The sequence below is a fragment of the Wickerhamomyces ciferrii genome, contig 00040 (assembly GCF_000313485.1).
Source record: "Wickerhamomyces ciferrii WGS project CAIF00000000 data, strain NRRL Y-1031 F-60-10, contig 00040, whole genome shotgun sequence".
In the NCBI taxonomy this organism is placed as follows: Eukaryota; Fungi; Ascomycota; class Saccharomycetes; order Phaffomycetales; family Wickerhamomycetaceae; genus Hansenula; species Hansenula ciferrii.
The window spans coordinates 1-139,628 of NW_011887700.1; the positions used below are offsets into that span (position 1 = coordinate 1).

Here is a 139,628-nt window from a genome sequence, read left to right on the forward strand (position 1 = left end):
CTATTAGTATAGTACATACAAAAAAAATTAGCTTCTCGTTAATGGTGAAGTATATGATCTTTTATTGTATAGTGTATATATGCAGGAATTTATTTGATCTTTATAAAAATTATAAGATTAAATTTTGATTATAAACAAGTTTTTTTTTTCTTGTTGTATTTGTAATTACAATATTTATATACTAAGTCACGTGAAAATTTATCATTATAGCAGTTTAAAATTTAAGAAATCTTAAAATTTTAGTGGCTAATGTGCATTTCAATTTCGATTGTGGCTTGAAAGAAAAAATTTTCCTGTGTGGCTTGAAGCAACTTTCAAGTTTCCTCGAGGAATAACGGTTAACTAATGGTAAATTCGGACTTGAAGTACTTTCTACACTGAACAGTGAATAGAGATAGCGATCAATTAGCCACAAGTAGTTATCAATAGAGAGGTTATAGACCTTGTGGCTTGAGAATTGATACCATTACAATTATATTATACAAACTAACAACCGAGATAAACTAAAATCAACTATATAATCATTACACAAGACTAGATTTAATCTAGATCATCTCCTCAGATGAAGTAATAGCAAAACCGCTTACATCAACTGATTTAAACCTTTTGTTTATAGTCTAGTAGTAAACCCTTGTTTCTTTTATGAAATTGAAATACGAGGGTATTCAACACCACGTGAATATCACGTTCCAATATTTTTCAACACCCTCGTAATTCACAAGTACTTAATTAAATTAAACGCGACTTTTCAAATTACAAACTAAACTCAGCGGTTAATCAATCAACAAAACTTTTATTGAACCAAATCAAAAGACAACCCAGAATATAAGGAACCATGAGCACCGATACAGAACAAGCAATCAACCAGACAAGAGACACATTGGCCAGTTTAATTGAATCCTTCATTGAATTAGGTGTGATTGTTCATGATTTCCAAGGTACAGAATCTTCAAAAGATGCATTAGCAATTAGATTAAATGAAACAATTGAAACTTTAGGTAAACTACAAAAACCTGAATCATCAGCATTAGACCAAGTCCCCATCCCAAGAGATGTTTTAGAATATATTGAAGATGGTAGAAATCCTGATGTTTATACAAGAGAATTTGTTGAAGCTACAAGAAAATCAAATCAATATCTTCGTGGTAAAATGGCTGCTATGAAAGATTTAAGAGAAATTTTAGGTAAAAAAATCAGCTCTGAATTTCCTGAATTGAGTGAAGTTGTTGAAGATATTAAAAAAAGAACAAATTAAGAAAATTTGAAGCTTTTAATTTTTAGTATGGTGGTTATGTTTTGGTATGGGACGCAAGGTATGGTTATTAGAAAAAAAAATTTCTAACCCATGTTTACATAAACTCTTTGAACAACAACAAGAATAAACCAAGTAATATTCAATTGAAGTGGGAAAATAATCAAATAGACAAAACATGGGTAAGAAATCAAGTAAAAAAGGACAATCCACAATCTTGGAATCAAATGTTTCTCCTTTATTAGAATTTAAATATGATGCTCCATTATTTGCACTTGCAGCTCATCCAACAAAACCAATAATTGTATCAGGTTTAGCAAATGGTTATGTATTTATGATTGAATATGATTCAACAAAATTATCAGTTTATCAACATGATCAAAAAGAATCAATTGCTAAAGAAGAAAAAGAAAAGGCAAAATCAAAAAAACAAGAATTAGAATCATCTTCCAAATCCAAAAAAAAACAAAAATTTTGGAAAGTTCATTTAATTTCTAAAAATAGTGAAGATGATTTAAATAATGGTATAAAAACAATTTGGAAAACTAAGAGACATAAAGGTAGTGTTCGTTCAATTTGTTTTAATGCAGAAGGTGATGAAATTTATACAGTTGGTTCAGATAATGTTATCAAAAGAGCAAATGCAATTACAGGTAAAGTTTTAAAAAAAATTGAAATTGATTCAAAAGTTTTAATTACCAAGATTATTAAATCTCAGACTCATCCTTTTATAATTACAGGTGATGAAGTTGGTAATATTAGAATTTTCGATATAAATTTAAAACAAATTAATATAATTCAAAATGTTCATGATGATGCTATAAATAATATAATTCAATTATCTCATAAATCTGCATATCAATTCTTATCAGTTGGTTCAACAACTTTATCAACTTGGGATATTAGAAAACAAGAACCAAAAATGACTTCAGAAAATCAAGAAGATGAAATTTTATCATGTACATTTGTTGATCCAACCCAGGGGGATACATTAGTTTGTGGTATGGGTGAAGGTATTGTTACAATATGGAAACAAAGTAAAAATGATTATGTTGATCAATTATCTCGTGTTAAAGTTTCAAAAGATGAAAGTATTGATTCAGTTATAAGTACATTAAATAATGATGATTGTATATGGGCAGGATGTTCAAATGGTTCAATTTCTAAGATTAATGCTAAAAAAGGTCAAGTTATTGAAACAAGAATTCATGGTTCAATTGATGAAGTTTCATTTTTAGATTTAGATTTTGAATATAGATTAATTAGTGCAGGTATGGATAAATTAAAATTATGGAATAATGATGATGATGATGATGAGGATGAGGATGAAGAAGTATTTTCAGAAGAATTATCAGATAGTGAAGAAGAAGATGAAGATGATGAAGATGATGAAGATGATGAAGAATCAAATGAATTTAAAGGATTTAGTGATGATAAAGAATCTGGTAGTGATGTTTGGGAAGATTTAGGTTCAGCAAGTGAAGAGGAAGAGCAACAAGATGAAGAAAAAGAAAAGCCTGAACCTAAACCTGAACCTGAAAGTAAAAAACATGAAATTCAAGAACCAATTAAAAAATCTAAAAAGCAAAAATTAACACCAAAACAATTAAAAAATCAATTAAGTCATGAACATGGTATTCGTAGATTTGATGATTTATAAACAAAAGTATATACCATTGTATAATATAAAGAGCTATTTAATTGCATCTTAATTTGAGGTTTTAGTTTGTGTAGTTTTATAGATTTATGTACCTCTTTTCAAAAATCCGATAATCAAAGTTTTCAAAAATACATCAGGGGCATTGAAGATCTTTACCGGGAACGTCAGTTTAATCAAATAGCTACGTAATAACTGAAACTTGATCTAAATACTTAACTCATACAATCTTATATTAGAAATTTGCATTAGAAAGAATAAAGATCTATTAGTTATAAATCAATTTGAGATTTAAACATTGTTTAACTCTAGACGTTTAAATTTTATGCATACAGTTCGATTTTTAAATTTTTGCGTTAAAATCCTGCACTAACATAAATTTGAAACTTTGTTCAAGAATTTTATAAGGTTTTTGAATATCAACAAGTTTTATAAAACTAAATACAAAGGATAGTAAAGAGGTTTAATAAAGATTTATACGTTAAGAAGACTAGTTACAATATGACAAGAATTAAAATCATACCACCAAAACGTCCGACTCCTGATAGACAGTTTATGGTTAAGTTTCGTTATACATTAAAAGTAGATGAAGGGGAAGAAAATAAAACTGAAAGTAAAGCGGATGAATCACAGGATGAAGGAACAATCTCTCAAGGATTAGAAGAACAACAATTAGATATAAATCAAGTTAAATTAGAAAATGATGAAATGGAATTAGATTCAATTCAAAATTACCAAGATGATATACGGAGTGAAGAATTGGTTAAAAAGGAAGATGATGGAAATACAAAAGAAGTTAAACAAGAAGTTGTTATTGATCAAGTTGATAAAATTGCTGATGAAGTTGATACAAATGGTTTACTCAATGAGGCTAATGATACAAATGGTGATGATAACAATGAAACCAATGATATCAATAGCAATAAAATTCCACCAAAATTGAATGAAAAAATTACACCAATTGACCAGGATTATTATTCAAAATTAGATGAAGAATCTTATCCATTTAGCTTTAAATATCCTCCAAAATTACAAGAATATGAAAAACCTCAAGATCAAGTTTCAAATGAGTTAATTCAAAATCATATAAATATTGAATCTAGATTGTTAAAAAATTTACAAAATTATAAACAAATTTCTATACAAACTGAATCAAATTGGGAATCCGAATCAAATCAAATAGTTAAAACATTAAAAAATTGGAAAAGATTATTCAAAATCCTTGAATATAAGAAAAAACAAATAAAAAAATCACAACAACAATCAACAATAAATCAATTCAAATCAAATGATACTCATAATCCAGATAAAGAAATAAATTTATCATCAAATGATAGTAGTAATGGCCATGAAGAAAGTTCAGAATCAAGTGATAATACATCAAAAATATCAAATCCTACTATAAAACCAATTAAAAAGCGTAAAGTTTTAGGAAATCAAAAATTAGAAATAACAATGAATCATGGATTACCTGCGATTAATATAGATTCTAGGAAAACAAGATCAACAAGATCAGGGAGGTAAAAGAACCAAACTAGGTACTACGGTAGAAAGTATGTATAAGTTATGTGTGATGATATTTATGAATACTCTTTGTAGTTGTTTTAGTATTGGACTTCAAAATTCCTTATTCAATTATGCAAGCGATCACAATTTTGCATACGTTGAATCTGAAAAGAAATTTAAAAATTAAGCGATTGATGAAGGAAATTTGTATGGGAAATGAAGGGAAACATAGAAATACACCATGTTAATAACCATAATATCATCTTCTATATACCCACCTATACTAATCAACACTCTATGATTCTAATAAACTAAAAATCAATTGATAATGACACCTATACTGGTATTAAAGCTTGAATTAATATATGATTACATAACCCTTGTGCCACTGATTACCTAAGTTTACCCTCCGATTTTAATATTCGCGAATTTTCTGGCAGCTTTTTGATTTTAAAGGGAAATTGCAAAGAAACAGGAAATGAGAAGGAAATTGAAAAGAATTGAAAGTGAAAGGGAACAAGATTGAATTGATATTATAATGAAGGCTGTTGTTTCAGTGGGTATAGAAGAGATTGTGTATCTGGTATTGTGTCCATTTGACTAACACCGTTTATTAGCCTCCAAAAGCATGGTTTTGTACCGTCTTATCAGCATTTGGGATGGTTATCCTAACATTTATTGGTTATTTATTTAATACAAATCATGAAAGTATGATGGGATCTACTAATGATCCTGAGGATGGTAAAGCGTGAGTTACATTGTGTTGTTTGATAAAAGTTATATTTTACTAACTATTGAAGTGTCGCTCATACTGTTTTTTGGGCTGCTGGTGTTTATTTAGCATTTTTTGTATTTTGTGGATCTCAAATAGTGGTTAATAAGAGACAATCAAGAATATCCTTGTGAATATATTTATTACTGGAGGTTATGAAGAAGAAATGGAATTGGTTTCGAGAACTGTGTATATTAGAAATTAAAATAAAGTAAAATAAAAGCATTTAATCGTCAAACATTTCCTAATATAACCAACAATTAACAACGCTCCAAACACCGTAAAATAACCAACTTTTCTGGCCCTGTTTTCCCAGCAAACACACCTTTGTATCTCTGCCTAGACTACCCACAAGGAATTAGTTGAAACCACCTGAGAAACCCTGCCTACACCCACGTAAATTCTGATTCCATGTGAATTGAGTACACCCAATTTCGTGCACGGTATAAAAATTTACTGATTAAAAAGATAAAAACACCACTTTAAAATAAAAGAAATATACGATAAAGAATTTTTTTTAAGAGCTCATCACAGGGAACAATATAAACATTGGTTTATCCATTTGTTTTAGATCTTGGATTGTATCAATCATATTCTAGTTGGTGATAGCTCCCATTGGTATTTGGTGCTCAAGGTTACTTCATATCTCACCCGCATAATCTGTCACAATGATAACAAGGTCAAATAAATCAATGCTAAAGTTGATCCAAAGAAGATCAACGAGTCTATTCAATCGTTATTATTCAAAACATACAACTGGTCCTCAAGGTGTCAATGGTCGTCTACCAATCCCAAGTAATTTCTATAACTATGATACCATATTAACTGATTCTTATACAACTTCAACTCATCATCATCATCATGAACAAGATCCACATCATCATAGTCAGCATCAGAATTATACTCCTCCAAGTTCAACTGCTGTATCATTAACAGATCCATTATTAATTTATCAAAACTATGTCTCTAGAGGTGTTTTAAAACCTGATTCAAATCAATTAAGAGCTGCTGTGGAATTCCAAAAATTATATTACAGAGTTAAAGATTATAAACCACCAATAGATTTACAATTCAAAATCAAACAATTGGTTCGAGAAATTGAAAATAAGCATCAATTAATGTCTTCATCTTCTTCTTCTTCAAAATTTAAACCAAGTTGGTATCAACCACAAATCAGCAAAACTCAAGATTTAATTAAAGTTCTTACAGATGAAGAACAATTAACAAATTTCCCCTCGCCTCATGGTTTAATAATTAATGGTGAAGTAGGTTGTGGGAAATCAATGTTGATGGATATTTTTGCAAATTCATTACCTCATGATTCTAAATGTCGTTGGCATTATTCAAATTTTATGCTTTGGATATATAATGAAATTCATTTAATTTATCAAAGAAGAGTAAAATCATCAAAAAGTGGTGGTTCTGCATCTGCAATGAACTCATTAGATAATGAGTTCATCTTGTTTGAAATTGCACAAAAAATGATTCAAAAAAATACAGTATTATTATTAGATGAATTTATGTTACCAGATTTAGCTGCTGCAAAAATTGTTAAATTATTATTCACATATTTCTTTAGATTAGGTGGTGTTCTTGTTGCTACATCAAATAGATTACCTGAAGATCTTTATGCAACAGATTTTAGGAAAAAAGAGTTCAGATCCTTTTTAAGAGTTCTTGAGGCAAGATGTTATTCATTAGATATGAATTCTGAAAATGATTATCGTGATATCTTGATGAAAGATTCTTCAAATTCAATAAATTATTTGGTTTCTAAAGAAGATTCTAATCATCAATCAAATTGGGAAAATTTATTAAAAAATGAAATACCAAATGTTAATGTTTTGGATTCAAAAAATGGTTCATTGGATAAAATTACAGTTTATGGTCGTGATTTAACCATACCATGGTATAATTCAGGTATTGTTAAATTTGAATTCAATGAAATTTGTGCTGGATTATATGGACCAGGTGATTATATCTCCCTTGCATCAAATTATCATACTTTTATTATTGATAATATTCCAATTTTGAAAACTTCAATGAAAAATGAAGCAAGAAGATTCATAACTTTATTAGATGCATTATATGAATCAAAATGTAAAGTCTTTTTAAGGATGGAAATTTCACCTGATAATTTATTTTTCCCTGAAGATATTTTAACAAAAGAAGAACAAGACGAGGCAAATAGAATTAAAGTTCAAGATGAAGAAATGTTTTCCAAAACTCAAATCGCTTTAACGGCTCCTTATAGACCAAATGTTTCATATTATGATGATGAATCAATTGTCTATACAGAAACTGAGAATTCAAATAAACCAATAATGAAAAACATGGATCTAAGTTCAACAAATTTTACAGATCGTAAGGCATTCACAGGTGAAGATGAAAAATTCGCATATAAAAGAGCGGTTAGTCGTATTAAGGAAATGACAGGTTCATTACATTGGAGAATGGAAGGGAAATGGACTCCAGTGGATCAATCAATGAGACCATGGGAATTTAAACAATCTGAACAATTAAGTAATTGTGAAAAACAATATGATGATATGTTGGATTTAGATAATGAATATAATTTTATGACTGGAAGAAATTTTAATAATGCAAGTATGATTAAACCTGATAATGATTCTACTGGGTTATTTGCTCCTGTTTTCAATTCAATGCATTTTTGGTCAATGGGTTTATGGGGGAAAGGTAATAGATTAAAAGATGATTTTGCGAAGAAATGGATAAGAGGTAATGAATTATAAACATATGCAGATGATTGTATATTAGAGTAGGTATAGTAAGCTACAAACATATTTATTTAATAACATGATATTCTATGAACATATATTAGTAGTGTGATGTGACATAGCTTTCATTTAAGTATATTAAATTTAATATTTGAATCTTTGATTTTTTGTTTAGCAAATTGATTATTTAATAAAACAACATTTAAATTTGAATTTTCATATTTTGAATTATGAATTTTATGAATTGATTCAATTATTCCATAAATTTTTTCAAATTCTAAATAAGCTTCTTGTAAAGTAGAATTAACGAAAATTATTTTTAATTTTGTTGGATAAAGAAATTCTAATAAATCATCAATAAATTGTTTTGTCTTTTTAACACTTGTTGTTGGGATATTTCTAATGATTATAAATCTTGAATCAAGATCAGATTTAGTTAATTTTGAATTCATTTCTTGATATTTTGCATCACTAACATCACCATCATGAGTTTCGAAAAGGTCATCAAATTCTTCATCTTCTGTTTTATAATCATCATCAATTTTTTGATTTTTTTTAATTTTTTTAGTAGGGATTGATTCTTCTTCATCTGACGAAATTATTTGAGATTCTGGTTCTGTAGAATTTGAACGTGAATTAAAATTTGAACTTAAATTCGCTTCATTATAAGATTTTTCTTTCCTTTGTCTTAATGTTCTAATATTTGTTATTGAATCTGATGTATTTGGTCTTGTTATAGGTATTGATTTTAATGATGATGATCTTGATCTTGAATTTGTTTTTGGTGTATAAAATTGTTCAATTTCAGGTTGTGAACTTATTATTGGATCATCATCTATTTCATCTGATTGATTATATGAGATTATTTGAGTTTTAGGTTGTTGTTTAAAATGATTTGATGAATGAGGTATTATAATATCTTCATCATTATCATCATCAATTTTTTGCATTAATTCTTTATTTGACATATTGGAATTGATTTTTTTAGGTTCACTTGAATCATTTGGCAATGACCAAATATGAGAATCTATATCATCTTCATCATTAACATCATGGAATTCTTCTTCATCGTCATCATCACTGTTAATTTCATGAGTTATAGGCTCAATTCTTTTTTTGGATTCTTTCCTTTGTGGAGTTGGTTTTGGAGAATTGAAAAGAACTGATTTTACTCTTGTAGTTCCAGGTCTTGTTAATGCTAATAAAGATTGTTGTTTTGGTTGTTGTTTTGCTGAAGATTCTTGAGAATTGGTAATATCAGAATCTGATGAAGAACTATCATCATCATCACCAATAACATTCATTGCAATTTCACTTTCTAATTCTTTAAATATTAAAATTAATTTCCCATCTTCAATTTTATAATTTGAACCATAATGTTGTAATACACTTCTTATAAAAATTTCATCACCTTTTAATTTATAAAATTTTGAATCTTTTGAAATTGAAGGATCATGACCACCACAATTTTTTTTAAATAATTTTAAGATTTTTTTGGAACTAATTGAAGATTTCTTATTTGTTTTGGGTATATAAATTAAATTTGGTTCTTTAATATAAAGATCTTTACAATCAATATATTTTTGTAATTTATGATAATTTATAGATTCTAAATCAGGTTTTGAAATATATTTTAGATATAAAATATAATTCCCTTCATGATTACATATCTTAACATTTTCCACGATTGAAGATTCTTTAAAATCAAAAGATAATTTACTTAAATTTTCAAAAGAACCTCTTAAAATAAATATCTTATTATGAGTTGAAGGTTCATTAAATGAAAGAAATGAAACTGGTGTAATCATTGGACCATTATTATGACTTGGTATTGAATATGAAGGTCCTGATAATGGAAATTTAGAACGAATTTGAGGATACATTGGTTGAGTGAAATTTGAACTGATTTGTTTACTTGAATTGTATAAGCCCATACCTCTTGGTGGACTTACTTGAATGCTATTATAATGATTATTATGATTATTATGATTATTATGATTATTATTATGATTATTATATGTCTTTGAACCAATATTTTGATAACTACTTATACTATTTCTATTATTTGAATCATGATTGAAATTATACCGTCTTTGTAATTGTTCATTATAACCAGAAACAGAACCATTTTGGAATGTTGATTGAGATATCTCCTCTATATCATCGTTTGATCTTGGCCTATTATTATTATGATCAATATACCCATTTGAAGTTGGATAATGCTCTTGATATTGTTCTTGATATTGATCTTGATATGGTTGACCTTGGTAATAAGAGGAATGACGAGTTGGTGGAGGATATGACAATGGCGGTGGTGGTGGTGACGAGTAGTTCTGTTGCTGTTGATTGGAATAATAAAGTTGTTGCTGATGCTGTTGATGCTGTTGATGTTGTGAGAAATGTTGATTTGATGGATAACTCATCTGAGGATTATCGTACTGGGGACTGTGCCTCTGGAGCTCTGATTGTTGTTGTGATGGCGTTTGCTGTGGCCATGGGTTCATTGTGTATGGCTCCCTACTTCCAGTGATATCTGATATTGAATTGAATTGGATTTTGTGCTTATCTGGTGACTAAATTCAAAATAGTTCATTGTTCTTTTGATATTAAATTAAATTGCAAAGTTGGTGATCTGATTCTCAATTTGTGCACGTGACTTTTGGTTTTTGTGGGAATTTACATATAATTTGTATGGAAGCCGGTATTTTGTTAGGTGCTTAAACTACTATAGAAGCATCAATTGAGTATCTTTTTTCAATTTAAAAACATGGTAACATTCAGTATACTCATCACTATCTTACCACCAAGTTTCACTTAATTCTAATAATTATCAACCACCATTATCAGCCAATTCTTCTCAATTCCCATGTCATTCCCAGTACTTCCGATGCTTTCCGGATCGAATTCAGACACAAAATTTAATAAAGGAACCCCAAACAATTGATATAAAAGCCCCCATCAAACACCCATAATTTGATACTTCAACTCATACAAATCTCTTCAAATCAAACTACAGCCCATACAATGACCATCCTGACTCCAGCAAGACTAGCTCAATTGTCATCATTCCCTTTATTGAAAAACTCATGGTATTTCATTGCTGCTGCTACATTATCGGTCTGTAATCAACCAAAAGATGTTTCATTATTAGTTCATTATGCCCTAAGAGAAAAACAAAATGAATTGGGTGGTCATGATTCTGATCCTGTCAAATCATTTGAATATGCTCAATCTAGGATAAATCTTATTAAAAGGTTAAATATCGAAGGTGATCAATCAACTATAGCTAAAACAAAAGTGGAAAATTTATATAATATTCATGAAGAAACAAATTTTAAATCTCAATTTAATATAGCTCAATTATCAAGAGAATCTGTCCTCAAAAGTATTGCATTAGGTGGAATTCCAAAAGCTATAAACACCTTAATGTATTTAAAAACAACAACACCAACTGAATTACATGAATTGAAAACAAAGAGAAATTTTGATATTTCAAATACTCAATTTATTAGAAATCGTGGCCAGGATTTTTGGAATCAAGTTTATGGTAAAGTTAGTACAAGAATTATAAATCAAATGGAAACTGCATATCCAGATTTATGGCAATATGCAAAAAATCATATTTACTCACCATTATTATCATATAATGATATCTTGAATGCTAAAGAAACAAGTTTTGTTATAATTGCATGTTTGGTTCCTCAGGATGTTAATCCACAATTGAAAGGTCATCTAAAGGGGGCTTTAAATAATGGTGCTACCGAGGAGGAAGTTGAACAAGTTAGACAATTGGCTATTTTGGTTAGTGAATGGAGTGGTATAAAATGGACTGAAGAAGTTGCTAAATTAAAACCAAAATCAAAACTGTGAAAAGTATGACTATTTATTTATATTATAATACTATGAGATCTAATATTATACTACAATCAATTGTAAATCAATAACTCTTAGTTTTTCATTCATTATATACATTCTAAGTAATACTCATTTCTTCTATAGTTTTTATAGATCTATCAATATCTTTATCATTATGTTCATTATCATTATAGTTTGTATTCATTTGATAAATTGAAGGTGGAGGTGATGTTAATGCAAATATTTTTGAATTTCCTTCTTCATCTTTTGTTTTTTCAGTTGAATCTTTATTATTATCTTCCTTCAAAGGTATTATTGAATTCGTTAAACCATCTTTTAATTCAACACCATTATCTTCATCTTTTTCAATTATATCACCATTCATTTCTTCATCACTTTTACCATATAATTGCCACCACCAAATCAAATTTTTATAATTTGGACTTATCCAATCATATTCATCTGTTGGTTTAATATAATTTGGATTCAAGAATTCTCGTTTTCTTGAAAGGAAATAATCCCAAACTGATCTTGTTTTGGAATCTAATTGAAATTGAACTCGTTCCATTTCATTATCAAATAAAAAATTCCCATATTGACATGAATATAAATGATAAATTAATCTTCTTAAAAATCTTTCATTAAATTCAAATTTTTCAGGAAATTGAACAAGGATTTGATAAATTGAATCTAAAAATTGATGAAAAATAGGTGATGTTAATTTTAAATGTTTTCTTTTTTTAAAATGATTTGAAACTGATTTAAATGCAATTGAAGCTTGATTATTCATTGAATTTGGTGAATCATCATGGAATATAGATTCTGAACTTAAATGACCTGATCTTTCATTAAATCTATGACCAAATGATATCCAATCTTTTTCCACTAATGTTATAAACCCTTGTAAAGTTCTATAATAAGGATCTATACATATTTGAATTAATGATGAGATTTGTGAAGTACGATCCCAACCATCAGAACAATGTATCAAGATATTTGAATCATTCAAGACAATAGATTTAACTAATTTTTCAGTTGATGATAATAAAATTGAAATATATTTTAACCATTGAGTTTTTTGTAAAATTAATTTATTAATCTTATGGGTTGGTTTTGGTGATGGTTTATTTAAATCACCATTTTTTAAAATTTCAATTAATTTATTTAATGAATCTCTCATAACATGAATATTATCAATTCCTAAATATAATTTTTCACAATTTGGATAATTATCCATATTTTCTGATCCGGCACCTAATGCAGTTTGAGCCATTGCATTTGTTGTTGGTCTTGCATCAATAATCAAATTTTTCCTCATTTTGGAAGAAGAATCCTGGGATAGTGAAGCTTTGAAAATTTCATCAATTAATTTTTCATCTTGAATTGATCTTGTTTGTTTTAAACCTAATAAAGGCTGTGAACATCTTGTTATTGAACAACCATTTTTTTTATAATAATAAGTTAATGCAGGGATTCTTTGTTTTGATCTATATTTTGATGCATGAATCAATACACTATCTGATATAGTTTTAGGTATTATAATAGTATTTGGATAAGTTGGACTAAATGAATAATTTGAATTTATTTGAGATATTCTCCAATTTGTAAATGATTCTTCATCATGATTATTATTATGATCAAATTTTAAACCTTGTCTTTTGAATTCTTTTATTGGATCATATAAATTCCATGAATTAAATTTTGATTCTATTAAATTTGGTTGATAAATGAATGCATATAATTGATTTATATCAGAAAGACAAGTTAATTTTATTATGGATTCAAAAACATCAATACAATTTAATTCATTTTCAAAATCAAATGAAAGATAATTAAAATCTTTACAATTTAATTTTAATGTTGAAATTTTGAATAAATTTAATTCTTTCCCCTGATTATTAAATAATTTTGGTAAATTTTTAATAATTTTATTTTCAAATTCATCTTTATTTAAATAATCATTATTTATATTATCTAAATAATTTGAATCAATTAAACTTAATAAAGCAGATCCCTTTTTTTTTTCAACACTAGATATCATTGGATAACAAAGCCAAAGTTCTTTTAGTTCATTAGGACGTGGATTATTCACTGTGAAGATTAAATGATGAGTTGTTAAATGTAAAGAACCATGAATTGTATAACCTCGCTTATGCAAGATAACATTATCAACCTGTGGAAAAAGTTAGTCATATTCTCTTTCAAATGTTGTTACTAGTCAGTCATACCCTTGCCACTTTGATGTACTCCATCTTCTTCAACTAAAGCATGAACTAATATATAACTGGGTTGTCTTGAATTGATATCTAAATACGATATTTTGTTTATTATGTTTTTTTGAACATTTAATTACATTTTCAAGATCGCGGAAATTTAACTTAAATACAAAAACTGCATTGAATATGAATTTTAACAAGGATCAGAATATTTTGTAACTAATATGTGAATGATAGAGTGTACTTATGTTACTCAGTTTTATTTATATTATTTTATTTCTGTTCAATGTTTTATTTTGAATATAAATTAGTCAATTAATGATTTTAGTGTGCTATGTCCGGATATGGAAAGGTTAGGGCTCACTGGTACAAGTGATAATACTAGTAATATACCAATAATCTTTTAATCAACTTATTTATAATCTTGATAGTCAGCTTTTGATGATTTGATAGAGACATATGTGCTCTAAAGATATACCAGATTATTCAAGTTACTAGCTACAAGTATATATTGATTATTGAAATTATTAATACATTGATTTCAATTTATAGATTGTCTTGAACTTAATCAATGAACATTTCTATAAAATCATCATCATATGTTTATTCATATTTATTGTATTTAAACTAATTACAAATACTCTTGAATGTATTTTAGTTCAAAGAAAACAAGACGTTGAAGTTAAATCCAAATCCAACAAGGTCGTTAATGAAAATCAACCATGGTGTGCAATTTTTTGTTACCAACCAGCTACCAACAAAAAAATTAAAGAAAACTTCAAATCAGGAGATATACTAATTGACGACATGACAATGAATCATAAATAAAAGATTAAAATATATCAACAAATTCCTTCATATTTATACTTTTTTAATTTTCCAAATATATTCAAATTATTTGTTTTTGTGGCAGATCATTAGTACTTAATGGCGCTGCTTATACGATCTGAATCACCATAGTACTCCACAGTTATACAGCGGCTAATGATTACCACTGGTTTGAGCTGTCACTCAATTGTCTAAGACTGATGTCTAACTCTTTGTCTATTTATATATCATTAAAATAATCATAAATTGTGGTAATATTGAACTACCTTATCAGGTATTACTTGATTTGGATAATTGATTGCATTTAACTATACCATTATACCATTAGTGAAATACCACTTTGATCAAATGATTTATAAACATTGGAATGTGTAATATAACTAAGACAAAAGTATATCAATACCTTTTAGAATAGCAAATTATGGTCTAGTGTTTATCAACCGATGTATTGCTTAATAATAGTGGCTTAATAATCTTTTGATAGTGGAACAGTGGAACAATGTTTAAGGAGAGATAAAGAGAATGATAAGAAATAAAGTGATGTGGTAATATAGTGTATACTTACAATCCAGATACTCATAGCTATATTCCTGTTCATTGTATCTTCTTAGATAGCAATTGTTATAGCTGTGAACTTATGTATTTAAAGTCAATTGTATTTTAGTTTATGTTTTAGTACTTAAATTTAAAATTCTTGTTGTAAATTTCAAATTCTTATAAAATTCTAGAATTCCCTAAAACTTTTAAATTGAACCAACAACTATTTACTAGACAAAAGAATTTATATTGATAAAATACACAAGGATATTACACAATTGAAATCAACAAATAAGAATAACAAGATCATTGTGAACAAAACCATCAAATTTTGACTTCAATTGAACAATTTTGAAACACAGCGGTTAATCCTTAAAAGCGCCATAACCCTTACTAGAAACAACAACTACCAAACATGGGATTCCGTTATTCAACTTATATTGATTCAGATGGAGTCACAGCTTTTACTTATGGCTGTGGAGGTTGTAGAACACATTTATCAAGCTCTAATTTAATCTTATCAAGAGATTATAGAGGTCGTACAGGTGATGCTTATTTAATGGATAAAGTTGTTAATATAGTTCAAGGTTCAAAGCAAATTCGTCAAATGATTACTGGTGCTTATCTTGTTAGTGATATTCGTTGTCATCAATGTAAAAATTTGGTTGGTTGGAAATATCATCATACTGATTCTCGTGATCAAAAATATAAAGAAGGTAAATATATCTTGGAATTACAAACTATTGTTAAATGTAATTCTAAACAAAAACAAAAGATGATGTATTAAGATAAAACATACAACTCTGGAAGTGTATGGGATATAATCTTTTGAATTCATGGGAAAGGTTTTTTTTTATATACGGGTTATTTATAGGTTATATGGTTAAGGATATGGGTTTCATGGGTTTTTATAGGTTTTTTTAGATATGGTTATATATGGTTAATATGAAATGATTTAAATGTAGTACTAATCAATCCTTGAGACCAATATAATATAACTTTCAACTGCAAGAAGGAGTTAATTGAGTTAATATATTCTGTAATCGGAACACATCGGAATGATTATTAGGATCTAAATTTATCAACCACAAAACCAGTTTTATTATATAAGTTTTAAATTTTTCCTATATTTTAATTTTCATTCAAAAGTTTTGTTTTTCCAAACTCAAAATTTTTGATGTACATATATAGATGGGTTAAATGTTTGAAATAAGACACTGGTCAGTTAATTGAATATGGTTTTGAATGACTCTCCAAATTATCAAGCTCTACTTATGAAATTACGAGATGATTGCAGTTTTAATTTGCAAATGACTTTTTTTGTTTTTTTATAATTTATTTGAATTTATTGGCCACCTTTATTACGTGTTCTCTTATATATATCCAAGATATACATAATTATATATTAATAAATAACTACAAGTATATATTATTGATTTTAACTTTAATTTTGAGAAAGAATTATGAAGAATCAATATAATTAATTATATGCTTTATATATTTTATAACTAATTTAATGATTTGTAGTTATTCATGGCGCTTAAATCCCTAGCCTAATGAAATTCTGATTAACATGTCAATATAGAAGTAAAATATCATGGTGTATAGCTCAATCATGAATTAACCGCTGACTTTATGATATTATGAAAGCTAACCTTTACGTTTTCAGACGAAGACAGTTTAACATACAAGTTTATAGTGAGCTGCTTAAACTACGAGCTAGCGGACTAATCGAATTAACGAGGTATATATGAAATTATTAGCAAGAGCAGATATCAGCATAGTAAACCACTATACTAGTGTATTAGTACTGAAGGAAATAATTACATATAATCGGAGATCGGAATGAAATTATTCATTAACCACAAAACCAAAAAATCAATTTTATCATAAAAATAAAAGCTTTAAAGTAATATTGAGTTAAAATTTTAAATTTTCCTTATTTAATTTTAATCCATGTTAAATTTTACTGATAATGGTAAATTTTGATCCCGAAACATCGAAGTTATTGGGTGAACGACTTGTGGACTCATTAAATGATTTCCTTGATGAACATTTGTGAACATTTTAGACCTGCTTGTGGACTAATTTAGAACATTTAAGGAGTTGTTGTAAGATTTGAGTGGTACTTTACTTTTTCTGACAGTGATTTTATGATGAATTATGATTAAAAATTTATTATATATTAGATTCAAAACATTATATATTAATAAATAACTATAAGTATATAGATTGTTGATATCAACTATAGTTTTGGAAAAGAACTATAATGAATCAATTAATCATATGCTTTGTAATTTTTGATAAATTTGAGAACAGTTTGTGTAGTTTAATATCATGGCGCTTATAAGTTATAACTCTAGTTGGTGAATTTGTAGTTAACTTGTATCAGCAGCTTATAAACTAATGACTCACCATGATTCAGCCGCTGACATTATGGAATTGTAAATAGCCTTTAAGTTTTGGAGCGCTGATTATGATATTTCAAGATAAACAACTATAACACAGCTACGTTTCTTCATAGTAAAACTATAAAACTAAATTCAAAAGCTATATTATAATCGAATAATTGTCCGAACTCCGGAGATATATAAGAAATCGGTTTGCACAGGATTATTTTAAAATGTGTCAAATATTTGAAATTTAAAGTGGCTTTTTGAATAAAACTTTGAGTGATAATATGGTGTTTTTAATATGGTACAATTGTCTTTAAAAGATTAGGATTATTGTGATATAGCCAATTATTATAAATTCAAAGCTTTAAATTTAGCTATTTTTTGAAATATTTTATTTTAAAGTACATATAAAAATTTGAAGGTCAATAAAAGTTTTGAAATAAAAATATTAAAAATTTAGAACCCATAATAATGACATAAAGCAATTATAACCAATGAATTCATCATTTACTGATTATAATAGGTATGATTTTATTGTGAATTATTTTGATCTTGATGTATTTTAATTAACTTAGTAAGTCATTACATAATCATATTAACATTATACTTATAATAGCTATACGTCTAAGTTATTATAAATTAATAGAAATCATTAATTTTATATAATTTTAAAAATGTGTTGTATTGGTTGGTACTCAATTTAAATACAACGGATGTGTTGAGCTACAAATTACAATCAAAAGTACAGATTACATTATTTGATATCAATCAATTACTTCTACAAGTATACTACAAATTTGAATTTAATTTAAAGATCAAGATGATTCTAAATATGAAAACAATATCATGATCATGTCATGACCAGTTATATATATGTTAATGATATTAAAATCACATATGTATTAGTACTTTAAATTATAAGGTACCAATTAAGGTAATAATTCATGAGTGTTAAACCAATCAATGATTTAAACATCAACACCATACCACCATAGAATTATGAGAACAATCCTTCAAAAGAGAATGCTGGTGATAGGTACAACAATAGTTTTTTGGGTCAACATTAAAGTTGAACAGTTTCATATTCAATAACACTAAATGGTTTTGAAAAAGTTATACAAAGAAAAGAAAACAAAAAAACAAGGATTTCTTTGAATTTATATAAATTTTCAATTTCGTCTTTTGGGCGGCTAATATAATTCACAAACTACTGATTTGGATTACTACAAATCTATTTAAAAGTACTACAAATATGAATAATTAAAAGGTTAAGATGATTAATTCTGTATATAACAATATGATTATTTTAAAATCAATATATGTTAACATAAAAAAATCAAATTATATATTATTGATTCTATTTAAAACTTCCAACAAATGATTATAAAGGTGGTCTTTTATAAAGAGAATATTTACAATGAAAATAACATAACAATTGATCTAGTGCTAATTAAAAATGGCTGAAAAACCTTAGAATATTCAAACAACCATCAGTTAATGATTCAAAATGGTGTTGAAACTTAGAACAACTAATTCCAAATGAACTAGTTTGTGATGGTTATAATAGAGAAGAGAGCTTAGCTTAGAAATACAAACATTGATAAATTTAAAAAAAGATATTTTTTTGAATTTATATATTTTTTTTTCTGATCCACAAAGACATGAGATATCAAATATCAAATTTCAAAAAAAGCACCCGGTAAAAGATAATCGTTAATATTACACAATTTAATATCAAGTTCAATCAGATTGACAATAACATAGCGTATAGATATTAATCATTTTGATAAGACATAACAATTGTCGTATAAAGTAGAAGTCATAATCAGCTTATAATCAACTTTTGTATATTCGTTAATTTGTTCTTACGTAATTCTATTCTTAGTAATTTTCATTGTTTTGATGGGAAATGAAATGAAAACAAAGCAAAAGAATGAAATAATCAGAGCATTTTAATTTGATTGATTAGGTTCAAACTACTTATATTTGCTAATTCTAATCCTATTCATTCGCTATAGAGAAATTACAGGGAGTCATCAATCAATCATGGATGTTGAAGGAAATGTTGAGGATTTCTTACAAAGAGTTAAACAATTGGATAATCAACGACAAAGAGAAGATGAAGAACGTAGAAAAAAATTAAAAGATGATATTCAAACTTATAAAATGAGAGATTCTTTCAATATTCAAATACCAAATCCTATTGCTAGAAAAGATGAACAGAATGGATCACCACCACCATTACCTAAAAGAAAACCAAACTTATCATCAATTCCAAATTCTGAATCATTACAAAATTTTAATAAAAGTGTTTCTAAACAATATAGACTTGATATGGATGAATTGATATATGAATCTGCTTATAACTATGAAAAAGCTCAAAAGTCACCTTCAAAAGAAAAACCAACAATCCCATTACATACTGAAAATTTAACAAGATCATTAACTGAACGTTCAAGGAAAAATTTGGATATTAATGAATTACCCAAAAGAAGTAGCACAATATTTAATCCATCATCAAATGACTCACAATTTAGAGCAACAACTGGTGGCCTAACAAAAGGTTTGGAATATGAAGCATATGATCGTTTGAATGAAGTGGATCATAATGATGATTCAAAATTTAGATCATCAACTGGCTCTTTAAATCGTGAAAAAACTTATAAAAAATTTGATAAAGAACTTGAAATTAAAAGATTTGATGATTATATACCAAATTCAACACAAAGCTTTAAATCTTCAAGATATTCAAAGTTCCAATTATCTGATGAAGAAAAAAAACAAATGGATGAAACTATAAATAACCTTATTGGTGATGGATTCCAAATAAGTAAAAATACAAATCAAATTGAATTACAAGAACAAGAAGATGATCAAAAAATACCCAAACCATTAACAAGAGAAAGAAAAGGTGGAATATTACCATCATCTAAACTTCAAAATTCGAATCCTTCATTATCATCTCCATTCCAATCACCAAAACCTCAAATAAATTCATGGACAAATGCAGCAAAAGAAAAACCAAAACCTTCATTAAACGCACAGTCATCATCTTCACTATCACAATTGAAAAGATCACCAAGGAAAACAGAATTAAGCTCACCAACAAAAATTGATTATGAATCATCAATAACTTCTTCACCAATTAAAAAATCTCCTGCAAAATTAGATTTTTCAAAATTCACTAAAGATAATGAAAATCAAGATAGATTAACACCACCACCAATTGCACCAAAACCATTAGGTTTTACAAAATTGGGTAATGATACTGGAAAGAGAACTTCTTGGTTGAATTCTGCTGCTGGTAAGACTTCATCAACTCCACAATGGCAAGATACAAGTGTTAATTATCAAATTAATAAGAAGAATGGAAATGATAAACCTTCTTGGTTGAATTCTGCTGCTGGTAAGACTTCATCAACTTCACAATGGCAAGATACAAGTGTTAACTATCAAATCAAACCACAAACTGATAAAAAGGCATCATGGTTAAATTCTGCAACAAGGAACACTTCATCAACTCCACAAGGTCAAGATACAACGTCCAAGATTCATATTGAAACTTCTGAAGATAGGAAACAAAGTTGGTTAAATTCTGCAATGAGAAATACATCTCATAGAGAATTTGAAATTCCTCAACCTAAAATTAAACCAATAATACCATCAAAATCAAATACATTACAAGAAAAATTGAAAAAAGAACAAGAGTTCAAAGAGCAACAACATTTAACTTTAAAAGAATTAGAAAATAGAAAATTAAATCATATTGATAATCAACCAAGATCATTACCAAAATTTGAACCTGAAGATACAGGATTTTCACCAACAATTTTGAAAAAAACAAGAACAGGTTCCCCATCCAAAAATTTAACTATTCCAGATGATCCAGATTTCTTGAAACAAAAATTATCACCAGCTTCTAAATCACCATCCCCTGCACCATCTGAAACTTTGGAATCACCAGAAGCTATAAATCATAAATCCAAATTAAAACCTGCATTACCAGCTCGTAAATTATCATTGAAAATACCCGAAGCTTTACAAAAAGTTGAAAAATTAAAACCTGCATTACCAGCTCGTAAACCATCAATTGAAATTCCAGAAGCTTTAACTAAAAAGGGAAATTTACGTCAAGCTAATAAATTAGAACAATTGGAAGAACCAACACCTGAAGCTGTTAATAAAAAATCTCAATTAAAACCAGCTGTACCACAAAGAAAAATTTCACAAAAGGAAGTTGAAGCTTTAGCACAATTTAATGAATTAAAATCTAGGAAAAATGGGATCCAATCACCTGAGATAAAACCAAAACCAAGAGTTTTCAGTAATTCTAAAGATATTTTAAATAATCAATTAGGTTCTTTAAAATCAACAAAGGAAAAATCTCAAGAGAATTCACAAGTTTCTTTAACAAAAGAAGAAAAATCTAAAAATTTAGAAAATGTATTAAGATTGAAAAAAGCTTCTACTGATTCAGAATTAAATCCTGTTAGATTACCATTCATGGCTACAACTGATAATTTACCAAATTTGAAAAAAGCTTCAACTTTTGATTCTTCAAGTACAGGGAAACTTCAGGATGAAGGCAGTACTGAAAATTTAGAACATTTGACTAAAAAAAGAACTAAAGGTCCTAAAAGAAGAACTAAAGCACCTAAAAATGTATAGAGTGAAGGTAAATAATAAGAATTTCGTAATAGATCATTTTTATACTGTAGATGTATGATATAAAAACAATAAACATATATTATAATACAATATTTCAAAAAAATCACAAACGAGAAATTAAATAAAACGCTTCAAAATAAAAACTTATTAAACTAGTCTAGTAAAAAAGAGCAAGTTATTCATATATGGATATAAGAACTTAGACCATACTCATTTCTTACGTCTTCTTGGATCAGCTGGAATATCAGGCCCATCTTTTTTCTTTTCTTGTTCATTTTCAGATTGTTCTAAAACTTCATCTGCAAAAGCTTCTTGAGGTGATTCAACAAGCATTTCATTTTCAGCATCAGCACTAAAAGCACCAGGTGGATAAGATGGTGCAGCTCCATAAGGTTGAGCATATCCATAAGCACCACCAGGTTGTGTAGGATAAGGTTGAGGAGGTGGAGGACCATATGGATAACCTCTTGGTTGAGGAGGAGGTGGATAATATGGATAACCTCTTGGTTGTGGAGGAGGTGGATAATATGGATAACCTTCTTGTGTTGGATAACCTGGTTGTGGACGTTGTGGTTGATAATAACCTTCTGGATATGATGGCTGTACTTTTGGTGATGCAACAGCTGTACTTGTAGATGGTTCTCCATAAGCCGGTTGTGATTGTGGTTGTGGTTGAGGTTGAGGAGGATAATGTTGACCTTGATATGGTGGATATTGTTGATAATATTGATCTCCATAATAATAATTATGATAATTTGGATCTTCATAATAACCATTCCAATTATCATAATAATGATCATAAGTATGTGGACCTGCTGGTTGAACATAATTTTGTGCAGATTCATGAACAACTAATTCACTACTTTCAGCTGTTGGACGATATGAACTATCAATGGCTGCATTTGAATGTGATGGAGCTGATGGCTGTGCATTCGATGATGCTGTAGTTGGTGGTGATGATTGATAAGATTCAGTAGTTTGAACTGGTGCTTGATTTTGATTTCTTTTAGCCTTTTTCAAATTGAAAAATTCTGATCCTCCAAAACTTGCAGGTTGTTTAACAGGACTTGATGATTTTTCAACAGGTTCAGTTTTACGTGATATTGGGTCTCTTCTTTTACCAAATACAGAACTTTTCTTAGCTGTTGTTGATGCTGAAGTTGGTTTGGTACTCGAATGTGATGAAGATTTTGATTCTTTAGCTTCTTTAAATGCTTTTTGATCAATTGGAGTTATACGATTTGAAGAATCACTTGAAGAATCACGAGCATTACCATTTTTTTCAGGTGCTTTTTGACTTGCAGATTTAGAAATTGGTTCATCATCACTTTCATTACTTTCTTCTGATGATGTATCAATGATAAGTTTTGGTTTTTTACGTTTCTGAGAAGATTCTTCAGCTGCACTTGGTTCAGAACGTTTTTTGGAAGCAGAAGCAGAAGTTGAAGCTGGTTTCTTTTTTGGTGGTGATGATGGTGTTTTATTGGTATTCTTCGGTGGAGATGCTGCTGCTTTTTTAGAAGTTTTTGGTGGAGATGATGTTTGAGTTGATTGCACACCAGCAGCTACTTGTTCTTTGATATCAGTCTTACCACCCGGTGGTGCCATATTGATTGCAAAAGAGTTCTTCAATTGTGGTGCTAGTTCGGGGTCAAGATCAGTAAAAGCAGCTCCCATATTTCTTCTAGAAGTACGTTTGACAGGTTTATCATCTGGATATTCTGGGGCATATGGTGAATTATTTCTTCTTGTAGATGAGGTATCTTTGGAACTTGGTCTAGAACTGTCTGTTGTCTTTTTAGCTTCATTTCTCTTGGAAGGTTGTTTTCTTGGATCAGCAGGTGGTTGACTTTGAGCTCCTCTAACATTGGAAGTTTTTTGTTCAGGTTGTTTCAATTTAGTTGATTGTTTTTCAAACTCTTCCCTTAATGGTTTTGATTCTGATGTATTAGCCTTCTTAGGTGTAGATTTATTATTTTCAATATTCTCTTTATTATTATTCTTATTATCCTCACCAACCATGACTTCTTTTAATTTAGCACCTGGTGAATATTTCCCTTTGGAATTTTTATTATTCAATTTTGCTTTATTTGCATCATAATCATGATTAAAATTTTCCAAGGCTTCAACAAGATCAACTTGGTCAAAATCTTCAAGATCTGAGTCTGAAGATGAATCTGATGAATAAATAGTTGTAGCTTTTGAAGGATGAGAAACTTTGATACCTCTTTTATCAGCTGGTTCATCATCTGAATCATCTTCATTATTAGGAGCTTTACCTATAAAACCATGACAATTCTTAGATCCACAATAACATTTTTGAGGTTCACCATTTTCAAACCATTCAAAATTATAATCATAAGTAATTTCCTCACCAGCTTCAATAGATCTTTTAGCAAATAAACCAATTCTTGGTTCACCATTAACGTACCATTTTTGCATTTCAGCATTTGGATCACATGAATGATTAGCAAATCTTGCAACTGAACCTTTTTGACCAGCATCAATAACATATTCTTCTTCAAGACCTAAAAAGTAATAACTATCAGATTCTTTATAGATTGTATTCAGTCTATGTTCAACTTCATCAAGATGAATAACTTCACCAGTGTATTCAACAACCAGAGAACCAGCATTAAAGGATCTAATTGATAGTAAACCACACCCTTTTTTATCAGTTTGTAAAACTTCACAACCAAAAGCATATTTACTATGATCACGATAAGCATTCATTAAATCAGCAAAAGCTCTGTTACCACAATCTTGATCACCAAATTTACAATTATTTGGAGTGCATTCAATTTGAACTGAACGATTCAAGCATGTACTACCACATCTTACACCAGTACAAGAACAAACTTCATTAACTTGTTTTTTAGCAATAAATGGATTTTCTAATAACCATTGATTACGTTTCAAACCATGTTTCCATTTAACAATATTTCTCTCACCGTCAATTGTTGGACAGTATATATTCCAAGGTAATTTGAAATCTTGAACAGTATTTAAAACTTTTAAACCTTTACCTTGAGGTAAAGCAAATTCAAATTTTTTCTTTTTATCAGTATATGGAGCTTGGAAAAGACCTGATAAAACCCAAAGTTTACCATCCAATTTGAATTTTTCCAATTCTCTATGGATGAAATCATCTTCATCATCTGAAGATAAAGTCGATAAGACACGTCCTTTCCCATTATTACGTTCATAAAGGATCTCTATATCATCAACATCTTGTTCTGTGTAACGTTTCCATTCAGCACAATCTTCAACAGCTTCTATAAGTAATGAATCATCAAATTCAGGTACGAATGAATTTTGAAAGAAATCAGAAATTTGTTTCCAATAGTTCTTTTTGGCTGATCTTCTTGAAACTCTTTGAGGAAAGTATTGAACTGGTTCTTCATAATCCAGATCAAGGTCGTTATCACTAACCATGGTTTAATAAAGTATATGAATAGCAAGCAAAATGAAAATTAGTGGATTAAGAGCTAAAGCAAACTTTTTCTTATTGATATTGATTAATTGATTTCTATCTCTTTGCAATTATTGTTGTTCTTTAATCAAGTTTGTTTATACCTTTTATAACGCGAAACTCAAGGAGTTGATGTAAACAATAAACCCAATCCCTAAACACAACAGGAAAATAACCGAGAAAATACACAATGTACCTTTTAAATTGCAGGCAGCATATGCAATGTCCTGATGTTCTGGTTCAACTCAATGCTTTCTAATAGACGTTGTTGTTTGAATACGTTTTGACGATAAAGTGTAGGATTGTTTGGGAACGTTCAATTATACAGACTTTTTTTTGATTTTCGCTCACCTGGGCAAACTGGGAAGCCTTTCAACAATTATATAACGGAAAACCAGGAAACTATATAAGTAAAATGGATTTTTATGCTATTAATGAACTCAGGTTATCCAAAAATGATATTTTAGTAAAAAAACGGTTTAAAATGGTGGTATATCGACCTTAATATCTTTACTTACATCTACTTGAAAAGTCAAATTTAACATATAAGTTCAAACGTTGTATTTGAAACTAAACTTCTATTTACATAACTCGTTAAAATTGTATACCAATATCTAATATTCAAAAACCTTCCTTTCTTTTTCTTGTAATGCTCTAAACTTATAGCTTTCTTTTATTTACCAAAACCCACAAAAAACTCCATGTGTTTAAAAAACTTTTACAATAAGATGAAGATAATCTACCAACAACCTCTTTTAACACCTGGTAATAAACCTTGAGCAACTTCATCTCTGAATTGTGTCTAAAAGTGTACATGTTAGTATTAAATCTCATCTTTGTCATCTAACAAGGGTCAAAACTTACTCTATTCAAACGGAATTTTTTCAAGACAGATCTAGCGGTACCACTATTAACACAACGATCTCTAACTTGGGTATATCTGGTATAATTTGGCATGGTAGCTAACTGTAGTTGAGCTTCTAGTCTAGCTCTTGGTGGTAATTGTGTATTTCTTGCAATGTATTTTAAAGCTTTTGAAGTGACTTCATGTTCAGCAAATTGTAAACGTTTGAAATGATCACGTAAAATCATATGATTGATATATGAAGATGGAAGTTTGAACTTCACTGGAAAACGAAAATTACCCATTTTGAATGAACTTTGTTATGAATAAATTTGGTAAATTCAAACTGTTTTAAATTAAAATATCAGCTTTTTTGGTGATTTTTCAAATTTAATACTTATAATTTTTCGACATTTTTGGTGGGAAGGATTATGTCATCATATCCCGCGAAATTTCATAAATTAATATAAGTAACTTTTATTTCATTTGTATTTGTATCTATGGTCTTTTCTTCTATTATTACAAAAAAGGATATTCATAGAAGTATCAGTATAATAAGAAATATAAGGATATTGAATTTTGCATCTCTTCCAGGGTCAAAACTCCACAATTCAAAGTAGGAGAACCAAATTTCATCATATCAAATCATCAAATCATACACAATATTATCTTTTAAACGAATGGCAAAAGCTGCCTTTTATGCTGTTAAAGATGGTCGTAAGACTGGAATCTTCCATAATTGGAATGATTGTAAGGAGCAAGTCATAGGTTATGCTGGTGCTGTTTATAAAAAATTTCCATCTGAAACAGAGGCTAAATCATTTATCAATGGTGATGGTTCCAACATAACTATCAAAAAAGGCAAACAAATATTTTATGCAGTTGCTTCAGGTCATAAACAAGGTATTTATAACAACTGGAGTGCTTGTAGTGAACAAATTAAAGGTTTGGATGACTGCAAATATAGAAAATTTTATTCTTTAAAAGAAGCTGAAAATTTTATAAGGCGACATAATATTAAAGAAGGTTATAAAGATGATATTGATATAAATTCATTGAAACGAGCTAGAGGGGAAGAAGACGTAAATGAGACTCAAAATAAAGCAAGAAAACAAGAGCAAGAACAAGAATCAAATATTGATCCTAGTGGAGATACATTTTATGGTATTAAATATAAATCTGGTAAATCTAAGATTGTGAAAACATGGAATGAGTGCAGAAAAGCTACAAGTGGAATTCAAGGTGTTACTTTTAAAAGATTTGATAATTTGATGTCTGCAGAATTTTTCACAATGCCAGATGAACAAGATACACCATCATCACCAACTTCAAAAGATAATATGACTGAATTATTTTTACAAAAAAATTCAGAGGCAATTTTACAAAGACAAAAAGAATTAAAACCTACTGTTGTTTTCTGTGATGGTTCATTTATAGCTAGTTCGTATGGTAAAAGTAAGGCAGGATTTGGTGTTTATTTTGGACCTGGTGATTATAGAAACATTGCACAACCTTTGAAAAAGGAACCAAAAAATAGTTTTATATCTGAAGCAAAAGCTATAGAGTATGTCTTGTCACATGTAATGAAAGATGTTGAAAAATATGTATCCGGGGAATTAGAAATCATGCCCAAATATTCAATATCATCAGATTCTGAAACAATGAAGAATATATTACATTCATATGCTTCACATTGGACTGATAAAGATTATGAAAAAAGATCAGATTTACCTGAATTAAAACAAATTGTTGAAAATTTTGGGAAAATAAGGAAATTTTATCATGATAATTCACCAATTTTCAATGACTTTAAATTTGAAATCACTTGGGTTAAAGGTCATGTTGGTATTGAGGGTAATGAACAAGCGGATCAATTAGCTAGAGAAGGTGCTGAGAAATCAATACAATAATGAACGCCATATAATATTCTATAATGCCATTTTGATGAATTGTATATACAAATAAATTAACCAAATATAAATAATGTTAATGATTTCCAGAACTAGATATGAATTAATTTGGATTTTTCCAAATTTTTTTAATTAAATTTGTTAAACCAACATCAGTAGTTTCCATTTGATAAATACCATATAACCCAACAGTTGTACCGAGGGTTAATAAATATCTAGCGAATTTATGCCATATACCATAAACTCTTTTAGGAATATAATCAATAATACATGAAGTGAAACCAATATGTGAATGAACCAAGACACTTGTAGCTAATAAAGCATCCAATATAGGGAAATCAACTTGTGAAATGAATGGAGTAGTAGCTAATGGAACCAAAGCAACAGCTAATAATCTTTCATAAGACCAATGATAAGAACCATGGAAATAATTAATTTCAGCTTGTGGAGTAGCTTCATTAACAGTACCAACAATATAACCAGCTGGTTGTTCAATAAGCTTATACTTGTTAAAATCTGGCTTGAGAGAGATGGTTCTTTTGGCTAAACCGGCAGTTGGAAAGCGTAGAGCTGGACGGATGATACCTGGTTGTAATCTAAGCATATTTATCAATACGTATCCACAAACAAAGCTAAACCAATATTATCATTCAGTTTACAAATCTCTATAAAATTAATTAATACTCATCGCTGAATGCGTCCCATACCGACAGTTTTTCGCGAATATAAAAATCACGTGCGCGAACCGGATTTCTTATTTTTTGCAATTCGCATTTTTTCATTGGCCAAATTCTCACAAATGGTTTTTTGGATATTTTGATATTTTCAGTGGTAATCAAAATTTTTGTACTGATCAATTAAACAACATCTAAAAGTATCAACTGAAAGAGAACAGCTCAACAGCACAACCCCCCAAAACAAAGATGCTCAGATCCTCAGCTCTTCGCTCATCCACCAAGCGTGCTGCCACCTTGCACCGCTCAATCGCCACTGCCCACGGGAAAACTCAATACACTTCATTGACCAATGGTGTCACCGTTGCAACTGAAGCTAATCCACAAGCTAAATCTGCTACTTTAGGTTTATGGTTTGGTGCTGGTTCTACTGCTGAAAATCCATACAACAACGGTGTCTCCACTTTGTTAAACAAAATCATTGTCAATGAAAACCAAGCTGAAGCTACCAAAAATGGTTTAAAATTAGGTGCTACCACTGATAGAGATTACTCTGCTTACTACACTCAAGGTTTAAAACAAACTTTACCAAATGCTTTAGATCTTTTAACTGCTAAAGTTGCTCAATCAGAAATCGCTGAAGCTTCAGCTTTAAAATACCGTGGTATTGCTGCTCAAGAAGCTGAATTTTTTGAAGAAAATAAACACGCTGAAAGAGTTTTACAACATTTACATGCTACCGCTTTCCAAAACACTCCATTAGGTTTACCAACCATTGGTACTCCAGAAACTTTAAATGACTTAGTTTTCTCAGATTTAAACAAATTTAAACAAAGACAATTTGTCTCTTCAAACACCGTTGTTGTTGCTACTGGTGATGTTGTTCATGATGAAATTGTTGAATTAGTTGAAAAAAAATTCAACGTTCAAAAAGGTGAAGCTCCAGAAATTAGTAAACCAAAATTCTTAGGTTCTGAAGTTAGATTAAGAGATGATACTTTACCTCATGCTTACATTTCAATTGCTCAAAATGGTGAAGCTTTAAACTCTCCAAACTACTACAATGCTAAAGTTGCTGCTGCAATCTTTGGTAACTATAACTACAGTGAACCAATCTCAAGAAACATTGGTGTTAAATTAACTGGTATTGTTAATGAAAACCATTTAGCTGATACCTGGAACCATTTCTCATTATCTTATAAAGATGCTGGTTTATGGGGTTTCTCAACTAAAATTTCAAATGTTGGTCAAATTGATGATTTAGTTCATTTCGCTTTGAAAGAATGGAACAGATTATCTATTTCAATCAGTGATACTGAAGTTGCTAGAGGTAAACAATTATTGAAAAACCAAATCTTATTTGAATTATCAACTCCATTAGCAGTTGCTAATGACATTGGTTCAAAAGTTGTTGGTCAAGGTAGAAGACCATCTGCAGATGAAATTTTCGCTCAAATCGATAAAGTTAACGTTAAATCAATTAACGCTTGGGCTAGTGAAAAATTATGGGATCAAGATGTTGTTGTTGCTGGTACTGGTCAAATCGAAGATTTATTAGATTACAACAGAATCAGAAACGATACTTCAATGTTAAGATGGTAGATGTAAATAATACATATAATTTTAGAAAAGAATTAATTTATAATATTCAAGAAAAAAAATTAGAAAAAACAATATTAATCAATATATATTAAAAAAAATTAGAAAATTTAACAATTATCATTCGTATTAACAAAACAATCTTCATCTCATCAAATCAAATCAAAACAAAAAATAAACATTGATCTTATAAATGATCAATATTTAACTTTATTCCAATGTCATATTATATTCAATTAAAGATCATATGATCTTTTAAAGAAATTTATAAAAACTTATTTATGTATTTATGCTTCAATTATCAACAATCATTAAGAAAATAAACAGAAAGTTTACAAATCAATATATCTATCAATCACATGTGTTACCAATATGATTATTCAAACTAAAATAAATGTATATAAATGAATTTGAATTATCATATATAACTACATCATATGAATATTGAAAACTTTCAATTAATCGATTAATAGATTATTAGGCGTGAATTTTTATTATAGTCATTTTTTATACATATACAACAATTTGCAAAATTATTAATAAACTTCATGATAAATTGTAGATTATAATAGCTAGTGTTAGTCTAATTCCATCTTATCTTCTTCTAAAGTTGTATTCATATCCATTTTATCCTCTTCAAAAGTTTCATTACCAGTTGATGTATTTGATTCATCATTTTCATTCTCATCACTTTTTTTACTAGTCGAGATATCATTGGGTTTTACTTGTTTATTTTCTTCATCTTCAACAGTATTCTTTTGCTTATCCTCTTCATTTATTGTAGATCTTTCAGTTAATGTATCATTGCCAGTTTCAGAACCTTCTTCATTATTTGCTTCATGTTCTTCATTTCCTTCTGTAGTTGCATCTCCTATGGTAGTATCTGCAATTGAAGTATCACCTATGGTTGCATCACCGACAGTTGTATCGGCAACACTTGTTTCACCTTTGTCTTCATCTAAAGTATCATTTCCAATCGTACTTGTATCTTCATCATCTCCTTGTTCATTGCTATCTTTATGTTCATCATGTTCAACTTCAGCTTTATGTTTCTTTTCAGGTGAATCTTTTGAACCTTCCAATTGTCTTTTTCTATCAACTTCATATTCATGTTCTTTTTGTTGATTGTAATCAATTGGATGTTCATCACCATCAAATTCACCATGAGAAGTTGGTGCACTAATTGGGAATTCATCTAATAAATAACTCTCACTCTCAATTTCCCTAATATCATCATCAGTTAGCCATGGGATCTTAGTGAGTAACATTGTTTGTGAATCATCAGTTGCAAGAGGGACAGGAACAACATCAGAATTTTTTTGATTTTCAGGTTGTGATTCTAATGGGATATCAAATGTTGGTTCTGGAAAATCTGAAATTGATGAAGATACTTGTAATACATTTTCTAAAGCTCTAAGAAATTTTGGTCCTGTAGAATTGAATTGTTTGGGGTTTATTATTAATTCGGCAAATCTAACTATTGTAAATGGCGGGTTCAAAGAGAAATTTGTTTCAAGATATTTTGTTAAACGATCTATGAATGATTCTATACTTTCAATCTTTTTTGGATTTAAAGGGTCTTTGATCTCGTATTTCAAGCCTTCTGTATACTCTGTGCTTACTATATCCCGTAGCCTTTTGGGTATTAATGAAAGGATTTTGCTCCATTGATCATGATCTTGTTTGAATGTCTTATTCTGTATTATTGTTTGAAGTACTTTATCCACTGAATTAGTTAGTAATTATTCTCTAAAAACATCACAACAGCAACAAACTGAACATACAGTCAAGCTCCTCTGTGCTCATAATGACAATTGCAATGCTAATCTTAGTCTAATTCTATTATAAAAGATTTGATAATCCAGCTCAAAACCCGCTTATTTGTATACGCGATGCCTGATCAAAACACATCTTGTGCCAAAACCATCACCAGAATTCGCGACGCAATTCTTCAGGGTAAAAAAATATTCGCGGCCGCGAATTTAGTTTCTTTGATTTTTTGATGATTTTTTACTGACAATTGAAAAATTAACATTTTGGTAGTGCAATTACAACGTGAAGAATCAGTCTTTTATAGTCAATAGATCATGTTTAAATCAGTTCTTAGAGTGCCTGTGATAAGCAGCGCTAGACCAGCTATACAGAAAAGAGCCGCTTTGTTTCCAACAAGTGTGAGATTAAACAGTAATAAATCTATAAATAATGATGATGAACCAATTGATTTAGCTAAAGAAGTTGAAAAAATAGAATCTCAACAACCTGTTGAAATTGAAACCCCAAAACAAGCAACCAAACCAGAAGATCCAGATGAATTAGCACAACAATGGTTAAGTGCTATCAAAGATATAAGAAAACAAATTACAACTGAAGGTGTTTCACCAGTAGAAAAAGAATCAAAATCAAAATGGTTTGAAAAATTTGGATTTGAACCAACCCCAGAACAAATAGCAAAAATGGAAAGTCTTGAAGAAAGACCAATACCTCTCAAACATGACCCAGTTGTAGAACATTTCACAAATATGATTATGAAAGATGGTAAAAAGGCAAGAGCTCAAAGAGTTATGAATAATGCACTTTATATTGTTAAATTACAATTAAGAAAAGATCCAGTTGAAGTTTTGAAAGAAATCTTGGATAAAATGTCACCATTAATGGCTATTAGAACTCAAAAATCTCGTGCTGCAAAATCTGTTGTTATGCCAGTACCTCTAACTGAAAGACAACGTCATAGAACAACATTCCTTTGGATTTTGGAAGGTGCTGAAAAAAGACGTTCTCCAGATTTTGAAGTTAGATTGGGTGAAGAATTAATTGCAGCTTATGAAGGTAAATCTTCAGGTTATGATAAAAGATTACAAATTCATAAAACTGCCATGTTACAAAGAGCTTACGTTAAATTAAGATGATTTTAGATGAATTTTGTTTCTGAATAAATTTTCAACCTTTATGTACATTTAAATAAGTAATAATCATGTAAATATAAAATGCATTTAATCATTTATGGAATCAATTTTTATTTTTATGGTTGTAACTTGTAGTTAGCCCTATCTTTGATCTTTAGAACACTTCAGCGATTTTAAATTTTAAGAAGATAAGAGATCGTTGCAGTAATACACTAAAATTGGCTCCACAACCCACAACTAACCGCTAATTCGAATGTAATTGACTAAATCAGAAGCACATATAACCTAATATAACACCATCAAAGCACAATTCATTTAATACCTTTTTTGAAATCTAACAGTGGCACCAAAAATTGTGGGTATAAAATATGGCGTTTTAAAATGACCGATTGTAGTAATAAGTCCGTGCTTCAACTGAAATGTCGCTAAAGATCAAAATAATATAAAGAGCCCGTTCCCCTTTATATTTAATACTTCTGATCTCATTCACACTATAACTACAATTAAATTTATATTCAATTGAACCTAAATAATGACTGCAAGTGACTTTAATATTCCAACTTTCAAATTGCCAAATGGCCAAATCCCAGCTAGTAAGTATTAGTAATTCAACCAAGTATTACATCAAATTATTGACATGAACCATTTTAGTTGGGTATGGTACTGGTACAAAATGGCAACATCTTAAAAAAGGTAGATCTGAAGATATCAGACATACTTTAGATGAGAATTTATCTTCTGCAATTTCTCAAGCTTTAAAAGTTGGTGTTAATCATATTGATACAGCAGAAATTTATACCACTCATATTGAAGTTGCACATGGTATTAAACAATCAGGTATTGATAGATCAAATATTTGGATTACTGATAAATATTCACCAGGTTTTGGTAAATTCAAAGCACCAAGTAAAACACCATATGAAGCCATTCAAACTGCTGTCAAGGAATTAGAAGTTGATTATATTGATTTATATTTAATTCATGCTCAATTCTTTGACTTAGAAAATACTCATGGTGTTACAATCGAACAAGCTTGGAAAGATCTTGAAAAAGCCTATGAAGAAGGTTTAGTTAAAAACATTGGACTTTCAAATTTTGATGTTGAAAATACTGAAAGAATCTTGAAAATTGCTAAACATAAACCATCAGTTTTACAAATTGAATTCCATCCATATCTTTTCAATCAATCACCTGGTATTGTGGAGTTTGCACAAAAAAATGATATATTAATTGAAGCTTATGGTCCTTTAACTCCATTATTCAGAGCCACAGATGGTCCATTAGCTCCAGTAACTAAAGAATTAGCTACAAAATATGGTAAAACTGAGGCTCAAATCTTATTAAGATGGGTATATCAACAAGGTGTCTTACCAATAACTACAAGTTCTAATGAAGAAAGAATTAGAGACGCCTTAAATATTTTCAGTTTTGATTTGTCAAAAGAGGATGAAGAATTGATCAAAGAAACTGGTTCTAAATATTTCTTTAGAGGATTTTTTACTGGTGATCAATTCTTTGATAAATCATAAATTAGACAATAAAAATTTCATAGTTTATATATAATATTTAATGTTTTATACAACAATTATAGAGAGTCTGTAAAATATGACTACGCTTTTTATGAATTTATGTTCTTATATTGGACTACTTTAAAATTTATGTTATGCGAATATTATCAATTAATTAAATATAGTCCTGCTTAGTCTCGTCGTATTTCTCGTTTATATTAGTTTATAATGACCACATCTTAGGTTTGAGCCACTCATTTCTATCCCTCTATTTCCATTCCCCTTAATGAAATTCTCCTTCTTCTCTCATTTCTTTCTATTCCACACTTAAATCATCAACCGGTTCTGGTTTTATATTTTTCAACGTTATATCTGTAACATCTTCTCTACTTGAAAATTTGCTTAAATCATTTGAGCGATCACTTTGAGCACCGCTCTCAACATCCATATCAAAATCAACATCTTCAACATCTAATGGAATTGAACTTCTCAACTGTTCATAACGCTGTTGTCTTCTTTGTTCCACAATTCTTTTATGATAAATAACTGAGAAAATTAATGCTAACGATGAGCCCAAAACATTACATATTATATCCTTTGGATCAAATGTACGATATGGTAATAGGCCTTGAATGAATTCCGAGCCAATACCACCAGCTAATGTACATATAATAAATGTAAGATTCCTTATAGCTCTTGTACTAGAAGTCTCAAATAACCAATAAAACATTAACGTAAGTCCAAAGAACACAAAGAAATGTACCAATTTATCATGTTCCAAGCTAATATCAGCAAATCCTAGATATGCCGCTATGATTAGGGCAACTGCTAAACCTGCCAATACTGATTTTCTTAATCTCATTCTGTTATTGATAACGTGTAAACAACTTATTGTTATATGATATGAAAATTTGACATATGAGGATGCTTTAAAGCTTAACAATCAATACTATGATATTCTGTAATATTTGGCAGTTGAAATCCACAATAATAAGAGCTTTTTGACACCAATTATCTGTCTGTTCAGAACATTCCTTCGTATGCAAAATGGTGGTTTCCCTGTTAACCTTTCAAAAACCAACACATTTGAGATTCCATATTCCGAATTCCGGTTTCGATCAACAGTCCAGCTTCAATTCCGACTCCAGTTGGCAATCTGCGAGCCCCTTTTGAAATTGTGAAGTTTAGAGCAAATGTAATGGAATTGGCGGGAATTCATCACTTTTTGACATAAACATCGTTGAGTTATAACCTATTCAATTCATAACTTTAAGACTAACCAAATTGGAGAGAATCATTCACAACTTTGTTTTCATTCAATTCGTTATCTCTATTTCTGAATATTTTTGCTTACATTTTTTGATCATTCCCTGCTGTTCATTGACAGGAATTCAAATTCAAATTTTAAAGGTTATTAGATTCAATTGAATTGATAAAGAAATGTCAAATCCAGTACATAGCTTACGTCAACCTCTGAGTGAGAATGAAACTCAATTTTATGGACAAATCTTCAAATCATTAGATCCTGAAAGCTTGGGTATCGTCACTGGTGATGGTGCTAGATCTACATTTGAGAAATCGGGTTTGCCTCCAGCGGTTCTTGGTGAGATATGGCAATTAGCAGATCCAACTAATCTTGGGTTCTTGAGTGAACAAGCTTTTGCAGTTGCTTTAAGGTTGATAGGTCATGTACAAAATGGTGCCAAACCAGATAAATCTTTAATTGATTATTCGGGTCCAATTGCTAGAATTCAAGGGATTCCAGGTCCAACAACTGCTCCAACTTTAGCGCACACTTCTACTGGAAGCATTTCTTCACCTCAATCACAGCCTATTGCTCCACAATATACTTCGTTACCACCATTGACTAACCACGATATCTCAAAGTTTGGTCAATTGTTTCACAAGAGTGCACCATCAGGTATCATTTCGGGTGAAGAAGCAAGAAATATCTTTTTAAAAGCTAGATTACCAACTACAGTTTTGAGTGAAATTTGGGCTCTTTCAGATAAAAACAACAGAGGTAAATTGGATAGAGATGAATTTATTGTTGCTATGTTTTTGATTCAAGGTACCATCAATAATACTATTCGTACTTTACCACCAAAAATTCCACAAAATATTTGGGATCAATTGAAAGGATTCCAATCACCAATCACCACAGGTGGAAGCTTTGGCTCAGCAACTGGCCCTTATGTTGGTGCTGGTGCCCAACCACAAAGACCCCCATCAGTTTCCCGTGTTCCATCAAGTTTTACTAATGCTTCAAATGACTGGGTCATTGCTCCACAAAAGAGGCAACAATTTGATGCTCTTTTCGAAGGTTTAGATAAAGATTCCAAAGGTGTCTTAGGTCCAAATGAAGTTGCCCCATTTTTAATGACTTCTAAATTACCACAAGATGTTTTAGCAAATATTTGGGATTTATCTGATATACATAATACTGGTGAATTTACAAAAACTGAATTCGCTATTGCTATGTTCTTAGTTCAAAAGAAGGTTGCAGGTGTTGAGTTACCAAATGTTATCCCAGATTCCTTATTGGATACTCAAGCTGGTGGAATTAATACAAACGTTACCGGCTCTCAACCTTATCAACAACAAGCACCAACTACAACTGGGTATGGTTCAACTCAATCAGTACCTTTGTCATCCTCAGATACTGGATATAATGCAAAATCTGCAGCTATTCCACAAATTCCATCAAGAGATACCAAACCAAAATCTTCATTAACAGATTTAGTTGATTTGAATGATGCATTCACAACACCAAGTCCATCATTACCAGAAGCTAAATTACCTGAAAAGGAACAAAATAGAACTGCGTCAAGCTCAACTGTTCAATATACTCCTAGTGGCTCTGGATCAAATGCCCCAAAACCATTTGTTCCTTCTTCTTCATTTGGCCAAGATTTATTTGAAAAGCAAAAAACTGAAGCTCCAAAGGAAGGTACAAGAGATTTTTCATCATCTTCTTCATCTGCTCCATCTCAACCACAAAATGTTAGTGCACCAGCTCCTCAAGTCAAATCATCAGAATTTGAATCCCCATCTGAAAGTAGATTCCCTTCTGGTGCTACCGCTGCTGTTGGTGGTATCGCAGCAGCTGCTGGTGCTACTATTGGAGCTGCCGTTGGAGCCGTCAGTGGCTCATCATCTAAACCTCAAGCAGATAGAACTCCATCATTCCAATCAAGTCAAAGCTTCTCACAACAACCAACTGGTTCCTACAACAATAACAACACCAGAGGTTTACAATATCAACAACAACCAGGTAATAATGATTTATTAGCTGATTCAAATCCTGAAATTTCCGGTCAACTCTCACAAGCTACCTCAGATATGGCCAATTTATCAAATCAAATTGGTTCATTAGCAAATCAAACTTCCCAATTACATGATAAGCGTGGTAGAGCTGAACAGGAATTAGCTAAAATTACCAATTTGAAAAAAGATATTGAAGCTAAATTAACTAAATTGAGAGCTGCTTATGATCAAGAAGTTCAACAAACAGAACATGTTCAAACTTTGTTAAAATCATCCAAAGAAGAAACTGAGCAATTGAGAAAAGAAGCTTCTGTTGCTGAAGCTCAGTATAATTCTGTCCAAACTCAATTACAAGGTTTACAATCTGAGTTAGAGGAATCTCAAAAGGAAAATGCATCATTAAAAGAACGTTTAGGTACTTTAAATGCTGAACATATAGAAGCACAAAAACAATTGGAAAAAGTCCAATCAGATGTTAGACAAAGTAAAGGTTTAACTGCTATCAATTCTAAGCAACTGTCAACAACTGAATTATCTTCCAAAGGGTTGAAGGAAGAAATCACTGCTTTATTAGCATCTGTTAAAGAAATTGATACACATCATGAAACTTTCAGCAATAAGCAACGTGAATTAGAAAACTTGAAAGCACAACATGAAAGTAATGAAAAAGATTTAGCTCAAAGAAAGCAATTACATGAACAAAATGAATCAGAATTTAGAGCCAAAGATGAAGAATTACAATCAAGATTGCAAGAACAACAAGAAAGAGAACATCAAATCTCACAACATGAAAATCATATTCAACAATTATTTGCCAATTTACAAGAAAGAAAAAGACAACTTGATGAAGCTGAACATCAATTACAACAACAACAAGTTGAATATGCTCAAAGAGTTCAATCTTTCTCCAGCAGACAATTAGAAGATGCATCAACTGGATATGCTCAATCAACAGCTACAGCTACTGGTGCTGCTACAGCCACTAGTGGTGTATTTGGTGGTGATGATTACAATACATCAAGCTCAAGAGATCTTAATACTTCAGGCTCCAAAGAATCTGTTCCAGCTGAACAATCAACCACTTCTTCAAGCTCAAAAGGTTTAATTGGTGCCGCAGTTGGTGCTGTTGCAGGTGCTATTGGCGGTACCGCAGTTGCAGCTACTAATACAACTACAAGTGAAAAAGATAATGCTGAATTTGACTCACCAATTGCTGCAACTACCGAACAAACCACTTCTGTGAATTCTGATGATTACCAATATGAACCAACTCGTGATGTTAATCAATTCAACTTACCAATTGATAGACCAGAATCTACAACATCATCTATTCAAAATAATGCCCCACAATCTGTTCGTGGTGATGATATTGAAGAAAATCCAACTATTGATAGTGTTGTTGAAAGCCCAGCTTTAGCTTCTGATGTTTTAGCAAAAGATTATAATATCGGTGAAAGACGTTCTGATGCTACTGAAATTGGAGTTGAAGGTTTGGAACCAACTGGATCTCCAGATGCTGGATCATTTGAAGTGGTTGAAAATGTTAAATCTGAAAGTGACTTGACTTTAAGAGGAGGTGCTGGCAATGTTCAACGAAAGAGCGCTGATGATGTTGAATCTTCTATTCCAGGTGGTTGGAACGTTCCAGTTGAAACACCAACTAATGAAACACCATTTGGTGATAATGACAAGAGCTTAGAAGCTTCTCAAACTGCTGCAGAGGCAAAAATTCCCGAGCCACGTCCATCAGTTGCTAATCCATCATTAGCTTCAATTGATCCAACTACACAATCAGGAAATGAAGCTGCGATTGCTGCTGCTACTACTGCTGCTGCTTCTTCTGCTGGTGGTTCAAGTGATGTTGGGGCTCAAAGTTTCACTCAATCAGCTGATAGTGTTCAATCAAATGACCCTATCAGATCATCATCTGCTGCTGATGAAGAATTCCCTCCAATCAAGGAACTTGACATAAATGAAAGTGAAAGTGATGATGAAGAATTCCATGAAACTTCTGAAAATTTACCAGAACAAGGACAAAAAGCTAAAAATAAAGGTGGTGCTGGTGCTGTTTTAGGTGCTGGTGTTGGTGCAGCTACTGGTATTGCAGCTGCTACAATTTCTGGATTCCCAGGATTTTCAAGTGGTCAACAAAATCAAGAACCCACTCTTTCACAAGGTGATAAGAATTTTGATTTTGAATCACCATTCGGCTCATCAGAATCTCAATCAAAACCAAAAGATGATTTATTCCAAGATGATTTTGAAGGTTTAGAAGCTGCTAAAGAAGGTGATTTTGATGAAGACGAATTCAACAATACAAATGACTTCAATGAAGAATTAGAAGGTTCAAACTTTTATGGTGCAGAAAGTTTCTCTAATCAACCACAAGGTGGCTCCGATCAACAAAACAATGGTGAATGGGAACAAATCTTTGCAGGTTTTGGTAATGCTCCACAACAAGGTACAGGATCTCAACAACAATCTGCTCAACCAAATGAAGGATTTTCAGATTCTGTTCATCCATATGCTAAGAATGCTTATGGTGCTCAAGCTAATACATCTCAACCGTTAGAAAAAATGGCTCAACCTGAACCAAGACACCCAGGCCAAGCTGGTTCTTCATCATCACCTGCCAAAGGACGCATTGCAACTACACCAAAATCTTTAGCTGTTCAAGAATTAACCGGTATGGGATTTTCTAAAGATGAAGCATTAAATGCTTTAACCAAAGAAAAATGGAATTTAGAAGCCGCAACTAATTTCTTACTTGATAATGCTTGAAGGAATTGCCTGGTTTTGTTTGGTCCACTAATTTTTTGTATTATTTACTTTATGATTCATTTTAACGTTTGCTGATATTTTTGTGTTCTTACTACATTTCAGTTATATAAAGAAAATACCTTTATTGGATTTCAAAAAAAAAAAAAAAAATATTAAAAACACATTGTATAATACTTTCAACACTTGATTTAATTAAATAAAAAAAACTAATGTTATTTGTTCTTTTTCCTTTGTAGATACCGTTTCTATTAGAGTCTGTAATTTGGCCTGTATATCTGATTCTTTCGTTAGTTCATCAAATTTATTCAAACCATCCACTTTTTCTGTAACTTCGTTTTGTATTTCCTTAGCCTCATCTGATAATCCATGTAATTCATCTAATAATGATTTATTACTATTCTTCAATTCTTCTAATTGTTTCTGTAAATTATTTAGATTGGCTTCTTTAATAGGCACCAAATGACTATGAATCACATTAGCAGGGGTGAGTTGATCAATGCTAAAGTCTTAATGTTAGTATATTGTTCTTTTATAGTCCCAATGTCATCTATTACTCACGGTATTTGTTTAGCTTCAGAATTCTTTTGGAGGTCTTGTGCCTCTATTATAAGATCATCTAATTCATTCAATTTAGCCTCTATATCTCTTTCCTTATATATAGCATCAAATTCCTTTTGTGAGTTTTGAAACCATGATTCTTTCAATTGTTCTTTAACCACACTTATAGTTTCTTTACCTTGTTTTGTACTTGATAATAATGGATAACATGACTGTAGATTTTCATCAGATATTGTTTTCATGGACTCTTCAAGAGCCTTATTGACAACCTGTACCAATCTTTGATGTCTTATATGATCCTTATTCTCCGTATTACTCATGTTTGCCCGTTATATCTCCTGATCACAGAAATGTAGGCTAAAAGATGTTCTGCCATCGTTTCCTGTTTGTTTATGTTTTGGTTATTACGCGTTCTTCCTGAAGGCAGGCCTGCGGGTAACGCCTTTGGGATTTTAAATTTCGCGATTAAAAGTACATAGAGAAGCTGGCAATATTGGATATTTTGACACTTTCAACTTTTAAAAAAGAATTTCATAAACTGATAGAATTGAATCGTTGTATTTGTTATTGAAATATAAAGAATAAGTGAAGATGTCTGATCCAGAAACATTGATTCAACAAGTAAGTGTGATTTGAATGTTTGAAAATTGAGATCTAAAAGGGTCTATGTGTCTATTTGAATTGTGGCTAATCTTTTAATACCTAGGCTGATAAGAAAGCTGCTTCAAAACCAGGTTTTTTTGGTAGTATTTTGGGAGGTAGTGCAACAGAAAAGCTAGAAGAAGCCAGTGACTTATACGTTCAAGCTGCTAATATTTATCGTTTAAGAAAGCAAGGTAAAAAAGCTGGTGAATCATTTGAGAAAGCCGCTGATGCTCTTTACAAAGCTGGTAATCAAGATGAAGGTGCTCAAGTATTAGTTGATGCTTTCAAATCATATAAAGTTGAAGATCCTGCTAGTGCAGCTAAAGTACTAGAGAAATCAATTGAACATTTCACATTAAGAGGTCAATTTCGTCGTGCGGCTAATTATAAAATGGATTTAGCTCAAATATATGAAGAAGAATTATTTGATATTGAAAAAGCATTAAGCAGTTATCAAGACGCTGGTGACTGGTTTGAAAGTGATTCAGCACAAGCTTTAGCTAACAAAGCATTTTTAAAAGCTGCTGATTTGAATGCTTTATCAGGTAATTACATTCCAGCTACTGAAATATATAAAAAAATTGTTAAAAATGCAGCAAATAATAATTTATCAAGATGGAGTCTTAAAGATTATTTCGTCAAGATTGTTTTTTCATATTTAGCAGCTGATGATAGTGTTGCAGCCAATAAATATATTCAAGAAGCTTTGAATATAGATTCAAGTTTCCAAACAACAAGAGAATATAATTTAACAAAAGATGTTTTAGATTCTGTTAATGAAGGGGATCCTGAAAAATTATCAAATACATTATATGAATATGATCAATTTAGTAAATTAGATAATTGGAAAACTAAAATTTTACTAAAGATTAAGAATTCTATCGTGGAAGCTGATGATGATTTGTTATGATTGTATTTCTCAAACATTATAGGGAAGTTATATTAAATAGGTAATTGAATTTTTTAGTAATTTATTATAATTGTATTTGTAGCCCATCAATTGATCTCGTGTGATATGAAACCTAGCTTCATGTTCTCAATATTAAAACCGTCGGCCGTTGGCCATCAGGATTCAGATCTCTTTCATTTGAAGCAATATTGAAGCCGTTGGCCGTTGGGTTCAATTTTCTCAAATATATGAATCATTATTATCCAATCTACATGTATATATTTTAAATAAAGCCTTTCCATATATAATTTTGTTGAAGTTACACAATCCCATACAGATCGTGAGGTAATCAGCTGCATCTACTCGCCAAAATTATCATTTGAAAAATGAATTATCATCATGGGTTTCCGTGAAACTAATGAAAAAATAGAGCTAGAACTATTCAGGTGTATTCTAAGTGAACAATGTAGCAATCACTATTATCTAACACACCCAATGCCCTATGTGAACCTTCAGCAGGGGCCCTTTCACCAGCCTAAACGGCCTCTTTAAAACTTCTTGATAGCTCATCTGCAAACTGACTCATTTGGCAGGAACCTATCTAACGTGCTGCCTCAACCGGGAGGTTTGCAGAATTTTTTTTTTTTCACCGATTTGGCTGGGAGTCTGACTCTTTGATATCTGAGATTGAAATCTAATAAGAGACTTCAAACTTCCATCAACTTTCATCTTTCAAAGTTTTCAATTCAAGCGCTACGCAAAGTCCAGGTTGCTTCTTCATACAATTACAAAATACAGCTGTGATACTATCTAAATATAGAGTATTGCTATCCATTGGTTACTTTAAATAACAGACTCATTGGATTTAATTGTTGATTGATAAAGACTTGTAATATCTGTTGATTAGATTAATAAAGAAGGACTTTTTGAATTGACAAAAATGCAAAAGATTCTATTAAGACCAGCGACATTGAATGTCACAAAGAGAGCTCTCTCTAGAAGCTCAAAAGCCGCCATGGTTGGTGGTGCTAGATTAAGAATGAGAAAGTTCCAATCATCTCGTACCTTATCAACAACTACAGCAGCAGCTGCTACTAATGCTTCACAACCAGCTGCTTATTCCGGTTCTGGTATTTTATCTGGGTTCAATGATGAAAATGCCCATCAATTGGTTGATGTTTCAAAAGTTTTGGTTATTGGTTCAGGTGGTTTATCAATTGGTCAAGCTGGTGAATTCGATTATTCAGGTTCTCAAGCTATTAAAGCTCTTAAAGAAGCCAATAAAAAGACAATTTTAATTAATCCAAATATTGCTACAAATCAAACCTCTCATGCTTTAGCTGATGAAATCTATTACTTACCAGTTACTGCTGAATATATTACTTATATCATTGAAAGAGAAAAACCAGATGGTATCTTGTTAACTTTTGGTGGTCAAACCGGTTTAAACGTTGGTGTTCAATTAGATAAAATGGGTGTCTTTGATAGATACAACGTTAAAGTCTTGGGTACCCCAATTAAAACCTTAGAAACTTCAGAAGATAGAGAATTATTTGCTCAAGCTTTGAAAGAAATTGATATCCCAATTGCTGAATCAATTGCTGTTGAAAATGTCGATGATGCTTTAAAAGCCGCTGAATCTGTTGGTTATCCAATCATTGTCAGATCAGCTTATGCCTTAGGTGGTTTAGGTTCAGGTTTTGCTAAAGATGAAGAAGAATTAAGAAATTTAGCAGCTCAATCTTTATCTTTATCACCACAAATCTTGGTTGAAAAATCATTAAAAGGCTGGAAAGAAGTTGAATATGAAGTTGTTAGAGATCGTGTTGGTAATTGTATTACAGTTTGTAATATGGAAAATTTTGATCCTTTAGGTATTCATACTGGTGATTCTATCGTTGTTGCTCCATCTCAAACTTTATCAGATGAAGAATATCATATGTTAAGATCAGCTGCTATTAAAATCATTAGACATTTAGGTGTTGTTGGTGAATGTAATGTTCAATATGCCTTACAACCAGATGGATTAGATTACCGTGTCATTGAAGTTAACGCTCGTTTATCAAGATCTTCAGCTTTAGCTTCAAAAGCTACTGGTTATCCATTAGCTTATACTGCTGCCAAAATTGCTCTTGGTCATACTTTACCTGAATTACCAAATCCTGTTACTAAAACTACATCTGCAAATTTCGAACCATCATTAGATTATATGGTTACTAAGATTCCAAGATGGGATTTATCAAAATTCCAACATGTTAAAAGAGATATTGGTTCATCAATGAAATCTGTTGGTGAAGTTATGGCTATTGGTCGTAATTTTGAAGAATCATTCCAAAAGGCCATTCGTCAAATTGATCCATCATTTGTTGGTTTCCAAGGTGGTGAATTTGAAAACTTGGATGAAGCTCTTGCAGAACCAACTGATCGTCGTTGGTTAGCTGTTGGTCAAGCTTTATTACATGAAAATTATACAATTGAAAGAGTTCATGAATTAACTAAAATTGATAAATGGTTCTTGTATAAATTAGGTAATATTGTTGAAATGCAAAAAGAATTGGAAAAAATTGGTTCATTATTTGGTTTAAATAGAGATGTTATTTCAAGAGCTAAAAAATTAGGTTTTTCAGATAAACAAATTGCCTTAGCTGTTGGTTCAACTGAATTAGAAGTTAGAGCTAGAAGAAAAAACTTTGATATTATTCCATTTGTTAAAAAAATTGATACATTAGCTGCAGAATTCCCAGCAAGTACAAATTATTTATATACAACATATAATGCATCATCAAATGATGTTGAATTTGATGAATTTGGTACTATGGTTTTAGGTTCAGGTGTTTATCGTATTGGTTCATCAGTTGAATTTGATTGGTGTGCCGTTGCTACAGCAAGAGCTTTAAGAGATTCAGGTAAAAAGACAATTATGATTAATTATAACCCAGAAACTGTTTCAACTGATTTTGATGAAGTTGATAGATTATATTTTGAAGAATTAAGTTTTGAAAGAGTTATGGATATTTATGAATTAGAAAATTCTAAAGGTGTTGTTGTTTCAGTTGGTGGTCAATTACCACAAAACATTGCATTAACATTACAAGATAATGGTGCTAAAGTTTTAGGTACAAATCCACAAGATATTGATAAGGCAGAAGATCGTCATAAATTTTCTTCAATCTTAGATTCTATTGGAGTTGATCAACCAGCATGGAAAGAATTATCATCAATTGAAGCTGCTAGAGAATTTGCTAATAATGTTGGTTTCCCAGTTTTGGTTCGTCCATCATATGTTTTATCAGGTGCTGCTATGTCAGTTATTAGAAATGAAGATGAATTAGAACATAAATTAGGTAATGCATCAAAAGTTTCACCAGATCATCCAGTTGTTATTTCTAAATTTATTGAAGGTGCACAAGAAATTGATGTTGATGCCGTTGCAGCCAATGGTAAAGTTTTAGTTCATGCTGTTTCAGAACATGTTGAAAATGCAGGTATTCATTCAGGTGATGCTACATTAGTTTTACCACCACAAAATTTATCACAAGGTGTTATGGATAGAATTAAAGAAATTACTGATAAAGTTGGTAAAGCATGGAATATTACAGGTCCTTTCAATATGCAAATTATTAAAGCTGATGTTGAAACCAATCCAGATTATCCAGAATTAAAAGTTATTGAATGTAATATTAGAGCTTCAAGATCTTTCCCATTTGTTTCAAAAGTTTTAGGTACAAATTTCATTAATGTTGCAGTTGAAGCAATTCTAGGTAATGAAGTTGAACCAAAGAATTTAATGGATGTTAAACGTGATTATGTTGCTACTAAAGTTCCACAATTTTCATTTACAAGATTAGCTGGTGCAGATCCATTCTTAGGTGTTGAAATGAGTTCAACTGGTGAAATTGCAAGTTTTGGTAAAGATGTTACAGAAGCTTATTGGACCGCTTTACAATCAACCATGAATTTCCATTTACCATTACCTCCAAGTGGTATCTTATTTGGTGGTGATTTAAACAAAGATTATTTAGGTCAAGTTGCATCAAAAATTTCATCAATAGGTTATAAATATTATACAGCATCACCAGAAGTTGCTGAATATTTGAAAACTTATTTACCAGAAGGTACACAAGTTGATGTTATTGAATTTCCAAAAACTGATAAGAGAGCATTACGTGAAGTTTTCCAAAAATATGATATTAAAGGTGTTTTCAATTTAGCTAAAGCTAGAGCTGAAGATTTATTAGATCAAGATTATGTTATGAGACGTAATGCAATTGATTTTGGTATTCCATTATTTAATGAACCACAAACTTCATTATTATTTGCTAATGCATTAGTTGAAAAAGTTGGTACTAAATTAAACCAAAAAGATGGTGAAGTTATTATTCCAGATGAAGTTCGTCGTTGGAGTGAATTTATTGGTGGTAAACAAGTTTAAAAAAATAGACACCATTTAATTTGATATTATAAATCATAACTTGTATAAAATATAAATAGAAGAGTAATTACAGTACATAATATAAAAAGATTGTAGCTAGCACGTCGACCAATATAATGATTGTGATATTTATCATTATAAGCAGATACAATTATAGTTAGCCGCTGTGTCAAAGTATTTTTGTTGTCGTGGAGTACAAGCGAACACAACCACAAAGACAATTTGCAGTATCCATTATAATTTTTAATATAAATACAGCTAGTGCCGCTGAATTAGCCAAACTAGCTATATTATACATTCTACTACAATTTTAATACACTAGACTACAATTATATTTCTGATCTTTAATTCAATATGCATACAATTAATTAATAAAATAAAATTCTTAATTAAAATAAAATTCAAACACCAGCTGCAGTTTGATCAATATTAGATTGTTGATAATATATCATTTCAACGGCTCTGGTAATGTTTTATATTACTATGATCATGAGCTGTTGAAGCATATGTTTAATGTTAACAAATAATCAAAATATAGTTAATATATGATTGTATTCAGATAGATATGATTTTGAATGAATTTAAAGTTCAAGTCTGTCTATACTGAAATCATTTTCAATAATATTTAAATAATAGCATCAATATTTGTAGTATATCGACATTATATAATTTTGTTTGACGTAGTTAAATCTCAATCATATTTGATCATATAGCACGTACGTATATTGAATTCTATTGAATCAATCATTCAGCTGTTTCGAGCTTGTTTGGTCATTATGATCATGTATCTTCTGATCCTTTGACTTACACCTTCCACCACTTCCTGCCTAAGTGTAATATTGATAATATTGAATCATTATTACAATGTTAGCCGCCATCCGCCACGAACGACATCACGATCTATAATTCAAAGTACTGGTCCGTAAATTGTGCCAAACTATTCAATAGTAATCAACAACATCAGCTAATGATCTAGAGTTTAGTGAATATGTTTATATAGTTCTAATGACGTATCTAGTCTGTATAATCCATGTTAATTGTGTTCAATTCCCAGTGGCTAATTGTTCAAATTAGTACAAATCCGTACTCCGTAACAATTGATAAGCTTTCATTTAACCTTTGTTGCCGGGAATGACATGATCTTAATTTGACTGGACAGTTCTTTGACTTTTGACGTTCTCGAGGTTTGAGGCTTGGTAACAAATGACAATCAGCTATTACAAATCGTTTATACACAATAGTATTTGCCACCAGTTAGTTGTTAACTTGTGATCATTGATTAGTGACCAGTAAGCAAACGGACACTGAACGGACCCTCTCTGCCTAATCTTCACTGTCCTTCTAGCGCTCCGGGCTCCCTCCTGGCAGCCCACTCTGCCTAAATTAGCCAATTCCCGAAGCAGCCAAGTGTAAATTTAAAAAAGCGCGAATTTTATTCAAATTTTCAATGAAATTCAAAATTCAAAATTCAAAATCCATTGAAATGCCATATAATCAAAACTACTTAAATTCAACAAATTTACGAACCAGAAACTCATTGGAAATTTAGAATTCAAAAAAAAGTTATTCATTTCTCATCATCCAAATTTTATTCATTTCCTGCTATTTAAACAACTGCTTTTGCTTCAGATTATTAGCGGTTATTCAGTATAATTAAGTGTTTGAGTTGCGCGCTAGTTGCTGCTACTGGTACATTTTTTTTAAGGTAGGAATTTTGTATACATCAATTCTTACTGGCTATAAATTCAAAGCAAATTATCAACAAATTATAATATATTATCACAAGAAATAAGGTCAAATTAATACTAGTCCCATTATCATCAATTCAAATTTCCATTTCCTATTTTTTAATCTCATTTCAACACCATTTTAAATACCATTTTTCCATTTTCTCATTATGGGGTCTTGCGTATCAAAAGAAGATGGTTCACCATCAAATCAAGATAAAGTTAAAAGAACTTCAAAATTAGATAATTCATCATCATCATTAAATGAAAAAGATCAAAATCAATCAAATAATCAACAACAAGTACAACAACAACAAGGACAAAATACAACAAATCAAAATCAATCACAATTAATTTCTCAAGATAATCAAAGAAAACAATCAATAGTCCCTTCAGAATCTTCAAATGGTACTTCAACTGCTGTAAATTCTGGGAATCCAAAAGATACTCATGAATATACAAAAGTTTTACTTTTAGGTTCTGGTGAATCTGGTAAATCAACAATTTTACAACAATTAAAAATTTTACATTCAAATGGATTTACTCAACAAGAATTATTTGAATTTAAACCATTTATATTTGGTAATATTTTATTATCTGCAAAAGATTTAATTGAAGCTTATAAAAAATTTGATTATAAATTAATTGATGATGATTTAATTAATGAATCTGATTTTGATATAATTTTAAATTCAAATACTCCAATTGATCCAAATAAATCATTTGATAAAAATTTAGCTATTAAAATTACAGCATTATGGAATAATGAATCAACTTCATTATTAATTAAAAATCATCGTCAAGATTTTTATCTTATGGATAGTGCAAAATATTTTTTTGAAAATTTAGATCGTATATCTCAAGAAGATTATTTACCAACTATAACTGATGTTTTAAGAACAAGAAAAAAAACATCAGGTATATTTGATTTAAAATTTGAATTGAATGGTTTAAAAATTCATATCTATGATGTTGGTGGTCAAAGATCTGAACGTAAAAAATGGATTTATTGTTTTGATAATGTTACATCAATAATTTTTTGTGTTGCTTTATCTGAATATGATCAAACTTTATTAGAAGAAAAATCTCAAAATAGATTAGAAGAAAGTTTAACACTTTTTGATTCAGTTGTTAATTCTCGTTGGTTCTCAAGATGTTCAATTGTTTTATTTTTAAATAAAATTGATGTATTTATGGAAAAATTACCTTATTCTCCATTAGAAAATTATTTCCCAGATTATAGTGGTGGTAATGATGCAAATAAAGCTGCTAAATATATATTATGGAAATTTACAAGAGTTAATAGATCGGGTTTACCAATTTATCCTTATATTACTCAAGCAACTGATACTAATAATATTAAATTAGTTTTCGTTGTTGTTAGAGAAAGTATCTTATCAAATATTTTACATGACACTGGTTTGTTATGATTATGAAATCCATTATATATATATAGGTATCAACAACCTTTTTTAATGAATGAAGTTTATGAAATTACCAAAAAATTAAAAATAAAAAATCAAAGAAAAACCAAAGAACCTCTATGTTTTACCCACTTTTTTTTTTGCCCTTCCCCCTGCACTTTTTACATCTCCAAATTGGTTATAAAAAAGCATAATATCTATTGCATTCAACTTAATTTTACACTATATGGACTGGTCTACATAGGTGCTAATAATTAAAGTATATTGTTTTTTTTTTTCAAATATCAAATCCATACAATTATTCTTTATTCGAAAGATCATTTAATTTGATCTATAATTTGATTTACAATATATATTATAACAATTTCAAGTTGTTTAAATATATTGAAACCAAAAAACAAAAAACTCAAAAGTTCCAAAAGTTCAATATTTTTTTTTATCTTAATTACTCAAATTCAAAAAAATAATCATTCATTTATGAATTGCATTATTTTTAATCTTTAATTCAAAATAATTTTTCCGTTTAATTTAATCATGTTCAAAATCTTTTATATGTTCAGTTATTAATACTTTATCTTGTGTTGCTTGATGATGTTTTTGAAATTCTTAATTTATTATACAAGTTCAATCTTTCTAATTATGAAATCGTAAGTACTTATTTGGTCAAAAATTTTCACATTTGTTAATAGTTAAGAAATAATTTCGATGTTCATAACCATTCAAAAGATCCCAAACATTTTTGTTATTATGTTCATTTATAATAACTTCTTTTGAGCCTAAGAAATCAATATCTGAATATTTATGAGGTAAATCCTTCCTCTTAATGTAAAATTCCAATCCAGCATGTTCAAATGATGGTGGTAACATTGGTACATAGTCATCTTCATGTACAATTCTAATTAAACCCCAATCAATATCTTCACCTGAATTAATTTTGTCAGCTAAGTTATCAACTTTAAATATCTTATTAACCCATGCAGCTAATTGAGAATTCATTAATTTTGGACACCCATATGCAATAACTAAAGGTTCGTAACCTTTCACTCTAAATTCAATACCAACCAATGTAGCTAAAGCACCACCTAATGAATGACCAACAACAATAAGTTTAAAATCTGGATACTTGGCAAATAATTCATCAACAGGTTTGATTATTGAATTTGAGATTTTTCCTAAATCTCTATAAAATCCATAATGAACTTTACAATCATGACATTTATTAGTACCTTTTAATTTTGATATACTATGATAATCAACAGGATACATTTGTAAATCACTTGCCCAATCAGTAGCAGAAGTTGACCCTCTAAATGAAACAATGATTTGCTTATTCTTCTTATCCAAAGTGATGAATCCAGTACCTATTTCATCTTGTGTAGCCTTTTTCACCTTGAACAAATATGGTTAGTAACTAAATCAATAATTTATGACAATTAAAAGTATCTATATTCACTTTAACAATTTCAGCTTCACGATTTCTTTTATTGTTCAAGCAAAAATTCAAATCACAAGCGCCCCCATTCAAGGGTCCTTCAAATAAACGACCATGTGTTATACAAGCTGAAAGAGCAGTAAAATGGGCATAATGATAAAAATCATCATAAAGCTTTTCAGAAAATGCCAAAACAGAACTAAAAAGAACCAAAGAAGTCAAACAGCACCTTATGGAAATGACCTTCATGTTTAGTGAGGTGGTACTATTGATAAGCACCAGTATAAATCAAGTACCTCAAAGTTTCATGGAATATTTCACAGCTTTTCCTCTCTAAAAATCTTTGAATTTCGAAATAAATTGTTTTTGTGTAAACAGTTTATTTTATGCTCCAATAGATCAGAATATAGTACAACCAACCAAAATCATCTTGAAAAAAGCGCCAGAAACTAAGGATGTACCGCCCTCTCACACAGTCAGCACCAGAACACAATATATTACCATCTTCTCTTAGAAACCATCACCATCATACGGAAAAACCTCTAGTAAATTTTGTTCGTACTTTCTACATATTTGTTTGTTTACTTTTCATTGTTATAGTTCGCGAAATGATTAAACCCTGCGCGTACCAGATTCTATTTTTTCGTTTTTACGTGTCATCAAAATTTGAACGAAAAAAAGACACGCGAATTGAATTGAATTGAAACCAAAACAGCTGATATTCAAGTTTCAACGCTTCTATTCTTTTCAGTTCTTCAATCCTTCGTTGGCTTTCCAGGTTCTTTTGCTGATTCTTGTTGCAATTTTGACTGCTATTGCTCTCCTTGCATATTCGTTAGACTCTAAGATCTCAAGAACTGCTGATTGAAAAATGGCTCCAAAGAAGACCAAACAATCTTCTAATGAGAAGAAGTCTCAATCTTCAAAAGTTGATGAATTAGATACAGTCCCAGAATTTGTTTTCGAAAAAGGTGTTGATCGTCCATTCTTAATTACTACTCCTCCTGCAAACTTGGCTCAATTACGTTCAGTTTCCAGCACAAAAGAACGTTTATTCCTTGTTGGTTTAATTTTATTTGCAGTTATTATTAGATTACAAAAATTATATAACCCAAATTCAGTTGTTTTCGATGAAGTACATTTTGGTGGATTTGCTAAAAAATACATCTTGGGTACTTTCTTTATGGATGTTCATCCTCCTTTAGCTAAATTATTATTCGCTGGTGTTGCTTCATTAGCTGGTTTTAAAGGTGATTTTGATTTTGAAAAAATTGGTGATGTTTTCACTCCATCAACCCCATATTTCTGGATGCGTCTTTTCCCTGCTTCTTTAGGTGTTGCTACTGTTGTCTTATTATACTTAACTTTAAGAGCTTCAGGTGTTAGACCTTTTGTTGCCTTATTATCTGGTTTAATTTTCACATACGAAAATGCTAATGTTACAATTTCAAGATATATCTTGTTAGATTCTCCATTATTATTCTTTATTGCTGCCGCTGCTTATGGTGCAAAAAGATTTGAAAATGAAATTCCATTTAGCATTGGTTGGTATAGAGCTTTAGTTGCAACTGGTATCGCCTTAGGTTTAGCTGTCTCATCTAAATGGGTTGGTCTATTTACTATTGCTTGGGTTGGTTTATTAAACGTTTGGGATTTATGGTTTTTAATTGGTGATTTAACTGTTTCTGTTAATAAAGTTGTTAGACATACACTCATCAGAGGTACTGTATTATTAGGTGTTCCAATTATTTTATACATTACATTCTTTGCAGTTCATTTCCAAGTTTTAAATCAAGAAGGTGAAGGTGGTGCTTTCATGACTTCAGCTTTTAGATCAACTTTACAAAATAACAAAATTCCAGGTAATATCCCAGCTAATGTTGGTGTTGGTTCAACTATTTCAATTCGTCATGTTAACACTCAAGGTGGTTATTTACATTCCCACGATCATTTATATGAAACTGGTTCTAAACAACAACAAATCACATTATATCCACATTTAGATGCTAACAACCACTGGTTAGTTGAATTATATAATGTTAGTGAAGCCCCAACTCAATTTGAACCAATTCAAGATGGTACTAAAATCAGATTAAAACATATCTTTACTCATAGACGTTTACATTCTCATGATCATAAAGCTCCAGTTTCTGAAAACGATTGGAATAAAGAAGTTTCAGCTTATGGTTTTGAAGATTTTGAAGGTGATGCTAATGATGATTTCGTTGTTGAAATTCAAAAAGCTTATACACCATCTCAAGATGCTCAAGTTAATTTAACAGCTTTAGAATCTGTTTTCAGATTACGTCACGCAATGACTGGTTGTTACTTATTCTCTCATGAAGTTAAATTACCAAAATGGGGGTTTGAACAACAAGAAGTTACATGTGCAACTCAAGGTATATTAAAACAAAGTTTATGGCACGTTGAACATAATGAAAATCCATTTTTACCAGAAGATACAAGAAGAGTTAGTTATCAACCACCTTCATTATGGGCGAAAATTGTTGAATCTCACAAGAAGATGTGGCAAATTAATCAAAATTTAAATGCTCCACATAATTGGCAATCATTACCAAATACTTGGCCATTTTTAACCCGTGGTATTAATTACTGGGGTGATGATAATCGTCATATCTATTTATTAGGTAATGCACCAACATGGTGGGCAACTACCCTTGCAATTACAATTTTCTTAATCTATGCACCAACTCAAATCTTAAGATGGCAAAAAGGTGCCCAAATTGGTACAGATCGTCACGTTTACAATTTCAATGTTCAAACTTTCAAATATATTTTGGGTTATTTAGTTCATTTTGCTCCATCATTTTTAATGGGTCGTCAATTATTTTTACATCATTATTTACCAGCTTTCTATTTTGCAGTTTTAACATTAGCTCATTTCTTTGATATCCTTGTTACTTATATCTTTTCAAGAAAGAGAACAATTGGTTATGCTTTGATTGTTACATTTGCATTAGTTTCATTCCTATTCTATGTCAACTATTCACCATTAATTTATGGTACACCATGGACTAAAGCTCAATGTGAAGCTTCAAAATTATTAGAAGGTTGGGATTATGATTGTAATAAATTTTTAGAAAATTTAAGTGATTATAATGTTCCTCCAAAGTTATTTGAACCTGTTGAATCTGGTATTGCTCAAAATGCTTAGGATACACTTTAAATGGAATTAAACCAATATTTTCCTAAATAAATAAATATATATATTACATTAAAATATTATAAAACGATTTTAATTGAAGAAGAAACCTTTTCTATTTTGTATTGAATCATGAATGAACGACTGTTATCTCTATTATGTTGTATCTGGTATATATATTCATGAAACATTTGAACCATGTATGATCTTTCATTATATGATCATAAGTGATTCTATATAAATGATCGAATATGTTAAATTGGGTATTATTGATGTACACCAACTTTATTATTATAGTAAATAGTGAATAAAAGCAAAGCAGCAATAAACAAGCTCCCATATTGAGTGATTATAAATGTGTCTCTATAACATTCAACACCAGCTCTACAAACCCCATCAGGATCTGTATGTTTACCTAAATAATAACTGAAAATTTTGGTTAATTGACTAACACTTATAATACCACCCGTGGTCATTAGTCCCCAAATTGTACTGAACCCCTTTGTACCGAATCTATCAGCAATAACAGCTGGGAAAGTACCAAACACGAATCCAAATGCAAACCCAATAATAAATGAGCTTATAGAAATTTTACCCACTGAATCAAAAACAGCTGTTAAGCCTTGACCTAAAGCCATCAAAATAGCCGCAAAGAAAATACACCAAATTCTTTGAGCATGGAATTGTTTTTTAAAAATATCAGAAATTGGACCAGAGGTTAATCTACCCAAGAAACTAGCAACTGCGAGAATAGAAACCTGTAAAGCTTGTGATTGACCAACAGACAAATTTGAATCAGGATCAGATGACACCTGTGCCACCACAATGAACCCAACACTATAAATATATGCTTGACCAAATCCTTGTAATGAAGCTAATATAAGGTAATATTTGAAAAATAATCTTTGACAAATAGCTTGAACTATATGATGATTCCATATTGGTGAGTTTTCACGGACAAAGACCGGCGTATCTTCAACAGCAGCATATAATGACATACTATCTGAGCGTTGTAAACCGGTTTGATTCAATAATGGTGCTGATTGATCCATGTTGGATAATGAAGGTCTTGGTGATCTGAATGGAATACCCCATAAACTGAATGATGCTCTTGGACTAGTACTGTAACGTCTATCGTTGAAACTACTTAATAGTGAAGTAGTAGATGGAACATGTTTGAATGAAGGTTGTTGCTCCAAATTTGGTGGTGTTGCGGATTCTGGTGGTGTAATACTTGGTGATATTCTTTCTCTTTTATAGATCTTCAAAAAAAATGAGCCCAAAAAACAAAATGCTGGACAAAAAATGGATAAAAATTTCAATAATCCACTGGTATTATCTTTGAAAAAATGTACTGAAACTGATGAATATATTAATGAAGCTAAAGCATAAGCAGAGACTGGTAAGGACCCAGCAGTACCTCTATGATGTGGGAAATTAGCTGTAGCCACTTTAACTGTTGAATAGAAACTAATAATCGACCCAAACCCAACACATATCAAGGATATCATAAATAATGTAACATTTTGCGATTTAGTTTGGTATAGTGTATGTAATAATGAATATGCAAAGAATGTTGATATGGAACCAATAAAATCAGCAAGACCTGGGCCAAGTTTATCAATAATCATTCCAGCTGGGAAACCACCAAGTGAGCTGCCTAATGTTATGGATAACGACAAATTGGAAATAACATGGACAGGTAAATTTGAATTTTTGATCAATTGTGGAGCAAACACTGAATATGCGTATGGTGTACCTGCTGCAATTGCAACAACGACAGAAGCAACAAGTGAATATATTCTAGGCGCCACCGGTGGATATTTGTAGCGTGGATCTTGAGACTCCGACATTGTTGATACCCTTCAAGAATAACAAAGCAAAACCAATTAAATAGCAAAGAGTTAGTAAAGTTGAACTTTAGAATTGTTTTGATTAAAAGTTTGATAACACTGGAAAATTGAAATTCTTCGATCTCTTATCGTGAAATTCGCGATCTATTATCCACAGTTTTGATCATTTTTCCGATGATCATCGGAAACGTGTACAGTGAACGATAACTAATAATCTACAATGAACCCATCTATTTAATTTGTGATCTATTAAAGGATATAATACAGCATGTCTATCTATGTCTATTGTGACTTAGCAAACTGTGAGGATGAGTAGGCGTGTACGATAACAGCAGTGGCAGTTTGGATATTCATGGAGCGGATAACACCGACTTGTCTAATTTCAATACAATAATCGAGTTCTGCAAGAAGTTCACCAGGAATACCTTCAGCTTCTTTTCCTAAAAGGATAACTGACTTTGCTGGAAATTCAGTATCTTTACCTAGAACTTGACTTTGATCAGTTTGTTCAAGCCCAATCAAAGTATATCCTTCTCTCTTCTTTTCTTTCATAAACTGTGGGATATCCTCAATTTTAACTTCAGTGATGGGCATATGGTAATCTGCTGTGACAGCAACATTTTTGAATTGAGGATGCTTTTTAACTCTTAGATCATCAACAGTCATTAAACCAGCACCAAGAACATCACATAAACGACAAATACCACCCAAATTTGGAGGTTTATCAACAAGAGAACTTATAACGATCAATTCACTTCTTTTAACTTTTTTAGATGTTTGATCAATATCTGTAACTGATTCCCAAACACCACTCTTTGTTTGTAAAGGAGAACTTGAGTTAATTTTAGTTTCAGTCAACTCTTCTTGTGATTCTTTCCATACTGAACCAGAATCTTCACCAATTGGTACACCATACGTATCAAACCCAAGATATTTGGTAAATTCCAACTGAGAAATTGTGTCGACTTTTCTTGGTGAAGTTTTTGATAATACACCACCAAAAATTGAAACTAAGTTGAAATCTTCTTGAGCATCCCAAATCAATGCATCACCGCTTCTATATTGTCCAGTTACTTCTGATTTTTTAGCTTCAGCGTATAAAGCTTCTAGGACATCATGAACGGGTAGTTTAATCTCTCTATTCTGTAATGCTGGAAATAGAGATAATATAAGTGAGTTTGAAAAATGTCTAATCAACGGTTTATTTGAAGTACAATTTGGAATCAAATATTGGGTGAACTCATCAAAGTATGAAGCACTCTCTGGAGGTGATAATCTTTGAGCTGTCATAAACGCAATACGTTCAGCTGATGTGACTAAAGCAGGCTTTGATTGATCTTTAAAATAATCAAATAATTGGGACTTGTTTGAACCATTCTTAATCATATCTAAACTGACAATCCATTCAATGTACGTACGAACTAAAGGACTTGATTCTGTGACAAGAGCTGGGAGTAAATGTTCGGCGACATTGCTTGATAGCGTTGATTTATCAATTTTCTGTGAAATCAGAAGTAATAATGAAAATACCAAGACTCTTTGACGTTCTTCGGTACCGTTTTCCTTCTTATTAGGAACTAAAAGACCGTATTTCTTGTTCTCTAAAACTTCAGTGAAAAAGTCATCAAGAAATGATGGTGAACTCTTTAACAACAATTTGATTATATTAATTCTTGTACTGACTTCTTCATCACCAAAAACGTCTTTATAAAGATCACCATGAAGTTTTAACTCATTATCATAAATCTTAGCGAGAACAATTTTCAATTTGAACAAATTACTTTCATCTTGGACTAGCGTGAAGCTCTTCAAAATCAATTCAATTAACCACGCACATTGATTAAATTCCACAGCATATCCCTTCTGGAAATTTACAAGCTTTGAGGTTAAGGTTGGTAAAAACGATCTTCTTGTGAACGCTTGATCAACAACTTCCAATCCAATACGGTGTAATATTTTAGCATTATATTCATTGTTAATTGAATCTTGTAAAAGCTTCTCATCAAATAATGTTTCAATAAATTTTAAATGCATTTGTTTTTGGTTCAAAACTAATCTTTCAGCTGTCATTTGATCCCAGATAGTTTCCAAGATCTCAATACCTGTGATTAGATCAAAATCATAATTTTTGAATAAATATTGTAAGATGTTACAAGTTGAAATTGTAGTTTGGTATGCTGAGCTTGTTGCTTGTTGATTTAATAATGTCAATACTTGCTCAACTTGAGACTCTGATAATGGTGTCATTTTTAAATACGCTAATAATAAATCAAAATAGTTTCCTAATATAACATCTTTGGTTTTGTAATCTTGTCTAGAGTTGTTCAATTTTTCATACCACTCAATTAAGGAATTGAAATCAACAACTGTTAAATCTGAAATATTTGAACCCTTAACATATACACCAACAAAAAATTTGAATTTCTCAACGTCAAAATGATCCTTTAAGCTAGCATATAGAGCCGATAAATCTAAATTTTTCCAACTATTTCTGAAAATTTTCATATCTATCAAAGCTGTAGAATTATTATAAGTCTGTTTTGTATTTTTGATCAATCCTGTTAATAACAAGCTATATCTGATACTAAAATCATGTAAATGTTCAACTTTGGAGAAAACCAGTTCAATTAAGAACTCATCTGTTATGGTATAAATATCCAACAAGTGGAAGCAAATAATTTGATATTCAAGCTCTTGATCTGTAGGATCAATGTTAAGTGACCCATCGTTGAAAGTAGAAACATAATCAATGAATAAATCTGAATACTCAGCGAAAAGTTCATAACCGTTATATTGCACAAATTTAGTCAACGAGTTCAATAGTAATGGAATATCAGGTTTAATGTGGTTCAATAATTTCAAATGAATAGTTTGAATTGAGGTTTCAAAAACCTCATCCTCTGAAGTCGATTCAAATAATCGAATAATTTTAAAAACATGTTTTTGAGTAAAAATATTTTTACCTTTAAGGCCTCTTAGTAAACCATATGAGATATAGAACCTTGCAGGTGCAAAAGTTGATCTAAGGTCCAATAATAGATCAAGTAACAATGTAACAGTTTCTTCAAATTTAGTTTCTGATGTTTTTAGACTCTTCAACAGATTCTCGATAAAATCTCTTAATTTGATACCATATTCACAAGTTAGGGATTGATCAACCTTATTAACTTGAAAATGAGGAGCTTCAGCAGCGTACTTCAAAAACACAGAAGTCAAATACTCATGAGAATAAATAGACAATTGATCAGCAGGAGTGGAGTACATGATATTCAAAGCAAATTTTCTAACAGATTCCATTGAACCTTTGAAAGCAGTTGATAATAGCACCATACCCCAACTTGGTTTGACATATGAATCTGGCGTTAGAAGTTGAATGATATCATTTTTAGCAGCTTCAGCTTGGTTCAAGGCAGTATCGATACCTATTATTTCAAAAATGGTACTATATCTTTTCCATTCATCTAAAATAGCACCGGAGTTTTGTTGATTATACTTGACAAAATCATTATCAATTTCGGTATCTATTTGTTGAATTGATAATTTCAATATTGACAGGGAATATTTTCTATGATCATGCACAGAGCTACCTAGTCCTTTTTGAATATATAGCCAGTAATCATTTGAAATTAATTTGCTTTGGAACACATCAGATTTAAACTTTTTATTTGAGATGTTCAACAGATACCTTAACCAAAGGATATAACCATTCGTAGTTTGAACCTTATCAGAATTTACCAACAATGGAAGCACATCCCATAAGAAGCCTTCAATATTGCTTAGCGATTCTGATCTCCATCTGAGTATTTTTGAACAAATTATTGAAATACGTGAATCTTCACTACCTAAAAGTAAAACGATCAATTTATCAAGATGTGATAAGATACCACTAACTTCTAATGAATATAGTTGCTCAACTTTTGTTAAAATAGATTCTAGTGACTGCTCTTGTTCATTATTCATTATCTCTTTGACAGGGTCCGTAAAGTTTTGTTTATAAAGATCAATAGATTTGGTGTCAAATAAATAGTTCAGTCTATCATTGACTATAGACTGGATTAGCTGGAGTGTCCATTCAAGAATCAATTCGGAGACAGTTGGCAACGCTTTCAATACTTTAAATATGGCTGAATCTTCACCGTTTGATTCAGGTGCCAAAATAGCCTCTTTAGCAACTTGAACAATTTTGGGAGAAATTTGTATCAAAGCATCTTCATTGATTAATCCGATAACCTCATGGAGCGCATTGATGGCTTCTTTTGACTCCAAATTCTGGGATATATTCACAGCCAACCTGTTCCGCTGTTCATCATCAAGATACTTTGCCAATGTGATAGATCCTTGCATCGTCCACTGGTTATCTGGCCTTGTGTATTGAATAGTCAACTCCAATATTCTTCATCACCAAAATCTTAACAATTTTTTTTATGTTGAAGCACTGCATTTCAAAACGGAAGTGGTTACGCAGTCACTGTTCCGATGAGATTGATTATTATCAAAATGAAACGCTGATTGTTTCAAAAGGGGCTTTAAAGCACTGCTTAACAACCATCAATTGCACAGAATCCACAAAAAAAACATGTCACTTGAAGAAGAGGACAATAGCCCATTTGCACAATCCACAATCCAAGATGACGAGTTCATTGACCTGCCATTAGAAGAAGACGAGGAGGAAGAAACCAGCGTGAAGAATGATGCCACCGAGCAAAAATCGTCTTCAAGTGCTCCTGTTAACAGCGATATCCCAGATTCACCAACTACATTGTCAACCGCTAGTCAACCACCAACAGCAAATAACTATAATACTGGTACACAAGCTTATAATCCAGATCTGTATTCATCAACTTCGCAATTGGCATTCAAAGATAAAGAATCGTTGAATATTGAAATTATCGATGCTGGTAAAAGTCGAGAAGGTCATAGCAGAGGATATATCGTTTATACAATCAAGGTCAATGGCGCCCTAGTGAGAAGAAGATATAGTGAATTTGAAAGTTTGAGAACAAAATTGACGAAGCTATTTCCTACATTGATTATACCACCAATTCCTGAAAAGCATAAGATTACTAAATATGCAACTGCACCTACTAAAGCTAAAGAGGATTCACATATAATTGAACACAGAAGAAGAATGCTCTCTGTTTTCTTGAAAAGGCTATTGGAAATAGACCAGGTGCGTGAAAGTCAAGTATATCACAGCTTTTTAGATCCAAATGCAAATTGGCCAGAAGTTTTATCATCCCCACCCATATCCACTATTCCTAAAAATATATTACAAGCTGATCCTTTTGACCCTGCTAATTCATCAGCTGCACATTCATATCTTCCTATCCCTTCAAGCACTGTTATTGTGGTTAAAGAAACAGCAGATGATGCACATTTTAATCAAGTTGAAGCTAATGCTAAAGAATATGAATCAGTTATCTCAAATGGTATCGATAGAATAAATAAGAAAGTTGTCAAACATATAAATGATGTCTCAAATGAGTTTTCAGAAGCCGGGGCTGCTTTTAATGCTTTCAGTCTTGAAGAAACAGGGAAATTAGCAAATATCTTAGAGAAAATTGGTCAAGTTCATGATAATTCATATTTATCAACTGAAACATTAGTAAATACTTTGAATTTTGAATTTACTGAACCATTAGGAGAATCTGTACATTTCGCTAGTGTTGTGAAGGATATCATCAAATTTAGACAGCAAAAATCACTACAATTGGACATTACAGCGCGTACGCTCAAACATAAATACAATCAATTGAATTTGTTACAGAGAACTGAAGAAGAATCTAGAAGAATTGATGAAGCTTTGAATGCTGAGAGTGGTAAGACAGGGAAAATAAATTTTGATCGGAAACAAGCTGAAAGAGAAGCTCATAATAAAGCAGCATCAAATGCTGGGTTAAGTCAAAGCTCAATGATAACACCATTGGAACACAAGAAAACATCAATGTTCAAAATACCTGGTATTTCCAAAATAAGTAGTGCAATTAAAGAAGCCATAGAACCAGACCCAGAAGTCACACGTCATAATAATTATACCAAAACCAAGGATGATATAAATCAATTAAGACAGACAGTTGAGGCTGCTGAGAATGATTTGAAGAAGGTAACAGAATCTGTCCATAGTGAATTGGAGAGGTTTCAAATACAAAAGGAAGAAGATTTGAAGAAAATGATATTGGCTTATAGCAGTAGTATTTTGGACTGGTCAAGGAAAAACTTGGAATTTTGGGAAGAGGCTAAAGCTGAAGTAGATAAGGTATAATTTAACAGCTCTTTCACTCATTTAGGAGATATTGAGAACAAACTTTGATCAAATCATTAATATAATAAAATCACAAAGGTACCTTTTTCCAATTTGTAGTTTAAAATTGTAATTCTTTCGTTACCATGGCGATTTGATACTTTTCATCTCTCGATACTCGAATTTTAAGGCTTATAAGAGTGCATGTTACTCTTGGAGGGACGACCAAAATTGGGAAAGTAGCAGCTATGAACTAACAGTACAGGTCAGAGCTTCTTACATAAACCAACAGTTTCAAGTTTCAATTTCTCTTCAGATCACAATAATTCTATATATAAGTAGCCAGGGTTCGCTGACGTAACAAATATTGACAATTTACCCCTTTGGGTCCTGAAGCGTGGCGTTACCATATCTCGAATCTCTGTTTACTCTTCGCTTTAGAACCAAATCTCATCTCAGTTCAGAAGCCTAAAAAAGTTAATTGCAGAAAGAAAGTTTCATTTGTGCTCGTTGGTTTATTATCTCTCTCTTATAAAGTCTTGATATACAATCAGAAAGGTATTAATATAACTTGTGAATACGGAAAGATCAAAGGCACAAGTTATGACTGTACCAAACCCGCCGTTTAGAGTCAAGACAATATATTCATGGAGTGGTGTCGAAGAAGATGATTTAGGCTTCATAGAAGGTGACACTATTGAGGTTGATAGCTTAGGGGATGGTAATTGGTGGCATGGGAAGCTTAAGAGAAACAAGATGACTGGTAACTTCCCTTCCAATTATGTTGAAGTTATCAAATCAGATCTTCAACCTTTTAGTCCATCAACTAGAGATAATAGTCGAGCTGGTACAGCATCACTAGAAAGTTCTCCAACAAGGGTTGCAAATAGCAGTATGACAGCACACCAATCACCTAGAAGTGCTTCAAAAACAGCTTCACCATTTGCTAGTCCTAGTGCTAAAGCTTCAATGATGAAAAACAATGGAAGAAATAAACCTGTACCCATGATTAATCAAGAAGAAGATGATGATATGCAATTCAGTTTCCAATCTTCAAGAAATTACTATAGTCCATCTGCTGGAATCCCAAACCAATATAATCCACAAAGCCCATATCGTCATGAAATAGCTCAGCAACAGCAACCCCCATATCCAACGCAGGTTTTACCTACTTCATATTCTGTACCTGTTGGTTTAGAGCAACCTCAACAACAACAGCACATACATCAACAGAGATATAATCAAAGAATGCCACAAACCCAGTCATCAACTAATCTGCATCATACACCAAGTCCTAGAAGAGTTCAAGAGTATTCATCATCTTCTGCAGCTCCACCACCTCCACCACCTCAACATTATGTGCCCGTCAAATCTCAATCAACTCAAAACTTAAAATCATTTGATCCATTTGCACCACAAAATCCATATAATGCTAATGACTATTCAAATAGAAAATCAGTGCTATTGAAACAAGCTACACAAAACAAATTAAGAGATTCGCAAAACTCTGAATTCATTGCACCTTATGATCCAGAAAGTTTAAACCAATCTAAATCTACAGCTTCTCAATCATCAAACGTCTTCAGCTATTCAAATGGATCATATTTTTCAAATTCTTCAAATTCACATAATAGCTCATATGCATTGAGTGATTTCAGTGCTACAAGTGCAGGAAGTTTTGCAAGACATAGGTATGAGGATCAGTTGAAACAAAAAGAAAACCTACAATCAAGTGGATCTGGTAATCATTTATTAGTTGAAGAGAAAAAATTAAAAAAACCAACAGGTATTTTCAAAAAAATGTTCACAGCTAAAGATGCTCCCCCATTACCAGTTATGGATGATTTAACTAGAGGTGTTGGTGAAATGAATACGGAAGACAAAGAGATAAATTCATGGATTGAACTTAAAGTTGATTTGAATAGAGCAAACTCTCTTGGAGCCAAAGAGCGTCAATTAAGAGAAAAAAGAGTCAGGGAAAATGAAGGTTATATCATTTTTGAACCTCATAAACAATTATCAACAATCAATAACAACGAGGTATTTCAAACTGGTCAAAAATTTGATTTACATGCATTTAGTTTGAAACATGTTGATCATTATGTCGGGAATTTACAAATAAGGTCAACCGTATTATCCCCAGAAGCTTTCATAACTAATGAATTGGGATTAAAATATACTAGTAAATTGGAATATTTAAGAGCTCTTTTTGTGTTCTGTACACAACATTTTACAATAGTTAATAGCTCATATAATGATGAACCTTATATACCAAATGTTGAAATGATTTTCAAGCAAAGAGGCTCAGATACTTATGGTATGGCATTTTTATTTAAAAGTTTAGCAGATGCTATGGGTTTGAACTGTGATATTGTACCAGGATCTCTGAAGACTCCACAGTCCATAGTGAAACATTATTGGAATGCTGTTGTCATTAATGGAGAATGGAGATTCATTGATGTATCCATGGGTAATTTAACAAATCCAGTTTATGAAATTTTACCAAATTTACCAGATGAACCAAATGAGAGCTTTTATTTTTTAACAGAGCCATTGGATTCAATATATACACATATTCCAGATGCGTTTGAAGATCAACATATCGTCCCTCCAATTGACCAAATGGTTGCGTTAGCATTACCACCATGTTTCCCTGCCTTCTTCAAGAACGGTCTGAAGATTCATAAATTCAGTAATGCATTGACCAGATTGAATGATTATGAGATTTTTGAAATTGATTTAAAAATTCCTAAAGATATTGAAGTAAATGCAACAGTTCAAACAAAGTTATCATCAACTCCAACTTTAGCTCAAGTTTACTGGAAACATAATGATCGTTTTTGTAAAATCAAAGGTCATTTAAGTGATAATCAACATACGGGATTTGTTAATATATTTTCAGGCTTGAAAGGTACTCAAAAATCAATTCAAAATGTTCACCCATTATCAATGGTCATTCCAATTGTTCATGAAGGTGAGTATAGACCATTAGAATTTGTCACCAGATATCCAACAGTTCCAGCACAACTGAATGATTTGTACATTAAGCAACCACAAAATAGAAACTTATCATGTAAAGGTGAATATGTTTTCAGTCTTTCTCAATTCCCATCAATGGGATTATCAACTTCAACAGCAAGAACTAAAATAGCACTGCAGTCTCCTTCAGGGAAAATTATCAAATTCAATAAGAAGGATCAAAGTACACCATTTGGACTATGGGAATTACCAGTCAAATGTAATGAAATCGGTACTTGGAGAGGTTTAGTTTCTGTTGATAATGGTTCAAGTTTATGTGTCTTTGCTGAATGGCTCTGTCACTAAAATCAACTCTCAATAATACAAAATCACATGCATTAAAACATTCATAGTCATTTTTATACAATAATTAATAGTAAGTTATCTTTAATAAAGTCGTTAATGTCTAATAAAATAATATCATTTGCTTAATATTCCAAAATTAATTGTAGTTTCCTATGTTGTTTATTCCGAATGCGGTATACTTCCAAATCCGGAGCTTGATTATATAATACTTTCCAATTTTTTGTTATGTTTATAAAATCAAATTCAAACATAGAAGTCGATCTGAATCTTTGAACTGATTCCTATTAAAAACATCAACTGTTTTGTTACCTGGTGTTTTATTCGGAGAATGTCTTCTGATATTGAGGGCTCTCATGCCTCTGAGCTTCAGGATCCAGTTATTTTAGCCAAATTTGCTGATACATTGAAGGATTTCAAACAAAACAATACTAAAGATGTTTTTGATATTGTTAAAGAATATAGATCAATAGCTGCTTCAAAAGCTTACGAGGTAGCATCAGATGAAGATTCGAAAGTGGAATATCAAAATTGGGAATTAGAAGCTAAACTTTGGCATCTTGTTGATTTGTTGATTAGTTATCGTAATTCTGAAAAAGCTGAAATGGTACCAACATATACATTCAGTTCCAATATTGTTCATGAAAAAAACTTCTATACAGAAAGTGATAAATTAGGTGAAATATGGTTACTTATATTATGGATACAAGAAGGTGCATTAGAGCCTGAAAGACCGAATTTGTCAACTTCAAAGTGGCTAAATACACAATTGTCCAATACACTAGAGAATTTAGATAGTGATGCTTCGTTACGTCTTAATAAACCAATCAATCCAAAAGATCAAGAAGAAGATACTGTGTTTTTCAAGTATGTGTTTGAATTAATGCTTGCAGGAAGATTTGATGAAGCACAAGCTGAATGCACAAGAACAAATAATTGGACTTTAAGAATGATATTGGCAGGATTGAATGAATTTTTAGACCCTGTTGTTGATAAACAAATGAGTGAATTAGACGAAAAAACACAAGGTATCAAAAGAAAAGCTCTTTGGAGAAGAACTGTATATTTACTTTCTAAAAACGAAGGGCTTAATGAATATGAACGAGCAATTTATGGATATTTAATTGGTGACTTAAGTCCATTGAAGTTAACAAATACTTGGGATTCACAACTTTTGGTTTATTTGAATCACATTTTAACAAGTGAAATTGAAAGCACATTAATTGATAATGGTAAAATTAATAATGAAGATTTAATTTTAACAATCCCAAGAAGTGAGTTATCGGTTCAAGATGTTTTAAATTCTGTATCACAAAGATTAAAAGATGAAAGTGAACATCCATTACGTGTCCTTATAGCTTCAGTAATATCAAACAAAATAAGTCCAATCATTCACTCATCATTAAGTCTTGTTGGAAGTGTTATGCTGGGTATTGAAGAATCAAATGAAATTTTTTCAGAGCCATATGCTTTAAGAGTTGTGACACATTTAGCAATCTTCATTTCATTATTACATCCAGATGCAGTTAGTAATGAGGATAAATTCAAATTATTGACTACATATATATTAATTCTTAGATTATATGAACAATATGAATTAATTCCGATTTATATTTCATTTTTAACCGAAACTGAAGCAAGAGATGTTTATTCATTATTTTTAATTGATTTGTTTGATCCAGAAGAAAGATCTAACCAGTTAAAATTAAGCAGACAATACAATTTACCATTAGAAAATATCTTAAAGAGAACCGTGGAAAGAGTTTTCAGCACTACAGAAGAACACTATCAAATCAATTCAGGTGTGACTTTACAAGAAACGGATGAAATTGATAACAAATTGATCAGAGGTGTTGAATGGTTCATTGAAGCTAAGATGTATTCTGATGCTATTCATGCAAGTATTTCACTATTTAGAAGATTTCTCTTAACAGGTAGAACAAAGGCAGCTGAAGAATTCGCATCGAGAAATCCATTACCACAACTGTTGAAAAATTATGATGTTGAACAATATGGTGTTCTTGCTGATGAAACAGTTTCAGATAATGAAAGAAATGAATTATTACAGTATGATGCATTAATTAGAGGTCTTTCAAGTATAAATGCTTTTGCTAATAGACCTAAAGTTAATGGTCCAATCGCTAATATTGAATATATCAACACAATTGTACAACAATTACATTCATTAATTGAGTCATTATTTCTGGAATTATCATATACTGATTATGAAACCCAAATCATTCAAGAATTACGTTCTTTATATATACCATATTTGATTATTCAATTGCACAACATTTACGTTGATGGTAGAAAATATAGAAACTCATATCTTAAAGATGCATTAGATTTGGTTAATGTTGTTGCAAGTGAAAGTTCTAAATTTTATACATTATTTCAAAATTGTGGTAGATTGCAGGAGTATTTGAAACTTATTGCTGATTGTGCTGCATTGGCTGCTGATGATGGTTATTAATTCATATGATTAGTGGCACAACGTGTATAATAAGGAAAAAATGAAATCTACAATGTATAATTGAATTTCTCATTGTTTTTAAAATATTCATCATTAATTTTATACAACTCTACGAAATCCAACTTAGTTTAAAGTTGCAGCTTTTTCATAAAGTAATTCCACCACATTTGACATATGGTTAATTAATTCTAAACTTGAATCATAAGTGGCGTCAACTTTTGGTTTATCATAAATATATAACCAACCATTACCTTGATCTAAAACACCATAAAATACTTCATCTAAAATCATTTGACTTAATTTACCTTCAACTTGTTTTATATCAAGACCGATCATTTTAGATATATGGTTAACTTCAACAACAGAAAATGGTTCAATTAATTTAACTAAATTTTGTTCTAATAATTGATCATATAAAGCATTGAAATGTGATTTAATTATTGGATCTGAAGACAATTCTTTACCATAAACAACTAAAGCTTGCTCAAATTCTTTCAAAGATCTGTTATCATAAGCTTGGGAGATAGCTTTCATAGCATCAATTTCCTTTGAAACATATTTTGATGCATATTTTGATGTCATTATTTGCTTAACATCATTAATTAAATTCAACATGATTTTGGATAATAGCATATATTTTAATACTTTGATTGAATTTTTTTCATCATCTTGAGTATTATAACTTTCGAAAGCTTCGTAAAAGTATGAATAAGCTGTTTTGTAATCTTTATCTTCAGCATGAAGGATACCACTCATGTTATCCAATTCAGCTTGAGTTAATGTTGGACAATAAATTGCATTAGCGGATGTTCTTGCAGAAGTTAAGGCTGCTCTTGCTTTGGCCAAATTTCTTAATGAGTGATATACTTTAGCTTCTAATAATTGAACTTCAACTAATGATGGTTTATCATCTAATTTTTTGAATTCTCTTAGTAATGCGTTAATGATGGCTAATGCGGCTTGATATTCTTGTTTTTTTTCATAATGAACATTAGCTAATCTTAAGCGTAATGATTGGTTCAAAAATGATCTTTTTTCTTTAACAGACCATTCGATTGAATCTTTTAATGCAGCTATTTGAGCTTCTGTTGAATTTGGAATTTTGTCATATAAATCAATCAAATAACGAATAGTTTTGGCAGCTTTGGATTTAGCAAAACTACTTATAACAGATCTTGCTTCTGGGATGAAATTGGTTAATTTTTCAATTGCCTGTTCATCTTTGTATAAATTACCAAGTTCAAATATAGCAGTTTCTTGATTTGAGAAATCATGTGTAGTTGGTTTAGATTGAATGATTTGTTGATACAATTGTTCAGCTTTCACTTCGTTACCTTGCTTAACAGCTGCTCTGGCATCTTCTAAAGTTGGGACAGTCATCCTATGTGCTCTTGTGATTTAAGAATTCAATTGACCTCTTGGTTGTCTAGTTCCACAATGTTAGATTCCAATATTTGCCATCAAGATCTTTTGATTTCAATGGCCACCAAAAATCAACAAATCACTTTTCGCGAAAGTCTTGTGATTATTTGCAAAACGTATTCGCGGCAGCGCGCGACAAATTTTAGTAACCCGGCGTTTACAGATCCTTTTCAGATTTCGATTATGTCATTGCTGAGTCAGGAGTTTTTTTGTTTTGATTTGAACTCTTACTGAAATAAGACTTGATGAGCTGCTCTCCATAAACAAAGCAATTGATTAAGCTGTCTCTTGAGGATCTTTGAAGAATTGTGGTTGAAGTAAATGTCATCAGCATTTGGGAACAGAGGCTCAGACCAATCCTATTCTAAGGATTTGTTTGGTAGCTCTTATCAGAATAATTTTGATATTTTCAAAAATCAAGATAATCAACAATCAAGATTCTCATCTTTAAAAGCTCGTACTTTGGATTCTGCAGATAGATCTAGTGATGATATCAATAACAGCGCCAATACAAGCACATCACAAGCATACTCACCAAATAGAAGAATTCCATCTCGTAATCAATCTTTTGATTTGAGCTTTGATTCACCAAACCCTTCTTTAGCTGTGATTAACCAAAAGACAAATGCTGCTCAACAACAAACCCAACCTCTCTGGTTCAATAATCCAAGAAGAAGGGCCATCCCGTCACATGCAGTGAAAAGAGAAACCATTAGTGATATTGATAATGAATCAACTTCTTTCTTAAATAAAAACAAACAGAGCTCAAATTCAAATCCAGGTTTTAAAACTTTAACTTTTGGTACTAGAAGAAACACTGCTCAATTAGCTCATGTTCAAGCATTTTCAGATGAGTTACCACCTTCAAGAACAATTTCTGATTTGAAAAGAGATGATTTATCAGAGGGTCATCTGTCATTTGCAAATGATACAACTAATGGTAACGCAAGTTTGATTTCAAATAATCATAACGCTTTCAAAGATTCAAACAAAAGCATTTCACTGAGTAATAGTGGGACACCATTGAAATATTCACAAAATTTCTTACCTTCACATCTAAGTGATTCTGCATTTTCAACGCCTTCAAAATCTTTAGATAGTCCACAAGCAATAAGTTCAAGCCCTTTAAGAACTGATTCTGAATCAGCTGTTTTGGTTTTCGGTTACCCCGAATCCATCGCTAACTCAGTTATTAAACATTTTGCTAAATTTGGTAAAATCTTAGAAGATTTTGAAGTCACAAGAGTTGATCCTTTGTTTACACAACAAAAAACCAAAACTTATCCAATTTATACTGGTGATGGTTGGGTTAAATTGACATATGATAATAAGGCATCTGCTATGAGAGCTCTGGAAGAAAGTGGTACCGTTTTCCATGGTTCAATGATTGGCTGTGTTCCATATTCCAAACAAGCTATTGAAAATATAGCATCAATCTCAATTAATAATAATGATAATATTGGTGAAAGTGATCTTGTTCAACAGAAACAGAACACAATGCAAGTTGATGGATTACCAAACTATTCGAACAACCTACAACAAAGAATTCAAGCTAAGAATGATGATCAAATCTTTGTTAAACCTACAACAAAAGATACAAAAGGCATTTATTCTAAAAGAAGAGAAATCAAACCTGATGGAAATGACAATCTTAACATTCTAAGTAAAGTTAGTAATTGGTTCTTTGGCTGGGAAGATCTTTAATTTATATTTGAATTTGCTTGATCACTTACATTCTACAAACTGATAAACTAATAAAAATTGTAATTTTAGCATGCATGGTAAGTAATAATCATATACTTAGAAATGTATATAACATCATAATAGATGATATAAGAAAAAAAAAACAATGCAAATTTATCTGTAGCAGTATCATAATCAAGAACAAAGTCTAATTAAATGGATGAGATTTTCTAGATAATGGTGAAGGATGATATGATGAATACCTATTATTACCCTTTGGTGTAAAAATTGATTTTCTCAATGGTGTACCCTTTTTAACTGGTGTAAATTCACCTTGGTGGAATGCTTCGACAGATTCTCTCCCTTTATAATCATGAGTTTTGAACAATTTCTCAGTTCTACCTGGAGAATAATATTCAATTGAATTTTGATCATATGGACCATTTGTAGCATCAATTGCAACTTCTCTTCTTGCAACTGATAATTTTGGATTGACATACTTTCTTTGATATTCATCAAATGTTTCTTGGTATAAAATTTGCTTGTCTTCAATCAATACTAGAAACCCTTTGATTATGACAAAATATAATATGACTGACGTACTGAATACAAAGATGAGATTCTTGAAAGCGGATTGTGTAAGATATAAATATAACAAATTAAAAGGTGGAAATGAGACAAATAAGTAAGTTGAGAATTTGGATGGATTCCAAATATTCAATTCCCAATATGAATCAACTTCTGGTTCATCATCCTTCTTCCAAAACAAAACAGTATCCCAAAGTGTTTTAACTTTGATATCTCTTGAAACTTTGCGAGCACTAGATGTGTTTGGTGGTGTAGATTTATTGAATATAGCATATTGTTTTGTACTGCTCAAAAAATAAATTGTATTGAATAGATTGATGGAAATTATTATAAATTGAAGAGTTGAAATGATCTTTGGACCTATTGTTGATTGGCTTGAGTTTCTGAAATATATAGAGTCTTGTAATAATTTTTTATCAAAATCAAAGTATTGGGGCTTCTTTTCATCAACTTGATTATCTTGCCATAGTCTCACAAGAAAGTATACGGTGGTCAATATGAACCCTGATGGTAACGCTATTGTTTTCGAGTATGAATCCCAATCAATCAGTTCTCTCTGTTCATTAAGCGCCAATAATAGATCAAAAGGATATGATTTCAATTTTTTAAACAAGCTTTGCTTCCTGACAATTCTTCCCCTAGTATTAGCCATATTTTTCAGCTCTATTGACGAATAGTTTACACGTTTTTGAGATTGGGGTTTCTAATATGAATTAAATCATAAAGATCCTACAAATATTTATTATGCATTCAAAATTATTTGTTTACATTTCAAAATTTCATAAATCCGACTCATAACCAGTCGGAAGTAGAACAATAGGCATATTAGGTTAAAACTTCAAGTTTATAATCAGATCCTATCTCCACTAAGACCTCATCTTTACCAGCCTCAAATCTTTCAATTAGCAATATAACAGACTCATCGCCCATCAAGACCTCATTTTGTAGCCAAATCCCAAACAACGAGTCATTAAATTCAGTATTAATATCTATGGGTCTACCATCTGCATAAAATAAACTTGCACGAATTTTTGGCCTGTAACTCGAATATAAATTATCTGTCCATATATGAAAATTTGCCGTTGTTTTCCATTTAGTACTAAATCTCAACTTGAATCTATTTTTATTATTCCATTCAAATTTGAAAGATTTTGTGAAGAGCCCAAGTGAAGTTGATATTTTATTGATTTGAAAATCAGAATCAGAATTCACAATTAATTTGAAAGAAGCCAGTATATCCGGATCATAAGTAGAGACAACAATCTTGTATTTGATTCCACTTTTCAAAGATATTGAGCTTACTACTGATCCTGGTTGATATTTTTCATTAATTAATGACTTTTTCTGTGTGAATGGTTTATCATCAATCCAATACAATTGAAAATTCAACAAGACATCTTCTTTGGAATAAAGTCCAAAAGTGATATTAACATCATTTGGCTGTTGGGGGATATGCAATTCATATTGTGGATTCTTGATATAGCTTTGATGTGACCAATTTCCACCACACGACTCCACTGTCCATTCACCTTCAATGGTTTTAGCAAATGGTAAAAGTACTTTCGCTTTAGTTATGGAAGCTTCATAGGTTGAGTATGAGTGAATTGTGAAGTTTTGAGTCTGTCTAGCATCATTAGAGACAACTATAGTAGCACATTGACCAGCTTCCAGCTTGAACTTTGATAGATGAAATCCACTGTTATTAGCTGAATTGAACGCTAAAGATTTCCCCTTTGAAATGAGCTTCTCACCTTGACTTTGGTAGACAAATGTATTTATAGAAGATTCTTGGTACCCAAGATGCTTTTCAACTAAAATCCAAATTTCATTGAGTTTAGTAGAATCATTTTTAACAGAAAATTGTGGGTAATTGTAGAGAATATTCTCACCAAAAGTCCACACAAAATTCATCTTTGAATGAAGGAAATTTATTGGATTCCAATTGATGTAAAGAGTTTCGAAATGCTCAAAGATTTCGGTAAACTTAATGGACGTTATAGTTCTTTCCCATGGATTTTTAAGTACCACCGAGCCCGTTTCCTCTACCAGTTCAAGTACAGAGTAATCATGATTTGGATGAAATTCTTCTGTAAATTCACCAGTCCCTAACGACAGTACCAGTTCATTCTGTTGAAAATGTGTGTAAAGGCTCTCCCATGCGTCCCTCAAATTCACACGTTGATTTGCATTAATGAAATCTGGAATCCATCCAGAAACCATATATGTATCAATACTTGCATTTGAACCTTTGGCTTCATACCCATGACCTTGAACTTTAAGATATGCTTTTTCAATTAACGCAGCCCATAATAGATTTTCATTGCTCCATGACTTAATATATAAACATTCCCCGTTAAGTTTGGGTAGCTTATCACCAACTTCAACCAGCCTCTTACATCCATTGAAATGCAGCTTTACACCATGCCTCCTTGATGAGAATCTGGGTATTATTGTATCCAATAACTCTTGCGCATTATTTTTTGATAAGGAAATTATGGAAGCAACAAATGAACAATCTTGTAGATAATCCTGAAACCAATGGTCTGTTCCCTGGAGTGTCCAATCAGCATGATCTCCAATTGATTCCCATCCAATCAATTTTTTCTGCTGTTCAATTGAAAGATGTAATTTATCATCAAGATCCACTGTCTCCACATATTGAAATTGTTCGTTCAAAGGGGGATAAAACCCGCCATTAACCACAGAACCTAGCCAGGATAGTCTTTCATCAAAGCTTAGAAGTCTCTCCTTCGATGTGATACCCTTATGCAATTCAATGGCCTCAAAGCATAACGATTTAACCAACGCTATATCCGCAGGGTCTGATTTCAAAACAACATTGAGTATATTAACAGCTTCAAGTACTGTCTTCTTTGCCTTAGTTTGGTCCCCTAGAGAGTATTGATATTTCGCTTTTTCAATAAGCCGAAGCGAACTAGCAATCTCGTTCAATGACATTCCTTACCTGGAGCAGATCCCCCCAACAAATGTCTTTGAACGATTAAACGTTTAAACACTTCCAATATTTCAACATAAACTCCTAATTTGAAGTACCCTCGTATTTTTGACAGAAATTTTCCAGATTTGCAAAATCCATTCGCGAAAAAACTCATCTTGAAGAATTTCCCGATTTGATCCTAACAAAAGGTCGTAAAACAATACCTCATCTTAGGAAGAATCGAACATTTGTTGCGTTTAAGTCCATGGGATGTGTGTCACTAATTAAGTTTAGATTTTGAGGTTACGATAAGAATTGAAACAGTAGCAGTAGATCAAAAATTGGATATACGTATATATATATATAAGGTAAAATGTCATCTGCTTCAGATTTAGCAAAAGCTCAATATTTATTGAAGCTACTGGGAAAACGAAGGGTTCAAGTAACAACAGAGATTGAAGAGGATAGTTCACAATTTGATTTGATGATAGATATGACTGAAAACGGTACAAATTTTGAAGAAGAGCTACTTACAGCAACAACTGAAGAACAAAAAAGAACTGAAGATACTGTGAAGGGAATTTATGATGATTTAATTGAAGAAGGTAGAGTGCCACATTTACTCAAAGATAAACATGAGAAATATTTAAATGCTGCACTAGGTCAATTACCACCTGCCTTCAAGGGACTTGATGCTTCGCAGCCTTGGATTTATTATTGGGTTATAAACTCCATGAAATTATTACAATTGGAAGTATCACAAGATGTTAAAGATCAAACAGCTCGCAAACTTTTAGGTTTACAGCATAAAGATGGTGGGTTAGGTGGTGGTGTTGGTCAAATAGGACATGCTGCTGCTACGTACGCGGGAACTTTAGCTTTGACCTTATTAGAAGATGAGGAAACTTGGAATAAGATTAATCGTGATCAGTTGTATAAATGGCTATTATCTATCAAACAAGATGATGGTTCTTTTGTCATGCATCTTGGTGGTGAAAAGGATACAAGAGCTGTTTATTGTGCCTTGGTTATTGCTAGTCTTTTTGATCTTTTAACTCCAGAGCTAACCAAAGGTACAGCCGAATGGCTTGCTAAATGTCAAACGTATGAAGGTGGTTTTGGTGGTGTACCATATGATGAAGCACATGGTGGTTATACTTTCTGTGGTGCAGCCGCTCTTGTAATACTAGGTAAAGATGTATTCACAAAGACAATTAATGTTGAAAAATTGGTTAAATGGACAGTTGTTAGACAGTTAAGACTTGAAGGTGGATTCTCAGGTCGTTCAAATAAATTAGTTGATGGATGCTATAGTTTCTGGGTTGGTGGACTAATACCCATCTTTGATATCTTCTTAGATCATGAAACAGCTTCAAGAGCAGGATTACAAAACTATATATTAGGTTGTTGTCAAAATGAGCAAATGGGTGGATTAAGAGATAAACCTGGGAAATATCCTGATTTTTATCATACAAATTATGTTCTTCTTGGATTAACAGTGGTACAAAACAAATTCAAATCTGATGATTTTACGCCTTATACCATATCTAGTGAACCAAGTGATCATTCAGTTGTTTCAGTGGAAGGTTGTGATAAATTAGATACCATCAATCCAATATTTGGTCTTCCTAAAGGTTACGCTGAAAGATTTCACTCCTTTTTCGCCACAAAAACAAAATAATGAAAAGTATGACATTGTATATAACAAACTGATAAATTTAATGACTAATACATATTGATAATAATAAATAACAATTTGTAGAACTGAAAAATCTATACAAAATGGTATCTTAATGAATATTTTATGGGGTGTAGTATTTTCGCGACCTCCATAATAATGATCAGGCAAAAAAGCACAATTTTGAGCATTCTACAAAAGATAAAAAACTAATTGAAGCCACTTTAACTTAGTGTGTTGCAGCTTTAAGAAGTGGAAATACTCAGCTCTCAGCTTTGAATCAACTAGGCGATGGATACTTTGACACGCGAAGAGGAAGATACGGTGCATCAATTCATCTCAATAACGAATTATCCTGGAGAACCATACACAGCTATCCACTATCTTCAAGAAACTGATTGGGAACTAGAAAGAGCCATCATTCATTATTTTGAAAACACTCCAGAGGCAAACGAAACACTGAATACAAACGCCAGAAGAACAACACAGCAACCAGTCAATACGGAAGTTCCAGAGCCAGATACCAATATGGATTCAAGTACATCATCATTCCCATTAAACATACTAGAGAGTTTGAGAAGAAGGTTAGACAATCTCAGATTACAAGGATCATATATACCGCTGTCTAATGATGATCACGGTGCATCATCAAGGGGATTTCTCTCGTTGAATTCAAAAGATAAATTGGTTTATGTTACACAATTGGCTTTATATATACCAGTGCTGGCACTGTATAAGATATCAGCTATTGTTCTATACACCATCACCACAGCATTCCCATTTGTCAAACGTATCACTGATAGGTATTCACTTAATAGACATAGTTCAAGATCAGAACCAAAGGGAATAGATCCAAGTCATATTGCAAGAAATTTCATCTCAGATTTTAATAATTTTTATCCAAATAATAATAAGATTGATTTTTTTGAAGGTGGTTATACGTCAGCTCTATATATCGCCAAAAGAGATGCAAGGTTCCTATTGGTTTATTTACATAGTGAAGAGCATGATGAAAGTGAAAAATTTATAAATCAAACTTTATTAAGTGAAGATTTCATTAATTTCATTGATCAACATAATATATTGATTTGGGGTGGTAATGTACGTGAAAGTGAATCGTATCAAGTTAGTAATGCTTTAGGAGTTACTAAATATCCATTTCTGGGACTATTAGCCTTAAAAACCTCTACAACAGAAACTCCAGAAGGTACAACAACTTCTGCACCAACTTTGAATGTTGTTGCTAAAGTTCAAGGTTTTGTACCAACAGATAAATTAGTTGATAAATTATCAAGTCAAATTGAAAGATTGGAACCAACACTTGTAACAATCAGAGCTGAAAGGCAACAAGAGGAATTGGCTCGTGTCATAAGAGAACAACAAGATCAAGCTTATCAAACATCATTACAAAGAGATCGTCAAAAACAAGAAGAAAAAAGACAAAAACGGTTATTAGCCCAAAATAAGGAACAATGGTTGAAATGGAGATTATCAACTTTGAAACCAGAAGTTGAATCATCTAAGAAAAACGAATATGCAAGAATAGCAATTAGATTATCAAATGGTGAAAGGTTAATGAGAAGATTTGATAAAAATTTACCAATTGAAGAAATTTATGCATATGTTGAGTTGAAAGAAAAAGGTTTATTAGATGGATTAATTAGTGGTGGCACCAATATATCAAAGCCTGAAGGATTTGTATATAAGTTTGATTTCAATTTAATTTCACCAATGCCTAGAGCTGAACTGTCACCATCGTTGGATGTTTTAATTAAAGATGAACCAGTAGTATGGCCAAATGGTAATTTGATAGTGGAGTATAATGAATCATAATTGGGATAATTTTATTAGTTTATTGTTTGTTGTCTAAATTGAGTCAAATCATACGTTAATATTTATTTTTCTTTTGTTCAAAAGTCATTAAAATTATTGTAGTTATTATACATATTGAAAAACCAATTCATTATTTAGCACTCTTCTTCCTTTTCTTACTTTTGTCTTTCTTTTTCAATCCAGTAGCACCAGATTTAATAACTTGGGTATACTCTTTCCAAAATTTACTTAAATTTTCATTATCAACTTTTGTTGAAATTTTTACCTTTTTAGACTTATCACTATTACCATCAGTTATTCTTATAAGAATTGGATAATTTTTGGTACTTCTAGTTATATTTGAGTTTGATAAGGCAGGAGTAGATTCACTGAATTGTGATATTTCATTTTGTGCATCTTTTGGACCATTGACTTCGTCAGCTTCTGTGTATCTTTTCTGTGTAAGGTATACTGATGATCTTTTATCATGAGATTTTTCAAAAATCTCAGCAGCAGCTTTTAGAAACTAAAATAATGTTAGTGTTTGAAATTTTCTCAAATACTTATGATCAGATATTCTGCTTACCTCAGTATTACTCAGTAGTGCCATTTTGTATAGATGTTTTTGGCAAAAAACCTTGTGTAAATAACCTCCAAGTCTCTCGTTCGTCACCAAATTATCATTACCATGTTGAAAAGTGATCAAAATATTCGCGAATATGACAATTCTCTGTCAGATATTATGTAATGTGCTTGTACATTATTCCGATGAATTCGGATTTATGTGTACGACTGTTTTTAAAATTCATGGAGGATTTACGTCGCCATCAAGTTTTAACCATCACAAATCACAGCTGTTTGGTCTGAACTTTGAAGTTGGAAATATCAAATGTGTCTTGAGTTATAATGCGATACCACACCAAGATACATCCCTGCTCCCAAACGTCATTACTTTGAAAGGTTTACCCCTGGTTTTGTCCCTCAAAGCCTGGGTTAAAAATTCAGAGGATAGTTGTTGTTTACCTATTTCCACATTGAGAATATGCCAAAGGCTTCGACTCATGTATGGAAGCAAAAATAACAACAATCACACGGTAAATACGTATGTGGGTAATTATTGATGCCAGATCGAATTTAGGTCTAGCTGGTTTATTTTGAATTTTTCAGTCGATGTTCCCCTTTTGGTTACATGAAACAAATTGTAAAATTTGAATTACAAAAGATCATTACACTTTCTTCAATATTTCTTTGTTATCAAGAACCTTGTTATATTTAAGGTCTCAAACCCCAGCCATCTCATATACCACAACTTATCAGCAATCACAGATAAGATATCACAAATATTATAGTCATTGATCCTTGTTCAGATCAGATCATAGACATCAACTCAAGGCATCTATAAATAGTTGTTCAATTCTATAATAGTCACATCATTCAACTGGTTTCAAAAGGATATTAGAGCATTTATTTTAATTATAAACCCATTACAATCTTCCATTTATTCGCTCATTTGTGTTTTATATTAATCTTTACAATATATAAAAACTCATTATAACAAAAAGAGCCATAAACAACAATAACATGTCAAGATGAGATATCTGAGTGAAAATCAATTTGAAGTCTATGAAGAAATAGGTAAAGGAGGATTTGGAACAGTTTATAAAGGTCTTGATAAAGTTACAAAACAACCAGTTGCTATCAAGCAGGTTGATTTAGAAAGTACAGATGATATAGACTCACTTCAAAAAGAAATTCGAATCTTGAGTCAATGTAAATTATCACAAATCACACAATATCATGGATGTTTTGTTAAAGGTTATAAACTTTGGATAATTATGGAGTTACTAGATGGTGGATCTTGTTCAGATATGCTGGTTGCAGGACCATTAAAAGAAAAATATATTGCTGTATTATTAAAAGAAGTCTTGATTGCATTAGATTACCTACACAATAATGGTAAAATTCATCGTGATATAAAAGCTGCAAATATTTTGTTGAATTGTAAAGGAGAAGTTAAAGTTGCAGATTTTGGTGTTTCAACTCAATTATCAAATAATTTATCAAGACGTAATACATTTGTTGGCTCTCCTTATTGGATGTCACCTGAAGTTATCCTTGAAGAGGAATACAATTCAAAAGCAGATATTTGGTCTTTAGGTATAACGGCTATAGAATTGGTAACTGGTAAACCACCACTACATAATATCCATCCAATGAAGGCAATTTTTAAAATTCCTGAATTGGATCCACCTATTTTGAAAGGAAATGAATATTCAAATGAATTTAAACAATTCATTGAATTATGTTTACAAAAAAGTTCACAAAATAGACCAAGTGCTAAAAGACTTTTGAAATCAAAATTTATTCAAAACGCTGGAAAAAATTATATTGTTGGTGATTTGATCAAGAGAAGACATGTATGGGATATACAACATGGTGGTGATAAAGTTAAAAAGACACAATATGTACCAACAATTGAAGACAAGCAAAATCTTCAACAAAATACTGTCATTCAATTTGATTTTGAAAGTGATGATGATGATTCGATGAATGATTCAATGGCTAAATCTATGAATACATCAAATGTTGTTATTACAAAGAATTCTCCATTAGGTTATCAAGGTAATAGTGTTTTAAAAAGGAATATTGGTGCATTGAAACAAAATGATAATATCTTGAATACAAACTCTTCAAAATTAAGTAATGAATCAAATTTCAGTACAATTAAGTATAGACGCCAGGATGATTCATCAATCAGTAAACCAGGTGAAGAAGTTGTTAATGTTTTCAAATCAACAGTATCTAAATTAGAAACTAAAGTTGACCTTCCATCTAATCAATTAAATAAATTGAATCAAATTAGCTCATTACTTTCAGAACTAAGTGAAGAGAATGATGATCTAGTCTTCAATGTTTATAAGCAATTCCAATCTAAGGCATCAAGATCTGAAACTATCCAAACCAGATTAGGATATAACAATGCTATGAACTCGCAACAAAACCAACAACATTCACAACATCAAAAACCAAGAAAATCTGAATCTGAAAAACTCTTATTGAAAAGATGGGCTGACCAATACTTTGCTTAGTCTCAAACAAATTTACACACATACAATTAACTACTTATGATCAATTATAACGCTGCATAAACCACATTCACTTATTTTTATAAACATATTGAGACACTTATGGAATATTTACTTTTTTATATAGGGGGAATTTATTAAAGGGAAACTTTTTTGCATAGCATGAATACAATTATTAGGATATATAGCATACTTTTATGGCATTATTTAACAATACACACGTGAAGCTGGATTGATAAGAATCGTAGATCCTTGACTGTTGACTTGACTGCTCTTCAAGAGATTTGATAGTTCGGGTTTTTTGTGTAGTTATTTGGTGTGATTTTGATATGCGATGAGCTTACATCACGAAACTCGGAAAGTGTGGGATGTGGGATAATAAACAAAGTTCAACAGCTCATTTGACCACAACAAACAGCCTCTGTGACTCTTTTAACAGTATGAATATGTTCCTGTTAAAAACCCACGGTTCTTCCTCGGAAAGTAACGCAAAAACTGAATTTTTGAGCTCTTTTACTCCATGAAAAGTCTCTCAGTGGCTCAAATAAAATCTTCTCGTTGTGGTTCTTAACATGAGTATGAGCACCACGTTCTTAAAAAGTATCAACAAATAGAAAACAGAAAACGTTGCAAATATTCAAATGGTGTCAACGGATAATTGTTGTATAAAAAGTAACTCAGGGGTATATAAACTGCAAAAAGACCCTGTTAAATTCACACAAACCACACATCATTCCCACATTCATTTGAACATCAACATATAACAAAGATGGTTAAGATACAGAAAGTGTTGAGCGTTGCCACTTTACTCTCTGTCGCTTTGGCTTTGGGTATTTCCAAGGTTACTGAAGCTTTAGAAGGGTCTATTACCACACAATATACCTCAGACTTGACTAGGTGAGTACAAAATTTTCATTTTGAATCAGAATATATAATCTGGGGTCATCATATTAACAGATTTTGCAATAGAGACGTGTTTGTCAAACAAATCCATTCACATAACGATTACTGGAGAGATATTCCATTATATACAGCTCTATCTTATGGTGTACAATCAGTTGAAGCCGATGTTTGGCATTTTGAAGGTGATGATACAATCTATGTTGGTCATCATGAAGCTGCTTTGAACGCTGAAAGAACTTTTGAAGCAACTTATATTAACCCATTAGTTCAAATATTAACTGCTGCTAATCCAAATAATACATTTACAGCATCTGAAACTAAACCAAATGGTGTTTTTGATACAGATTCAGGTGCTACTTTATACCTTTGGGTTGATTTGAAAACTGATGGTGATACTTTGATTCAATATGTTATCAAGGCTTTAGAACCATTAAGAGAAAAAGGTTGGTTGACTACTTACACTGAAGGTGAAGGTATTAAATGGGGTCCAATTACTGTTGTCGGTACTGGTAATACTCCATATGACTTTGTTTCTAGTCAAAAATCAAGAGATTATTTCTTTGATGGTCCTTTAAAGACTTTAAATAGTTCATATCCAAAAGAATTGAACCCAATTGCTAGTGCTTCATTGAAAAAATTAATTGGTACTGAAGATATAAATATTAATGGATTAAATGATCAACAGTTTGATCTTTTGAAGACTTATATCGATGAAGCTCATTCTCAAGGTATTAAAACAAGATTATGGGATGTCCCTTGGTGGCCAGTTAAATTGAGAAATAACCTTTGGAGACAAATCTTGGATGCAGGCTCTGATTTCTTAAATGCTGATGACTTAGAATTCGCTTCAAAATTTGAATAGATCTTATTTTTGTACATCTGTAATATAAAAAGTTCATAAATAAAGTATCTACATTTGAAATTTTTTTTGTTTCTAAACGTATAACATTAACATTGTAGTACAAACTAATAAACATTTAACCATTCATCACTCATCTCTAGTAACCATGCAGGTTGACAATTTTGATTATTCAAATTCTTAAATCTACTAAATTGGCCTTTTTTGCATCCAACACATTTTTCACTCATTGGGCAATTAGCGTAAGGCATATGTTCATATCCAATATCTCTAAACCAATGGATTTGTTCTTTATCTGCAAATAATGCAAGTCCCATTGAATGAACCGGTGCATCACCCCATCTTTCATAGTAAAATCCACCGTTTGCTTCAAGATGTTCCATCCATTTTGTATATGCTTCACTTCTATAGAAATCCATATCACCAATTTCAAAATTTGACCAGAAATGACAAGTTGAATAACCATTTGCAATTTTAGTTTGTTCTGGATTCAATTGATTTTCCTTTAACCAACCTAATGCTGCATTTTTGTTTAAGTATTGTGGGTTTTTTTTCAAGAATTCTTTTGTCACAGGCCATAAAGACCTAACTGAATCTGGTGAATCATATAAATTTAAGACATATCCATAAACTTTTTTGTTATCTTGCATAAACTTGAAAACATCATAGTCAATATCACAAAAATAATTAGTTTTTGGTTCCAATCTCCAATAATATTTGAATTGCTTCATTCTTGGATGATTATAAAATCCCATTGAATAATAACGACACATGTTATGATATGAAATCTTTTTAGAATAACCAACACCTTTCTCCTCCAAATATTTGATGCCTTCTTCTTCCTTTTCAGGATCTATGAAATCTGGTTTATCCCAAACCTCAGGTGGGACCAATTCATAAAATACTTCAGATTTAGTAACTTGAGCTATACCTTTCTTGAAACGATCACTAAATGGTTTATCATTCAAAAAAACATATGGATAGTTATACTTCTTATTAAAGGTTGATTCAATTTGTTTAATTGTACTTTGTATACCTCTTAATTCTGAATTTCTAACTAATGAAACAAAAGCTGCATTCACTTTCACATAGTCTGGATCATTGATTCTCGAGATTGGTAATCCAGTTGGCTCAGTTATTGGTTGTTGCATAACTTGATCAAATAATTCAACATTCTGCCTTAGAATCTCCTTTGGATTAATTTTTGATTTGGGTAATGATTTTAAACTTTGATCTATATTGATTGTACCATCTTCATTAGTGACAATTTGTGAGTTATAGGGTTGTGATGAGGTCCCAGATTTATAATTATTCAAAATTTCTTGATAAAAATGCCTTATATCTTGGTATCTAGATGAATTCTTCAACTTATCAACAGCTAATTCAATATCAATACTTTTGTGAACATTATAATTATAAGAAATCGTCCCTATAATTAAAACAAAAGTCACGAGAAAGATCAGTTTTTGAAATCTTTTAGTCAATTTTAACATTTAGTGCAAAATAATTGAGTAGCAAATTATGAACTTTACAAACTATGAGAATTATCATAGCTTTTTCTGCTCAATGTTTGATTCAATTTGAAGATTGACAAATGTACCTGATTTCAATTTTGAATTCGGCAGTTCGCGAATTCAAGGCTTAGCTTATATAAATATTTAAGCAATTCATTAACAAGTTTCATTGATAACATAGTTGATTCATCAGAGGTTTGGGCTTTGCAATGGTAATGGGTGGTTTGTTTTACTTTCGAAATGTTGTATGGGTTTTGTTTGATATATATGTCTTATCTTTTGTGCTAAAGTAGTTGGGGACAAGCCTAAAACTATAGCTGAGCCGAATGAGACTTAGGACTTCAGGGCATTCATAATTCAAGTAATCAATTGATCTTTAGTATTTTGAAGTTTGAACTATTACATTAAGCAGCTTCTTGCTGTCCATTTGCAGGATCATGACACCTTAGCTTATTTGTCCTCGCTAATTTATACCCATGAACTTCCAGAATTAGGTTATGACCTTCTTATGAAACATCTGGTGAGAAATCAGGATTGTTGTAAGCAAAAAACAATGTACAATGTTAAGTTTCGTTACTTTTGATAGATTAATTATAGCTGCCTAGATGAATTTTAGGGTTTAAGTGGACTCTGGTTTCATTGATTGCAGAATTGCAGCTTATGCAGCTAAACCTGGTTCTTCAGTACTGTGGAGTTTTGAGATTTGGTTTTAAAGTTTCTTCGATTACTTGATTTGGTATTATTTAGCTTGGATTTGACATGAAGATCTTTTTGATTGGATTGCATGTATTCCAGGGTGAAATTGGAATCAATTATACCTTTGTACACAGAGTGACAGATAAATTTAAGAAATCATGAATAGTTTAAAATTTAGCACATGTCGATCCTGATAAAAATAATAATTCGGTTGCAAATGGACACGCTCCATGACTGCACAGAATTTATCATATTGTTAATGAATCTTAAAACTAAAACTAAATTAAACATCTCTATATGCACAGCTAGAATTACTAGTTAATTAATTACAATATGAATACATCAATGGGAAATTGGCAGTTGAGACTACAGTTCGTAAATTATGAAGCTGATTTCTATATTCAATTAATATAACTAACGCTACACACATATGTCGACGCACAAATGACATATACTATAGCTTCATGTTATAAATACTTATAAGTTATATTAACTCTTTTAAAACTCCAGGTCAATATATGTGTACTCAGAATGGATAGTACAGATCAGTGCATTAATTAATTGAAGTGATCGATGCAAAGGTTTAGGGTTAAAGGCATGATGTTCATAGATTGAGGATCTATATGTTGAGTTAGTTCGAATTTCAAACATCCAGTGCTTGATTATCCTCGAGGTTATAATAATTTGTTATAATGATCGTGATCGAATTGATTATAATAGTAAATATTGCAAGCTCCAATTATCATGAGTATTCTAGTGTTCACACTTCAGTTGTCAAAGTCAGAAGCCAGACAGAAGTCTAGATATGTAATTAATCTACACAATTATATTGTTTCAAGGATTACACAAAACTTAGAAGATGTAAGGTCATAATAATTATCATAATCCCATTATCTGTTGATGAAACTTGTGTTTTCATTTTCAATATGTAGAATTGAACAACAAGGTGCGTTAAAACCCGTATAATTGAAGCTTTGTTATTCTACGTTCTACGTTCTACGGTTAAATTCATAGACACTTTTTAACTTCTATTATGCTTCATGCACAATTTTACAATATAAATTAAACCTAAAATTTCTGTAACAAAATTAGAATCCAGGATTCAGATTCCAGATCGCGCGCCACCTGCAAGCGTGAGTTGGGCCTTAATTCGGGCTTGAGCTCTTTAAAGGGGGCAAGTTACAACTTACAACTAGCTCAATTCCAAGACATTGGACATTGGACACAACTCACTGTGTAAAGGGGACAATTGAAACTGGATCCTCAGTTAATCATTACTGAATCTTGTTCAAACGTCTAGGTATTATAAGCTATCATTTGCAAAACTCCTTATACATAATAAATCTATATATATTACTACTAGAAGCTGTGTTAATTTGTGACGTATTCGCTTCAAAAAATCATTCCTAAAGTGTGGATTTAAGATGTCCAGTTTCGACTGTCGCTATATTGTCTCTATGTCTCTATATATAAAGTTACCAGACGTTGAGACTCAACATGATTTATATAAAATTTCTTATTCTCTAGGGCAGGATATCAAATTAATTTATTTTGGAGTCTAGATCGAATGAGACGTTTTATAAAGTAGTATATAATAATATTGTACTATAGTACTTATGAATTATAATAGTAGGTGATCAGCTTGATATTAATTACAACGTTATAGCTAAGAAGTACGGTATAGTTCACCATGAATATCTGGCTTCTGGACACTAGTATTTTTGATCCATCGACGTAGCTAAAACGATCGAAGTACATAAAATTTTGAAGAAACTGTAAACACGATAGTCATATACACGATCAAATTCAAACCATAAGCTTATAGAGGGGACTAATTATTACAATAGATGCCAACTTAACGTTTATACGCATGATCAGTATTCCCCTGATCAAATTTCATAATATTTTATATCAAATATAATCAGATCTCATGATACGTAGACCTAACATTATATAGTTTGATTGTTTATATCAAACTCCTACTCAGTGCTCAGTTCACGTTAGCTAGGCCCACTATAGTGTGTATATTTAATAATTAACATCATTAATAAGTATATGATCACTATATATCACTATATATTCGTTCATGAGCCGGCTTAATTACCTACCGACATCGATAACAGGTAATATATATTATAAGTATATACCCGAAGTCTAACGCGTGTATATACAGCTATAACTGTTAATAGTTTAACTAATTATAGTTATTAATATATTCAATAATGGACTTTACATCACAGCAATATCTTGCGATACCTTCAGTACTATATACTATCTAGTACGACGTCTTAATTGTATCATAATATATAATAAGTTTCAACTTTACATGGATCACGGCTATATAGATATTTGCCTCATGGGCTGAAGGATCATAAAATTACGAAGTCGCTTGTATAGGACGTATAATATACTGATCTAGCAGATCGTAAAGTTCATTATGGATTCTGGTCCCTGGAATTATATCATGAACTATAGAACAAGGTTTAAGTTGTTTAAGCAATATTGATTAAATATTACTATAACTAGTAGCTGTATATATAAGGACATGTGTGAGTCTAAAGTTTAAAGCATAATCGTATTTGAAACAGGTTTATATATATATATGATCCTAGTACCTAGTACGACATATAGTGTAGTACGTATAGGATCAGAGGAGTTTAATTTATAATTAATAGCTGTGATGTAGCATAACCCTGGACTTATTAATCTAGTTGGTGTACTATATGTATTAGTTGGAACTTGGTATATGTCGTCATTGAAAAAGGCTACGTGCTTGTTTCTATATACGATCTATAATATGACTTCAATCTTCAAAGTCTGATGAATCATGATCATAAAAAAGCTGGGACATACCACGTCTATTAAACAATGAAAGTCAACTCTTATCAATATTCGGAAAACGGAAGCTAGTATACTATAGCAAGCTGTTCGTGTAGTACTTTGAAACTTCAGCTCATTGAAGATCTGTGTGGTATATTTAGTGGGACTCAGACCTGAACAATAAACAGGTTTGAAGAATAAAGTAAGAATAATGGTTCTGGTTTGTTGTTTGGAGGTAGTTTAGGCTGATCTTTTGTACGGCTGAATAGAAGTTAATGTAACTGGGCTGAGCAGTGAGCAATGCACCTGAACGTAGACGTGAAGATTATGAGACAAATCTTGATCTCCCATTTCCCAGCATGAGAAAATAATGGAACAAAGAAGGAGCTCACAGAAAAAGCAGCACCAGTTTTAATAGTTGGCTGCTTTATGCTTTATGATAGATTCTTGTGGCTTCACTTTGAAACACTTTGAGTTTAAACACTGAGTTTTAAGCTTTGGTATTTCATAACAAAAATGTACCTAAGTTTACGGTTTTGGATCAATTGAGGTCTTTAACTCTTTGCGTGTGTTCTAATTATACAGCTCGATTTGATTTCCTTTCACAACAATAGCAGCTCCTTAAACTGTACGTATAATTTGATAAGTGAAGAATCAGATCGACAAGAAAAGGAACAATAGTATTTCAGTTGATTAAGTAAGTTAGGGTATCTCTAGTAATTTAACTTTAAATATTATTGCCTAGTCTTGACTCTGACTCTAAACTTTAAAGTCTTGGATACTTGATTGAATAGCGTTTGGTGATGATTAATACATCTGGCAGCGTACTGTGTGGTAGGTGGTGGTCTGTAGCTGGTAGGTGCGTATACATATAGTAGCTACTAGCTTTATATATAAGCTAGTAGTAAGTAAAATTACATATGTACATTTTGAACGTTTGTTCTTTTGTTGAAACAGTCTTATATAATTTATATATAGCTCCTATATTTATGCTGGAATCCATGGAATCTATTGAGCTAGCTGAAACCTGAGACTATATGGCTGCTGGTAGCGTTGAGATACATCTCTTGATCAAAAGCTGTATAATCGTTCATGATTCAACGTCGTATTGAAATTTATGTCCATCGAAGCCAGACTCGAGCTCTCAGGCTAATTTCGTGTAGAGAACAGAGACATATATTGAAATTAGAATACAAGACAAATAACATATGATAATGACATATAAAGTCAGCTTGTGTTTATTGTTGGAAAAGCAGCCATATTCCTGAAATCTGAATCCTGTTTTCTCAAATTTAGCTTATTAATTAATATTTACTGATCTACTTCTCTTAACGTCACAATCTGAGAAACTAATTAATATTAATAACGTCGCCTTACTTGTGATTGTCTATTGTCGGGCCTTGGGCCTTGAAGACTTGTCTTGTCGGGGTGATATATAATTGCCATGGGATTGATATAGAAGATAGAAGGTAGAAGATAATATTCAAAGAAATTATTAAAGGATTTGCTGTTATACCAAGTCAATTTAATACTTGAGGATCTTAATTAAATAACTCAAAAATGTCGCTGTAGTAAATTAGGGATATGGTAAAAGGTATATCGTACTACCTGGTTCCCGTACGCAAAATCTGCTAGGGACGTTATACTAAAAATCACAATTAGGTTAAACTAGTATAATGATTTTGAGCAACCTTAACAAACTTGGACGTCGACAAGATTCTATAGATCTGTAGATTCTATAGATCTGTTCATAGACCATATTATATAACCGTGTGATCTTTGTTTAATTGATCTGAGTACCTGAGTTCATCATCAAAAGTTCATAGGCGCGACATACAATATACGTGATGTCATGAATATATATGTTAGTTGTGACAGTGTTATGACCATATTGATTTTAATCTAAAGCTTCTATTAGTTAGACTTGATCTTTGGTATCAATTATATATATTGTGTCTATCAGCTCTTGAAGTGTTGAGTTTTGAAAGGCTCTTATATCAATTCGTTCATTAAGTTATATATCATCTATGCTATACTAATTAGCTGCGACACATGGCATGATAGAATGTGATCATGAAGTTACCTAACCCGTGCCAAGTTTAAATATTCAAGCTTCGACTTATAGTTCAAATATTTTGAATGGTTAAATGTACCATATATAAAAGGATGGCCTATATAGTTCACTATAATTAATAGCTAGCGTCTTATACTTTAAAGCTGAGTACTTGAGTTTCATTGCTATAATATGCTTTCTGAAGTTTAACTTAAAAATTGTATATATAATTTCATAGCTCACGACAATGATATTTACCAGATCTAATCATTCTCTCCTGGATTGCTTTCTCAACTTCTCAACAACGACGTGATCGATATCTGGGTTTAACTTTCAGCCTCTGGGCCCTCATCAATTCAAAAAATCACAACCACGGTCCTTTTAAGCTCCAAACTTTTACTTTGTGATAAGTGATACATATACTAGTTATGTTATAACAGCTCATGTCTGAAAATTGAAATGCTTATAAAAGTTAAAAGTCAGATCGTTTTCAAATTTATATTTATATGAACAAAATGCACATATAACATATTACATAGGTTACAACGTTACAACAACTTACAACTTACTAGGTACACAGTACGTAGTTTCTCCGTTTCTCAAAAAGAATAAGTTCTTCGAATTCTACAACCAATTATATTTGTAGACTCTTTAAATTTTGCAGATCATCGCACCAAATGCTAGATACTCAGCATATTGTCGAGCATATGAAGCAAATTAAGCATATCAGCGCGCATTTCATGCTTTACAAATGCAAAGAAATGCAAAGAAATGGATCACCAATAAAGATATCAGACCAGCTTAGCTATTTATGCTACATTTCAGTTGACAACAATGCTGAATCCTGACCACTGACAGCTATTTGAAACTTGATGTAAATTTCCCCTTCCCAACAAAGACAAAGTGTTTTTTTTTTTACTTTGAAGTGTGCTCGTCGTTCAAATTTGAGACACAACACAATAACCGAAACGCATCACTATCAGTATCAGGATTCAGTACTTTAAAAAATCCTGGTCAACTTTTAAATAAGTAAAGGTGAATAGCTGTATTTAGGTTTATTTCAGAATATAGCGAACTTTAATACTCTCTAATTGTATGGGCTGGGCTTTAATTCATTGACTAGCAGCTTATATCTATACTTAATGATTCAATAAACTATACTGTACCCAGGATCATATATACCAGGATAAAAATTAGATTAATGTTGTTTTTGGCCAGAAATGAATTTTACTATATTAGTAGATACAGATATACAGATATAGTACCTTAACCCCCTAGTGTTGTATGTGATGAATTAGTGGAGTAGCTGCTGCTAAAGCTGAGATGAAATTAATAATTGTAGAACACATCCAAGTATAAACATCGTCTAAGAATTAAAATCTCAGCTTATAACTTGAACATATATGAATTAGCTTTAATTATAAATATTGGCTCAACAGTTGGTCATATTATTTGGACATGGTTGCACGTATATCCTCCTTTTCCAAATATATCTTACACAGTTAATAAAATATAATAAATAATTAATTGAACTATTACATTAAAACTAAACATTAAACTACGCTATAAACCCCTCTAAATACAAAATGACAACTTTAAAATAAAATGCAAAACTTAAAAATCAAATAAAATGTGTTAAAAAATCAATCAATACAATAAGGCGCTCATAAAATATTGTAATAACCGTTACGAATTGAAAAATGTTGATGAATTTGTCAAAGAATCAAACTTGTATAGCCAAATCAAACCCTTTGATTTCAATTCATTTCTTGTTTATCATAAACTTCATCATATCTAATAAATACAAACCAGTGTACTCTTAGATCAAAACACCAATCTAATTCAAAATGTTTGCAAATGAACAAACCTTTGATTTATCTGTAGGGCTATTTCCATCTTCTTCTCTTTTGACAGAAACAGGGGTTGGAATTTGGTTATAATAAACAGGTGCACTCATTTGTCCTTGAGTTGTTTGAACATAAGCAACATGAGCCATATGACCTGGTTGACTATAGTACCCATTTGGAACAGGTGTGGCAACTGGTGCATATGAAGGATGAGGTTGTTGATTTCTCAATGAAAGAAAACTTTGTGCAATAGCATGTTCTTCAGATGATGATATAGAATTCATATCTTCAGGTGTATTTGAAGTTGAAGTTGGTGGAGTATGTTGTTGTTGTTGTTGTTTTGGTTGTTTAGATTTGCAATAAGGACAAGAACCTTTCTTACCACAACGTCTTGGAATATATCTGTAGCCTGGATACTTTTCAGCGTGTCTCTTCTTCTCTTCTTCAGCTAACTTATTCCAATGCTCTTTTTCTTTTGGTGATAAATCTCTCCATCTCTTACCTAATTCTCTTGAAACATCTGGATTTGTACGAATAACATTTCCTTCATCTAAAACAGATTGATGGTGTTGTTGGCGGAATAAAATAAATGCATTTCTTGGTCTTGGAATGTGATTTCCTTCATTACGACAAGTACATTTATCAGTTGCAACTTTTGAATTATATTTTGGTGATGTTGGTGTTGAGACTTCTTGAGATGGTGATTGACTAGCAGAATGAGAATCCCTTTGGGGTATGATGGTTGGTGAATAGTCTTCTCTCTTGATCATTTCTGATTGGTGTTGAAACATTGGTTGTTGGGGTTGTTGGAATGAATATTGAGATGGAGCAGGAGTTGGTTGTTGTTGAGGTAAGGCTGCTTGTGGGTATTGTTGAAATGATGGCATTGAAGTAATGATTTGAGACAAAGGGGGCAATGTATGCTTTGGTGCGTCTTGATGGATATTGTTATTTATCATTGGACTTGGTAACGGTGAAAATGTAGTGAACATCTAGCAAATTTTAAAAAGTTGAATTGTTTGTAAAAGCTTGAATATCTTATAAATAGTAAACAACAGGGATCTTTCTTTAAAGATGGTGAAATGTAATAATAATAAGCACTTGATAGAATTTCTAAATCCTAAACTTCTTGCGATGAACTATATTGTAAACACTAGTGGAAATATGTATCAATAAGATATAATGAAAATTCTTGAGTAGCTTATTGTGAATATAACTTTGCAATAGCACAATCGAATCAATAGATGCCTTATCTAGTGACTAATTGTGTGTTTTAAAGACAATCAAACATTAGATAACTGGCTGAGATCAAATATGGAATATCAATACTTATATATCTTTGGAACTTGTGAATCGCTATGAAGGTTTCGATTTAAAGCTGTTATGCGTCTGTATGTACTCGCATGCATAAGTCAGCTTTTCTTTTTGTTACTAAGTCGTGTCCAAAGTCTAATTTTCTACGTCAAATTTCTGAACTTTTGGTTTTGTTCAAAAATTGTATGCTACATTTTCAAAGTTAGGAGTATAAGTACTCCTGAAAGTTGAAACTTGAGACTAGTCACTACTTTAACTAGACCTGCTGGCAAGTGTCCCATGTCTCATGCCTCAGTAATCGACGATATTCGTACTAAATTTATTGAAGTGCCAACTGCCATGTATACTTATGAATCTTCTTTAATCGATCCTAAAGGTTCTTTGCATTCTTTGAACAATTAGGCAGAAGTTGTCATCATCTATTTAAGCAACTATAACTTTCACATGGAAACAATTGGCGCTGATATCTTTTAGAGTTCATGATGAATTCGATGTCAAAACGTCAAAAGTATCAATTTAATGAAATCATCGCTACAAATGTGGTGATGTGAAATTTTGGAGTAAGGGGTGGTTTCGAGCCTGAAAAATTACAATCAAAAACCAACAACGTCGTCGTCCAACAGCCGCTATACATACCTACGTTTTATTTGGCTCTTTACGTACGTAGTCTATTGATGTACAACCCTGTAGTTATCGGGACATGTCTGCTTCAAGTGTCGTTCGGAATAACAAGGTGCTTGTCCTAGCGTTGTGGTCTATACACTTGTACGCTTTTTAATACGATGAGACTTGAGAATTATAATCAAGCACTACATGGGAAATTGGAATCGTGACTCGTGAAGTGAAAGTTCCAAAAATCGTAGTTATTAATTCATACGTCGTAGAAACTGTCTAGTGTTCCAGAATCCATACTTTTGTTTAAATCTAGTGGTCTATATTACGAACTAGAACCTAATCTTGGTTGGTCAGCGGTTACTCACTGATTTGAGGAAATGACATCTTAGCTTACTTCTTTCCCAAATACCCAATTGCATTTCCAGGTTAATCTGTTTATGCAGCTTATAATAACAATAGGAGATTGAAATGTGTTTTGTGAATTTTAATAATTCGCATTTGTACGTGTAAGTAAAATTTGACTCTTAATGATCGTCTTGACTCTTGAGTCTTTGTGGTATTTACTATTTACAAATTACCATAGGATGGATCGAAATTCGATATGTACTGTTAATTTTAATGATTCCAGTTTTAATGTAGATTTAAATCCGAGCTTGAAAATCATCGTATCATCGTATCTATGACGTTTAAAAATTTTGTAGGGTATATGGCCATATAATCAATTTCACTGTCTCTTTATTGTTTCAACAATTTCGATCATCAATATCATGTGTTAATAATGGTGTACACTGTACGTTAGAACTTAGTAGCGACTGTGAGTACAATTAATAAAATTTTATCGCTTTGTAATCGACATCAATTATATATATATTTCAAAACATTACCAGCTACTAGATTTCCTCATTTTGAAAGCGTGACCATTGACTATCATAATATATTGAGCGAATAATATCTGGCTAGTACTGATCAATATGATCAGAATTGCAATTTATATAGCAAATTAAGATGTATCATGGCTGTCTTCATTGTATATATAGCTGATTCAATATTGAACCATCTATATTGGTACTTGTCAGATCGATATACATTGAGTAGAACACTGTTATATAAGATATTACTTTTACTGGATTGCAGGTATATTAGAATTTAGAATTTAGCACTATATTACTATATTTAGCTGATTTATATTAATCATTGCACTTAAAAACTGACGAGTTTTATTAACTTCGATTAGTTTAGGCACTAGAAGGCAAAAGCGATCTGGGATTTAGACGGACTCTTGAACAATATAGGCAGGCTATGTAAATAGTACACAGTGCACTAGACAACATACCCTTGTAAGTTGTGGGACACTTTAAGCACGGGGATAGAGCGAGAGAGCAGCTACAAGTTACAAACTCTGTAATTCTCGCGATCTCAGCTAGGAGCGTCAACCTTGAACCTAATGTAAGACACCCAGAACTACCCAGGAGAAAAAGCAGACATTTGATAAAAGACGTTGAAACTCCAGTCTCCAGAACGCAAGTATAAGCCCAAACTTCAGACTTATAATTCATATTTTTCCTTAGCTGGAGCATGTTTTGGTCTGCATACTGATACATAACGCAAGGTCTCGGGAGAAATTGAAGGTCTCACGGAGATTAATACGTCTAGCTCATCGCAACCAAAGAGGAAACTCACTTAGACTGATTTGAATTATTCCCAACAAAGAATATGGCACAAATTACAATTGGGTTTTCTAACAATAGGTGGCAGATGGCACACGTTCTCCTTTTAAGGCTCAACGATAAATGTATTGAAAAATACTTAATAGAGTGGAGCAAAAGACATCTAAAGAAGAACTACATCTTCTATAATTATTGGCAATACGGTTTCCAGCTTTGAGTTATAACGATTATATATGAGCTTGATCAACATTAAATATTTAATAGCCAGTGCCGTCACTCTCAATTTGTGATTCGTCGACTCTCGATGTCGCGATATGGTATCTATATTATTATGTACTTCAAGCTCGCTGCGATAAATTAATATAGATCAATTTAATAATTAATTATTATCTAGATTTATATGCATCGTCGACTATAGTTGATCGCACATGTTGTAACTTGCAATTAGCTGTCTCTAATATTACTATGAACGTACGTCTATATACTAATTTAGGTTCTAATTTAGCTTAATTCCCCAAGGCATATCATCGATTACATGGATCAGAACGTCTAGAATTACTATTTTATGATGTGATCTACTAGATATTGAAAACTTGCATGTGACAGTCGCTCAACATAATATTGAATATGACTCAGTTACAAACCGCTTTATATGTCATATATGAAATCATCTTATACCTATACTTTCTAATTCAGCTAAATAACAAAAGCTGAATGTGCATCGGTCGCTTGAACTATGACAAATCCTTAACAATCTAAAATTCGACCGTATATAACAGCTTAAAAATAACTTTGATCTTATATCATGAAAATCAGGTGCTTAACGTCGTGACTCGTTGATCATAATGGTATTAAATATATCAGCTTGTCTTCAGTGATAACTCGACGGCACACATTTCTTCAGATCGTCTATTGGTAAGAAGAGAGAATTCATGGACGGTAGTGGTTAGTGACTAGTGTGTTGATGGTGCTACTAATAACTTATAAGCTATCGATATACAATTTGACACTGCAGCTTGTGGCAAGCTATTTATTATTTATGTAGTCTCCGTAAACCACCAATTAGTTTTATTATTATATGCATCACTAATATGGACGTACTGAACAATAACTTCATAGTTGATGGCTGACGTACTAAAGATACGCAGGTGGGTCATATATTTAAAATAATTCAAATGATCAGGATACAGGATTTGAATTTCACTAGTATACAATAATATGTGTGCACCTTTAATCTATAAATCGATGCATTAGAGTACGTAGAACATAAATCGCATACGTCTAGCTGACTCTAGTGCATCAATATGGTCAATTACTAATAACTATAAGAATAAATGACCATATATAGAAGTATACCTGCTTATATATATAGAAGTATACCTGCATGAATACTGATACATGGAAGATATTCAATAATATAATAATGTTCTATATAATTAGACTATAGTATTAGCTCGATAGCTCGCATTAATATAAAACGGCAACACGTGGTAAGCTGTACGTCAAATCTGATATATAATATATCATTAAGAACTTAGAATTAGCTTAATTTATATCAGTGGTCTTTGAAACACTGTGATTTCTGGTACGAAATTTCTAGGCCTATCGAATTATAATTAGGGCTTAGTTTGAACATTATAACAAATATTAATGGACCATGGTACATCATATGCGTCTACGGCTTTAAAAAATTCGGTAGGAATTACTTTAGGCTAGTATATTATTGATCACACAAATTCACATGTATATACTATATATATACTATTCTTTACAAGTCATGACCACTAGTTAGTAGTTATCATGCACCCCTCGACTCACAAGTCAAAAGCCACTGCTACGTTATAATAGTCATAAGTATCTTAAAGCATAATCCTCGTATGATCTGAAATTATGAACAGAATCCTCCTGTGAGTCCTTTAGATTTTTTGACGTTAATAGTATAGACAGTTTCATAGTATATACTAAAGGTCCAAGGACCTCAGCTGAACACGTCAAATGCGCTTCAGACTTTAGAAAAGATACTTGTATATTCAGGATTTCCTGTCCTCATAAGTACATTAAGTTCACTGGCGATGAGCAAATCTTGAAAATTCTCGGACTTAATGTGAGGTGTCATGATTCGGAGATATATCGAAGAAATTTTAACATATTTTAAGCTTCTTTGCATATGAGCTAACAAATTACAGTTGCAAGAAACATGAATTTGACATGGCGTAGAAAGACTTATTCTGTATGGTTGATTTCTATGTACTATACTAGCGCTTAATTTACCTTTCTGTTTTTGATACGCTGAGCTCTTGAAAGCTGACACCTGTTTTAAATTGTTATGGAAATTTCAGGAGTCAGATCCGAGCATTAATCGATACTTATTACACTTCATGCTGGAATTAGAACTCAATCTTTACTCAATATCAACGTATAATATAATAATATAGCAGTTTCGAGATGAAATTTAATCGATAGTCTAAAAAATAGTGGAAAAAGGAAAAGTTAGAGGTGAAAAGTAACTCTATTATTATATTAATATTAGTATTTGAAACAAGCTTTAGAATATATCATGTTACGTAGTTTGTCTAGTATATAGTTCGAGATTTGATCTCTTTGTATATAACCTGATTGTCTAATAAGATCTGTACTCTATATACGTATATATATAACCTCTCAAATTATTCGGTTCTCGCAGTACATTACTATAATGTATTAGCCAGCGGCAGCTAGTGAACTAACTGATATTAAATATGAATCATTGATAACTATATGTATAATCAACAGCTTATAACACAATTACGATCACTAGCTTCGCTGGTTATTATAATATCTCGAACCCCTACATGGTTATATTCAAAGTACGTCTTTGATAAGAAACATCATTTCTACGACGTACGTATACTGGACTTTAGTGCATAATATCAACAATAGTTTATATTTGAGAATTCCAAAAACTTCTAACAATATCTGAATTTTTGAACTACCTGCTTTCTTAAAGTTCATATACGCACCACTTTGAAGGTATATTGATGCTAATCTCGGTTAGGAGTTAATTCTTTTTTGATTCTTTAGCTGATTTATGTGGAGGGTCGTCATGATTAACACTGAAATGTTGTTACCTTTTTTGTACTCGGGCTTCAAATTTGTCTTAAATCTAAAATTTTAGCCATTGAACATAATAAGCCAAAATCTAATAGCCGTCAAGCATCATGGACTATTGTGACAAGACTAGGTCAACACTAAATTATCTGATCTATAGATGATAGTTGAGACGATTGTGAGGAGAAAGTGGTTATAATCAAAACTTTTAGGGGTTACCAAATATCATTATTTAATCTTTTAAGAATGTAAATTGTTTAAAGCATGTGTGTATGTTTTAACTGACTAAATGATCCTGTGAATGGTACTTCTCATGAAATATTAGTTTAGTTTTACAAATCCCAATGAAATCTTATTAAATTTTTTTCATGGTATATGAACATTTTCAATATACTTCGTCCTCTATCGGAAAAGTGTCATATGGAGTATAAACTTTAATTTTAAGCGTAACGTTTTTAAACTTTAAAGCTAAATACTAACGTCTTTGGATTATTTATTTAGTCCACCACAGTATACCTGTGTGACTGAAAACAATTAGATTTCCGGGAACTTTCTTGTTACTTTTTGGTTGGAAGTCTCTAAACATAGATATCATGATCTTTGGTGATATTTGAGACAGTCTTGCAACTTCTCAGATGGCTTTGGAGCAAGTCGTTAACATTATTGAAACCCTTCGTCACTAACTTTAAACTTTGTGATGTCAGAGACCGTTGAAACCTTTGGTTTATATTTAATACATCCTACATACTTGGTCACCTGGTTCATTAATTATAGTTTAAGAGTCACTATTATCCACGTATTTTAGATTAACGTTGAAACTTAGCCACTAGTTTTCTTATATCAGGAGATTAAAGTTTGGACAATATTATTTTACGATCAAACGCCTCAGATATATTTTTTGTTGTATGAAGCTCAATTCAAAAGCGTATAGCTTATCATTTTAGACCTTCGAAACTTCATGTGGTTCATATAAGCGATTGTCTGGCTTTGAATCTTGATGAAACAGTGTATAATTATATTCTGTTGTAATTCTTAAGTATCAATCTAGATGATCTCATTATAAGGTAGTAAGTCATCATATTCACATGTGGTGTTTTTTTGGTTCTTGCTCGTCACCAACTCTACATTCGCATTCTTTGGTTCTTGTTAATGTTTAATATCATTTTCCTGAAAAGTCCAGCTATGATAGAAAGATAAGAACTCTCAAGTGTGTATAGGGAAATATGAACATCCAAATCCAATATGATTTCCAAACTCTCCACTAAGTTTCCTGTCTAGCTATGAATAATTGACAATGTCTCAATCTGATCGTACAAGAAAAGATCAACTAAATTTGTACTTGCGTACCAAAATTCTTTCCAGCTGTGAAACTCGTAAGTTATCCTAGAATTTTAGAAGTTGCTAAAAGGTAAAGCTTACAGATAAATTTATTATTTACAAAATTTACTTTGGTTGGTTAAATTTGAATATAGCCAGGGCCCATACGAACCGTTGAAAATCTTGCTATATATAATATTTAAAGTGTTATTGTTATGAAGGACGTTGTGTATTTTAAAGGTTGCGAAATGCGAATTGCGAAACTTTAATTTAACGTTAACTCTGGGGAAACAAATTCATAACCTCATTAGGTGAGATCATTTAACAAAAGATGATAGATGTCTGGACATTGTTATTTTTTTATAATTCAGAAACAGAATCAAACAAGAACTTTCTTCTGGTAGAAATGCTTTTCGACAATTAAATCAAGCTAGACCTTATAGATCATCAGAGCTAAACTATAAACTATAAAGAGAAGAATAGATCGTTAAAGTATTGAAAGCGGAGACCAAGGGTTCTGAAAATTGGTAACGCTACATATTATCCACCAAACAGTTTTTGTAACTTATAACATTGTAGTTTTATCACGGCCTAGTGTTCACGCAAGAACCCAAACCAAAGAATTCAGTTGCTATACAGAAGTAGCACAATAGTAAATCTTGGTAAAATTTCTTACCTATGGTGTTGCAATCGATCTTCCATCAATTAGAATATACATTTTGAAGCATTTTGAATGTAAATCTGGTTACTTGTCACCCTAAATTATCTTGATTGCTTTTAGTGTCTCCTTAAAATAAAGTTACAAAGCGAGTTACTTCATTAACACTTCAGTTAGGTTAAGGGCGTCGTATAATTTAACTTTAAGTAGACATGAATAACTAACTGTTCATCATGGTATTTTAAGCACGTTTTCTTCTCTTTTATTCACAATCAGCTTCAAGATTCAGAGATTAACAGCTCTAGACTCTTGACTATGATGATGAAAATGCTCAATGTTGCTTATAATTTCTTTTTTGCAGCTTCCTATCTTTCCGTTTTACGACAGCTATTGTGTAACGCATTGTCCTTAACAAAACGGCGACAAGTACGTAAGTGGTACTACGAAACCACTTATAAACAAGACAACCAGACCCTAATTAAAGGATACTTTCTTAAGTCTTTTGACCAGGACTGAAGAGACTGTCTGTTTTTTATAACTTTTGAAAACCATATGTTCTCAAAGGTATATTTGGGTCTAAAAAAAAGAGATATTGAGTAGATCGTTTAAGCGTCAAATTTAACCTCCACAATATTATGTAATAATTTCGATTTTGATTATATAATAATTTTACAATCTTGGAATAACAATAGATCACAGTATTTGTATGACAATATATTATTTAAACCCTATTTAATTATTCTTTTTGTTCTATATTATAGTCTGGGATATCTTTTGAGCTATTTTATAATGTTTCAAATTTTGGTTTTTTGAATTTCTTCAATATTAAACTAAAAATAAAATTTATGACATTAATCTTTTCTTTGAATTACAAAAAACTCAAATTTTGAAACTGCTTAAAATCATTTTTAATTAATACCATATTGTTACTTAAATTCTTCTGACTACTATAATCTAAAAATATACATATATTCCCATACAAAGTTTAAGCGATATATATGTATTTGAAATTAACTTGGAAAATCATAATATGATTACGTCATAATTTGGGATCATCAAAATTATCAATCAAAATTATCTCATAAATCAACTTGATTAAACAGCAATATATTTCATTTTAAAAGATTACTATCTAGAGTCCTACCATTAGAGGTTACAACAATTTAACACACGCACAGTCATTGGGATCAGATGTATTGGATACATTACTACTGATACTTTCCACAACAATAAAGCTAATCAAAGATTCCATAAAATGTTAATGTTGGTTTGTTGATTATACTCACGAGATAATGTCGACATAATGCCATTTTGTTATACTATACCACTGCTCTCCTCAAACATGGAGTAAGCTTAATACTGAACATTTTCCATAACTCAATTTATGAGAAGTGAATTCATCTCTCGGCGACATTTATCCTCGTCATTTTTCATATCAATTAATGTTGGATATTCATTGAATCATTTACATCAACATTAACTTAGAGAAGGAACTGCTAATTATTTGCTGAACTTAAAGGATAAATTAGTTTAGCTTCCAAAATTCAAACATCCAGACTGAGGACCAAATTTTGCTCTAGCACCCAGATGATCGACTTTATACTTATCCTTAACATTATAAAATACTGTCAGCAAAGCTCAAAGGGGTATTTTAGAGTACCAGAATGGTACATAAGCACCACTGAAACCTCTATCATCATTATTATAAAAGGTTATTTGGATTATTTTTTAATTTCTGCCATTGTTCACATTATTGCATTCAGAAACTGGTTGAAGGTTCAAAATAACTAACAATTAGTACACAAAGAAAAGAGTGAAATACTCAGAAGGCTCAAAATATTGTTTCAATCCGAGCTTCAGATATTCTAGATTGGTCGATTTATTTATGCTGACTTTGATAATTTTGGTTACATCTTCGAGGTGAAGCTATTAAGGATTAATTGTGCTAAGTGAATAGCAATGAAACACCATTAAAGCTTACAGGCTACCATGGAAATTAATAGTTCTCAGAGAGCGAAAAAATATTGATGTTACATTCATACCATAAAAGATAGACCCAGAACGCTTCAAATCATTGAACCAATAAAGACCAATGTGATATTATGACTCATTTGGCCACTTTAAGAAGCTTCCATCACTTATATACTTCACAGGATGATGGCTTGAAACTAAAAATGGTTTCAATTGTATCGATCTGTTGATGCTAAAACCTGATCAAAAATCTTTGAATAGATGGTATAATCATGACATGAGAAACAACACAAATTATAAGTTACCATTTCGATTATAGTTCTAGTTATACGGTCACACACGTATAAGCCTATAAGAGCAAAAGTCCAATAATAAAGGAGTAGTAGAATGTAAAAGAACCTTAGATATTAGTTTTTGAAATTTAATCTAAGTTCAATGAAACCGAGTTCTAACTTCTTACGCAATTTTGAATTTATTTTGCCCGTACATGAAGATCTCCAACGGTTATCATTCAACGCAATCAAACTAGAAAGCTACAAAATGCGTTATACCGTAATTACTGAACACAACAACAATTACATCAACAATTGAATATCGTGATCAGATCTTACGAGTCACGAGTCACGACATCCGACAAACATAAAATTCAAGCGAATAATAAGTTGTTCAAATAAGTTTATGGATTTGCAATTGAAGTATAATCAATTGAAATGCCTTGAAAGCTGAAAACTAGGAAATGTGATGTTATATATAGTCTTAAATTTTGGACAACCAATTAATGAACGATTAAAATTTAAAAGCCTTTCAATTCAGCTGCCATTATTCAGGTTCCAAAAAATTTATCAAATTCTACCATGCAATATATGGAGTTGTATAAAGTTTAGCTACATACTTCGTAGTACGTAGAACATATAACTCAATTATATATAGATCAATTAATCATAGATTTGAAACTTCGAGTATAATTCATGAAAATCTGATCAAAGAGCCAAGATTCAGAAGTCAACTTTCAAGAGTATCAATTTTCAAGTATCAAGGCATCAAGGCCACGAATGTACGATGAATCCTGTGTCCTGTCCAAAAGCTATGATTCTCTAGCCGTAACTTGTCTCTTCGTCTTTTCCAACAAGTACCCAAGAATTTGGTGAAAATTCCAAACTTGAAGATTTCCGTAGCCCAAGATTCCAAACTTTGAAACTCTTCTTCTCTTGACACACGAGCGCATTAGTCACAACAAAGAGACAGGAGTGGAATCAGGAGTCGTAGTGATGCCAGAACCTAAAAGTAGCTAATATTAATCAGTTCCCAGTTCGTGTTAAATTGTAGCTGTACCATTATGGAATAAACCATTTACCATCAAAAACAATGAGTATAAAAGATACGACGTAATACGTACCCAGAAAGCCAGGAACTTGGAAGTTACAACTTACAAAGAAAAAAGTTTTCCAACATGCATAAGAATATGAAGAGTTGTTATGGTGATCAATTTGTATTTTGAGGGAAACCAGAACTCTACAGTTTCGATTTACAGGGTATTGATCAGATCCAACCTCAAACAACATTTCGCACTAAAAATCTGAGAGATCTGACCAGTGACGACTTCTATAAAATAAAAACAAGTAACCAAAATTAAGGTTTAAGATAATTAAAAAACATATTAAGATATATCTTCGTGCCACCTTCTTATATGTACTTTTCTAATTATTTAAAAAATGACTATCAGACTTCACTGTTCAGTACAGCATTAACCCAGTGTTAACGAACTATCTGGTTTGGGTTGCGCGCTTTACCCCTTCGAGCGAGAATGCTGAAGTTTTGGGAGTTTTTGATGCGCGTTGATGTATCTCAGATGCAATATCATCACCATAACAACATTTAGCAGTCACTTGTGTTTACAGAATTCCCGTTTGGGTTCCCGAATGTAAACAACCTTGTTTCCACACATTTTTGAAAGCCATCCATTCTCTGATGAATTCTTAATAAAAACCTTTGAGAATTCTCTTTCATCACATTTTTAATATTTCGTTACCAAATTTTCGAATTTATATAACAATTTCAAACCATAACTTTTAACACACACTCCAGTCATTCATTTATATCAGTTCAGAGTGTTCTATTCAAGCTACTTCACATTCGTTTAAATCAACAAAGAATTCATTCAATTTTTTGATCAAGAATACATACAAAGCTATACTACCACAATTACAATTTACAAAATTTATCAAGTTAAACTATTAAGATGCAATTCAAAAATACTATCATTCCATTAGCTTTAGCTTCTGTTGCTTTAGCTCAATCACCAGAACCAACCACCACTTATACCTCAACAATCTGGACCACCCAAACTACTGATGTCAGCAGTTCTTCAGACTCTCTTTCTCCAGTTAACAGAGAAGTCTCATCATCATCATCATCATCATCATCTTCATCATCAGATGACTCAAACGCTTCAGCTTCATCTGCATCTGTTCAATCAGCATCAGAAGCTTCAGCATCAGCAGCTTCAGAGTACTCTGCTTCATTATCAAGTGTTTCAGCAGCTTCAGCTTCAGGTTTAGCAGCTTCCCAAGCTTCAGAAGCATCAGCAGAATCTCAAGCTTCATTCTACTCAGCTCAATCCGCTGCCTCAGCATCATCAGAAGCTGCTTATGAAGCTTCTTCAGTTTCAGCCCAAGCAGCTTATCAATCTTCTCAATCAGCTGTTTCAAGTGCTTCAGAAGCTTCAGCAGATGCAGCCGAAGCCTCAGCTTCCTCAGCTTCATCCGTCTCAGCTGCTTCAGCTGCTTCAGTCTCTTCAGCTTCAGCTGCTAACGTTTCAATTGCTTCAGTTTCATCAGCTTCAGTTGCTAACGTTTCAATTGCTTCAGTTTCATCAGCTTCTGTTGCAAATGTTTCAATCGCTTCAGTTTCAGCAGCTTCAGCTTCAGCTGCATCAGCTGCTATTGATAGAGCTATTGCATCTTCATCAGCAGAAGCTGCTGCCTCAATCTCTATTGCATCAGAATCATCAGCAGAAGTTGCTGCCTCAATCGCTGCTGCTGCCTCAGAATCATCAGTTTTAGCTGCTCAAACATCAGAATCCTCATCAGAATCCTCATCAGCTCCATTATCATCTTCATCATCATCTAAACCATCATTATCAGCTGCTAATGGTTTAATTGCCGTTGCTTCAGATTCATCAAATTCATCAACTTCAGCTGTTTCTGCTAGCTCAACTGCTTTGAACGGTACATCTTCATCTTCTAAAGCTTTAGGTGCTCAACAAGCTGTTCCAGCTGCTTTCACTGTCGGTATGATGGGTTTGATCTTAGGTTCATTAATCTAATGAAATTAAAGAGAGATATTAATTTATCTATTCTTACAGATAATACCACTATTTTTTTTTTAATCAACAATTTTTTATTAATTAATCACAGCTAATTTTTTCCCAAAGTATTCTTGTGGTGTCTTTCTTTTTTTTAATTGATGATATTATTATTTTTTATTGTTCACTTATGAACTCCTGAGTGTTATTTTGTGTTATATCATGTGTCATATTACATGGATATCAAATGCTTATATTATTTCTTCTTTTTTGTTTCAGGGTCAAATATTTCAGATGCTGTTCATTCTACTGCTTTTTAATTCGTGTTCTACTGGCTGAAGATTGTTTCCACCCAATTATAGTTATTATATTGATTTATTTATATCATTTTTTTGTGTTAAGAGTCTTTACATTTTAATGATGGTCAACTGTTATTTGTGTCGAGTATTTTTATATTTATTTTTACCAGGTGTTTATTGATTTTTTTAATGACTTGTGCTTTTTATATGTTTAGTTTTTAATGGACAACTTAATTTTATCCTTAAATGATTAGGCGTAATTCATTATTGAATATTATGTTACGGAAATCAACCATTAAAAGATGCAAAATTTTAATCTATTATGTTTTATTGTACACTAATTTGGAATGTTTTCACTTCCATGCTTTATTTTTTGATTTTAATTTCAATTTTTAAGAATCTGTTGATCAATAACAACAGAATATATACTATTACGAGCTCCAGATCCGGCATCTATCCAGCGACCTAATCTATGCTCTTTTGATAATGCTGCAATGACTCTAAAGCTTTCTTGATTGTTATTACCATATTCTGCAACATCAATTCTTGTAACAACCCCACGGGCATTTGGCAATTCACCTAATAAAGAAAATGATCTTAATTTTTCATCTAATTTCCATACTTTCAATTTACCATTCCATGAACCCGATATGAAGACATTAGAATATGGGATTGCATGAATTGATGTGATCCAGTATGGTTGTGCTTCAGGTATTTGTAAATCTCTTTTTTGAGCATCACTTTCAGCTGATGCTTGTTCTGATGTAAACTCTGGTAAGACTCCATGAGCTAAATGCTGTATATGTAATGGCTTCTTTTTAGCTAATGACCACAATGATATACTACCATTATCAGAGCCTGTAACAAAATGTGAATCATCAATCATAGAAACACAATCTATACTACCTTCTGAGTAAAATTTTTCATCGTCTATATCCATTAAATCATCTTCACCATCCTTCTTCTTTTTCTTCTTTTTTTCAAATTCACCACCTCTAAATGTTAATCTGGTTTCATCTGCAATTTTCCATAACATTGCTGTACGATCTCTAGAACCAACAGTAACACAACGTTCTTGTCCCAATGCTGAAATATCAACAACATGATCTTGATGACCATATAAGATTTCTAGTTGAGCAAATTGATTGATACTATAACTTCTGACTTTTAAATCAGCACATGAAGCATATAATTGATCAGATCCTCTACGGAAAGTTAAACCTAAAACTTCACCACGACGATCACGGGTATCTAAAGCTCTTAATGGAGCTAATGATTCTGTACTCCAAACCATTAATCTTTTATCTCTACCACCTGTAACGACATACTTCCCATCAGGACTTGCTGCTACTGTTAAAATTTCATCACAGTGTCCATTGTTTTTTGGTTCATTTGAAATTTCTGTAAATCTTTTACCACCTCTTGTATGTTTAACTCTTTGTGGTTTTCTTTTGAAATCTTTGATATCCCATTTAATTAGCTCCATATCTTTAGAAACTGTGTATGCGTTTGGGAATCGTACTGAAAGACCAGTTAAAGCTTTTGATCCCACTCTTGTTATTGTTGGTTTGATATCAGAAAGTAACAAATTATCGGCGATGAATCTGTAGACATGACCTTTGGTTTCAGCAACATCTTCTCTCAATCTTTTAGCAATAATATCATTATCTAAATCTTGCGCATCAAATTCATAATCTTCAGTTTCCTGTTTTAAGTTATCAAGATATTGTTTAGCTAAACGACGACGTTTATCTGCTGCACTTTCTTGACCAAATTCTTCTTCACTATCCACATCTTCACTATCATCTTCTGGATTTTCCTTAGCGTCGTCATATGAAACATTTCCTTGTTCATCATCACTATCACTTATACCAGAGATTTCTTCATCAGCAAGTTCTTCAGCTGTAGGTTTTGATTTCTTATTAGATTTAGTTGTAGTAGATGTATTTCTATTGTTTCTTGTTCTCTTTTTTCTCGACTTTGGATCGGATAAGAATGGATCACCAGCCATGATTGTTTGATTATGAAAGTCTTTAGTTCTTTAAATCAAGTAAATCACTAATTTATATTTCATGCACTTCTGAGCTTATACACTATAAATTTTTTTTGAAATAAAATATCATCGCTTATGTCAGCACATTGATGCGGTTACCCGCGAGTAGAAATGTGCCGGGAACCAAAAATGGTGATGAAGTTGATGAAGTTGATGGAGTTAATTGAGTTCTACGATGCTTCAGGGAAGTTTTCAATGTCGGTTGACGATATAATATTTAGTTTTAAAGGTACACACATTACGTGATTTGCTCAAACGAACATAAATGGGGTCCAATCTAATTTTTTCATTGGGAAATATACAGAAAATGAATGTACCTCTTGACATTTTATCATGATCTAGATCTTCCGTACTTATGTCTTAGTACTATTTTCTCTGAGAACTTTTACAGCATCAGCTTCATCTCCTATAATAGAGTATATACCCAAGATCTCAGCAACATCCTTGTAGGAGCTTGTCTCAGGCCGTATGTTTCTTAAGAATTCATCTAAAACACCTTTGAACTCATATCTCAGGACATTAACTTTTTCTGATTTGTTAGCAACAAACTGATAGCTGGGGAGTGAAGTGAATAATTGGTGAATTGTGAGATATAATGATGTTAACTGTTTCAAAACTTCAATTTGAATACTGGTTAATTGTTGTTAGTAAAAAGCGTCTTGGAAATTGTTAACTTGGTATACGTACAAGTCCTTGTTTTCGTTTAGCAAAAGTTCAAATTTATTAATGAAGTCCTCTAAAAGCAGCATGTGTTTAGCATGTTTCTATCGAATGTTAATTTCAGAAATTCTTGAAGTCCCTATTCAATATTGGGTTATATACTCACCTTCAATTCTTGTAATTTTTTCAAGTTATCCACAGAAGATTCAACGTAAGATTTTGATTCATCAAGTCTATTGTTCTCATCAGCCAATTTCTTCTGATATTTGGTCACATCTACTCTTAATTTATCCACTAAATTTTCACCACCTTCTAATGATTTTCCAAGATTTATAAAATCAAAATAATCGTTATTAACTAAATTGAATAGCTCTTGATCAAGATCTTTCAGCAAAGAGTTCAGTTCCGACTGTAAGTCTTCTAATGAAGTAAATCTATAATGCTCATACAAGAATTGATCCACATTAAACTTGACATCATTGATTCTTAGTATTGATTGTGCTGGATTGGAAGGATCAATCTGTAAATCGTTTTGGAATGTTTCTCTGGTAATTCTTTTTGGAAATGGAAACTGCTCATCCTCAATTCCAAGCTCCTCTTCAAAAGTAGCCATATTTCACAAATTCAAAAAAAGCTTTCAAACACTTGGAAGTAATGGTTCTTTGTACTTTCAAAGTGACAAATATTACTTTTGTAAAGTTTCGAGATTCTTTGAACTGAAAATAATAGTGGCCAGAACCAAGAAATATCATACGCGCCAAAAGCGAATAAATTAAAAGTTCACTGACGCGTTGTTTTGACATTTGATCTTTAATACTCATAGTAAAGAGCTAAGATATCCAGGTAAAGATGGTGGATCCAGAAGTGAGAAATGTTTACTCTTCAGGAGGGATCACATATGTTGCTTATACAGCTAACGGGAAGAATCTTATTGTTGCAGGCTCAAATGGTTTAATCAGAAACTATAAAGTTGGAGATGATGAATCAGAACCAAGTACTTGGGATATTTTGGATGAGATCACAGATTTACAAGTGTGTGGAAATGACAAAGCTGCTGTCTCTTCAAAGATTGGTGAAGTTGAAACTTATTCCCTTGATGAAAATAAGACAGTTGGTAAAGTGATTAGAAGCTCTTTACCTGTTAGAGGTATTGTCTTTACACATAAAGGTTCTATGATTGCAGCTGCAGGTGATGATGTTGAAGTTCAAATAGCTGACTTATCCAATAGTTCACGTGTTATCAAATTGAAAACACCAGATCAAGTTCATGATGTTTCTTATAATCCAAATATAGATGCAATTGCATTATCATTATCAAATGGTGAAATTCAGATTTATTCATTAACTTCAGAAGAGCCAAAGTTTATTGCCACAATTAAAGAAGAAATACCCAAATTGATATATCAAGATAATGACGACGATGACGAAGAAGAAGAAGCTGAAGATAATATCATTACAGCAAGACTGGAATGGAACCCAGACGGTGATCATTTTGCAGTTCCATCAAGTACAAAAGAAATCAAAGTCTTTTCAAGATCCAGTGATTTCAAAGAATCTTATTCATTTCCAAGATCTCATACCAAAAATCTTTCAGATTTGAAATGGTCCCCAGGTGGTGAATTCTTAGCATCTGGTGATATTGGTAATCATTTAATTATATGGGATGCCGAAACAAGAGAACCTGTTTTAGAGGAAAAATTAGAAAACAAAATCAACAACTTATCATGGGGTAAAAATGAAAGTGATAACTCATATAATTTAGCAGTTGGTTCAGACAATGGTGACATTTTTATTTTCCAAAGTGTTATTAAGGTAAAATCTACTCAGAATACTAAAAAGACATTAAGACCACCATCTTCAGCAATAGCAGACATAGAAGCTGAATTGGATTTATCAGATAACGAAAGTGAAAATGAAGAAGAGGGTGCAGATGATATCAACTCTCAAACAGCATTAACTGACAACGAAGAAGAAAATGATGATAGAAATGGCATTCAAGGAAGAGACTTTGATGATGATGGATTCATCGATGATGATGGATTTGTTGTTGATGATGATGGGAATGGTTATATTATTCCAACGGCTAGAAAACCAGATTACGAAGATCGTCAAAGTGTGGAACCACAAAGAAAAAGATCAAAACCCTCATCATTTATTGGTGCTAAAAAGTATAGAATTAAACCATATTCACAAGGTTGTACACCATATATTTCAGATAGAAGATATTTAACAATCAATTCGATTGGTTATGTGTCGACAGTCAAACAAGATTCACATTCATCAATAACAGTTTCGTTTTTCGATGCTTCAATTCATAGAGAATATCATTTTGATGATTTATACGGTTATGATTTAGCTTCTTTACATCCAGATGGGATTTTATTAGGTAACTCTGGGTCAGATTCGAATTCATCAAGAATCTTATTCAGACCACATGAAAATGCTAATGATTCATGGGAAAAATTAATTCCAACTAGTAAAGGTGAAATTATAACATCTGTATCATTAAGTGAATCTATAATTATAGTTTGTACATCATTCGGATACATTAGAAGTTATTCCTTATTTGGATTATCAGTTGGATTACAAAAATCTGCACCAATCTTAGCATCTGCAGTTAATACAAATTATATGTTCACAATTTCACTTGCAAATAATAATCAATTAATTTATAACTTACAAAATCTTGATGGTCAATATTTACAAAGAGATTTAACATTACCTTTGGATTTACAAAATGATTCTGATTTATTAAAAGGTATATTTTTCAATTCTTATGGTGATCCAGTTATAACAGGAAATGATGGTGTTGTTTTATTATTGGCAAAGTGGCGTACTCCGTTACAAGCAACTTGGATTCCAATTATGGACTCTAATGAAACAATTAAAGAAGCTGGTGGTGTTGGTGATTTAAATGTCTGGCCATTGGGTTTACACGGTGATAATTTAAATTGTATTTTAGTTAGAGGTACACAATATCCAACATATCCATTACCATTACCATCAGAACTAGAGATTAAATTACCAATCCATGCTACTAGAGTATCGGATGATGATAATGCAGAGAATAAGGCCGAGGAGTTATTCTTGAGATCCAGAACAATGGGGGAATTATTAGGTGAAACTTTAACTAATGATGGTGAAATTTATGAAGATGATAATCAAAGATTGACTGATTATGCAATTAGTCATGACAGAGCTGTTTTACAACTCTTTGGGTTTGCATGTCAAGAAGGTAAGAATGGTAAAGCATTCCGTTTATCTAAAGAAATTAAACAAGATCATGGGTTAGCTGCATGTAATAAGATTGCAGAAAGAATGGGACTTGTATCTCTAGCAAAACGTATTACACAACTTCGAGAACAAAGAATGGCAGCAGAAGAAGAATTGTGAGTTAAAGTATAATAATTTGTGTATTTATAATAAATAATATTGGCATTTTGGTTTGATATAGTAGACCAAAACATGAATAAATAATGAATAAATAAAATAAATAAGTTAATAAATAAACGCACTAATTAATAGTACTAAGTGGCACTTTTAAAATCGCAGTAAATAACAATGATCTCAAATTTTCCCTTCCTTTTCAGCCTTTTCATAAGCAAGTTCTTGAGGCATATATGTGTAAATTGGTTTATACATTGGATTTTTCTTCAAATGAACTTGTTCACCTTCAGCATCAGGGATATGTTTATCTAATTTCAAATTATCAAATACACATTTTCTCAATAATGTTTCAGCTTTTCTGCATTCAAAATACTCCATATTGTGTTCATTCATACATGTATAATGTAATTTAAAACTTTCAGCACAATGCGCATTGATATCTTTGATCACAGATGATGCACATCTTGTCACTCTTCTACCTTCCTTCAAGCAATCAATTTCACCCTTACCTTGAGCTTCTTCTTTACACAAGATAAAATCATCATTATAAGGCTTACATCTAGCTCCAATAAAATAAGCAGCAGAATACAATGGACCTGAAGTAGCACCAACTTCATCCACCTGAGGAATGTCCTTAGGCATAGGAGTAGGGTCCACGGAGAGCTTATAGTTCAATGAAGGTTCTTGTTCAGACATTTTGGATATGAATGTTCTCTTTTAGTTCTCTTTCAGCTCTTTGTTTCATTGATTACTGGTGAAGTTCTTCTTTGAGAGTCAATTCCCCATAAAAACAAGAAGCGCGGTGAAGAAAATTACAATACCAAACCCGGAAACTCTATAGATTCCTAATTAGGAAGTCAACGATCCTGATGTTTTTTTTTTGATAATTTGAAAATCAACTTCACGTTAAAATTGTATGGAATTGAGCAGATCAACAGCTTCAAACAACTGGTTGACTGGTTCAATTGACACATTATAGGAGAAATGTTTGGCTCAGGATCAGGTGGTTTCTCTTTTGGAGGTGCTAGCAACAGCGGTGCCAGTGCAGGCTCTACAGGTGGTTCAAAATCTGGGTTCAGCTTTGGATCGAATAACAATAACAATGCTACAAGTGGTACTTCAACAACCGGTGGTGGGTTTTCATTTGGAGCTGGTGCTAACAACTCAACAGCTCCTAAGCCAGCTACTGGAGGGGGATTGTTTGGGGGCTCAAGTACAACAAACACAGGATCTACAGGTGGTGGTCTGTTTGGATCAAATAATAATACAACTTCACAACCTGCTGGAACAACTGGTGGTGGTCTTTTTGGGTCTAATAACAATACCACAGCTCAACCATCAACAGGTGGTGGATTATTTGGTTCTAAACCAGCAACTACAACACCTCCATCTTCAGGAGGTGGATTATTTGGATCCAATAATACTACAGCTCAACCTTCTACAGGGGGTGGTCTATTTGGTAACAACAATAACAATACACAACAACAACAATCAAGTGGTGGATTGTTTGGAAGTAATAATCAACAACAACAACAACCAAGTGGTGGATTATTTGGAAATAACAATCAACAACAACAAACACAACAACAACCGGCTCAATCATCACAACCATCATTCGCTTGGTCCCAACCTTCTACAGCTAATCAAACAACATTACCTCAACAACAACAACCATTATCATTTACATCAAATACTCAACAAGACTCACAAATCAATTCAAATTATACCGCAAATATCCAAGAACAATTAACCAAAATTAAAAATTCATGGAATCCAACATCACAGCAAGCAAGTTTACAAACTTTTTTTTACAACGCAGTTCCAGAAAATCAATCTGCATTATATACAAAACCAGTTAATGAAAATGATGAATGGGATAAAGCTTATGCTAATAGACCAAGTACTAATTCTATACCAGTTAGAGCTGTTGGTTTTGAAGATTTACAAAAAAGATCTCAAACTCAAATAAATCATGTTGCACAAGCAAGAGTTATATTACAACAAATTAGTGAAAAAAATAAAATGTTGAGTGATAAACATGATTTAGATACCGCATCAAGAATCATATCAGCAAAGGCAAGACATACAAGAATATCTAAAAGAATTTTAAGATTAGTTTCTGCATTAGCAGTCTTAAAATCAAAAGGTTATCAATTATCACCAAATGAAGAAAAATTAATTCAAAATTTCCAAGAATTATTAAATAAATCTCAAGATCCTTCAGGATTAGGTAAAAGTAATGAACTATGGGCAAGATTAGCTGTGTTAAAAGAAAAAGCTAAGAGTTTGAATGATCAATTAGACAATACTTTAGGAATTCAAAAATTAGATTCAAATAATGTTGATGATATTAATGATAGTGAACAAAAACAAAATCAAATTTTAAAAATTGCTCAAGTTTTACAACAACAACAAAATGGTATTAAATATTTATCAGAAATAATTGAAAATGATGAAGAAATTGTTTCAAAATTGTTGAAATAGATTAGATGAACAATCTTGAAAGTGTATAATATTTACAAATGTCATAATTTAATGTATAAATAAGATAATTCATGTCATTTTCATTAATAAATAAGTTTCTATAATATGTCAAAAATGACAACATATTAGTCAACCAGATCTACCCTGACTCTCAAAGGTATTGAATTAGCTGCCTTCATTTGAACATATTCACTCATATAACCTTCAGTAGTTAACATATTTGCCACAAAAAATGGCTCATCTCTAGTAGCTGAACTAACTTCAACATCAGTGGGTAAAGGTTTAAATTTTTTCAATTTGATTTCATTTGCTCTTTGATTTTTAGACATTGATTTATCATCAAATTGATAAACTGGATCAATTTTATCAATTTCACCATTTTGTAAAGATTCATAATCTTTCAATAATGGTATACCAACTATACTATTCAAATCATCAATTAAATTCTCCTTTTCCAATGCCATTGTCTCTAGACCTTTTAAATCATCCAGTGTATATATCACCATTGATCTAGCTCCATGATGTCTGAACCCCGCGGGACTTGTATGATCATGCCACCAAGTTACTTTACCTAGTCTAGAGAATTGGTTATATATGTAACGGGCTTCTTGTTGAGAGTTCAAAGGTTTGACAAAATTGATAAAAGCTGCAATGCTTGGTTTGATGATCCGCGTGGACATTGGAGATGAAGAGCTGTAGATTTGAGTGATGGTTGAAGTTCTTGAGTTTTGGTGATGATTTATGTGATCTAACGGTTTGGTGATCTTATATTTATTTAATTTTTGTTTTGAAAATTAGATTCTGATACGTATTTGAAAACATCAACAAAAACACAACGAAAAACTACAGAATCAAAGAATATGAGATGTTCAATAAGCTATTGTTCTTTTGCATATCGTCATTGGTGATTGCCATATATTGGCAATACCCACAAAATGAAACAAATCCAGAAGTCATTACAACTCCATATCAAGATTTACCAATAACGGTTAAAGCTAAATTGGATCAACTTCAACCAGGTTATGACCCGAGAAGATTTGGGCTTGAAATATTAAATTACCTCCAGGAATCTAGTGAACCAATACCATTTGATTGGAATGATGTTATAGATCGTGGCAATAAGACTGGATTGGGGATTTATTATATGGATAAGTTTAATATTGAACAAATTGTATTATTGCATAAGCAGATTCATCAATTCTCAACAAAAGAAGGTATAGAAGATCAATTACCGAGATTAGATGATGAAAATGTATCAATTTCTAATACAATTAGTGGTTTCTTTGCAAATGAAGAACAATTGGAAATAGAATATGATTATCATTACTTGAATTCAACAGATTTTAAATTCAAGTTATCACCACCTTTAACTGGAAATTCCACAAAATTTAGATATTTCAAAGAGGCTTCATTATTACAAGAGCCTAACCTAGCACATTATGATCTTCGGTTTTATAAAGGTAGGTTGTCATCAATTGATAGAATTTCAATACTTCATAGAATAATTAGATCATGGTTTAGTTTTACAAATCAATTGAAATTGAATACATGGATTGCTCATGGTTCATTATTAGGATACTATTTCAATGGATTAATGCTGCCATGGGATGATGATTTAGATGTTCAAATTACAGCTAAATCATTTGAAAAATTGTTACAATGTAATCAAAGTATGGTTATTGATTATAATGATGAAATAAATTTAGGAAAATATATTATTGATATAAATCCATGGTATGGAGTTCGTAACAAAGAATCAGATAATAAAATTGACGCAAGATTTATTGACGTTGAAAGTGGACTTTATATTGATATAACTACGTTAAGTATTGATCAAATTAAACTTGAAAACTTTGATAATGATAAAGATGGGTTAATTGAAATGTATAAAGTATTCAATTCAAATTTTGATTATTCAACAATGACACAAATTGAAAAAGCGATTGAAGAAATTGAATTAGATTTCAACGTTAGTTCTGAAAATCAAGATTTAGTTTTTTGTAAAGATTATCATATATATAAGATTGATGAATTGAATCCATTGATACCAACAAATTTTGAAGGATCAATTGGTTATGTACCAAATCAAATTCAAGATTTACTATTAAGAGAATATAAAAGGAAAAGTCTTTATCAATTTGAATATAAAACTTATATATTTGATAAATTCCAAAGAATTTGGAAACATTCATTTCAACAATATGAAATTAATTCACAAATGATGAATTTTATAAAACATCATGAATCAATAAGACAAGGTATTATTAAAAGAAGTGAATTTTTCAAATCAGATTTAATTGAATTTCCAAGTTTTAGAGTAGAACCATGGTTAAGAACATTTATTTTACAGAATATCAATTAGCATCAAGCATTCATAAAATAGTCATTAGCATAGAATAGATTTGATATATACAATAAAATTCCTGATTTTCACAATAGCAATTTAAATTTATATGTAAATGATTTGTCTTGATTTGTATAAAAGCCGAAAGTAACGTTGATTGAAAATGCTTATTGCAATGAAAAATGTAATCAATAACCAGCAATCATCACCACCATCATGAGATCATCAAACTTATTTGAATTGTTTATGAACAAAATTGATCAAGATTGGAGTAACCCATAATGCAGCAGCGATATAAACTGAAGTGGCAACAACAGTGTTTGTTTGAGCTTGATGAGCTTTTTTTTCTTCTTCACTTAATGGTTGACCTCCACCGTACATTGTGTCTATAGTGTTTATTTGTGTTTTGAAGTTATTGATCTAAAGTTGATGGCTTTGATTTGTTGAATAATAGTTTTGAAATGCTTATAATATTGAAAGATTTCGATGAAAAAACAAGAAAACGGGTAAAAATCGCGAACGACTTTTCTTCTCTGTGGAATCGATAATGAGCGCGAATTAAAGTGAAAGTAGTAAATATAAAACAACTCAAATCAAGACAACTTTTGATACTTTTGAGTAGTTCTAGGTTGTTGACTTGTTATCATTTGCCATAGACTGTCCATTGGAAAATGACTGACGAAGAGAGAAATGCTGCTGCAGCGCAAGAAACCACACATGATGTCCAGGATAATGTTGATGCTAGTGTGTTGAATGAAGATGATGAAGATGAATATCCAAAAGAAGGAAATCAAGTTGATCAAGAACCTCAAGAAACCCCTGAAGAGACCAATATCGAGCATGAAGACAGAGAAGGTGAAGAAGGTGAAGAAGAAATACCGGAACAAGATACAAATGAAGTTGATTATCAAGATTTAAGTAGTTTGAAAGCTCGTAAACGTTCAAATGCTCCTCAATCAGGATCAAGAGAAACAAGTACAACTCCTGGTGGTCAATCACAATCACAAAATCAATTAGATGATTCAAGAAGTTTCCAATATAACGATGATTATGATGAAGATCAACGTCCTGTTGATTTTAGAGAAGTTGATGCAGCAACTAAAAGACGTCAAGAATTAGAAGCAAAATTAGATAGAGCTTTGAAAAAACCAAAAATGAAAAGAAGAAAAGGTGAAGAAGATTTAACAAATGATGAAGATGAATTGATTCAAATCTTGAAGAATCAAATGGATGAAGCTGCTAAGAAAGATGTTGAATTGAATGAAAATAATCAAGGTATTGCAATAAATAAAATTCAATTATTACCAAAAGTTACAGATATTTTATCAAAAGCAAATTTAGCTGAAGTTATATTGGATAATAATCTTTTAGCTGAAGTTAGACAATGGTTAGAACCTTTACCTGATGCTTCATTACCTTCATATGAAATTCAGAAGACTTTATTTGCTGCATTATTAAAATTACCAATTAGTACAAATCATTTAAGAGAATCAGGTATTGGTAAAGTTTTATTATTTTATCAAAAATCTAAAAGAGTTGAACCAAAAATTAAAAGAGTTGCAGATAAATTAATTTCAGATTGGACAAGACCAATTATTGGTGCATCAGATAATTATCGTGATAAACAATTCCATTCAATTGATTATGATGCTCAAAGACATCGTAAAAAATTAAAACATAGTGCAGATAAAGTTCATATTAAAGAAAGTGAAAAATCTATATATGAACAACAAGCTGCAAGAAGAGGTAGAGCAGCAGCACCAGTACCAACAGTTTCAGATTATAGATATGCACCAAAATCAAGATTGGATCGTAGTGGAGCTCAAGCAATTCAACAAGCTGGTGTTGGTACTACATTAAATAGAGATGATCAATTCAAGAGAATTAATCAAAGATTAACTGGTAGAAAAGGTAAAGTTGGTGGTAAGAAAAGTGGTGTTAGTATTGATAAAGAAAAACTATGAATTGAATGAAAGAAAAGTTTTTATGTTGTATAATAGAATTGAAATGAAATGGATTTTCAGAAAATAGTAGTCATATGTGTGAGCGTAGAACAACTAAAACTTGAAAATATGTCATTCGCTCAAATTACTCTTACTTATTACTACATTATAATTCTAATTAACTCATGTGCATACCTCAATTTCAAAAAATATACATTATTTTACTGTGCAGAAAGGAAAATATATAATATAACATTAAAAGATAAAATCCAATAAATCTATGATCTTGGTTTTTCTTTCTTTTCTTTCCATAAAGCTAATAATGAAACACCAGAAACTTTAACAACTTTGAATCTAACACCTGGAATATCACCCTTAGCTTTACCTTTTCTACCAAAACCAGCTAATAAAACTTCATCATTTTCATCAACATAGTTTAAACAACCATCGTTTGGAACGAAAGCAGTAACTCTTTTACCGTTTTTAATTAATTGAACACGAACACATTTTCTGATAGCAGAGTTTGGTTGTTTTGATTCAATACCAATTTTTTCTAAAACAATACCTTTAGCGTGAGATGAACCACCGAATGGAGATGATTTGAAAGCGGTACCCAATAATCTGGATTTATATTTTTGTTCAGCCCAACGGCTATAATAAGTAGTTAGTATATATGATCATAAAAATGGATTCAATATTGTTTGAATAGGGGATCTGTTTTCTTGTATCTTGATGTTTTTTTCATGTTATTATGGTGAAAATTAAGAAATGTCTTGAATTGAAAACTTCGATTTGAAATTTGATCATTTCATAAAATTGTAAAACTCATTGTGATTAATTGTAATGATAATACTTGATAATTCTTTGATATTTCATATAATCTTTAGATATATTGCTTTAAATATTCATTGAAAATTTCACCAATTATAAAAGTCACTTCCCACTCCCTATTCAAAAAAACAACATAGACTATATTATGATAAAGACTTACTTGTTTCTTCTGTGGACACGTAATTTTCTAGCGGAGTTCAATCCTCTTGGTTTACCTTTACCCATGTTGATATGATTTGTGTTGTCTTCTTTAATATAACAGTTGGTTTGTTTAAAGTTAAAGATTGAAAAAAGATTTTTATGTTGAGGATTGTGGGAAGTCAGGATTTCGCGAAGGTACACACAACTAAGAATTTTTCCACTATATTACTGGGGATTACGTCAGCAACAGGCCATGTTTTGTTTCGCGGTGCGCGCTGTTTAAAAATTCGCTGTTGCTGGGAATTTGGGAGGGGGACGTATGGTGTTTGGGTGTGTGGGTTATTAAAGGGGATAAATGTGACTGTGGGTATTTTTGATCAAGTGGTGTGCTGGTGTGATAAAGGGTTAGGTGCCCTAGAGCTAAGACATGTGATCTGAACGAGAGTTCCATCAGGGCTCTGTTGATCGTTTTGATTTTCAATGGTATAAACATATGGTTTGATCAATTGATAATAAGGTATTCACTTGTTACCAGCAAGAAATGTCTACTACAGAACTACTCATTGCAGACTATCTCAAGAGACACGGATTAACATCAACACTTAAACAATTTGAAAATGAAGCAGGTTTTACTCATCAAGATGTCAATTATGAAACTTTAGAAACAATTGTACAAGATAAGATTAAATTTATAGAACATCATGAAATAACACCACAGAAAAAAGTTAATGATTTAGTGGAAAATGCAAATTTATTTTCAAAATTAAGTCTAGATGATGATGTTCATTCAATTAATCCAAAAGAATTAACAGATTTTAAAGCATTAGTTATTCATATATCTCAAGGTGAATTAATTATTCAATCTGAAAAATATAATGTATTAATAATAACTTCAAATGATAAAAGTACAATCATTTGGGATATTTCAAATTCAAAAATTCTTTTCAAATTTTTTGGATTACATCCAAGTGTTGGGAAATGTGCATATCCAATAAATAATTCAAATAAATTTATATCATGTGGTATGGATGGTAAGGCAAAATTATTTAAATTAGAATCATTGGTTGACGAACCAATATTGATTAATGAAGTTCAATTACATAGAAGATTAATAACTGATATCAAAATATGGAAAAATCCAAATAATCAAGATGAATTATATATTTTTTCTATTGGTTGGGATGGATTCTTAAATGCTTCTATAATTAATAATGATGAAATAATTTTAAAATCACAATTTAAATTATTATCAAATCCAACAACATTAGCAATTGGTACTAAAGATCAAAACCCAATAATTTTCATAACAAGATTAGATTCAACTCAATTATTTACATTTACATATAAAAATGATCGATTATGGGAAATTTTAAGAATTTCTTTAAATGATGCTGAATTTTCATCTCATGGATTTACACCAATGTCAATAAGTTTATCTAATGATATTATAACTAATGATACTTTGATTGCAATTGGAACTTCACATATTCCATATATGAGAATAATCATTACCAAAATCCCAGAATTGGAATTAGGAAATATTGATCTTAATCAATCATTAGAACAACAATTATCTTCTGTACCAATAACAAGAGGTCAAATATTAGGAAATTATAACTCGCTAGCACCACAAGATAAATTTTCTCAAAGTTTAATAAATTGGAAATTAAATTCCAAATCAAATATTTGGATTGGTAGTGATGATGGTTGTTTAAAATTATTAAATTTACATAATGGTGAAATTTTATTAAATTTATCAAAAGGTCATAATGGGAATCGTATTAAATCATTTATAAATGTTTTAGAAAATGATAAAGAAGTGTTGTTTACATCTGGTATTGATAAAAAGTTAAATTATTGGTCATCATCATAAAATTATATATATATATATAAATACTTGTGTTATTATTATTTACTTAAAACAATTGATTGTTTACGAACTTTAATCAATGTGAATATAACTTTAAACAATACATTCAATTGATCTTTAAACATAAAGATAAACCCTTGTACAAGAACACCTTTAGTCAATTGAGGTAAAATACCTTTCCATAAAGATTTAAAACCTTCATTTTTAATCAAATATTTTAAAATATTTTGGAAATTTTTTAAATTTTCATCATTTTTATCATCATTTTTTTGTAACATTGCCTTGGAAATAATTAAAGGTTGAGTTATAACAGTTGCCAACATTTTAGATAATACACCTAATAAAAATGATTCATGTGGTGATAAAATTGATTTTTGAGGGAAACAAATAGTTTTAATTCTTTCAAATGATGCATATGTGATTGAAGGATTTATAGTTAATACAAGACTAACTTTTAAACCTCTCCAAAAACCAGTTATACCATCTTCTTTCAAAATGTTTTTTGAAGTTTCCAAGACAGTTGGATTTTTATCAGGTGAAACTTGTTGTCTTGTTGATATAACACTTATTGGAGATGTAAATAATTGACCTAAAGCAGCTGCAACTATACCTAATAATAATTCTTCAGGTGTTGAATTTAATTTATTTAATTTCTTTAGAGTCTTGAATTTTAACCATAATTTACGTACGAATGAATACCAATAAAAATAAGTAAAACTTTGAACTGCAGTACCTAATAAAGAAGATGATAAACCTCTATAAAGACCTGAAATTCCTCTTTTTTGATAAATTTTAATTAAAGCATCCAATGAGTTTTTATAACGTTCTTTCAAAATAGAATCATTTGGATCTTTAGTTAATTCTAATTGAGTTTGAATAACAGTTTTAACAAGATCTAATGGATAAACTATTGTATTTGCAATGATTGAAGCAGAAGCTCCATAGATTGCGGATTCAATATTTGACATGGAAGTGAAGTGTAATGGAATAGTAATATGATAAAGACAAGAACTAATTCAATTCCAGGATAATCACCAATATTTATAAACCTTTCAAATTAATACACAAAACATATTCAAATTACCGATTTCCAATTACAATTTCTCACTCGTTGTTTATTGTTTTAGTAAATTATGAATCTCCAATAATTTTGGTTCGGACCGATGCATACTCGTTTTATCCGAGGATCATAAATTCATAATTTAATATTTTAAAATTATATAAATTAGTTGATTTCCTTTGAATTTATCTTTTCTATTTGTTTATTGATCAAAGTGATAAGTCATCTTCTACAATCATTTCAATAAACAAACACATTCATTAAAAAGTCACTTCATGTGGTAATACCCTATGTTCTCTTCCATCTGATCTAATACTTTTACCTTCATCTCTTCTCATAGCTTTCCTCATATCAAATGCATCTTTATTATCATTTATAGAACTTGTATCTGATGGATATTCATATTCACCACCATAATATCCAACAACTCTTCTAAATACACTATACCCTAATTTTTCATATAAATTCATAGCCAAATGATTATTTGCCTTAACAAATAAATCAATAAAATTAGTTTCATGAGGTGTTGAATCTGTAATATATTCTAAATTTGAACATAAATAACTTGCTAATCCAATTCTTCTATAATAATGGTTTATCGTTACTGCTGTTATATGTGTATGCCATAGATCATTATTACCTTCTGTTTTACCCATCATATATCCTGATAATTGTGTATTATTGACACCATTATATGATCCTATTTCTTCACTTTTGAAAAATAAAGATGGCCATTTAGTTAAATATTCAAAATAAAATCCAATGTTGAAATTTTCTGTTAAAGTATCTAAATTGATTGAATTCAATTGAAATAAATCAGTAGCTTGGAACGGAGTCAATGAAGTCATCTTTGTGTTAAATTGATGTTGATAATAGTTGTTGTTTTTGTTTGTTAATTTCATTAATTTTGAATATTTTAATTGTATTTCCCAAAATGTGTCGTATACCGACTCCCACCAATATTTCCAAAGTAATTAAATTTCAAAACTTGTCTTTTTGGCGTTAATATGAAAACAAAATTAACAAATATCAAGAACAAATATGTCACAATATATTGGGAAAAGCATCTCATTGATCTCTAGTAAAGGGATTCGGTATGTCTTAAATTTATACCTGAGCATTTGATTTGAGTTTACTAACAAATCAAGTTATGTTGGTGTATTGGAAGATGTTAATGGTGAAGAAGCCACTGTTACTTTAAGAAATGTTAAACCATTTGGTACAGAAGGTAGATTAAATGGAACTGGTCCTGAAATCCCACCTTCAAACGATGTCTACCCAGTCGTTGTATTTAGAGGTTCTGATGTTCATGATTTATCAGTATTGGAAGATCCCGTACCAACTCCAACTCAAGCTCCAGTTCAAACTCCAACAAATACAACTAATGTTCCACAACCACAAGCTGCTCCACAAGCTACCCCTGTATCTTCTGAGAATCAAGATGTGAAAGAATCAGATGTTCCTGCTCCTCAACCACAATCAATTCCACAACAACCTCAACAATCTCAACAACATCAACATCAACAATATCAAGGACAAAGACAAAATTATAGAAACAATAGAAATCAAAGATCTAATCAATCACAAGCATTCTATCAAACAAAAGAATTACCAAAAGATGATTTTGATTTTGAATCATCAAATGCAAAATTTGATTCAGAAATTAGAGAAAATTCACAAGATTTATCAAATCCATTACAAAGACCTGATCAATCAACAACCGAAGAAGATCCAGTACCATCTTATGATAAGAAAAAATCATTCTTTGATACTATTTCAAATTCAAATGATGAATCAAGACCTGAAAGAACTTTTAATCAAGGTGGTTATCAAAATAATAATAGAAGAGGTTTTGGTGGTAGAGGTAGAGGAAGAGGTAGAGGTAGAGGACGTGGTAGAGGTGGTTATAGAGGTGGTTCAAATCCAGAATGGGCTTGAATTTGAACGTCTATGATCATTTAGCATTTTATTCCAAAAAGACAAATTGTATACTTATTGCCTCTTAAGAGAAGAAAAAAACATTAGACTAAAACTTTGTTATACTATGAAACTACAAGATACTAAAGCTGTAATTTATATATATATATATATTAATATCGTATCTCATGAATTCTGTTTTATAGTAAAATAACGTTAAACCCTCTTCAATTGTCTTGATTTAAAACCTAAACTTTGAAATAATTGAACTCCATATTCTCTACCACTTCTAGCAACATAACTTAACCAAGGTTTAGCAACAATCAAAATCCCACTCCATATGATACCTTGTAACAATGGCATAATTAAAACATCTTTTAATATCACTTGTATTATAATTCCTGGTGTAATTGGAACTGGACCTTTTGGGTTTTCAAGTTCTTGCTGTTGAATATTTTGTTTTGATAATTTGTTTTGATGTTCTGAATTTGCTTTTGATTGTAAAGAATTGAAGAAAGAAGATTCAAATCTCAAATCAGGGATGGGTATTTGTGTAGCTGACATTCTTTGTTATTATAGTAATTAGGTAATTGTTTTCAATGTTTAATTAATGATACAGATTATAAAGAACATTCAATTCAACTTATTTTTATTGAGATTAACCCGCGAAACTAAACAAATTGGCAAATATATCAAAACAGACTAACAAATACAACTTTGTCACTTTACCTTTAGATTGAAGATGTTACTGAACATTTTGTTTAAAAACTTGAAGATATAATATAATGTCCCATTTAAGTGATTTTCCACTATTGGTTTAGAGTTAGTGGTGTTGGATTTGCTTAAATATTTAGTTCTTTATCAAGAAATTGAATAGCGGTAGTCTGATGAAGCTCTGAACATTATTTCAATGTTCTCATTGTTCAACTCAAACACCAACAAAATCAATTTGACACTTGATTCCCATGATCCTCAGACTTGAACACACACAAATAAATAACTAAACAGAGTACAAATACAGTACAACCAATAAGATCAGTTATTAAACACCATTTAGTATACTTCAATATTTTAGCTCTTTTCTCCAATTTATGAATAGATTCTTGTTGTTGAGTTTCTTCACGTATGCTTTCAGGTGTTTTATATCCTTGTGATTGTTGTGATAAAACTCTCATTCTATCAATAAATGCTCTACGTCTATCTTTTGTGGTTTTAGATGACGATAAGCCATTTGTTGATGGTGGGTTTTCTCTGAAATTTGATAGTAACAGGTGAGCTGGTGTGAAAATTGTTGGATAGTTTAAAGGTGTCTGAGGGTCAGCAAATGGATTTTCAAGTCCATCAACTTGATTAAGATTTGATCCTTCTCTCTCACGTGATTTTTTTCTGTCTTCTTCGTGCATTATAACAATATTATTATTGACTAACTTAATTTGTGAATAATATCTAGAAAGTTTCAAATATACAGAGTTTGATACTTCAAAAATGTTTTATGAGTGATACTCTCTTGTATTTATATAATCATTCGATTAATTCTCATGAATTAGCTCAATTATAAACTATTGTTTGGGCTTTTTTGAGGCATTATATTTGTAATACTTATATAAAGTAAGTGCTCTAATATTGCGAGAATAATATCTTTGGTGAAGGTATACATATGGTATTTTATAGTCTACACATATTTGATATTCTTGGAAGCATAAATCTACAAGCAAAACCTTATGAGAAGAAGTCTTTAGTCCTTTTAATTAAAAGCCTTTTATCTTAGTATAAATGACAAAGAAGTCAAGTCACAATGTGCTTTGAAGTGAGAAAACACATCATTTGAAATATAAACCTTTCACTTTCTTCAACCAATAAAAAATTAGAGCAGCCAGTTCTGTTTAAAAATGTAATCATTGTTGTAGTATCTATCCTTAAATCTCCAATGCCCAACTATATTCAACAAATTCTCAAAGCCTGGGACTGAGCATCGTGGTTGAATTGACGTTCCACAGTGTGTAGCGTTCTATAACAAGTCATCCTTGACATTAAATTTGTGGTCATATAACTTCTAACACCATGAAACTAATAGAAACTAATATTCAGTTACTCTAAAATTGAAATGTCTCAGGTCTTCAAATTCATTTTATATGAACACCTGTAAAAACACTACTAGTCAAAACATTTGATAATTGAAGTATTTGAAGAAACAGTTTAGAACCATATTGATCGTCTAATGAAATTCAGTCATGTGATGGGGTAGTCTGAAGCTTATGAAACCGTTGTTGGTAGACAAAGTCTTGGTGGGAACAAAATAAACAGGCTAGCTTCAAGGTAGACTTGGTAGTAAAAAGACGTAAAAAACAAACATACCTTTATGTGAGCACATGATGGAATTGACGCAATACCCAACTGGAAATCATTGTGGAAGTTTCAACAACAGAAGCAGAAGCACCAGGCTCGAATACTGAAGTGATTAATTGAATAACATAACACATAAATATACCCTGTATTTGAGTAGTTCCATATCAAGATTTCAAATGTGTACAACATAAAGCGAAACCACCCTCAATTCAAAATATAAGATCAATCACCTTAGTCTCGGTATTCACCATAGATCACTTACCACAAATACTGATACATCAATAGTCCTGTTATCATTCTTGCCCTCTATCATCAGCAATTGAACTAAATTCGTACCATTGATCAAAGAAAACTGAAATCCCTCAACACTTACTTTTGTCTTCTTTCAACAATTCCCATACACGAGTAGTGGCGTAGACAACCATTCTATCAACAAAATCTTCTGACAATAACTGATTCAAACATGCATAGACTTTATCAACGTCAAAAGAATTTAGGAACAGTTTTGTCACATTTTATATTTTTATTTGTTTGTCTTTGTACCCCATACAAAAATTCACGGTACACAAAAAGTTATTGACAGGGTAACACTTCGCGAATTAATTTAATGTTTTCGTTGGAATAAATTAGATTGATATACTATGGCGAAATATTTCAAAACATAAATCATTAGGCTTCAATACAAAGGATCAACCACCCTTATTATTGTCTTTCACACAGTTGTCAAAATACTCCATTGAAAAATGAGTGGGCCTTCTATAAATATTAGAAAAACAGCTAGTGATGAAGTGGATTTTGTCCTTTCAAATGTTGATTTGTCATTGGCAAATTCAATTAGAAGAGTGATGATATCAGAAATTCCAACTTTAGCTATAGATTCAGTTGAAATTGAAACAAATACATCCGTGTTGGCTGATGAATTTATTGCACATAGATTAGGTTTGATACCTTTACAAAGTTTAGATGTTGACAAATTATCATATTCAAGGGATTGTACGTGTGATGATTATTGTAATAAATGTTCAGTTGAATTAGAATTAAAAGTTCGTGCTGATCAAGATTCAACTTTAAATGTTTATTCCAAAGATTTGTTTATTGTTTCTCAAAATACCCATTTAAACATTGGTAGTGCAATTATAACAGATCCAGAAGAAAATGGTGTTTTAATTTGTAAATTAAGAAATGAACAAGAGTTATTTATAAGATGCATTGCTAAAAAAGGTATTGCAAAAGAACATGCTAAATGGTCACCATGTGCAGCTATAGGATTTGAATATGATCCATGGAATAAACTAAAACACACAGATTATTGGTATGAAGAAGATATAGATGAAGAATGGCCAAGATCTGAAAATTGTGAATATGAAGATCCACCAAATCCAGAAGAACCTTTTGATTATAAAGCAGAACCAAACAAATACTATATAAATGTTGAAACAGTTGGTTCTTTACCACCAGATCAAGTTGTTTTAAGAGGTCTTAATGAATTACAAAGTAAAGTTGCTGGTATTGTTATGGCATTAGATAAAAGTGATGGTAATAAAACCGCTTACGGTGGTAATCAATCTCAATATGGTGCAGGATCACAGTATAATGCTGGTGTAGGTGATGCATCCAATTATGAACCTCAACCTGGTGCAGGTTATGGTGGTTATGATGCCCAACCAACAGGTGGTTATGGTTATGATCAATATCAAGGAAATTGGTAATCCTAGTGGGAAAAATAAAAAATATGTATACTACAAATTGTAATTTAGAATATGAAAGATGTATCATGATTTGAATGTAGAACTTTTTAGATTTATCAATTTGAATTGTTATTCCAATCAACACAGTCTTGAAACTTAACCAAATTACCCCCAAATATATCTAGAGCACTTCCATATGTCAAATCAACTTTCCCTTTACTTAATTTTTCAACTGTATTTAAATCATTAACATTTTTAGCACCACCAGCATAAGTGATTGGAATATCACACCATTCACTTAGTTTTACAACTAATTCTTCGTCAATACCATTACATAAACCTTCAACATCTGCAGCGTGGACTAAAAACTCATCACAAAAATTGCTTAATTTACTGAAGTTTTCACGATTCAATTCAAAATCTGTTATTGTTTGCCATTTATTTATTGCAACAACCCATTTAACTTCACCATTCTTTTCATCAATTTTTTTTCTACAACTTAAATCAATGACAATTCTTTCTTTTCCTACTTCATTAACTAGCTGGTCTAACCTTTCTTGAGAGAATTGACCATCTGGGAATAACCAACTTGTTACTATAACATGACTAGCACCTTGTTCAATCCAATATTTAGAATTCTCACCATTGATACCACCACCAATTTGCAAAGCGTTTGGCCATGTTCGTAGCGCTTCCAGAGCGGCATTATCATTAGCAGTATTTGACCCTAATTTGATAACATGAGTCCCAGTGACATTGTTTTGTTGATATAAATTGGCATAATATGATGAAGGTTTAGTTGAAACAAAATTTGTTGATAATTTTGATGATGAACTTGTTGGTGTTGTATCGTCTTGGTGTAATGTCCCACCAACTATTTGTTTGACCTGTCCTGAATGGATATCAATGCACCCTCTGAAACGTGTCATCTTTAGAGTATGCAATTGTTCGACGATTGATTAGATCAAGGTTGTCAAGTTGTCGAGATTGAATTATGACTATTGTGAAAAAGCTGTTGAAGTAGTGGCCTTTCAAAAAATCGAGAAAGATAAAAAAAAATTAAAGACATAGAGATGAGCTAGTTGATGAAATGGAATATCGTACATCAACCGCTTAAAGCTACTAGAAGATGAGTGACGATGAAGCTGAATACAAGAGACAGCTAGAAATACAAAGAAAGAACTTTGAAGCTCAATTTGGCTCTCTAGAAGAGTTAGGATATGAAGATAAAACCAAACAATCAGATACAGAATCCAATTTAAGTGATGAAGAAATAGAATCATACAATGAAGATGAATCTGGAAGTGAGGAAGGGGGAAATTATGATAGCGAGGACAGTCATGATGAAGAGGATGATACTGAACTTTCAGAATTCAAAGGCTTCGATGATGATTCAAGATCCCAAGAACCAAAACCAAAAGTTATAAAATTTACTGATCCAACATCATCATCATATACTCAACCAACTAAACAACAAAGAAAGTTATTAAAGAGCGGTAAATCATCACTTGCACCAAAACCAATTCAGTTAACCAAGACCAAACAAAAAAACTTACCAGAAGATTCAGAAAATCTACAAAATGATTTAGAATTACAAAGATTTCTTGATGAATCTCATATTCTTTCAAATTTCCAAAATCAACAATCAGGTGCTGATTTAACATTAGCAACTCTTGATCATGAATCAGGCCCAATTGGTAAAGCTCGTACACATACATTACGTTCTCGTCTTGATAATATTTCAAGTACGAATGGTAATCTTAAAGCCAAATTAGAAAAAATGCCAATGTCAATGCGTAAAGGTATGATTAAATCACATATTAATAAAATTAATAAATTTGAACAAGATGCAAGAGATGGAGGAATTGTTTTATCAAAAGTTAAAAAAGGTGAGTTTAGAAATATTGGTGGTAGATCAGTTACAACTCATGATAGAATTGGTAAAGGTCTTGGTAATAAAAAGAATATTAAACGTAATAAAGGATTATCAATTCAAAGTGTTGGTAAAAGTACAAGAAATGGGTTGGTTATTAGTCAAAGCGAAATTGATAGAATAAATGGACCAAGTAAACAAGGGAACTTTAAAGGGAAAAGAAGATAAGTTTACAACTTTCAATACATAAAGCTAGATATATAAAATGCATGAATAATATTAATTTTTTGAATTAAAAACGTTTGTAGAAAACTATAAATAATTAAAAGGTATTAAAAAAGTGAATAATAAAGAACACTAAGATTATATAAACAACATTAAAGATCCAAATAATAAGGAAACTAATGAAGTTTGTTGTAATGAATTACCAGAATTTCCAGATTGAGTAGCTTCACTTCCTTTAGTTGAAGATGTTTGAGAATATTGGATGAAACCACCTGGTGCTGATGATGAAGCTCCAGAATCATTTGAATCGCCATTTGAATCGGATCCTGAAGTGCTTGTTGAATCATTTGAACCAGAAGTTTTAGTAGCTTCACCTGATGAAGTTTTGGAAGATTTTCCTGAAGATGATGATTTTGATGATGAGCTTGAATCTGATTTTGATGATGAAGATGATGAAGAACTTGATGATTGAGATTTCTTAGCATCTTCCCCTGTATCATCTTGAGAATCAATAATTGTACCATTATTTGTAATCATAACATATTCTTGATCGAATTTTTTTGAATCATTATAGACGTAAGAAACATCACCATCAACTAAAGTACCACTTGGTGGATCATAACAAGTAATTTCCATTGATTGTAACACCATGTAATAATAACCATGTTCTTTAACATCTTCAGAATCCCAATTAACTAAACCACCAGCCCATTCAATGGTACCAACACCATTGGTATTTTGACCAGCAGGCCATAAAGAAACTTGAACTCTTGAAGGTGTTTGTGGATAATAATAAGTTTTTGATGTTTCATTATAAGTATCTTCTTTTTTCAAAGTTCTAACTTCTTTCCCATCAATTGACCAAGTAATTTGTTCAGGAGTCCAATCAATTTCATAATCATGATAATTTTCAAAAGTATTTGATAATGTTGAATTTTCACCATTTTTATAATTTAAAATAGCTTGATAATAATAATTTGTTTCTGCTTCTTCTAATTCATAACCAACAAATTCGAAATCAATTTCATCTTGAATATTTGAAAAAGTAATAAAAGCAGAAACAACACCTCTATCTCTTGAAGTTTTTAATCTTGCCTTAATATTACCATACCAAACAAATCTTGTTGATGATAAAACAGTACCACCAGAATTTTCAGGCATTGCTAATAAAACGGCATCATCATAATCAGCAACATAACCGGTATAAACCCAATCGGTATCATCTGGATCACCTAAATAATCTTCAACATTTTTAAGTTGTTTATCACTATCAGTGAAATCAGTAGTGAAATTTGTACAAATTGGCATTGGTGCACAAACTTCTCTTTTGAAAGAATGACTTGGATGACAACCACCTAGACAGTTTTTACCTGTACCACAGTAACCATATTGAGAACAACAAGGCTTATCTTCTGGACATGTTGATGTAGCGTTACATTGGATCATATCATCAGCTAATACTGCTTTTGCAGCTATTATGGCTGATAATAATATGTTTCTGAGTAGCATATTGGATCTAGATCTATAGTGTGTGTGTGTTGAACGAATGTAATTTGGCTGTGTTGGAATCTAGTTGAAAAATATTTTGGCGTAGTTAGTTGCAGTAGATCGATCTGATACTAGATCTATGATTAGCGAATGTTTGATAAAGTGATGAGGTGAAGATCAGTTGGAAGAGGGAGTAAGTTTGTAGTACTATTAAGTTGTATTTAAAGAAGAAGTGGAAGTATATATATAAAAGTCAAGATAAAACACGAAACTTGGTTCAATAAAATTTAAAACCATGGGGAATTTTTTTTCTTCACTAGGCGCATAAAAAATGCCAATTTCCAAATCAACCAACATTCTAAAAATGGAATCATCACACTAAAATTTGCGTGTAACGGTTTTAAATCTTCTGATGTTCTGATGTTTTAATTTTAATTGGTGGAATTTGGTGTTTTGGATGGGAGTTTCTTTTTGATCTGGCTTAAAAGGGGAAAACGTAAACACTATATAAATACGAGACATGGTAAATAATTACTGTACGTAAAACCCTTCAATGCGTGTAAAACTTATACGGTAGTATACGGTGAATAAAGAGAATGTTTATTATATATAACTCAAAATGACCCTTTTTCTATTGTTCTCTATAGTTAATACATGAACAAACAAGTACATTTCTTACCCAGTCTAAATCAATCGAACGCGTACATACTCTGTCCACCGGATATACCGTACTCTGCTACATGTCTAGCTACAATTAGTGTTCAGATTTAGAAGCATGAGATAAGTTTAGATGATATGGGGCTCTATAAGTTGTGTTCAACGCGTTCAAACACCCTTTATACTGTAATCTTGAATTCTCAAGGGTTGGAACTCAGCTAGTACTCCAAAAATGAGATCTATAACTTCGTGATCTGTTATTACGCTCGGTACTTGATTATACGTAATATACAAGTTGGATATATATCATGATATTCACGATAATATTATGTGTGTATATACTGAGCTTAATAACAGCTAGAGTAGCTAATATTAGAATATAATCGCATATTATAGAATGGGGATATCTCGATCACAGAAAACTTATGAAGGCAACGACAATTATAAGATGGTTGTGTAATTCTGGCTCTGTGTTCTATAAACTAAAGTGCTTCTTGTACCCTGGAACTTTTAAAACGTTGGCCAGCTTCCCCATTAACAACAAGCTCATTGATTCAGATACAGAACTAGGTCTACCTCTTGGACGTTCTCTTCTTATTTGATCATCTTATACTTTTAAAATTACTTAAAGCACCTCTTTTCAATTTCCTATATTTAGCTTACTTTCTCAAGTCCCCTGATCACTAGTACGAAGAGTACTGATTGATAATGAGGTCAATGTTAAGCTCTTCAATAATGACATGGGAAATATCTTCATTGTTCCTTAAAAGCCATAAACCATTAACCATTAATCATCAGCTCGTTAACCTCTATATACTTGAACAAGTGTATATTATTCAAAAAGCTCATTCAGTGTCTTCCTAATCAGTAGATCATAATCATAGAATTTTAAGTCTTGGAGCTTTAGCTCTGCAAAGATATACTAGCTTCTTTTCAACAATATATACCATATACCAGGTTATCTGGTTGAACATCTACATGTGGACAATCTGTACATTCCTAAAGCTAGCCGTCTTGCAGCTTTTAATTTAACGGGTAGTTTCACCCTTAGTTTCAACCTTTTTCTAGTTCCATGATTAATTGAAGAACTTATGAGTGGTTAAGTAGTTATATATAAGAGGCTAGAGCTGGTTATCGTGTACGTGTGGTTGAAATTTCACATGCGTTTAAAAAATAAGATAAGGTTCGCGACTGACAGGTATGACGCATATACTATAAAGCCTGGTGTACTACGTACGTACGTATGAGAGTATGAGTAATACCTAAAGTGATATAGCCTATTATTCAAGGAGTGTGAGAATTCACAATTCAGAGTCACGAGTAAAGACAGCCGTTGAAACACCAGTAAATCGGTTGCATTCAACCGTAATATTGCGTAGTAGTACTTAATATTTACAACTTTACAACAACTCCTCCATGTTTAAACTTGAAGTAACCATTTCTAAGTACTTAACTTTCATTCCGGGGATATCAGGCTTTAGCATGTCATCTAATCAAGCCATGCCATGGTACCGTAGGGTCCCTTAGTCCTTTCACAGCTACAATTATTCACGGGTCGGTCAACAATTCACCGTTCAAACGACAAACAATCCTCAATTCAACCGCTTGCCATCAACAGTAATTAATAGTGTGATTCATAAAGACTCATGGTAATTAAAGGGCAATAAATCTGGTTTCAAACTTTCAATTTCAGAGATTTGATGCAGCCATTTTCCAAATTCATCCAATAAAATTACTCAACAGACCCACGTGTATCATCAAGCTAACTACGTGCTTATGTAAAGATATTAGTGTGCGTTATGTAATCAGTTCACTTTAAGCGATTTTTTGAGCTTGAGAGGAAAGTTGAAAGTTGAAACCCACAAGACTATAACGTAAACGCTTTAAACACCAGGTTTATTCTTTTCTTCTATCCTTTATATTACTATATTCTACTGTTCCGCCAGCTATTATATTTACCAAAACATTTCATTATCTAAACATACACACTGATGGATAGCAACTGGATCTTTGACCACCCAAACTCTCAAGCTTCAACTCCTTCTGGTAACATTAATCATCCTTCCTCAAATGCTCAAACTCCAATAGATCATCAATCAAATCATGAATTTACTCCAAGTCAATCACATGCTTTTCTGAACTTTGATTCTCCTTCAAACAACTCAGATTTCAATCCTTCAAATCCAAATAATAATCAAAATCAATCACATACAATATTAAATTCTGTCTCATCTGAATCTCATCATCAATTTAATAATGAAATAAATTCAAGTTTAAAGAATTCAAATGACTCAAATCATTTACATGAGTGGGCACAGCTTCCAGATTTCAATGACTTAGATATGAACTTTTTCCAAAATCAACATAATAATCAACAAAACAATGATCATGATCAACATACACAACAACAATCTCAAGCTCAACAGCAAACAAATGGACATCATTCAATCCCACCAACTCCACAATCTTTTGATGTTACCAACTATGCAAACTCCTCAAATTCTTCATTCATACAAAATTTTCAATCTCCTCAGTTAGATTCAAATCCATCAAGTATTCAAAATCAAACTTCAATAAGGCCAGATGTTGTCTTCACTCCTTTAGTATCACCCGCTGTTACGCCATTAGAATCAATGATCAATCAAAACCAAAAACACAATGGAATTGGAATAAATACAAATGGTTCAAATAATAACAATTTTTTCTCTCCATTAACTTCACCAGCTTTAGAAGCAAAATCTCCAATGAAGTATAGAAAAAATTCAAATTCAAATTCCCCTGATGAAAACCAATCTAATCAAACATCATCCACAGCTACAACAAAAAAGAAATATAAAAGGAAAACACCTGGTAATACTCCAATTGTCGGTCCAACTATTCCTGGTAGAATTGCTAAGCAATCTCCAATCATCAAAGCTAAGCGCTCAAGCTCTTATGTTTCCTCAATTCATCATCACCATCATCACCAATTTCAACAACCTGGCGGCTCTTCAACTTCTCAATCGAATACTCCATTAGCAACAACTCCGACCTCTGGTGAATACGAAATGACACCATTACCAGATCCAAGTGTTGATCAATCAATAAATGGCTCGATGGCTCCACCATCATCAACAAATACAACAAATTCAAACACAACTACTTCTAATAGCATACCTACAGTGACAAGACGTCGCTCCAAAAAAGATTCAATATCTTCTAATGGTTCTGGTTCAAATCAACCAGCTACACCTGCTACATTAATGAATTTCAAATTAGAATCTTCAAATTCACCAGTGATATTACCATCCAATGGACATCAAAAATCTTTTTCAATTTCACAACAACAAAATGGTTCAATCTCAACACATCAACAACCACAACTGAGTTCACATCAACGTCGTCCTTCAGAAGATTCAGATACTAAAAAAGCTTCACATAAATTAGCTGAACAAGGTAGAAGAAATCGTATGAATCAAGCCATAATGGAATTGGGTGATTTAATTCCTGAACAATTACAACAAACAATTTCAATACCTTCAAAAGCAACAACTGTTGAATTAGCAACAAGATATATTTTGGAATTAAAAGAAGAAAATAGAAGATTAAAAGAAGGTATGTTGAGTGATGAAAGTGTTAGTCCATTAGAAACAAAATAATGTTAAGGTATAATGAGAAGATGTTATATGATGATTTTTTGATTCAGTTTTAGTAAATTTAATGATGTATATATTGAATGAAGGTTTTTAATCATTCAGTAATATGATTGTATCGTCTTATTGTTTAAACTATACCTGATCTTCATTTTTTAAATCTACAGATTTTGCTAGTTCTTTCTCTTTCTTGTCAATTTTCAAACTCAATAATTTAAAATAATCACTACCTCAAGCCTAATTGAATTTTATTCTGAGCTATACAGTACAATGACAAGTCATAAATAAACCAAATAAATCTCTGGATAGGTAGAAAAGATATAAAAGCTTATAAAAGTATATAAATCCTTTGTTTGCATACTAGAAGTGAGACCGCGAATACATAAAAATAATGTTTTTGCTGGTTTAATTATATTATCATTTGGATAGATTAGCAATTTGATACCGCAGACAACATTTGATACTGAGATGGTCAGCACTGCGTGAGTTAATGCTTCATAATTGATATAACCATGATCATAGACTAATCTCTTTATACAGAGTTCTCCTGGTCGAAAATGCGTCCCCAAATAGCATAACAACTTTTCATGATACGATATCAAATGAAATACCAAAAGAATTAGGAAGATGGTCATTTGAGTTGAAAATATTCAAAATTAATAATTCTACTGCACAATCATCTCAAAGCAATTTTCTATACAACCTAGCATTAAGTCACGAGCCACATAAAGCTATTACATTAGTCAATAAATCAGCCATTATATCCAATAATGATATTTCTAAAGAATTAATAGATAGTGGTTGTTCAAATATTTCAATTGATAGTCTTGACCACATAATACAAACTAAATTACAAAGTCTTTGGTTATTGAGACAAACTTTGAAAGGGGAAAATGGGAATAGTTATGAATTGTTAGATGGTTCTTTAGTATTGAGAACTATAAATGTGTTTTTACATGGTAGTTTCAAGGCTTTTTTAATAGAGATAGAGTATAAAGGGAAAGGGGATGGTCTACAGAAGATCAAACAGTTCACAGAAGAGTTGAATATACCACAGGGAAGACTTTGTACAGGGATGTTGAACGATAAACCTTCTTATTTGGGAGATTTGTCCCTTCAATACACAGAGGCTTTGAGGTTTTAGGCTAAAGAAATCCAATCCAAAATCAGAACATTCGAAAATTTCTTTATATAAAAAAATAAACAATCAATCGAAACAATTGTAGTTTACTTGTTAATGTTGACTCAATTTCGTTGAAGTTTGATACTTTTGTTAAAGTTTCGCGCTTTTCAATTTTTGGCACTTGTCATAAACTGAAACAATCAAAACGTCAACAAACTTTAATATTCTTCATTG

At 31.4% G+C, this 139,628-nt stretch overlaps 62 protein-coding genes across 62 annotated transcripts; 34 read left to right on the top strand and 28 right to left on the bottom strand.

The window, feature by feature from the left end:
- Positions 1-835: 835 nt before the first annotated feature.
- NUT2 (mediator complex subunit NUT2) lies at positions 836-1,255 on the top strand (the record flags this gene model as incomplete). The annotated part of the gene is made up of 1 exon (XM_011277488.1): positions 836-1,255. One exon carries the CDS (start codon positions 836-838, stop codon positions 1,253-1,255), a length of 420 nt encoding a protein of 139 aa, XP_011275790.1.
- A 175-nt stretch (positions 1,256-1,430) lies between these two features.
- JIP5 (Jip5p) lies at positions 1,431-2,912 on the top strand (the record flags this gene model as incomplete). The annotated part of the gene is made up of 1 exon (XM_011277489.1): positions 1,431-2,912. The coding sequence occupies one exon, from the start codon at positions 1,431-1,433 to the stop codon at positions 2,910-2,912; it is 1,482 nt and encodes a 493-aa protein (XP_011275791.1).
- Positions 2,913-3,410: 498 nt separating this feature from the next.
- BN7_1795 (uncharacterized protein) lies at positions 3,411-4,433 on the top strand (the record flags this gene model as incomplete). The annotated part of the gene is made up of 1 exon (XM_011277490.1): positions 3,411-4,433. One exon carries the CDS (start codon positions 3,411-3,413, stop codon positions 4,431-4,433), a length of 1,023 nt encoding a protein of 340 aa, XP_011275792.1.
- Positions 4,434-5,879: 1,446 nt separating this feature from the next.
- BN7_1796 (Lactation elevated protein 1) lies at positions 5,880-7,940 on the top strand (the record flags this gene model as incomplete). Its single annotated transcript, XM_011277491.1, has 1 exon — positions 5,880-7,940. One exon carries the CDS (start codon positions 5,880-5,882, stop codon positions 7,938-7,940), a length of 2,061 nt encoding a protein of 686 aa, XP_011275793.1.
- A 110-nt stretch (positions 7,941-8,050) lies between these two features.
- BN7_1797 (DNA-binding protein cre-1) lies at positions 8,051-10,429 on the bottom strand (the record flags this gene model as incomplete). The annotated part of the gene is made up of 1 exon (XM_011277492.1): positions 8,051-10,429. One exon carries the CDS (start codon positions 10,427-10,429, stop codon positions 8,051-8,053), a length of 2,379 nt encoding a protein of 792 aa, XP_011275794.1.
- Positions 10,430-10,949: 520 nt separating this feature from the next.
- Positions 10,950-11,795, top strand: PXP2 (Pxp2p; the record flags this gene model as incomplete). The annotated part of the gene is made up of 1 exon (XM_011277493.1): positions 10,950-11,795. One exon carries the CDS (start codon positions 10,950-10,952, stop codon positions 11,793-11,795), a length of 846 nt encoding a protein of 281 aa, XP_011275795.1.
- A 103-nt stretch (positions 11,796-11,898) lies between these two features.
- YMR1 (phosphatidylinositol-3-phosphatase YMR1) lies at positions 11,899-13,821 on the bottom strand (the record flags this gene model as incomplete). The annotated part of the gene is made up of 1 exon (XM_011277494.1): positions 11,899-13,821. The coding sequence occupies one exon, from the start codon at positions 13,819-13,821 to the stop codon at positions 11,899-11,901; it is 1,923 nt and encodes a 640-aa protein (XP_011275796.1).
- Positions 13,822-15,776: 1,955 nt separating this feature from the next.
- On the top strand, positions 15,777-16,148 carry MOH1 (Moh1p; the record flags this gene model as incomplete). Its single annotated transcript, XM_011277495.1, has 1 exon — positions 15,777-16,148. One exon carries the CDS (start codon positions 15,777-15,779, stop codon positions 16,146-16,148), a length of 372 nt encoding a protein of 123 aa, XP_011275797.1.
- A 3,655-nt stretch (positions 16,149-19,803) lies between these two features.
- BSP1 (Bsp1p) lies at positions 19,804-22,425 on the top strand (the record flags this gene model as incomplete). The annotated part of the gene is made up of 1 exon (XM_011277496.1): positions 19,804-22,425. One exon carries the CDS (start codon positions 19,804-19,806, stop codon positions 22,423-22,425), a length of 2,622 nt encoding a protein of 873 aa, XP_011275798.1.
- A 210-nt stretch (positions 22,426-22,635) lies between these two features.
- Positions 22,636-25,860, bottom strand: BN7_1802 (Histone-lysine N-methyltransferase; the record flags this gene model as incomplete). The annotated part of the gene is made up of 1 exon (XM_011277497.1): positions 22,636-25,860. The coding sequence occupies one exon, from the start codon at positions 25,858-25,860 to the stop codon at positions 22,636-22,638; it is 3,225 nt and encodes a 1,074-aa protein (XP_011275799.1).
- Positions 25,861-26,740: 880 nt separating this feature from the next.
- MRP2 (mitochondrial 37S ribosomal protein uS14m) lies at positions 26,741-27,046 on the bottom strand (the record flags this gene model as incomplete). Its single annotated transcript, XM_011277498.1, has 1 exon — positions 26,741-27,046. One exon carries the CDS (start codon positions 27,044-27,046, stop codon positions 26,741-26,743), a length of 306 nt encoding a protein of 101 aa, XP_011275800.1.
- Positions 27,047-27,421: 375 nt separating this feature from the next.
- Positions 27,422-28,651, top strand: RNH1 (RNA-DNA hybrid ribonuclease; the record flags this gene model as incomplete). Its single annotated transcript, XM_011277499.1, has 1 exon — positions 27,422-28,651. The coding sequence occupies one exon, from the start codon at positions 27,422-27,424 to the stop codon at positions 28,649-28,651; it is 1,230 nt and encodes a 409-aa protein (XP_011275801.1).
- Positions 28,652-28,754: 103 nt separating this feature from the next.
- BN7_1805 (CybS family protein) lies at positions 28,755-29,255 on the bottom strand (the record flags this gene model as incomplete). Its single annotated transcript, XM_011277500.1, has 1 exon — positions 28,755-29,255. The coding sequence occupies one exon, from the start codon at positions 29,253-29,255 to the stop codon at positions 28,755-28,757; it is 501 nt and encodes a 166-aa protein (XP_011275802.1).
- Positions 29,256-29,574: 319 nt separating this feature from the next.
- COR1 (ubiquinol--cytochrome-c reductase subunit COR1) lies at positions 29,575-30,927 on the top strand (the record flags this gene model as incomplete). The annotated part of the gene is made up of 1 exon (XM_011277501.1): positions 29,575-30,927. The coding sequence occupies one exon, from the start codon at positions 29,575-29,577 to the stop codon at positions 30,925-30,927; it is 1,353 nt and encodes a 450-aa protein (XP_011275803.1).
- A 575-nt stretch (positions 30,928-31,502) lies between these two features.
- Positions 31,503-32,730, bottom strand: PSY4 (Psy4p; the record flags this gene model as incomplete). Its single annotated transcript, XM_011277502.1, has 2 exons — positions 31,503-32,641; positions 32,709-32,730. The coding sequence occupies 2 exons, from the start codon at positions 32,728-32,730 to the stop codon at positions 31,503-31,505; spliced, it is 1,161 nt and encodes a 386-aa protein (XP_011275804.1).
- Positions 32,731-33,011: 281 nt separating this feature from the next.
- On the top strand, positions 33,012-33,830 carry RSM7 (mitochondrial 37S ribosomal protein uS7m; the record flags this gene model as incomplete). The annotated part of the gene is made up of 1 exon (XM_011277503.1): positions 33,012-33,830. The coding sequence occupies one exon, from the start codon at positions 33,012-33,014 to the stop codon at positions 33,828-33,830; it is 819 nt and encodes a 272-aa protein (XP_011275805.1).
- A 529-nt stretch (positions 33,831-34,359) lies between these two features.
- On the top strand, positions 34,360-35,356 carry BN7_1809 (aldo/keto reductase; the record flags this gene model as incomplete). Its single annotated transcript, XM_011277504.1, has 2 exons — positions 34,360-34,420; positions 34,521-35,356. The coding sequence occupies 2 exons, from the start codon at positions 34,360-34,362 to the stop codon at positions 35,354-35,356; spliced, it is 897 nt and encodes a 298-aa protein (XP_011275806.1).
- A 295-nt stretch (positions 35,357-35,651) lies between these two features.
- Positions 35,652-36,197, bottom strand: BN7_1810 (uncharacterized protein; the record flags this gene model as incomplete). Its single annotated transcript, XM_011277505.1, has 1 exon — positions 35,652-36,197. The coding sequence occupies one exon, from the start codon at positions 36,195-36,197 to the stop codon at positions 35,652-35,654; it is 546 nt and encodes a 181-aa protein (XP_011275807.1).
- A 578-nt stretch (positions 36,198-36,775) lies between these two features.
- On the top strand, positions 36,776-41,383 carry EDE1 (Ede1p; the record flags this gene model as incomplete). Its single annotated transcript, XM_011277506.1, has 1 exon — positions 36,776-41,383. One exon carries the CDS (start codon positions 36,776-36,778, stop codon positions 41,381-41,383), a length of 4,608 nt encoding a protein of 1,535 aa, XP_011275808.1.
- A 554-nt stretch (positions 41,384-41,937) lies between these two features.
- On the bottom strand, positions 41,938-42,261 carry NNF1 (MIND complex subunit NNF1; the record flags this gene model as incomplete). The annotated part of the gene is made up of 1 exon (XM_011277507.1): positions 41,938-42,261. The coding sequence occupies one exon, from the start codon at positions 42,259-42,261 to the stop codon at positions 41,938-41,940; it is 324 nt and encodes a 107-aa protein (XP_011275809.1).
- Positions 42,262-42,532: 271 nt separating this feature from the next.
- On the top strand, positions 42,533-43,496 carry SEC17 (alpha-soluble NSF attachment protein SEC17; the record flags this gene model as incomplete). Its single annotated transcript, XM_011277508.1, has 2 exons — positions 42,533-42,562; positions 42,648-43,496. The coding sequence occupies 2 exons, from the start codon at positions 42,533-42,535 to the stop codon at positions 43,494-43,496; spliced, it is 879 nt and encodes a 292-aa protein (XP_011275810.1).
- A 919-nt stretch (positions 43,497-44,415) lies between these two features.
- On the top strand, positions 44,416-47,907 carry CPA2 (carbamoyl-phosphate synthase (glutamine-hydrolyzing) CPA2; the record flags this gene model as incomplete). The annotated part of the gene is made up of 1 exon (XM_011277509.1): positions 44,416-47,907. The coding sequence occupies one exon, from the start codon at positions 44,416-44,418 to the stop codon at positions 47,905-47,907; it is 3,492 nt and encodes a 1,163-aa protein (XP_011275811.1).
- Positions 47,908-49,804: 1,897 nt separating this feature from the next.
- On the top strand, positions 49,805-51,064 carry GPA2 (guanine nucleotide-binding protein subunit alpha; the record flags this gene model as incomplete). The annotated part of the gene is made up of 1 exon (XM_011277510.1): positions 49,805-51,064. One exon carries the CDS (start codon positions 49,805-49,807, stop codon positions 51,062-51,064), a length of 1,260 nt encoding a protein of 419 aa, XP_011275812.1.
- A 657-nt stretch (positions 51,065-51,721) lies between these two features.
- LIH1 (putative lipase) lies at positions 51,722-52,739 on the bottom strand (the record flags this gene model as incomplete). The annotated part of the gene is made up of 2 exons (XM_011277511.1): positions 51,722-52,447; positions 52,512-52,739. 2 exons carry the CDS (start codon positions 52,737-52,739, stop codon positions 51,722-51,724), a joined length of 954 nt encoding a protein of 317 aa, XP_011275813.1.
- Positions 52,740-53,361: 622 nt separating this feature from the next.
- On the top strand, positions 53,362-55,665 carry PMT1 (dolichyl-phosphate-mannose-protein mannosyltransferase PMT1; the record flags this gene model as incomplete). Its single annotated transcript, XM_011277512.1, has 1 exon — positions 53,362-55,665. The coding sequence occupies one exon, from the start codon at positions 53,362-53,364 to the stop codon at positions 55,663-55,665; it is 2,304 nt and encodes a 767-aa protein (XP_011275814.1).
- Positions 55,666-55,919: 254 nt separating this feature from the next.
- Positions 55,920-57,506, bottom strand: BN7_1818 (uncharacterized protein; the record flags this gene model as incomplete). Its single annotated transcript, XM_011277513.1, has 1 exon — positions 55,920-57,506. The coding sequence occupies one exon, from the start codon at positions 57,504-57,506 to the stop codon at positions 55,920-55,922; it is 1,587 nt and encodes a 528-aa protein (XP_011275815.1).
- Positions 57,507-57,788: 282 nt separating this feature from the next.
- On the bottom strand, positions 57,789-61,850 carry TRM3 (tRNA (guanosine(18)-2'-O)-methyltransferase; the record flags this gene model as incomplete). Its single annotated transcript, XM_011277514.1, has 1 exon — positions 57,789-61,850. One exon carries the CDS (start codon positions 61,848-61,850, stop codon positions 57,789-57,791), a length of 4,062 nt encoding a protein of 1,353 aa, XP_011275816.1.
- A 232-nt stretch (positions 61,851-62,082) lies between these two features.
- Positions 62,083-63,768, top strand: ATG20 (Atg20p; the record flags this gene model as incomplete). Its single annotated transcript, XM_011277515.1, has 1 exon — positions 62,083-63,768. One exon carries the CDS (start codon positions 62,083-62,085, stop codon positions 63,766-63,768), a length of 1,686 nt encoding a protein of 561 aa, XP_011275817.1.
- A 582-nt stretch (positions 63,769-64,350) lies between these two features.
- CYK3 (Cyk3p) lies at positions 64,351-67,071 on the top strand (the record flags this gene model as incomplete). Its single annotated transcript, XM_011277516.1, has 1 exon — positions 64,351-67,071. One exon carries the CDS (start codon positions 64,351-64,353, stop codon positions 67,069-67,071), a length of 2,721 nt encoding a protein of 906 aa, XP_011275818.1.
- Positions 67,072-67,399: 328 nt separating this feature from the next.
- On the top strand, positions 67,400-69,541 carry NUP84 (Nup84p; the record flags this gene model as incomplete). The annotated part of the gene is made up of 1 exon (XM_011277517.1): positions 67,400-69,541. One exon carries the CDS (start codon positions 67,400-67,402, stop codon positions 69,539-69,541), a length of 2,142 nt encoding a protein of 713 aa, XP_011275819.1.
- Positions 69,542-69,664: 123 nt separating this feature from the next.
- On the bottom strand, positions 69,665-70,921 carry RPN6 (proteasome regulatory particle lid subunit RPN6; the record flags this gene model as incomplete). The annotated part of the gene is made up of 1 exon (XM_011277518.1): positions 69,665-70,921. The coding sequence occupies one exon, from the start codon at positions 70,919-70,921 to the stop codon at positions 69,665-69,667; it is 1,257 nt and encodes a 418-aa protein (XP_011275820.1).
- A 363-nt stretch (positions 70,922-71,284) lies between these two features.
- Positions 71,285-72,667, top strand: BN7_1824 (FG-nucleoporin ASM4; the record flags this gene model as incomplete). Its single annotated transcript, XM_011277519.1, has 1 exon — positions 71,285-72,667. The coding sequence occupies one exon, from the start codon at positions 71,285-71,287 to the stop codon at positions 72,665-72,667; it is 1,383 nt and encodes a 460-aa protein (XP_011275821.1).
- Positions 72,668-72,854: 187 nt separating this feature from the next.
- NUR1 (Nur1p) lies at positions 72,855-73,886 on the bottom strand (the record flags this gene model as incomplete). Its single annotated transcript, XM_011277520.1, has 1 exon — positions 72,855-73,886. The coding sequence occupies one exon, from the start codon at positions 73,884-73,886 to the stop codon at positions 72,855-72,857; it is 1,032 nt and encodes a 343-aa protein (XP_011275822.1).
- A 173-nt stretch (positions 73,887-74,059) lies between these two features.
- RIM13 (Rim13p) lies at positions 74,060-76,192 on the bottom strand (the record flags this gene model as incomplete). The annotated part of the gene is made up of 1 exon (XM_011277521.1): positions 74,060-76,192. The coding sequence occupies one exon, from the start codon at positions 76,190-76,192 to the stop codon at positions 74,060-74,062; it is 2,133 nt and encodes a 710-aa protein (XP_011275823.1).
- A 353-nt stretch (positions 76,193-76,545) lies between these two features.
- RAM1 (protein farnesyltransferase) lies at positions 76,546-77,853 on the top strand (the record flags this gene model as incomplete). The annotated part of the gene is made up of 1 exon (XM_011277522.1): positions 76,546-77,853. One exon carries the CDS (start codon positions 76,546-76,548, stop codon positions 77,851-77,853), a length of 1,308 nt encoding a protein of 435 aa, XP_011275824.1.
- A 288-nt stretch (positions 77,854-78,141) lies between these two features.
- On the top strand, positions 78,142-79,683 carry UBX3 (clathrin-mediated endocytosis regulator UBX3; the record flags this gene model as incomplete). Its single annotated transcript, XM_011277523.1, has 1 exon — positions 78,142-79,683. One exon carries the CDS (start codon positions 78,142-78,144, stop codon positions 79,681-79,683), a length of 1,542 nt encoding a protein of 513 aa, XP_011275825.1.
- A 130-nt stretch (positions 79,684-79,813) lies between these two features.
- On the bottom strand, positions 79,814-80,272 carry SRP14 (RNA-binding signal recognition particle subunit SRP14; the record flags this gene model as incomplete). Its single annotated transcript, XM_011277524.1, has 2 exons — positions 79,814-80,178; positions 80,260-80,272. 2 exons carry the CDS (start codon positions 80,270-80,272, stop codon positions 79,814-79,816), a joined length of 378 nt encoding a protein of 125 aa, XP_011275826.1.
- Positions 80,273-81,251: 979 nt separating this feature from the next.
- On the top strand, positions 81,252-82,751 carry BN7_1830 (STE20 family serine/threonine-protein kinase; the record flags this gene model as incomplete). The annotated part of the gene is made up of 1 exon (XM_011277525.1): positions 81,252-82,751. One exon carries the CDS (start codon positions 81,252-81,254, stop codon positions 82,749-82,751), a length of 1,500 nt encoding a protein of 499 aa, XP_011275827.1.
- A 766-nt stretch (positions 82,752-83,517) lies between these two features.
- BN7_1831 (phosphatidylinositol-specific phospholipase C/glycerophosphodiester phosphodiesterase family protein) lies at positions 83,518-84,513 on the top strand (the record flags this gene model as incomplete). The annotated part of the gene is made up of 2 exons (XM_011277526.1): positions 83,518-83,645; positions 83,706-84,513. 2 exons carry the CDS (start codon positions 83,518-83,520, stop codon positions 84,511-84,513), a joined length of 936 nt encoding a protein of 311 aa, XP_011275828.1.
- Positions 84,514-84,617: 104 nt separating this feature from the next.
- KTR4 (putative mannosyltransferase) lies at positions 84,618-86,003 on the bottom strand (the record flags this gene model as incomplete). The annotated part of the gene is made up of 1 exon (XM_011277527.1): positions 84,618-86,003. The coding sequence occupies one exon, from the start codon at positions 86,001-86,003 to the stop codon at positions 84,618-84,620; it is 1,386 nt and encodes a 461-aa protein (XP_011275829.1).
- Positions 86,004-93,430: 7,427 nt separating this feature from the next.
- Positions 93,431-94,432, bottom strand: BN7_1833 (HMG-box domain-containing protein; the record flags this gene model as incomplete). Its single annotated transcript, XM_011277528.1, has 1 exon — positions 93,431-94,432. One exon carries the CDS (start codon positions 94,430-94,432, stop codon positions 93,431-93,433), a length of 1,002 nt encoding a protein of 333 aa, XP_011275830.1.
- An 11,876-nt stretch (positions 94,433-106,308) lies between these two features.
- BN7_1834 (uncharacterized protein) lies at positions 106,309-107,394 on the top strand (the record flags this gene model as incomplete). Its single annotated transcript, XM_011277529.1, has 1 exon — positions 106,309-107,394. One exon carries the CDS (start codon positions 106,309-106,311, stop codon positions 107,392-107,394), a length of 1,086 nt encoding a protein of 361 aa, XP_011275831.1.
- A 663-nt stretch (positions 107,395-108,057) lies between these two features.
- RRP9 (ribosomal RNA-processing protein RRP9) lies at positions 108,058-109,683 on the bottom strand (the record flags this gene model as incomplete). The annotated part of the gene is made up of 1 exon (XM_011277530.1): positions 108,058-109,683. The coding sequence occupies one exon, from the start codon at positions 109,681-109,683 to the stop codon at positions 108,058-108,060; it is 1,626 nt and encodes a 541-aa protein (XP_011275832.1).
- Positions 109,684-110,078: 395 nt separating this feature from the next.
- BN7_1836 (uncharacterized protein) lies at positions 110,079-110,998 on the bottom strand (the record flags this gene model as incomplete). The annotated part of the gene is made up of 2 exons (XM_011277531.1): positions 110,079-110,341; positions 110,548-110,998. 2 exons carry the CDS (start codon positions 110,996-110,998, stop codon positions 110,079-110,081), a joined length of 714 nt encoding a protein of 237 aa, XP_011275833.1.
- Positions 110,999-111,234: 236 nt separating this feature from the next.
- On the top strand, positions 111,235-113,778 carry CTF4 (chromatin-binding protein CTF4; the record flags this gene model as incomplete). The annotated part of the gene is made up of 1 exon (XM_011277532.1): positions 111,235-113,778. The coding sequence occupies one exon, from the start codon at positions 111,235-111,237 to the stop codon at positions 113,776-113,778; it is 2,544 nt and encodes an 847-aa protein (XP_011275834.1).
- A 174-nt stretch (positions 113,779-113,952) lies between these two features.
- BN7_1838 (NADH-ubiquinone oxidoreductase 20.8 kDa subunit) lies at positions 113,953-114,468 on the bottom strand (the record flags this gene model as incomplete). The annotated part of the gene is made up of 1 exon (XM_011277533.1): positions 113,953-114,468. The coding sequence occupies one exon, from the start codon at positions 114,466-114,468 to the stop codon at positions 113,953-113,955; it is 516 nt and encodes a 171-aa protein (XP_011275835.1).
- A 288-nt stretch (positions 114,469-114,756) lies between these two features.
- On the top strand, positions 114,757-116,256 carry NUP57 (FG-nucleoporin NUP57; the record flags this gene model as incomplete). The annotated part of the gene is made up of 1 exon (XM_011277534.1): positions 114,757-116,256. The coding sequence occupies one exon, from the start codon at positions 114,757-114,759 to the stop codon at positions 116,254-116,256; it is 1,500 nt and encodes a 499-aa protein (XP_011275836.1).
- A 125-nt stretch (positions 116,257-116,381) lies between these two features.
- BN7_1840 (uncharacterized protein) lies at positions 116,382-116,936 on the bottom strand (the record flags this gene model as incomplete). Its single annotated transcript, XM_011277535.1, has 1 exon — positions 116,382-116,936. The coding sequence occupies one exon, from the start codon at positions 116,934-116,936 to the stop codon at positions 116,382-116,384; it is 555 nt and encodes a 184-aa protein (XP_011275837.1).
- Positions 116,937-117,121: 185 nt separating this feature from the next.
- On the top strand, positions 117,122-118,618 carry BN7_1841 (uncharacterized protein; the record flags this gene model as incomplete). Its single annotated transcript, XM_011277536.1, has 1 exon — positions 117,122-118,618. One exon carries the CDS (start codon positions 117,122-117,124, stop codon positions 118,616-118,618), a length of 1,497 nt encoding a protein of 498 aa, XP_011275838.1.
- A 653-nt stretch (positions 118,619-119,271) lies between these two features.
- SPN1 (transcription factor SPN1) lies at positions 119,272-120,564 on the top strand (the record flags this gene model as incomplete). The annotated part of the gene is made up of 1 exon (XM_011277537.1): positions 119,272-120,564. The coding sequence occupies one exon, from the start codon at positions 119,272-119,274 to the stop codon at positions 120,562-120,564; it is 1,293 nt and encodes a 430-aa protein (XP_011275839.1).
- Positions 120,565-120,821: 257 nt separating this feature from the next.
- RPS23B (40S ribosomal protein uS12) lies at positions 120,822-121,599 on the bottom strand (the record flags this gene model as incomplete). Its single annotated transcript, XM_011277538.1, has 2 exons — positions 120,822-121,194; positions 121,535-121,599. 2 exons carry the CDS (start codon positions 121,597-121,599, stop codon positions 120,822-120,824), a joined length of 438 nt encoding a protein of 145 aa, XP_011275840.1.
- A 457-nt stretch (positions 121,600-122,056) lies between these two features.
- BN7_1844 (uncharacterized protein) lies at positions 122,057-123,388 on the top strand (the record flags this gene model as incomplete). Its single annotated transcript, XM_011277539.1, has 1 exon — positions 122,057-123,388. The coding sequence occupies one exon, from the start codon at positions 122,057-122,059 to the stop codon at positions 123,386-123,388; it is 1,332 nt and encodes a 443-aa protein (XP_011275841.1).
- Positions 123,389-123,423: 35 nt separating this feature from the next.
- On the bottom strand, positions 123,424-124,353 carry ANT1 (Ant1p; the record flags this gene model as incomplete). Its single annotated transcript, XM_011277540.1, has 1 exon — positions 123,424-124,353. The coding sequence occupies one exon, from the start codon at positions 124,351-124,353 to the stop codon at positions 123,424-123,426; it is 930 nt and encodes a 309-aa protein (XP_011275842.1).
- Positions 124,354-124,705: 352 nt separating this feature from the next.
- NAT3 (peptide alpha-N-acetyltransferase complex B subunit NAT3) lies at positions 124,706-125,347 on the bottom strand (the record flags this gene model as incomplete). The annotated part of the gene is made up of 1 exon (XM_011277541.1): positions 124,706-125,347. The coding sequence occupies one exon, from the start codon at positions 125,345-125,347 to the stop codon at positions 124,706-124,708; it is 642 nt and encodes a 213-aa protein (XP_011275843.1).
- A 105-nt stretch (positions 125,348-125,452) lies between these two features.
- Positions 125,453-126,383, top strand: SCD6 (Scd6p; the record flags this gene model as incomplete). Its single annotated transcript, XM_011277542.1, has 2 exons — positions 125,453-125,526; positions 125,594-126,383. 2 exons carry the CDS (start codon positions 125,453-125,455, stop codon positions 126,381-126,383), a joined length of 864 nt encoding a protein of 287 aa, XP_011275844.1.
- Positions 126,384-126,578: 195 nt separating this feature from the next.
- Positions 126,579-126,926, bottom strand: BN7_1848 (uncharacterized protein; the record flags this gene model as incomplete). The annotated part of the gene is made up of 1 exon (XM_011277543.1): positions 126,579-126,926. The coding sequence occupies one exon, from the start codon at positions 126,924-126,926 to the stop codon at positions 126,579-126,581; it is 348 nt and encodes a 115-aa protein (XP_011275845.1).
- Positions 126,927-127,306: 380 nt separating this feature from the next.
- BN7_1849 (uncharacterized protein) lies at positions 127,307-127,765 on the bottom strand (the record flags this gene model as incomplete). The annotated part of the gene is made up of 1 exon (XM_011277544.1): positions 127,307-127,765. One exon carries the CDS (start codon positions 127,763-127,765, stop codon positions 127,307-127,309), a length of 459 nt encoding a protein of 152 aa, XP_011275846.1.
- A 1,686-nt stretch (positions 127,766-129,451) lies between these two features.
- RPB3 (DNA-directed RNA polymerase II core subunit RPB3) lies at positions 129,452-130,417 on the top strand (the record flags this gene model as incomplete). The annotated part of the gene is made up of 1 exon (XM_011277545.1): positions 129,452-130,417. One exon carries the CDS (start codon positions 129,452-129,454, stop codon positions 130,415-130,417), a length of 966 nt encoding a protein of 321 aa, XP_011275847.1.
- A 95-nt stretch (positions 130,418-130,512) lies between these two features.
- HIS6 (1-(5-phosphoribosyl)-5- ((5-phosphoribosylamino)methylideneamino)imidazole-4-carboxamide isomerase HIS6) lies at positions 130,513-131,325 on the bottom strand (the record flags this gene model as incomplete). Its single annotated transcript, XM_011277546.1, has 1 exon — positions 130,513-131,325. One exon carries the CDS (start codon positions 131,323-131,325, stop codon positions 130,513-130,515), a length of 813 nt encoding a protein of 270 aa, XP_011275848.1.
- A 200-nt stretch (positions 131,326-131,525) lies between these two features.
- On the top strand, positions 131,526-132,497 carry FAF1 (Faf1p; the record flags this gene model as incomplete). Its single annotated transcript, XM_011277547.1, has 1 exon — positions 131,526-132,497. One exon carries the CDS (start codon positions 131,526-131,528, stop codon positions 132,495-132,497), a length of 972 nt encoding a protein of 323 aa, XP_011275849.1.
- Positions 132,498-132,632: 135 nt separating this feature from the next.
- On the bottom strand, positions 132,633-134,003 carry UTR2 (chitin transglycosylase UTR2; the record flags this gene model as incomplete). Its single annotated transcript, XM_011277548.1, has 1 exon — positions 132,633-134,003. The coding sequence occupies one exon, from the start codon at positions 134,001-134,003 to the stop codon at positions 132,633-132,635; it is 1,371 nt and encodes a 456-aa protein (XP_011275850.1).
- A 2,627-nt stretch (positions 134,004-136,630) lies between these two features.
- Positions 136,631-139,415, top strand: BN7_1854 (phosphate-sensing transcription factor PHO4; the record flags this gene model as incomplete). Its single annotated transcript, XM_011277549.1, has 2 exons — positions 136,631-138,233; positions 138,814-139,415. The coding sequence occupies 2 exons, from the start codon at positions 136,631-136,633 to the stop codon at positions 139,413-139,415; spliced, it is 2,205 nt and encodes a 734-aa protein (XP_011275851.1).
- Positions 139,416-139,628: the final 213 nt, after the last annotated feature.